This window comes from Lygodium microphyllum, chromosome 16, assembly GCF_053477565.2.
Source record: "Lygodium microphyllum isolate KBCC chromosome 16, Lygodium_microphyllum_v1.1.10, whole genome shotgun sequence".
In the NCBI taxonomy this organism is placed as follows: domain Eukaryota; kingdom Viridiplantae; phylum Streptophyta; class Polypodiopsida; order Schizaeales; family Lygodiaceae; genus Lygodium; species Lygodium microphyllum.
In genome coordinates this window covers 21987348-22131526 of record NC_141150.1, presented here as the reverse complement: position 1 = coordinate 22131526, position 144179 = coordinate 21987348, and the positions used below count along the sequence as shown (strand labels likewise).

Genomic DNA, 144179 nt, shown 5'->3' with positions numbered 1-144179 from the left:
AATTCACTTGTGTGACAGTCAGTGTCTAAGTCTATGTCTACATGAGTCTTCTTCCCGTCTTTGAACCACCGTAGCCATGCTCTAGATCCGTGCTTGTCAACATGGTATCAGAGCCTAGTTAGGCATGGCTCAGCTTGGCTTAGTTCTTCTCTGCTCTCTCTCAAATCATCTTAACCTCGGGTCAGCTTGGTCCCAGCCAATGACTCATTCCTCACTTTCAACTTCTCTCAAGCTCTTTGTCTGCCATAGCCAGGATGACCCGTCTCTGTTTGAGGACCTAGATCTACATCTACAGGCCATATCTCAACTCAATTGCTTCTGCAAACTTATTCTACATTCCAAGGCGCTTCATCGTAGCATATCAGTCCTCAACATCGTGTGCATCAGAGGTCAGCATTGCATGAATTTGAGATCTCTGCCAAATCTATGCCTCTTCCTGTTCATACCATCTGCGCCATCAGCACACAATGAATTTCAGCTTGTGACCATGGGGCTTTGGACGGGTATGACATAAGCTTTCTACCCATGTAAAAAGTTTGGGAAATGATCAAGTATACAACCCACACAGAGAAAAAAACCAAGCAGCTGCAGAAAACCTAACACAGTCCACCATAGCTTTGATCTTCAAGCTCAAAAATCCATCAGTTTCTCTCTCCTTAGGACTCAACAAAGCCCTTGCCACTCTGATTTGATCAACTTTCCCATCAAATCATCAAGGAGGGGAGATCTTGAACATTTGGAAGAATTGAAGACCAAGCCACCATAGCCACTTTAATTCAAGCTTCTTCTTTCACTTCAAGCTCTTGCTTCTTCTCAATCAATTGAAGCATTGGTTACTCAGATATATTATCCCAGCATCAAATCAAGGAGGGGAAGAACCTGGAAAGATTGACAAAGGATCAAAGACCCAAATAGGAAGATTCAAGCTCAACATCAAGTCAGACATAGTGTGTTTTCACACTACCATTACTTGTGTCTCTTGACACATTGTAATTTGCTCTTTCACCTGTAAAATCTGAGAATCTTGGAACTGATTTGCTGCTGCTCCAGCTCTTCAGCATGGGAAAAGACTCACCAACAGCTCGATTCAAGGGAGTTGGGTTTCACACATGGAAAACCCGCATCAAGCTCATCTTGATGAAGAAGGGTCTCTAGGCCATCACAAATGGCAAAGAGAAGAAACCTCGGGATGCGGACCTTGCAGCTACTTGGCAAAAGAATGATGAAAAATCCCAGGCCATTATCAAACTGGAGCTAGACGACAGCTATATCTACCATGTGGATAACTGTGCGACCTCACAGGATACATGGAAGAGACTTGACACCTTGTTCGGTGCACAGTCTAAATCATCAAAATATGGTCTCCTGATTGAGTTTTTCAGACCTGTTAGAAGAGGAAAAGAAGCTAAAAACTAAGGAAGAACCAAGTACGTCTAGAGATGAGCATGCATTATATGTTGGCAACATGTACAAAGGCAAGAAGGATCAACTCTTCTGTGACTTCTGCAAAAGGACCGGGCACACTGAGAAGTTTTGCCATGCAAGAAAGAGGTCTCAAAAGGCCTATCCTACAGTTGTGGAAGAAGAAGAAGACCATGGACCAAAAGAAGAAGATGAAAATGAAGATGAAGACTCTCAGGATCGGAAGGACAAACCTCACCAGTCCTTCTACTCTCATTACTCTGATAGACTATTTTAAAAGCCTTGTATTTCCTAGCCCTAATGCGTCTTGCCATAAGCTTTGTAAACTCCCCATGTAACTTGGCATTACAGTCCCTGTACACTTTGTGAGGATCTGGTCCTTCATAAGTAGCTTCTTTCCTTGCCCTTAAGCTGTCAATCAATTGACGTGCTTTGGGAATCGCCAACAAGCTAGGATACTCTGTTGATTGAGCTTGTAATTGCTCACTTCTAAGCACTTCATTGATTGCCATCTTTACCTTCTTTTTGCAAGGATCGCCTTTACTTTGAGAAAAGCAAAGAGACCTGCTCTGATACCACTATTATAAGATCTGAGATACACGCTTGACCTTCTTATATACTTAAAAGATATATGGTGAATATTATGTTTGGCACAAAGAGAGAATATATGAGAGAAAAGAAAGATGTAGAGACCAAGGAGTTACACATAAATGAAGATGGATTGAGTTCTAAGAAGAGGAAGTGCAGAAGAGGAAGAGCAAGAGAGCAGGAGAGAAGTAATTAAAGATGTGGGCCTTTTGGATTATCCAAAATGAAGGCTAGATGTTGACATCCATGGATGGTGAATCTTATCTCTCCAAATCTTGGGTTTTTTATTTTAAAAAAGGGATAGTGGGGGATTTTTAAAAAAGGAAGAATGAATAGTACACAGAATTTGAGTTTCTCTCACCTCGTATTTTTCTCCATTTTTTGGAGAATTTTCCATTTCAGTTTTTTTTCCCTCTTACAAAATTAGTTTGACCCAAAAGTTGAGCAACATACCACTTTCCCTCTCTTCTCTCTATACTTGTAAATTTTTGTCTCCATTGAAGCTCCCTGCTGAGAATAATTAGGGTTTTGAGCGTTCTACTTATCTCTGCACTTTCTTCTCCATGCAGCTCCAAATTTTGGGCAAAACAAAGGTACCCATCTCTCTTTGCATTTTCTCTTGTTTGCTATTTTTTCAATAGGGTTTGATGTCATTTCTTACTATTATTGTTGTTTTATTGTAGAGGTTGTTTTGTGCAGGAGACAGAGGTGCTTCTCTCTCTCTCTCTCTCTCTCTCTCTCTCTCTCTCTCTCTCTCTCTCTCTCTCTCGTTTCTCTTTTATGTTGTGTTTTCAATAGAATTTGATGTTGGTTCTAATTGTTATTTTCTTGCAGAGTTTATTTGGAGCAAGAGACAAATGTGTTAATCTCTCTCTCTGTTTGTTTTTTTTTTTGTTGATATCCTTTCAATAAAACATGATGTTAGTTCTAACCCTTGTTTTTTTCTTATTACAGAGATCATTTTGGGTGACATTGTATAAGTGCTCATCTCTCTCTCTCCCTCTCTCTTTCTCTCTCTGTGTTTCCTCTTTTCTACTATTTTTTCAGTATACCTTCATGTAAATAATAACTCTTACTATTGTCTTTTGTAGAGATCAATTTGGGCAAGATTGAATAGGTGCTCATTTCTCTCTCTCTCCCGCGTACTCACACACTCTCTCTTTCTTTCTCTCTGCATTATTCATTTTCTACTATCTTTACAATAGGGTTTGATGCTAGTTCTAACTTAAGGATCAATTGTTTGGTGTGTAACCGACATCTGTGACAGCTACTGTGTACAGCTTTCTCCATGTGACTACATTAAATAAGTCGGGTTAGTAGTTAGTCAGTGACTTGACTAGAGTTAGTCAATCTAGTCAGTCTAGTTTACTTTACATTGTATTGTGTGGTTTAGTATTATTTTGCATAATGAAGAAAACACAATGAGAGCCTCAAGGCTCATGGATATGGAGTTTTCTCTGTCTCTCTCTCTCATCTTTGAACATGGTATCAGAGCACCCATAAGACTGGGCTCTGTGGAGTAGAGCATTGCAGAAGATGACTTCAAGACTCACCTGAAGGGCCGAAAAAAGAAGAGGACTGACTGTCATTTTTACCATTTGGTCACACAGAGATATGCATTGTTGAAGGAGACTAGTCATTGATCAAGAGGTTGTTGGTAACCCTGCTGGAGCATTTAAAAGGCCTTATTGAGCCTATGCAATATTTGTATAGGCTCATATTAGTCATCATGTACAGCAGCAACCCCTGCTCATTCTGCGTGAACTGCGCTTGTAGGGCAGAATGGACTGCAACATGTGAAACATCAAATGGGGCACATGAACAAGACCCATAAAGCATGAATGCTCACTCTTGAAGGTACTTGAAGAGTACAAGAAGCAAATGCTTGTGTGGGAGCTCTATTACGAGCTGGAATAATCAGACATAGACCTATAATCGGTTCTGAACTGCTGTGAAAATGAATGGACAGCATGCATTCGGTCATTATTGACATACAGGAGCTTTTTGTTACACTCAGAAGGCATCATTAAAGCACAAGAATGTGTCAAAGCATGTATACATTGGATCTAATGTCTTGGAGTTGAGATTTTTTGCTCAGAATACTCAGATCTGAAAGACATTGACAGGCTGGAAACTGGCATTAAATAGTGGACAACAAGCATCACTTTCCACTGAAGCATTACATGCTACCTTGGGCACCCGTCATCTACATGAGGTGACATATGTATGCTGAGTTCTTAGAGGATCAAAGAGAGCTTTGGATATTATTGAATGCTGAAGTTTTGGAGCTGAAGCAAATGCAAGTTCATCTTCTTGGCTGAATATAGACTGTAAATGCAATGTATGACTTGACTCATTGAAGGCAGGAAGCCTAGAGTTACCCGCATAGTCATGTATTGACTCTGTCACACTGGAGCAAATGTATGACATGATTTGAAGACATTTTGGAGCAGCTTAAAGCTTGTTATGCTGATTTTTGGTTGACTGCAACCTGCAATCAAATTAGTTGACACTTGTACTTGCTAGTTATACACAGTCTATAGTTTTCAGACTGCATCTTTGGTCCCTGGCAGTGAGGTTGCAGGAGTTTAAACTGAAGCAAATACATAGCATATGTATTGACTGTTTTACCTACGGGTTAGAATATTTGTTTTGGGACTTTTTTGGGTTATCCGTGGGCTGAAATAACCTAGTTTTTTACTGCAATTAGTTGCAAAAAACTGTCATAAATTGTTGTGGACTGAACTTGGTCAGTCATACTTATTGGTTTGTAGGTAGTTAAACATCTAACAGACAGTCTATTGCATCACGGCTAATGCACATGGGACTGATAATATCACTCAGATAGTTGGAGAGAAGTTAGACAACAAGAAATTTGCATTATGGAAATTCAAAATGAAGAACTTTCTAGTTGGCAGGGGTTATTGGGATCTATGTACAGGAGATGAGGCTGCTCCTGAGTTGCCTGCAACGAATCCAACTAATGAACAGAAAAGAGCTCATAGGCTATGGAATGAGAGAGCATGCAAGGTGTTGCATTGGTTTTCTCTATGTATATTTGATGCTATGGTAATTCAAATCACTGGATGTGAGACTCCGAAGGATGCTTGGGACATACTGATGAAAAATTATGGAACCATGACACATGCACGAAAGATCCAGTTGAAACAGTAGTTCAACAACATGTCTAGGAATGGCAGGAGCATCCAGGTGTATACCACGGAGATTAAGACCATAGCTGATCAACTTGCTACCATTGGCTCAAGTGTATCAGAAGATGATATGATTGCTATTGCCTTGAATGGATTAGGGAAAGAGTACAAAGCTTTTGACACATCCATTTTTGTTAGAGAAGAGCCCCCTACCTGGGAAGAGCTAGTTTCTTTGTTGCTGCATGAGGAGGTCAAACTTGGTTTGAATACAGGTTCTAGTGTATCTCAGGGTAGAGACACTGTCTTATACTCTATCCAGCGTGGCAGAGGATTTAGAGGTCGTGGTTCATTTCGAGGTCATGGTGACACTCGTAATGCTTATGGACAGCAGCAGCAGCAGGGTAATTAGCATGGTGCAAATACACAAAGCCAGCGTGGATCTGGCGAGTTTAGAGGCAGGGGGAGATCACCCCGAGGTAGAGGTGGTGGATCTTGTTCATGGCAGTCATCTGATCAGTCCAACAGGGACAAGGATTGCCATTATTGTGGCAGGTATGGGCACATTGCAAAGGATTGCTACAAGAAGCAGGGAGATATGAAAGCAACGGGCAGACAACATGGGCACTATGCATCTTCCAGTGGTGCTCATGATGAGCAAGTTGATAGACTCTTTGCCATGTAGCATGTATCCAAAAATGCATCGAGACATAATAGAGATGATAGATGGTACATTGACTCTGGAGCATCAAACCACATGACACCGCATGGAGAGTGGTTTGATGAGATGGTTGCAGGTACACATGGTCATGTATGTACTGGGGATGACACCCAACATGACATAAAGCATAAAGGGATTGTTCCTCTCATGATGCCTGATGGCAAGAAGAAAGGCCTGCATGATGTATTACATGTACCGACCATAACAAAGAATCATTTGTCTGTGGGTCAAATGGCAAAACAGAATCTGCAAGTGAGATTTAACAAAGATGGATGTTTCATTGAGGAGTATGGAAATGGCTGCAAGTTAATTTCCAAGGGCAGAAGGGATGGCAGGATGTTTACATTGGATGCGACCATTCCGGGACTTAAGGAAGCCACGTTTGCTCACGATGAGAGTGCCATTTGGGATGTAGAGATTTGGCACAAGCGGATTGGACATGTCAATGTACAAAAGCTGAAATCTATGCAGCAGAAGGAAGTAGTACTTGGATTACCTAAATTCAAGTATAATGACTTTGGTCATATATGCCCTGCATGTCAGTTTGGGAAGCAGGCACGGTTTCCTTTCATGAGACATGTAAAAAATAGTACTAGGCCTTTACAGTTGGTGCACTCTGATGTTTGGGGTCCTTCACATAATGCTTCATTTGGAGGTGCACAGTATTATGTCTCATTTATTGATGATTTCAACAGGTACACTTGGCTTTATGTTTTGAAGCATAAAGATGATGTGTTCGATGCATTCAAAGACTTCAAGAAGCATGCAGAAAATGAATTGGGCTGCTACATATCATGTTTGAGATCAGATGGAGGAGGTGAATATGTCTCTAACTACTTTGATAGGTATCTTGCTAAATATGGGATTAGAAGACAGCTTACTTGCAGCTATACACCACAGCAAAACGATGTTGCAGAGAGGAAAAACAGGGTCCTGATGGAATCAGCTAGAGCTATGCTGAATGAGAAATGTCTGCCAAATGGTTATTGGGCTGAAGCAGTGATGACTGCTGTCTATGTACTAAATCTAACCCCTACACCAGGGATTCATGATGTCACTCCATATGAGAGGCTGTATGGTCATAAACCTGATATTTCACACTTGAAGGTATTTGATAGCATTGCATATGTGCATATACCAGATGAAAAGAGGAAGAAATTTGATCCTAAGGCAGTGAAGAGTGTGTTTGTGGGATATGCACAGGAACAGAAAGCTTATAAGTGTTATGTACCTTCTACGCATGAGACACTCATAAGCAGAGATGTGGTATTTGATGAGTTAGCATCCTGGTATGGGAATCCTATTGCAGTGCCTACTGATGGCTCACCCAGTATGAGTCGTGCTGAAAATACTCCTGCAGAGAGTACTTCCATGAGTGGTCCAACAGGTGATGTATCATCTATAGTGAGTCCTTGGACAGGACGATTGCGTAGTCACACTACTGCATCCATTGACACGGATATGCCAGTGAGGGGGAGAATAGATAAGGGAAAAAAAAGGCTTTTGAAGATGTAACAGGTCCACTCACTGCAGGTTATGAGTCATCTCTAGCAGTGACAGCTTAGACAGTGAATTGGGGATTCCATCTATTATGACACCAGGTGCTAGGCAGAGTCATTATGTGCCGCCTCATGAGAGGCAAGCTCACAGTGAGCCACAGCTCAGGAGATTAGAGAGGGTCAGACGACCTATTGATAGATACACTTACACTGGATATTCAGCCCGTCATTATGGTTATATGATGAAAGTAACAGGTTTTAGAGAACCAAGTAAGTTTGATGAGGTAGTTGCAGATGAGGATTGGCATGCTACTATGGATGAGGAATATTCAGCTTTGGCTGAAAATGGCACATGGGATTTGGTACAGTTGCCTGAGGGCAAAACACCTATTGGCTGCAAGTGGGTGTATAAGGTAAAATGTAAATCAGATGGATCATTGGAAAGATAAAAGGCCAGGCTAGTTGCAAAAGGGTATGCGCAGCAATATGGTCTTGATTATGAGGAGACTTTCATCCCTATGGAAAAGATGGCTACAGTTAGAACTATGATTGCTTTGGCAGCGGCTAGAGGCTGGAAACTATGGCAGATGGATGTAAAGAATGCCTTTCTAAATGGAGAGTTACAGGAAGAAGTTTACATGGAATAGCTTGAAGGCTATGTGCATCCAGAATTTCCAACACATGTATGCCGGCTGAAAAAGACATTATATGAACTGAAACAGGCACCTAGAGCATGGAATGCTTGCATCAGCAGTCATTTGCAGCAACATGGTTTCCGATTGGGTGATGCTGATCATAGTTTGTTTGTGAAGAAGACAGATCGTGGTTATGTATTCCTAGTTGTCTATGTTGTTGACTTAATCATTACAGAGGATTATGAAAGCAGGATTGCTGAAGTAAAGATATGTTTACAGGAGGCTGAGTTTAAGATCAAGGACCTAGGAGAGCGAAAATATTTTTTGGGGATTGAGATTGTCTCTACACCTCAAGGCATATGGCTGCTACAGAAGCAATATGCTCAGGACATGTTACACAAATATGGTATGGCTAATTGCAAGCCTATGGATACGTCTTTAGAGTAGAATGTCAAGCTGCAGAGTGATGTTGGGACAGAGATTGAGAATGTTACCATGTACAGATAGATGGTAGGCAGCTTGATCTATCTCACGATCACTAGACGTGACTTGAGTTATGTTGTGGGGCTGATCAGTCAGTTCATGCAGAAGCCTCGCAAACCACACTTGGATGCACTCAGGAGAATTCTGAGAAATATAAAGAGTACCACAGATCATGGGTTGTTTTATGCATATGGAAAACCCCTTGACTTGATGGGGTATACTGATGCTGACTGGGCTGGTTGCACTTATGACAGGAGGTCAATCATTGGCTATGCATTTGGATTGGGTAGTAGCATGATCAGTTGGCAAAGTAAGAAACAGCCTATAGTTGCACTGTCCAGTACGAAAGTAGAGTATTGTGGTGCGGCCTTAGCGGCCTGTGAAGCTATGTGGTACAGAAGTTGCTGAATGACTTGGGAATACACTTGGACAGCAAAGTAAGGCTGTACTGTGATAATTTAAGCAGTGTCATGTTAGCAAGTAATCCTGTTTATCATGCAAGATCGAAACACATTGAGGTTCACTACCATTTCATCAGGGAAATGGTTTTAGCAGATCAGATTGACTTGGAGCATGTGAAGATTGAAGACTAGGTAGCAGGCATCTTTACCAAATCACTTGGTAAAGATAAGTTCATTCACTTTAGACAGCTACTTGGAGTGATGCAGATGGTTTGAGTTTTTGGTATGAGCTTGAGAGGGAGTGTTAGAAATCAAGCTCCACCTGTCAGTTTGTCTTGGTGTGTAACCGACATCTATGACAACTACTATGTATAACTGTCTCCATGTGACTACATTAAATAAGTCGGGTTAGTAGTTAGTCAGTGACTTGACTAGAGTTAGTTAGTCTAGTCAGTCTAGTTTACTTTATATTGTATTGTGTGGTTTAGTATTATTCTGCATAATGAAGAAAACACAATGAGAGCCTGAAGGCTCATGGATATGGAGTTTTCCTAGTCTCTCTCTCTCATCTTTGAACACCTATTAAGATTTGCATGCCATGTGGTAGCTATCCTTGTAACAACTACTCTATAATACCCACGTTTCATATAATGTATTGAGTCAAATCAAACTCCTATTCATTATAATCAAATTTATTTTGGCAAAATTCTCTGAGTATTCTTGTGTCATTCTTTTCCTTATATTTCATGTAAATGGTATGATTAAAGTGATGCCTTGAAATTGAATCTATACTTTGCGTCGATGTACATATCCACATGCATTTTGATATTGATGTTTGTGTCTGTTTACAAAAGTGTAAACATCTCTTAATGCCATGTTGATTTGTATGGCATATTGGTGATTACTAGACTGACTTAAAATGCTTATTATTTAGGGGTTAGTACATCTTTCTTTACATCTAATGCATAGGTTATAATGCCTAAGAGAAGAACAAGCATTCTCTTGATAGAAATACATAACAGAAAAGATGAAGAAGGGAATTGGATCACTAATACATATCATTGCTTGTATTGGGTACATATGCGTCCAAGTATGAAGGGAGCTTTGAGGGTGAAAGCATCTGCAATTGTAGATGTATCAAAGCACTAGAAGGGTAAAATTTTAGCTCTCTGATAAAGAAATGTTGATTCTCACCTTGTAACAAAGGTGTTTGTACATGTATTCATGTAAAAACAAATACATATTGTGCCCATTGTGCCCTTTCAACAAAACATTGTAAATAGTAAGTATTTGCAACTCATTGAGAATGCAAAATTTCATGATACCTATGTAACTACTTGTCTCATATTTACAGAAGTATACCCTTTAGATTACTGTGAGTGACAAAATGTTGAGAGTTTCACAGGTTCTTTTAAGTGTTACCACCTCTAAATTGGTAGATTGCTCTTTGAGAGGCATACAGCTAAGTAACTCGCAGAGGACCTTGTTTTTTTCTATGACTCCAAGTATATATTGCCCAAGGGGGGTCAAGAATATGAAACCTTTGAGTCTATCCACATATCAAATCTCAATAGCACAGAATGGCCATTGTATAGTAGTGACATTTTGCACATGTGTAGCACAAAAATTTCACCAAACATATTGAATTCTATGAAGCCAAGCACCGGCTCAAAGAATGTACACCTAAGCTGGTTCATACCGACTGTAATTTTTGCACACATGTTCAAGGAATGTAATGGTTTGAGACATAGAAAAAGCACGTACGTCATGAAAAGTGCATTAGAGGATTGTGTAACAAGGATTCTAGGCAAAACTTGGACATAAAAAATGACTCATAGTCCTGACACAGTGGAGTGTCAAGTCACAACAAGAGACATGGCTTTCAGGTAAATTTTTTCTCTCTTAGTTGACTATTATCTTACTTTGGGATGAATCAGCTAACTTTCCTTTCCAATTACAGGTGATTTGTGACACGACATACTTTATGCCTAGTGTTCAAGTATCATAGATGGAGGATGCTCAAGGGTTAATGGTTGTGCCTTGATCAATACATGCTTGAAAGTGCAGCTGTGGATGTTACTGTCATTTGTGAGGGCCACAAGTCCCAAGTGTTGCAAATGGAGGATGATTGGCCCTTGAGTGTAATGCGCCAGGAAATTACAATTTTATTGCAGAATCCACCTGTTAGCTTCTATTTTAAACTAGATGGTAGGAAAATTCGAAGCCAAGCTAAGGATACTTTTACCAGTGAAAAGTGTGTGGCTCCACATATTTTAGAAATTGTAGAATCTCCCTAAAAATCCCAACACCACAAGTTGTAATATCTAACACCTAAAAAATTTTGGATTTTTTTTGTCAATAGAATATTGTCACTTTGCAAACTTGGAATATTTAAAAATTATGGTATGTATGCAAAATCATACACTTTTTATACACTTTTCACATCAACACATTTACATATGCATGTAAACTTTACAAAGACGCAAGTAAAGCCATAACTAAATATCGTATGAAAATAACCCTTAATGGTTTAAAACTTAAGGTTTTTAAGGTAGAACTTGTTTAGTTCTTGTTTCATTGTTTCGTTTCACACTTTCTCTCTTCATCTCTTTATATCCACCATATCCCTCCTACCTACTACGATAGATGCTCACGCACACTTTGATGAGTGGATCCACGAGACTATCTTTGCTAGCCAAGGTGATGAGATAGATGCTCGTGCACACTTTGATGAGTGGATCCCTCCTACCTACTACGATAGATGCTCGCGCACACTTTGATGAGTGGATCCACGAGACTATCTTTGCTAGCCAAGGTGATGAGATATTTCAAGTTTTCTCTAAAAAATTCACCCTTGAAAGTGCTCTCATCGCTGGATCCCCCCCTTCAAGTTTTGGAAGACTTTGTGAGCACCATTGCTACCTGCACATACTCCATCGAGGGATCCGACATGACTTAGGTGCCTCTGGAACATCTCATGGTATTTCAGGAAGGGAAGAATCACCAAAAAGTGGTGAATAGGTGTTTGGCTCACGTGAATCCTTTGCACAAAGTATGCATTGTTTCCATGAGGTATAACACCTTTGAATCTCACGAAGTGTGATTATGCATTGGCAATTTACCTCCTTGTATTGGATACACCCCTAGAGGAGAAGAGCGATGAAGATACAACTCCACAAGTTTTTTCTATCACATACATGGGATAAAATCCGATTGAAGAGCTCATAAATGTTGAAGAGGAACATCAGGTGGTGTGGCAGAGCAAGGATTGGCTCTCATGGTGCCATCTTCTTTAGCACAGCCACAAGTCGACAAACCCAACCTTGCCTCCTTGATGCCCATTGAAGTAGATGGTGTACAATACTTGCTTCTATCAGATGTGCTATAATACTTGGAAATGAAGGAAGAAGAGTTGTTTTCCATCCTAGTCAGGGATTCAATGGAAGACCTGATCGATTATGATTACATGGATGTGCATCCGACGATGGCAAAGATTGAAAGATATGATGGCATAAGCTTAGATACAGTGAGTGCCATCATAGCAATACAAGAGCATATTATCTCGATTGAAGAAAATTACCTTGTGCCGAATGCTGAATTTGAAGCACTACAATATGATCTATTCGGCCGAGCTTCCTACCAAGGAGTTTGTAGATCCCTCTACTCAAAGACGTGCCTCCCTAACACACGAGGAAATGTAGATACAAGATGATCTAGAGAAGGTGAGATTTCTAACTACCATATATTTTTATGCGAGGAAACTTGACGGTAGGGTGCGTCGAGTCCCCCGGTGAAATCTTGGCAAAAAATTATGCATATAGCTACCCTATCCGAAGTCTGCGTCTAGGGCCACTTTTTGGGCCCCATACGCCACTTTAGTGACTAACCTAGAGTTATTAGAAAGTGATGAAACTTGACAGCAAGGTGCGTCGGGTCCCCTAAAGTCCATCGGTGAAATCTTGGCCAAAAATGATGCCTGCAGCTACCCTATCCAAAGTCTGGCGTCAGACCCCGAAGTCTATCGGTGAAATCTTGGCAAAAAATGATGCCTGCAGCTGCCTTGTTCAAAGTCTGCCGTCACTGATGGACTTCGGGGACCCGACGCACCCTACCATCAAGTTTCATCGCCTTTTGATAACTCTAGATTAGTCGCTAAATATTTTATTAAATTTTCATCAAGGCAAGGAGGAGATCAGCATGCGGATCGACAGAAGGATCAGCTTTGAAGGAGTACAATTGCAACCTTGTTGCAGACTTCGTGGTCTTCCATAAGAAGTACTCATCACACGTTGTGCGTTTCAAGAAACAAAACAAAAAAACTTTACTCAATTATTTGAATTCAATACACATCACATGAGATATTATGTATATATAAATAAATATTCTAATGTGACACAGTATACAATTGTTTCTGGCCTTCCAAGATGCTATGGTGCCATAGCACTAATTACAAAACCTTGCATCATTAATCTCATAACCTATGGAGGAGTTCCCTTGCCGTGTCGACACCGAATGATAAAGTTCATGTCTTTATCTATGATTGTGACACACATTGTATGGATGGCCAAAAGTTGTGTATCATCAAACAAGCCGATGAGAAACCCCTCTACAGCAGCTATTTATAGGGCCTCCATAGCTACAACAATCCACCTTCCTGCTGCTGCTGGTGGACCATCCTGCACTCGTAGAGCCCCAAGAGGAACACCAAGGAAAAGGGGATTCTACTGCAAGAAAATCTATCTTGTAACATCAACAAGCTTTTATTTCATTCTTTTAATAGCCAAAACAAAGAAAACATCAAATCTTCACGCAGCATCATAGTAGATATCTCCCACGGATTTGATAGAATCAACCATAATCTTCAACATCTTCATAGAATTCTTTAATAGAACAATGAACATAAAGGAATACACCATCTTTCAATGGAAATCAATCACATAGTATTCATCTTCATTGTCTTCATAGTTCTCTCTCTCAATCTCTCATATACAGTTACACTGTTTTGATAGAATTCGCTATCTCTGACTCTCTCTCTCTCTCTCTATCAATAGTACATCATATCCTCACTACAGTACTCTCATAATAACTCCCAAGAGTGATATAAAGAGTCACCAGAGCCACTACATTGTCTTTTCACAGCTCACTACTGTCACTGTCACTCAGTCTTCTCTTCAGTCTTTAGCACCTGCTTCTTCCACTTGTCTTAGCTCTTTTGAACTTAGATTTATCCTTTCCAAAAGTTAGAAAACTTTCCCAAAGTCACACATACTTTCTACAGAACACTTACAGAAGGTCTACAAAACACTATAGTACAGTACCAAAGCAGCTACAGTACAGTTACAGTACAGAGACAAAGCAGAGATAGAAGCTCTACAGAAGGTCTACAGAACCTCATTACTCACACTCAAACCATTACAAACTATAAAAAACTATTCAATAAGCTTCCAAAAGATCTCAATCTTCATCAATCCATGTTTCATATAGAAGACAATCAGAACAAAATAGAAGCTATATAGAAGGTATACAAAACCAATCAGAACCTATCAGAACATCATAGAGCTTCATATCTCCACTGAGAATCATCATGAACTTCCAAAACATAATCAATATAATCTAAAACACTCTCAAACACTTTTATTAACAACCATACATTACTCTAAATCCATAAAAAATCAATCATTCAGACCTCAAAAACAACAAAAATCAGTCAAAAATTCAGTCTTTTTCCAATCTCAACATATCCCCACACTTAGAAAGGAAGCGTCCTCGTGACCTAAGGAAAAGAAGAATTTAAGTTCATTAAAGAGCTCAATTTTGATCTTCCATAGGATCTTCAATAATCTCTCCAAACCACGACCCCAACTTATCACCTGTATCTGATAGAAAAAACTACTAAAGGAAAACTTTCATTATTCATTAACTCATTTGATTAATCATTTAAAAGTCATAACAAATTTGTAAAGGATATGAGAGGTTTTTCTTCAGCTTTCCACCATAGGCGTTCCATCCACCATCACCATCAATAGTTTGAAAAGAGCTCTCGAGCAAATTATTCTCAATCAACACAAACTCATCACATACAATTATTACAACACACATATATACTAACACAACCATCTGGATGATACCTCCAAAAAGAGATATATATCATTAAGAATCATCCAAAATACATTGCAAAGGCATCAATGAAGGTGATCCCTTTTGAAGGCTTGGTGGTTTCGAAAATGATCCATGGAGAATGATTCATCTACAAATATCTTTGGAGGATTTTGAAAGAACTGCAAGTAGCACATCCTTTCTAGCAAAACATGGTATTTGCTGGGGAGACATTGTTGAGATATCGAGCTCCACTCGTGATATGCCAGGGTGACCGTTGTGCATTTATGTCACCGACTTGTTAGTTGCAGATGCGGTTGGTACACCGCCCATGAATAATAGCTAGATGACAGCTATCCTTATCTACTCTAGTTCGTGGTTCAGTTAGTATGCCATCTTAGTTAGTTGAGTTTGGTTTGAGACCCATATATAGGGTTCTTCTATTTCTTTGTATGAGAGTTCTTTTCGGCTTACACAACTAAGAAGAGAAAAACTGTTTTCAGCCTCCACTTTTGTGTGTATTCCCCCATTGTGCAAGCAAGAAAGCTACAAGTGAGACTCCTTCCTTCTCTCCCACAATCTTGACATGGTATCAGAGCCTTGTTCGTGGTAAGGAGCTCAAGAAAGTAAACCAAGTTCGCGGTGTTCTGGTAAGAGAACCAGTGTTGCTTTCATTTTTTTCTGTTTTGGGAGCAAGTCTCTGCAGGTAGCACAGTCGGAAAGTGCAAGAGTGCATTGTCTCAGGTTGAGACACCCTTCGCGGTGAAGCAAGAGGGCAGTATATGCTGCGGGCAAGGGCTTTAGCCCTTGGTGACCCTGTTTTTTTGATTTGAGGCCATTTCGGGGCCTGTTTTAGAGGCGGAAGTTTTCTGCACGCACTCAGGAAAAGGCCTAGTTTTATGTGGTGCGACCACTGTTCTACAGATCGGTGAAAAGTTACTGTAGAAATTGCATCGTATGCCTGTGCGCAGAGACATTGGGAGTTGCAGAATCATCCTTGTTACCTGTTGATGCAAAATCGTCACTAGGAAGTGACTGTGTGGTTAAATACCACTTTCGTCAGTTTTGCAGATTTGCCCTTGTGAGGCTGAAGCTGTGTTTTTTACAGTGACAGAATTTTTTGCAGTGTTCTCTAATGGCGTCTGATTCTCTTTCGCAGATTGTCACTGAAAAGCTTAACAAGAACAATTTCCAAGCATGGAAGTTTAGAATGACAAATTTCCTTATGGGAAAAGGATATTGGGAATTTGTTGTAGGAAATGAAGAAGAACCAGTTCTTCGTGATGTTCCCAATCAACAGCAAATACAGGCATTTAAAGGATGGCATGAGAGAGCCAGAAAAGTTATGTATTGGCTGTCTATCAGTATTTCAGACTCTATGATTGTGCATATTCAGGATGCAAGTACGCCAAAGGAGGCATGGGATACTTTGTCAAAAATGTATAGCACAAATATGCAAGCCAGGAAAATGCAACTCAAGCAAGAGTTGCACACTGTGCAAAGAGAAAGTATGAGCATCAATGACTACCACATGAAGGTGAAGAAGATTGCAGATGCACTTGCTTCCATTGGGTCGCCAGTGGAAGATGATGATTTAGTTTCCGTGATCTTGAATGGTCTAGGAAAGGATTATCCACAATTCCGAACATCCATTTCCGTCCCTGAAAGATTTCCTGATTTTGAGGAGTTGATTGCTCTTCTAATTTCTTAGGAGCAGAGAAATGGTGGTGCATCTTCTTCAGGAGGAACTTCAAAAGAAGCTGTCTTCTACTCAAACGCTGGAAGAGGTAGAGGAGGCCGATCTGGAGGCCGTGGTAGAATTTAGAATATGCAGCAAACTCAAGAAAACCAGTCCTATGGAGGAGGACGTGATAACTCTAGAGGCAGGGGGAGCCAAAGAGGTCGTGGTGGATGGCAAAGAGGCCAAAATGCAAACAGCAATGTTGAATGCTACTACTGTGGTAAAATGGGTCATATGGCTAAAGACTGCTATAAAAAGCAGAATGACATCATGAATGGAAAATTGCAACAAGGGAATTATACATCTTCTAGTAGACAGGGTGATGACATAAATGAGCATTTGTTTATGGTGCAACACATGACCAATTCTATGACAAGTGTAGAAGAAAGCAAGGATGTGTGGTATGTTGACTCAGGTGCATCAAACCACATGACAGGTCATGCAGAATGAATGCAGGATGCAAGGAAAATGGAAAAACCAGGATTTGTGGAGACTGGTGATGATACTGCACATTCTATTATGCAGATTGAAATTCCTTTGTCTATGCAGGATGGGAAAAAGAAATACCCGTCGGATGTATTTCATGTCCCGAATATCACCAAGAACCTGGTTTCTGTCGGTCAAATGGTTGAGCAGGGCTTGCAGGTCAGATTTAATTCTCATGGATGCTTTGTTGAGGATATGAAAAATAAAGGTTGCTTGATAGCAAAAGGAAAGAGGAAGGGAAGAATGTTTACGTTGGATGCAGACATGCCTGAATTGAGTGCAGCAATGTTTGCACATGGGACCGATGTAGTTGCAAATATTGATATCTGGCATAAACGCGTTGGTCATGTTAATGTACAGCGACTTAAATCAATGCAAGCCCAAAATATTGTTGCAAGATTGCCTAAATTCAAGGTTGCAGAAATGCATAAGGTATGTGAAGCCTGTCAGTTTGGAAAATAGGCAAGGAAATCATTTCCTAGACATGTTCAAGAGAGTAAGAAGCCATTGGAATTAATCCACTCTGATGTGTGGACTACTAAAGCTGCATCTCTTGGAGGCTGTCATTATTTTGTCACTTTTATTGATGACTATAGTAGAAAAGTTTGGGTGTATTTTATGAAAAAGAAAAGTGAAGTTTTTGGGCATTTCAAAACTATTAAAGCTATGGTTGAAAAAGAAACAGGCCTGCAAATAAAATGCCTAAGGTCAGATGGAGGGGGAGAGTACCTCTCAAATGAGTTTGCAAGGTTCTTGTAGGAGCATGGCATAAAGCAGCAATATTCATGCAGTCATACCCCACAACAAAATGGAATTGCAGAAAGGAAAAACAGGCATATTGGAGAGGTATCTCGTGCCATGCTCAACGAAAAAGACTTGCCAGATTTTTACTAGGCTGAAGCTGTTGCTACAGCAATCTACATAATGAACAGGACTCCCATTGTAGCAATACATGGGATGATTCCAGAGGAGACGTATACTGGTAGGAAACCAGATATTTCTCATTTGAAGATTTTTGGTTGCATTGTCTATGTTCATGTGCCAGATGAGTTGAGATCCAAGTTGGATCCGAAAGCTTAGAAGTGCATCTTTATTGGTTACTCTCTGCAGAAGCAGAAAGGGTATAGATGCTATAACCCTTCTACTCGTAAGTTTATAGTGATTAGAGATGTTTTTTTTAATGAGATGAGTAGCTGGTAAAAACCAGTAAATGTTATTGATGATGTAGATGAACAAAATGGTAATGCTGCACAGAATTCACAGCAGCAGTCACAAAATATTATTGGACCTGGAATGTCCTCTAGCAGTGGTTCACATTCTTCGCCATGGACAGGCAGATTGAGATCAAGAGAATCTTCTCAAAGAAATGCAGATAGTGGTATTCAGGTATCACGAAAAGGAAAAGAGAAGGTAGATCAGCCCATGTCTGATGTGAATGCAGGTCACTCTTATGTGGATGGTGAATCCAGTGGCTCAGAATAGAGCATTGATGATGAGTTGGGTATTCCTTCTATTGTTATACCTGGAGTAAGGAAGACCAGGGATGTTTTGAGAGCACCTGGAAGTGAGCCTACTTTGCGCAGGTCTACCAGAGCTAGGTATCCTGTGGATAGGCTGAAATATGATGGATTTACAGCCATTCACTATGCCTATATGGTCAAAGTGATACAGGAACCAGAACCCACTTCTTTTGAGCAAGCCATGGGAAAAGAAAAATGGGAGAAAGCCATGGATGAAGAAATGGATGCCTTGGAAGCAAATGCTACATGGGAATTGGTACCTTTGCCTAAAGGTAAGAATGCAATTGGCTGTAAGTGGGTTTATAAAGTGAAGCACAATGCAGATGGTTCTGTGAACAGATACAAGGCAAGATTTCTAGTCAAGGGGTATGCACAAACATATGGCATTGATTATGAAGAAACATTCAGTCCGGTTGCAAGGATGGCAACCGTAAGAGCAGTCATTGCTATGGCTGCATCAAAGGAATGGTCTTTACATCAGATGGATGTAAAGAATGCCTTCTTGCATGGTGATTTGCAAGAAGAGGTATATATGGAGCAGCCACCAGGTTATGTGCATGTTGTTCATCCTGAGTTTGTTTGCAGGTTGAAGAAAGCATTGTATGGCTTGAAGCAAGCACCTAGAGCATGGTCTGACAAGATAGGACAATATCTTGTCACTATTGGCTTTCAGATTTCCAAGGCAGATTTCTCACTTTATGTGAGAAAAATAGAGAAACGTATTATTCTACTTGTCATTTATGTTGATGATTTGATTATGACAGGTGACAGTGATGAAGATATCCTTCATGTGAAAATGCTATTGAAGCAGAAGTTTGAGATGAAGGATTTGGGAGAGCTGCGTTATTTCTTGGGCATTGAGGTGATTAGATCACCAAGTGGGATACGGCTCTTGCAGAGACAGTATGGATTGGACATGCTGTCCAAATATGGGATGAGAGGCTGTAAGCCTATTTCAGTTCCTTTGGAGCAGAATGTGAAGCTGAGCACAGATGCAGGTGATCTTCTGGAAGACCCTACTATGTACAAGCGCATAGTAGGAAGTTTGATTTATATGACTATTACCAAGCTAGATTTTGAGCTATGTTGTTGGATTGGTAAGTCAGTTTATGCAGGCTCCAAGGAAACCGCATTTGGATGCGGCTAGACGCATACTCAGGTATGTGAAGTCCACATATCTACCAGTGGATATGTGTTCTCTTTTGGGAGTGTTGCAGTCACTTGGAGCAGCAAGAAACAACCTACAGTTGCCTTGTCGAGCACAGAGGCTGAGTACAAGGGTGCAGCAATGGCTGCATGTGAGGTAGCTTGGTTGCATAAGCTACTTTATGATATGCATCAGTCTTGGCACAGAGGATCAAGTAGCTGACATATTTACGAAGGCATTGGGCGCAGAAAAGCTGCGTAAGTTCAGAGACCTGCTTGGTGTGCAGGAATTGGGATTGAGCTCGAGGGGGAGTGTTGAGATATCGAGCTCCACTCATGATATACCAAGGTGACCGTTGTGCATTTATGTCACCGACTTGTTAGTTGCAGATGCGGTTGGTACACCGCCTATGAATAATAGCTAGATGATAGCTATCCTTATCTAGTCTAGTTCGTGGTTCAGTTAGTATGCCACCTTAGTCAGTTGAGTTTGGTTTGAGACCCATATATAGGGTTCTTCTATTTCTTTGTATGAGAGTTCTTTTCGGCTTACACAACTAAGAAGAGGAAAACTGTTTTCAGCCTCCACCTTTGTGTGTATTCCCCCATTGTGCAAGCAAGAAAGCTACAAGTGAGACTCCTTTCTTCTCTCCCACAATCTTGACAGACATAAGGGCATGAAAATACAGTGCATCCAACTGTGGGAATCAATGTTCACATTGACATTCATACAAAGCTTTGGAATAGCCTTTTGATCATTATGGGAATGCCTATGCATGTATGCTAGATACCAAGCAAAATGAGCTGTCAATCTCACTGAAGGATTTAGAGATTGTGAATATTGGTGAGAAAAATGAAGGTAGTTCTGGTATGTTTGACTGGCTGTTGTCCAATCTCCTGGAATTAATGGCTAGTTAATCTGAGGTCCTGTAAGAAAATTAGTCGAGCTCCATCCTCTTCTTCTGGGAATCTGCTAATCAAACCCTTCATATTCACTAACCAATTAAGGGGGTTGAGAAATAGAAGTGGCAGGAGATGAAAGTGGAATAAGTAAAAGAGGATGAAGAGAGGGGTAGGCAAAATCATAAAAGGAGGAATAAGTTAAAGAAGGAGTGGCTGAAAATTTAAGTGAATCAGTTAGGAAATGAATTAATTGATAAACACAAAAAGTAGAATGTATATGGATAGATGGAGAAGGGCATGGTGGAGAAGGGGAAAATACTCTATCTTCGATAAAAGAAAAATAGGTAAATATAGGAATTTGAGAAAAACATTGAGGTTGGAAAAGAAGAGGTAAGATTGCTGTTGAATTGGTTTGATAAAGGGAAATATAGGTATCATAGCGATGAGCCATTTGTTGGTAGTATAGTAGGCTAGGAATAGAGGGACCTAAGACATATATTCTCTAGTAGACATAAAAAAAGGTTGAATCAAATGGATGGTTTCTGGAAAGGTAAGCTAAGAGATCCACCCTAAGTTGGTTAGTGCACTGTACATAGGTAGAAGCTGTGTTCTGACGTTGATTAAAAACCACAGAATCAATCATTGAGTGCCATGAATTGTCAGGGCAAGTAGCCACTTTCAAGAAGTAACACTGGAACATGTCATCTATCTGCAACTCCAAATAATTAACATACAAGACAGCTTGCAAAACCACGTCCCCCACATACCAAGCCATATCTACTTCATCTAAAATCAACAGATCACCTCGTAGATACATATAAGACAACAACATGGTATCCATCATCACAAAATCTTCAAACACCATACGGACCACTTCTATCAGTAACTCAGGAGACCAAGCCCCACTCCAACCATCCTCTAGAAGAGGAAGATCCATCATTGAAAGCTTCATATAAAAGGCCAACTTCTGCAATTGATAGTGGACAAAGAAAGAATGGTCTGGAGGAACATACTCCTAAAAGTGCTCAAATGTCAACCATAACAAATCCATCCTGGACTGCAATCTTTTCACTTTATCTTGGAACAATGGACACAATGTGGCATATCTTTGGAGAACTGCCAAGTCCTGCTTAGAGATAGAAGAAATAATAGGAACATTGGGGCTTGGAGGAACAAACCATGACTGTGTCAGTTGGTCTTGCAACTGCTTGATTTGGGAAGCTTGTGATTCCACTGTGTCATGAGCAGTCTGTAAGGCTGAGAGTTTTGCATCTAAAAGAGTCTGAAACTCTTGAGCTTCTTTGGACATTCTCTCCTTCTTCTTTGAGACTTTAGTGACCTCTGACTGAGCTTCTGTTAACTGAATCTTCAAAGAATATATTTCTTCTCTTTGAGTCTCAATCATTTGGGTTTGCTGCTCCATCTACTTAAACAGATCTGCAAGTGTGTCTTTAGCAGAGGCTAACTCTGAGGTTGCCTTATGCAACTGGTCTTTGGACTGCATCAGTTCTTCATAAAAAGAAGAATACAGTTGTTGAGCACAAGCTATCACTGAAAGTTATATCAAACTCTGGATGTCTTTACAGAGGAATGGAATGGCATCTCCCAACACTAAACTGTTCAGGGAAGGGATTGATATGTCCAAGGAACCCTCTCTATGTGCCATGAACAAATTGTTACATGTAAGGTAGGCACGGAGGTCACTGCCAAATGTAGCGAAAATTGTGATTGAAGGAATAACTGAAGGAGTTTTATCTGCCACACGCTTCAAGCGCTTTCACTGAATGACCAGTGGAGGAGGAGAATCAAGATTCTCTATATCAATAGGTTCTGACTCTTCTGAAGGTGGAGGGGGAGGTACTGGATCAGATGGAGGAGGTGGAAGCACACCCTTCTTTAGGCCTGAGTATGTCAAGAAAGCAAACAAGTAGGAACCATAGGTGACATTTGTGATATTCCCTCTGGTTACTTTGACAAAATGTTGATCCATCTTTGTAAGCAGGTAAGTACTCCAATCAATAATCACTCCTTTTAACACCATCCTAGAAGCTGTAAAGAGCTCTTTGGACAAGTAATGGGATGGTGTTTTGGCAGGCATAAACCTGTCTTGGAAAAATTGGCAGACTAACTTCTAAAGAGGATCAGTGATCATGGAAAAAGATACACTTGAAGTGTTGATCACTTTCTTGACATCCAGAATTTCCTTGGTCCGCTTCTGTAATAGCTTGAAAATCTCATTGTTGGAGAATAATTGTCTAGTTATAACAAAGGGCTCTCCTTTGTAGGGAAGAGACAAAGCCTTTCCTAACCCTCGGGGTGTCAATATCATGGCAGCACCATGAACCAAGCCTGACTTCTTGTTGTATGAGGCAAGGAACTCATCACACAGAGATGGATCATCTAGAATCAAGAAAAATGAAGTAGCCACGAAAGTCGCAAGTCCTGCTTTCGCTATAGGCTCAAAAGCCAGTAGGGAAGAATAATCCCTACTGACCAGCGGGACATACTGGATAGGAGAAGGAACGTGAGGCGCCATTCAGATGGAAAACGCACACACCACAACACAGACAATCACAAAGAATGCCTGTAAAACAACCAAAGGGCTATAAAAAAGAAATCAATCAAAAAGAGGACACATACATAGACATAACTAACCCAATTACCGCCCCAAAAAACCCACATCCTAGAAAAAATTCAGCACGACCTCTACACATGCAATCGAAAACTTCATGCGATGCAACAAACAGGCACCCAAAACCCCGTATCAGGTAAAAAAGAAAGAAAAAACTACAAACCGTACATGTAATCGTAACACATAGAAAAACCAGAATACCATAAAAATATACATCATGACCTAACCATCACCTTGACCATTAATCTCAACTAAGAGGACTTTACGCGCCCATCCCATGAAGCGTGTTTATTAAAAAAGGGCAAAAAAGTGTAGTGAGAAAAAATTATTTTAATGAAGGGTTCATTTTAATAAATTATTAACAATGGGTGACATTTTATTAGGTTATAAATCTTAATAAGAAAACGACGATTCCTTCTTAAAATTTTAATTACAATTTATTAGGGTGAAATTGTGCTTTATCAAAATCCTGACTACAATTCCCAGACTGGGTCTCTAAATGCAAATTCATTAATTAAAAATTAATAGTGATGTGGAGCGCCTTTTTGCCAGCGCGTGCTTTTTATGATGGCTGGTTCATTTTTATTAAAAATTAAGGTTCCTCTTAAGCGCACATAGAGCGTGCAAAGTGAACGACTGGCTGATTTTTATATTATTAAATTGTATGTTTAGCGCGAATGCGAGTGAAAAATGTGGGTGAGTATAGTTCATTTTAGCAATTAATTGTGGTTAAGGGGTAATGAAAATGAATAAAGATCACAAAATAAATACCTAGTAGGGGTGTGTATGCAATGGACTGAAGGCGCACGGAGTAGTCCCCCAAATGCAATGAATCCAGTAAAAAAAAAACAAATACCATTGATTGAAAAAAATAAAGCACCTTAGTGTTTTTGTTTTATTTGGATTTGATTTTTATTTATTTTCTAAATTTTATTTTTAATGGTTTTTTTCATTTTTAAATTTTAGGTGTTTTTGTTTTGTGTATTTTTATTTGGTTTGGTTTATTTGTTTTGTTATTTTTATTTTTTATTGTTATTTTTTTTTAAATTAATAAATCATTATATATGACACGTAAATATGTTATGAAGTGTAAGAGTAAAATTTTAGCAATCTAGCAAGTGTCAACAATGTGTGTTAATTCATACATGATTTTTCAACTGATTTTTAGAATTTAAAATGAATTTTTATAAAGTAAAGTATTAAATTTAGGAATTTTGGCTTCAAATAATATTTTGCCCATTTATAGAAGCTTTTTTAATTGCGAAATTAGTGGCAAAAGAAGCAAGGGGGGATTTTCGGAATTTTTTTGAATTTATTTCTAAATTTTTACTAATTTTTAATGAATTTTACTTATTTTACATGTAATTTTAAAGTAATTTTTAGATTTTAAATTTTTGTACTTTATTTTTTTAATTTTCACTTTAAAAATATTTCAAATAATTTTAATAATATTGATAAATTTTAAAAAATCTATAATTTTTCTAAATTTTAAATAAATTTTTAGAATTTTTATGTGTTTTCTGTTTATTTTTATGTATTTTCATGTATTTGCGGGTTGGAAAATAAAAGGCAGTACCCGAACTACGTGTGAACAGCGAAGGATAACTGCGTGTGAATGGCTGACTGCAATGCTTCACCGCACGGACAAGTCGGAAGCGCATCCTCGCGCGTGAACGCCTGCTATCACACTCGGACACAGCTGGAAAATAACGGAAGAGAAAAGGCAGGAATGGGGGCTTACTGAGTAGATTAAGTGAATTAGGTTAGCTTAGTCTGAGAAAGTCAATGAAGTTAGTCAGGTTAAGTCTGGTAAATTAGGCTACTTAGGTTAAGTCTAGTAAATTAGGTTAGGCTAGTTAGTCAAGTTAACTAGGTTAGTCTAGTTGGGGAGGTTAAGTCTGGTTAGGTTCAATAAGTCTAACTAGGGTTAGGGGGTCTAACTAAAGGTAAGTTAATCTATCTAGGGTTAGGGAGGCTAACTGTGGTTAGGTCAGACTAGCTAGGGTTAGTGGGAACTAACTAGGGTTAGTTAGCTAGGGTTAGTGGAAACTAACTAGGGTTAGTTAACTTAACTAATGGTTAGTTTAACCTAACTAATGTTAGTTAACTATTAACTAAGGTTAGGTTAGGTGGTTACCGGTAGGTGGGAGGAGGAGGAGGAGGAGGAAGAGGGAGGAGAAGGAGGAGAAGGAGGAGAAGGAGGAGAAGGAGGAAGAGGGGGAGGGGGAGGGGGAGGAGGAGGAGAAGGAGGAGGAGGAGGAGGAGAAAAACAAGGGCGGTCGGCGGACTGGCATAGGAGGCGGAGCGAGGAGGACGAGAGGAAGCGCGAGGTGGTGGACGGGCGGCTGGCGGAGGAGGCGTCCACAGGCACAGGGGGGCGGGGTTCCAGGGTGGTGCGACAGGAGCAAGGGCGGTGTTTGACATCATGGCAGTGGCGGGGTTCCAAGGTGGCGCAATAGGGGCGAGGGCGGCATTCCAGGGTGGCAAGGCGGTCGAGGGGGGGAGAGAAGAAGGAGGAGAAGGAGAAGAAGAAGAAGGAGACGCGGAGGAAACGGCAAGCTCGCATTGCTCAAGGGGTTGGTGATGAAGATCATGTCAGTTGTTGTTGTCATGAGGATTTTGAAGATGAGGCATACCCAGGGAGGCAACTTGCAAATCTCACACTTCAATGATTTATAAGAAAGCTCACCTATTAAGAAGGGCAGACGGACTGATATTGCAGAGACAGCGCACCAAGGGAGATGGCTTCAAATTACTTGCTGAAAAGGTTATGTTGTGCTGAGTCAGCTATCCTGAACTGCGGGGTGTTACCACCTTTTCCACAGTCAGCTTTCCGCCCAAGGGTATTTTCATCTTTTCTCGGAACGAGGTGTGTTATGACAGGGAATTTCTTCATTTTCTCCCATAACAATTTGCTTGTTTTGTTTTGTTGTTTTTTCTTTTTTTCTTTTTCTCCCTTTTTTTTTCATTAAGAAAGAGAATGGTAGAAATACCATGTGTCAGGACCAACCTCGCCATCATTGTTGGATCAGACGAGAAAAGAACAAGGTCGGGTTGAGATATTTCTGCGAGGGGTTAGCACAACGAGACCGCCTCATGAGGAAAATTATAAGGGCTATCAAAAGCAGATGAGAAGGACAGTGCAACGCCCAAAAGGGAAAGGGTAGATCGACTGTGATTGTCAAGATCCCCAGGGAGGGAAGTACTTTTTCAGGCGATAGCCATTGATCGGAAAGGATCATCAGAGGCATCAACGGTCTGCACCTGAACAGTGCCGTTAGGACTAACAGCAAGTACCTTGTATGGGCCCATCCACCATTGTTGAAGCTTGCCAATAAACTTGCCAAATCTCGAATCATAGGCCAGAACAAGATCACCTTCTTTGAACTCCTTATGCTTGATAAAACTGTCATGATAGGCCTTGCGTCGCGCCTGAGTAGTTTCAATGTACTGTAGGGCCATCTGCCATATCTCATCCAAGCATTCCAAGTGCAGGAGACGGCGTTGCAGTGACTCATCATCTCCCAAGCGTTCTTTAACTACCACTCGCAAAGAGGGCAATTCCAGTTCAACAGGAAAGATGGCTTCTGTCGCATATACTAGCTGGAAAGGGGTTTATCCTATAGCTACCTTATGGGAGGTTTTGTATGCCCAGAGGGCCTCTGTAAGTCGATCGTCCCAATCGTGACGATGTGTGACAATCATTCTTGTCAGGATCGAGCAAAGGATGCGATTGGTGACTTCAACTTGGCCATTGGCTCTGGGGTAATAAGGAGTGGACTTGCGATGGCGAATCTTATACAGTTCTGTCAGCTCCTCCATGATTTTGTTAAGGAAGTGAGTACCTCTATCACTCACTAGCTTAAGGGGACTGCCAAAAAGAGTGATAATATTCTCGTACATGAACAGGGCTACGTTGTTACCATCGTCCCACTTTAAACCTTTAGCTTCACACCACTTTGTGACATAATCCGTACATACTAAGATGTATCTATTCTGCTTCCGTCTGGTGGGTGGATCAATGGGACCCACAAAATCAATCCCCCACTTCTCGAACGGCTTTAGGGGAAGAATGGGTTGCAATGGCATGGCACTTGTTTTGGTGGGTTTCCCCATTCGTTGACAGGCATCACATCTCTTACAGTAATCATATGCATCCTTGTGGAGGGTCGGCCACCAGTATCCTGCTAACAGAGCCTTCCTGGCTATCGCTTCTCCTGCCAAGTGTCCACCACATGGTTCGTCATGGCATGCTTTCAATACTATGCCGATTTCATCCCCTGCAACACATCTTCGCAGCACTTCATCTTTGCCTCTCTTGTACAATGCACCGCCTAGCAAAGTGTAGGAGGCTGATTCTAACAGGAGCTTCTTCTTCTCACGGCTTGAGATGCCAGGAGGATACTGTTGAGTTGCCATGAGATTGGCTATGTCTGCATACCAGGGAGTAATTGTTTCAACTAGAAACAAATAAGCATCAGGAAGGTCAGGATCATCCTGTTCCTCTTCTTCTATTTGAGGGATCCGTGATAGATGATCAGCTAGGACATGGGAACGGCCAGGCTTACTGACTACTTCAAAGTCGAACTCTTGGAATAGGAGTAACCATCTCATCAGTCGTCTTTTAACATCTGCTTTGTTCATCAAGAAGGATAGGGCTTCATGATCCACATAGAACTTGAAATGTGTTGACAGTAGATAGTGTCGAAACTTCTCTAGTGCAAACACCATTGCTAAGCATTCAAGCTCTGTCACTATGTAGTTCCGTTCCCTATCAGTGACCTTTCAGCTTGCATAATATATCGGTTGATCTAATTTAGAGGGGCCCTTTTAACATAGGACAGCACCTAGCCCTTCAACTGATGCATCTGTGTGCACATGGAACTCCTTCTTCCAATCAGGAGGCTGCAAGATAGTGCTTTGATAAGGCACTGTTTTAGGGTATTAAAGGCTTCTTCACAGTCATCAGTCCAAAGGAAATCTACATCTTTCTTTAGAAGCTTGTGCAGAGAGGCTGCCTTGGTTGCAAAATGTGTAATAAATCTTCTATAGTAGCCCATATGGCCAAGAAATCCTCTCAATTTCTTGAGGTTTGTTGGTGCTGTCAAGGCGGCAATCTTCTCAATCTTCGCCGGGTCTATTGAAATCCCTTGTGCGGAGACAATATGGCCCAAAAGAACTCCTGAGGAGACGCCAAAGACACATTTGTCGGGGTTGAGAGAAATCCCATACTATCGGCATCTGTCAAAACATTGCTCTAGGTGTCCCCAGTGCTCACGGATCAAACTATAGACACAGAAGTCATCAAGATACACCTCAATGAAATCATGCAGATGATTTTGGAAGGCAGCCACCATTACTCGTCAAAAGGTGGTAGAAGCATTACAGAGCCCAAATGGCATCACTCTATAGGCATAGGTCCCCCATTCTGTGGTGAAGGTTGTTTTGGATTGGTCCTCTTCTGCAATTTGGACTTGGTTATATCCGCTGAATCCATCCAAAAGGGAATAGAGCTCATGGCTTGCCACTGTGTCCAATAGTTGGTTTGTAAAAGGGATAGGGAAATGATCCTTCTTTGTCTTCGAATTCAGCTTTCAAAAGTCCACACATATTCAAAGTTTCCCATTCTTCTTGGGTACTACCACAATGGGCAAAACCCATTCACTGTTAGCCACGATATATATGAACTCTGCTTCAAGAAGTTTCAATAATTCAGCCTTCACCAGAGTAGAATAATTAGGATTCATACGTCTTTGTCTTTGCCTTACAAGTTTGGCATCAGGCTCTAGGTCAATGTGATGTTGACATACTGTGGGATCAATCCCCTTTAGGTCTTTATATGACCAAGCAAACACATCTAAGTTCTCTTTTAGTAGATCTCGCAGGGCTACTAGTTCTTCTTCTGGAAGATTGAGAGCCACTTTCAGGTGACGTTCGATACCGTCAGTATCCAAGAACGTTACTTGCCTTTCACCTTCCACTTCATGGATAAATGTCCCATGGATTGCTTCTGGATAGAGGTCTAACTCTTTCAAGAGAGAAGTATCCTCGTCTGATGTTCTGCTAGAACCAGTGTCCTCCTTTTGAACAGATGACTCTGAAAGGGTATCAAAACTTTGTTTACATCTGTTTGAGTGGTGGCCTCTTCAGGACTTAGATATTCATCTTCAGAGGATGCGTCCAGGAATGTCACATAGCATGGACCTTCCAGAGGCCGTGGCTCTGAAGGCTTGGGCTTCTGTTGGCAGGGGGCATCATCATCATCTTTTCTCTGGACTGAATGGTAAGGGCGATAGTAGCCACTGGTAAACTTAATTTTTATGCTTTTAATCCATTGCTTATATAGATTTTGCATACTTTGTGGTCCATTGGCTAACCCAAATGGAACCATGGCCATTCCATGTAACACCCTGAGATCTTCGGCCTCTGAGGTCTCTTTAGGGACATCAACAGGATCATCCGCTATTAGAGAAAATTCTTCATCTGCACTTTCATAACCTGCTTCATTTTCTTCCTCATCATTTTCATCCTCTTTCTCTAGAGGCTCTGTCTCTGCTTCTGTAGAGGCTCTGTAAGAGAAGAACAGATCTTCTGCCTCGGCATCTGCTTCTGCTTCTATCACAGCTTCTGACTCTGCTTCTGTCTCTAGCTCTGGCTCTGGCTATGGCTCTATCTCTGTATCCGCTCTGTCTCTGCTCTGTATCTGTACTGCCTCTGCTCTATCTCTGCGACTGCCATGTAACAGGGAGAACAGTACATCCATGCTTCTATTTCACTGTCAGAGGTGATTTCAAAAGTTAATTCTAATTGAGGCAGGATATATTCTCCCATGGACAAGGATTTTACTTCCCTTGGCAATTGGCTTACAGTGCCCACTGTTAGGGACTGTCCCTCTGTTTTCTTAGGAAAGATATGCTTAACAGTCTCTTCATCTCTTGATGTACCATCTGTTACCTTGTTGGAGGAGTCAGTTATGACTTTGATGGATGTGGATCCATTGCCTTTTTGCGATCCATACAGCTTTAACACCACTTTGTTGGGTCCTCTACCTAGGGTCAGGGTTCCTTTGAACCAATCCATCCTATCTCTTGCTTCAAAAAGCCAAGGTCTTCCCAATAGCAGAGGGTATGAGGTCCCATAAGAATTTGGTTTGACCACCAAATATGTCAGCCAATAGTCTCTTCCTGCAAGGGTTGTTTTTACGTATGGGAGGATGCCCAATGATTTGATCTGCTTTGGTCTGCCAATCTGATAAGCCACTATGTAGGTTGAATTCCTTGCAACCCTAAGTCCTTCATTGTCACATCCGTCATTATGTTTACTGATGAGCCTCCATCAATTAATCCATTTGAAATGAAGCATCCTTCTATCCGTCATTATGTTTACTCATGAGCCTCCATCAATCAATGCATCTGAAATGAAGCATCCTTCTATCCATACACTGGGGTTCCATGATCTAGGAAGGCATTAGCCACATCTACTTTTTTTACAGGCTCTGGGGCCTTATTGGTCTTGGCCGTTGTTGAAGGAGCGATCCTTAGTCCACGTCTTCTTGTCAAGATGCTTTTTAATTTCTTTCCACAGCTGGGAGACAGTATCAGCAACTGTCAGAACGTTAGTTTTGTTTAAAAGTGTCTAGGTCTTTGACCAAGTCATAATCTTTTATAGGATCCACAAATTTCTCCAGTCGGCTGGGGAATGGGGCTACACCCATTTTTATTTTTCCTTTTTCTTCTAATACTTACACCATCGGCACTTCTTCTATTTCTGGAGGTGCTTCTATATCATCTATCTCCTGGGCCTCTGGTCCTGCTTCTAGGACTGTCTCTGTGACTCTCTGTAGCACTACAGTGCTCTGTACTGTACTATTCTGTTCTGTACTGCTATGTCCCTCTGTTGGCACGTTGAACTTCACAGTCTTGGCAGGAGAATTATTTTCATTCTGAACAACTAGTTCCTTTTTCTTGGTACGCGTGACAACAGCAACTTCCAACTCTACCAAATTAGAGGTAGGCTCTTGTACCTTCTGTTGGCTATTAGTGCCATTGGCCTTTACAGAGGCTGGGCTTGGACAGTCCTTTGCAGTGTGGCCATCTCCTTTGCATCGGCTGCATAAGGGCTTGTAATCCACAGATCATCTAGGGTTTGGACAATTCATGGAGATATGACCCTTTTATCCACACCTATAACATTCCACTTCTGATCTCTGACCACCGCACTGTCGTCCTCCGTAACTTTGAGAGGGAAACCTCCTTGGACCAAAATTAGGACCAAATTTCCTAGGCTTTGATCCAATATCCTATGTTGTCATTTTAGATTCGAGCAAGTTAAATCTTGCATTTTCATCCTTCTGTCTTCGTTCATGCATCTCTTTCAGAGAGAAAATATTCTCTCTATGGTTCTTCCACAAACAGTAGGAACATAAGGCTCCAGGAATGGTTGGTTTTCGGGTACATTTAGTGGCTAAATGTCCCGCTTGATGACACTTTCTGCACCATGTATTAGAGCGCATCATATCTCTTCCAACACCCACAGGAGTGGATATATTAGCGGTATTCACCTTTAACGTCTGTAGCTGCTCTGTAATCACATCCAAAAGCTCTTTCTTGATACTTGCAAACTGAGTTGGATAAGTAGTCCTTCGGATTTTCACATCCTGAAGTGCTTGTAGTAGGGTTTTGGGAAACTTCAGTAATTACTGCATACACTGGTTGGGTTGATCCAAAAGGTCTTCTATTCTGGCTCTGATTCAGAGCTCCTGTTGAGACTTGGGGTTGTTGATTCCAGTTGGTAGGATTCCACTGTTGTTGAGTCGTCATTGGAGGAACTGTTTGAGGCCACTGTTGTTGTGGTTGAACCATCATTTGAGGCACTGTCATTTGCGATGACCACACTGGATTAGGTGCATATACTGCGGCACTGTTTGCATCTGGGGATAGGAGTAGGGAACTATCCCTGGGACTGCATTTGGTGGGTATACCATTCCTGGCATGGGAGGAGGTAAAACTCCTCTTCCTGGAGTCATTGACAGCCTTGCTTCAACTTTATCATACAATCTTGCACCTTCCACTGCAGCTTGCAGATTGACTGGTCTTCTCAATTCCACAAACTTGCGAGCTTCTGGTTGTAGGCCCTTGAGAAACACTCCTTTCTGGATTCCTTCGTCCAAATGATGGTTAGTCCATCTCTTCAGAATGGATTCCATTAGCGAAACATAAGCTTCTACTCTTTCTCCAGAGGACTGACTTAGGTTTATGAACTCCTCTCGCATCTGCTCTTTAAAAACTTCACGCCTGAATTTAGTGAGAAAGGCCAACTTCAGAGTCCCAAGTGCCAAAAGTTCCTGCTGTTTGTCTCTCATACCACTGAAACGCCGCGTCCTTGAAAGTGGCAGGGAATATTGCTAACCAATGCTCAGGGGTTCTGGCATTGTTAGCCATACATGCTACCATGAATTCTGCTACATGAAGATCAGGGTCTTCATTGTACTCTCCCTTAAAAACTGGCAATGGGACTACATTTGTTGGCTTGTCATCAATATTTCCAGGACGAATCTGATTAGGAAGGGGACCTTGACTCGCCATGGGGACTTCTATAAAGAGTGCTTTTAGGGCATCAAAGGAGGCTTCTGCTACAAGCTCGTTCTCACCTTTGATTTTTGCCTTCTCTCTTCTCACATACCTCTGGACTCGTTCTAACGCTTGCCTCTTTATTGCGTCATTCATCAAGGGGTTGGCTCCAACCAGTTGGTCTATACTCAATAGGATAGAATCAGAGAGGGGCTTCTCTGAGGGATTCTCTGGCCAACACCTCCTCTACTTTCTTCTTTTCAATATCTCTGAATTCAGCTTTCAAACCACTACAGAGGGGAAGATATTCTATTCTGAAAGTATCAAAACTCATTCTTCTTAGGATCGTTGGTGTCATTATAATAATGCTAGCTTCTGAGGGTTTCAACAATGTATGTTGTGAAAAACACTCTATCCACCAACTTCTAGTGGGTTGCTAATTGGACAAACAGAAGGTTGTCAGTGCACCAAGCATCCCACGTATCTTGCTATTGAGCATCCACAAACAAATTCCAACTCTTTTCCTTCTTGTTTTCGTGAACCTCCACAGACCACGACTCCTGAAGCTTCTTCACAATCTCCCACTTGATGATGTTTGGAAACTTCTCAATGAATGTCAAATCTTCCATGGATGGTCATTCTCTCTGTTTCTGCTCTTCAGTTTGTTCCCAAACAATTTTCCACCAAGATGCAAGTTTCTGCTTCTTCAACAGGAAGAGGAAACAATCCACCACATAGAGCATGCATCATGATAGTGATATGTTTCCGCCATTGTGGGATGAACTTCTTGTGAAAAGTGGCTTTGATAATGAGAATTTCCAACTCTTCAGTGGAAGAAGGAACTTTGCAAACATCCATTGAATTCTCCTCTTCTTGGCAATGCTATTTCCTTCATTTTCAGCCTCTTTTGATGCTTGTTGATGGCAAGTTTCCCCAGCTGCGTACCAAAAGCATGGAGCCCCAATAGGAACACCAAGGAAAAGGGGATTCTACTGCAAGAAAATCTATCTTGTAACATCAACAATATTTTATTTCATTCTTTTGATAACCAAAACAAAGAAAACAGCAAATCTTCACGCAGCATCATAGTAGATATCTCCCACGGATTTGATAGAATCAACCATAATCTTCATCTTCATAGAATTCTTCAATAGAACAATGAACATAAAGGAATACACCATCTTTGAATGGAAATCAATCACATAGTATTCATCTTCATTGTCTTCATAGTTCTCTCCCTCAATCTCTCATATACAGTTACATTGTTTTGATAGAATTGACTATCTCTGACTCTCTCTCTCTCTCTCTCTCTCTCTCTCTATCAATAGTACATCATATCCTCACTACAATACTCTCATAATAACTCTCAATAATCCTTCTTAGGTCGTGGATGCACAAGAGGTATGCCTGATATGAAGAGTCACCATAGCCACTACAGTGTCTTTTCACAGCTCACTACTGTCACTGTCACTCAGTCTTCTCTTCAGTCTTTAGCAGCTGCTTCTTCCACTTGTCTTAGCTCTTTTGAACTTAGATTCATCATTTCCAAAAGTTAGAAAACTTTCCCAAAGCCACACATACTTTCTACAGAACACTTACAGAAGGTCTACAAAACAGTACAGTACAGTACCAGAGCAGCTACAGTACAGTTACAGTACAGAGATAGAGCAGAGACAGAAGCTCTACAAAAGGTCTACAAAACCTCATTACTCATACTCAAACCATTACAAACTATCAAAAACTATTCAATAAGCTTCCAAAAGATCTCCATCTTCATCAATCATTAATCCATGCTTCATACAGAAGACAATCAGAACAGAACAGAAGCTATATAGAAGGTATACAGAACCAATCAGAACCTATCAGAACATCATAGAGCTTCATATCTCCACTGAGAATCATCATGAACTTTTAAAACATAATCAATATCATCCAAAAAACTCTCAAACACTTCCATTAACAACCATACATCACTCTAAATCCATCAAAAATCAATCATTCAGACCTCAAAAATAACAAAAATCAGTCAAAAATTCAATCTTTTTCCACTCTCAACAACTCGCCCCCAAAATCTTCCCATCCCTTTTAGCTCCAAGTCATGCAAGACTTCTCAAACAACCTTATGAAAATAACTTTTTGGGATGAGAAGCTCATATCTGCATTGGATTCTCATTATCTCCCAAAGGGCGACACTACCCGATTTCCATCTCCTCCTCTTCTGTGGTGGTCCTTATGCTCTATGGGGAGCACCTGTTGCTGCACTAGAGGAGGCTCCACCTTGTGCTCTAGGTGGTGGGCCTTGACGTGAGGTCTTCCCAGGGCCCGAAACGGTGACATGCTTGCTTTGTGCGTGCCATACAAGTTGGAGGAGGGCAAGACGGGGAAGAGACAAAGGTTGGGGTGTGAGAATGGAGGAAGGCAAGAAAGAAATATGTGAAAATGAGAAGAATAATGAACTTTTAATCCATTTAAACCCCAAAATCGAGTTACTGCAGCTTCATACACATTATCCATCGTGTGATCGTAAATCCATAACCTTTTATCGGAATGCGACGAAACTTCGCACGCACACTCGTTAGGTAGCCAAGAGCCCAAATTTTTAAAAAAAAATACATGTAGACCCCTAGTCCAAAGTCTGGCATCTGGAGCCACTTTTGCTGTAGTGACAAAACTTCACACACGCACTCGTTAGGTGGCCAAGCGTCCCTTTTTTTAAAAAAAAAATACCTACAGACCCCTTGGCCTTTGGAGCGACTTTCTTGCCATGAATGTAGCAATGGAGAAATCAACATTGCAACTACTGGCCCTTAGAAACTTCACACCACATAAACTATACAGAGGCATCAGGAGTAAAGTCTGCAACAAGAAATGGTAAATTTTGGTATGTTTTTCCTATTGAAATTAACAGTGCTAACAAAAATTGTAAGTAAGAATTAAAAATACAGCAAAGATGCACAGTCAAAGTTGAGAGCGAATGATAAGAGTAAAAATTTAATTCATATTTTAAGGGCGATACAATAGTTTTGCACTGGGACATAGTCATATGTCCAATACAAGGATAACACTTTGCCAAAAAAGATACCATTACAAATTGTGTTCATTCCATTGGAACGAATGCATCCTTCACTACTTGAAGATTTCTTACAAGTTGGAAATTCTTGGGAGTTACAGTGATGCGCTTTGCATGTATTGCACTACATTGAGAACCAGTCATCAAGTCAACTAAAAAGGCCTCTGCAGCACATTGTAGAGTATGAAGACATTCTTTTGTGAAGCGATCAGGTCTATCCTGACCTTGTGCCAAAAACCACCTCCTGCTTTCTGTGCGGTAGAGGTCTTGCATAATCTCGCGAATAAGTCTCAATAAGCTTACCTTTGAAATGATGAGATCAAAAGAGCATTGATACCTCCTAATTTTTCTCAAGGTCACTGTACCTGGCTTCCACTTGTGTTTCTTGTGGGGATGCTGAGGAGGATCCTTGTGAGGGCGGCTTGAGGAAGCTGGGTTAGATTGAGAAGGGGGTGCATTTGAGCTAGTAGATACTCCTAGGGGCTAAACACAATATGGGACTCTGAGCGGAAACTTATTTACAGCTACCTTAGACCTAGCCATCTTCCCTGTACAAGAGATGTGAGAACTCAATGAATAAGATAGAAAGTAAAACCCTCTTTTATATAACCCTAAACTGTAAGACTCATTCACATAGATGCACAATCTCTCTTTCTCTCTTAAACTATGAATTGCATTCACACTGAACACATTGTTCATCTTACTATATTAACTCTCTTTAAACCCATTTGCTGCCTTGTTGAAGCCTTGCTTCTAGCCACTAGACATGGATTTCTTTGGCACTTGAGACTTCATAATGCACTCTTTTAGTGACACGACGTGATTCCATCATGTCTACAGCCGATTCATCAGTACTTTCATTTGCTCTCTTTTGCGAGAGTTTAGCTTCATCAGCTACTATAATCCTATACCACCAAGATAGCAATTGGATCATTGGATTGCTACCATTCACTCCTTCACCATGATAGGTTTTTCTTTGGTATGCACCATGCGCTATCCAATGTGAATTTTCCATCCCTTGTGTGGACCAAATTCTGATGCTTCCCTTTTCTACAAAGTATGGCCCATGTGCCTCAAGGATATGCTACAAAGACACATATCACACATGAGAAAAACTATGCTCAATAGTTTATACAATTTATACAATTTTAAAATATCAACTTAGTACGCACCATGTAATGTGTGATAGAGCTTTTGCCCCACACTTCCACCATGTTTTCGTAGAAGCTATGCACAGCATGGATAAATTCTTACTTATCTTCATTTTTAAACACCATTTTGCGAAGTAAGGGAGCCATTTTGTTAAGACTTATCCAAACCTTACTTTGACCAACCTTGTTTTTCCTCCATTACTTCGATCAGGAACTGTAAAATATAACTTTTTCCACCCATCGTAGTCCTATGCCCTATAAACCATGATATTCCCTTCCTCATTGATGGGTGCTGAGAGAAACTTCCTAGCCTTTGCTCCTCCAAAGCAAGGCTTTTTTGACAAGTTACCAAATTTTCCTGATCTCTTCTCATCTTTTTTTATCGTCACTTGATACTTGTGTAGCCCAATTTCTAATAGCACTCGCTCCACATTTCTATATGTTGCAATGGCTTCTTTTTTTGGTTGCATCCTATAAGCAAAGAAAATGTATTCATATACAAGTTTCTCCATGATTTTGACAAAAGCATGCAATGAACAATATAAATACGATCCAATGGAATGTTGAAGATGGGCTTCCAAGTGGGATCTTCTCTATTGCGCATCGGTGTAGCACATGTTACCCTTTGCTAGTTTTTCTTTTCGTCCTTTCCTTCCACCCTCTCTATCAAGTAATATAGGCATGGATTCTTTGTATTTGCACCATTGGAAATTCCACACATGCATTTTAAAGTTTTCAAGTCTCTTGCAAGATGCCATTCAACCAAATATTGAGCATACCCTTCAACCAAGAGCATCTCACCATGTTCCTAACGATCGATGATACTTGGAATGCTTGTGTGCATAAAGAACCACTGCAACACCTCAAATGTTTCCTTAGGAACTTCAAATGCAGTGAGCCACCACATATTGCACTTGGATTGAACACTAAAGTTCCCTAGGTTGTTCTTGTCAAATTGTAAAGCTCTATTCATCAGAGTTACACTAACTCTTTCAAGCTTTACTCCTTTGACGACCTCACTTTCATCTAATTTTATAACAAATTGCAATTTACCATTACATTCCTCAACAAACATATTGTAGTACATTACCATTGTCGACTGCACCTTATACAAATCTAAATAGTAATTGTTGAGTTCGGTGAACTTCACCTCATATGCATTTTTGGTCCCAACCTTTAGTGTTTCCACGCATTGAACATGCATGGGATCTCCTATCAGCTCCAAAACCTTTGTATTAAGTTGCCGTCAGGCCTCTATTAACATTGAAGATTGAGGAAGAGGCATGATTCGATTTCTCTTCAGCACAAGACCAAACCCAGCCTTCACACCTTTGAATATCTTTGAGTAAGTCCTTGTGCTAATACCGGCCCTGTCACAAATAGATTGTGCATCCACAACCAAGAACTCATTTGACACATCTTTTAATGTGCACTCAATCACCTTTTCCTTCACAGTCTTAAACTTAGGATTTCTCAAAGTGTTTTCCAATGTACTTGCCTTCAACAATCTAATAATACACGATTCAACCTCACCCTCACCTAGGTTCTCTTTATAAGCTACCTTACATGCTTGGATATGTTGCTTCCACTGGCCGCTATTCACAATTAACTCATTGATTAGCTTATTCTTTCGTTTGTGCTCCTGTGTTAGCTTGTATTGATCTTTCTCAAGTCGTCCAATTGTGCCTTTGCCTCCTCATATAAGATACCAATGTCATGGATAGTGTCCTGCATTGAAATAATTTAATTGTTTTGTTGAAATATAGTGTCATTTAGTTGTACCACTTATCCTATGAGCTGTTGTATATGAAGTTGATGTGCAACGATCACATCATGATAATTTTTTATGGTTCCTTGGCAAGTTGTAAATACTTTGAACGCCTGATCATTAAGCCGCCTAGTATAACCAAGCAACCCATTTTCACTCTCCACACATACTTCAGCAAATTTGTGATTCTTGAGAAAGCTAGAGGTATATTTTTTAAGGGGTCAATTGGGTAGATTCCCCCATCAATCCACAAATCCACATGTTTCAATCCCATTTGCATGTAACTCTGCAAAACCTGAGGGTTGACACTAGTACGTTGGGTTCTTTTGAATAATGGGGTCTATTCAATCTCTACCTCAATATGCAGCTCCTTCTTTCCTATATTCATTTTACTATTAATAGAAACACGGAGCCTACTTGGTTGTCACAGGAGGTAGAGTGGAGATGCACAAAGAGGCACACAAATGTGCCAAGGGAAAGTAGGGTGTAAGTAATTCACTCTGTTAATGAAGGTTGTATAAACACAAAGAAGAGGTCACAATAGAGCCATGAGAGAGTATAGATATGGGGGAAAATAGTTCAAAGGGTAGGGATATCCAAGACTTTTCGTACTTTAGACATTTCTATTTTACCTCCAAAAACATTTCCAAAAAACACGAAATTTGACCAGTTGGTTTATTTTTTGACCAAAAGCTAGAATATTAAAAATCTCCAAAATATCTTAAAAGGAACTTTCAAATTTTCATTTTCCTTATTCTCAATTAAAAAATCAATTAGCTCGTATCTACTAATCATTTTGCATTGAAAACGAAGCACCACACTCTCGTAACTAACTCCTTTTTTATTATAAAATTTGGTTGAAAAAGACTTCTTGAATGAGGAGAGAGAAGGAATCTAAGTATATCTATGTAGATAATATAAAAAAGGAAAAACAAGATTGCAAAGGTGGTGAGAGAAGAGGATTATTTTACTATTCATCTCTCCTATTTTCCTTGTTTTAAGGAGGAGAGAGGGAGGGCTAAAAGGCATGTTTGTAAGTTTATTTTTTTCCTAATGTAATAACCAATCAATTTAATAAGAGCGTCCTTGTTTCACTCCAATGTGCTAGTGATCTCCTATGACAGTCCTCTTGGTGATTGTACTTCTCGTGTAACATATGTGTATAGTGCTAGTATCCCCCATGTCATCTCCATTGGGATTTCCATCTCCTGTAGTCTTTGCATGAGCATAGCATATGGTACTGTGTTAAAGGCCTTGCGGAAATCCACAAACTAGCAGTGTGCATGTCTTCCATGTGCCCTGCTCTCCTCAATGATGGCTCAGAGTGTGAGGATATGTTCAAGAGTGGAGTAGCCTCTCCTAAACCTTGCCTATCCACATGCTCGATGTTGGTGCTTCTTTGCCCATTTGCTTAGCTCATGCTCTAGTATTGATCCATAAAGCTTGGCTATAGCACATGGCCAACCATGACCATTCTATAGTTTATAGGAACCATGGGGTCTCCATCTTTCAAGATGGATACTATAGTATTAGTTGACCAAGTAGCAAGGAAGCCTTCACACAAGACCTTGTTGAATAGGTGGGATAGAAGGGGTGCTAGGATATCTCTAGCATGTGATAGGTGCTTTGCTACTAGTCCATCATGGTTCTAGGCTTAGCCATTTTGGAGTCTATTGATGGTATCACGAACCCTCGCTATGCTAAAGAAGGTAGATGATGTGGGTTTGTCCTTTGGTGGTGGGGGCAACGGGGGCTACCCATGTACTTGGTATAATGAGGTGGCATAGGCATGCCACATATTTCAGAAGGTGATGGGTGTATGTGATCGAGGCTCATGGAATGCTTTCCACAACTCCTTGCTATCGTATTGCAAGAATACATGGTAAAACTTGTGTTCCAATCATTATAGAAATTCCCTCTTCTTTCGATGCACTAGGTGACAAAAGATCGAGCATGTCTAGCTATATGTATAGGTCCCTCGTGCCTCACATTGTTGGAGACTAAGATGAGTTTCCTTGCACTCCTCATCATACTAGCTATTTTGTGATACATTCTTGCTAGGGGGTTATGGGTGGGTGTGTGGGGAAAATACATAGCAACTGAGGGGTGAAGTATTTCTGCAAGCTCTGTTTTAAAATTATCCAAGGGTATGTGCGGATCCATCTCGTGCAAGCTCCAATATAGATGATTTGAGTAAGCACTTGATGTCAATCCCGTGAAGTGGTATTTGGGAAATCTCAGGTGGCTACTCACATTGGAGGGATCCCATCATGTCTACATGTGATGCTAAACTCTAAGTAGGCATGGTCGGCTCCCACTACAAGTGGATTAGGGGACACTCTGAAGGACTATATGTCAGGGATGAGGGATAATGGCCTTAGGGGGTAGTCCATTGTGCTTGCTTCCAATGTCTATATAGATCCTCCAGAGGGGGATCCTCCTGTACATCTAGATACATGCTTATGTGGAAAGCATGCGAGAATGTCTAATCCAAGCCGTTAAGGATGGTAATCCATGTACGCCTCCCAAGACTAGGAGGTGGTCACCATAATCTATGCACTCAACTCTTCTGTGATGTCCCATCTCCTCTCGTGCTATCTCTTTGTACATGTGGTCCTCACTCTTGAAGAAGGGAACTTGTCTTTGTGCTGTGCAAGAATTGAAATCCCCCATCAATAGGACATCTCCAATGCTAGACCAATGCATAATGTCCTCATATAGTGGTAGATATGGTGAGTCTCCTCCCTACAATACATATGGTAAATGTGTTGGGGTAGATATGGTGAGTCTCCTCCCTACAATACATATGGTAAATGTGTTGGGATAAAGTAGCACACTGACATGTATATATCATGGGGGCAATCTGTATGTATCTAGATCCACATAAAGTGAGCCTCCTTGTCTCTTTGCATGACCTATACCAGATGATGTAATTGCTCCCCATACAATATAGTTTCCCGTCCTGATCCTTTGGTCTCCCTCGTGATCAAGCACTAGGGTGACATGCTATCTCCCATTTGTATCCTCTCACCTCTCATGTGTACCCAGACTCTGGTGTATCTCTATATCTAGGATGATGTTTTTGTCATTGAAGGTCTCCTGGAATAGCCCTACATATGTCTTCATGACTCCATTATAGCTCCACATTGTGTGATCAATACTCCATTTCGCATATGGAGAGGAGATAGTGGAGGTGGTCTAGAGATATATTTACTTGGAGATTACATTTTCAAGGCCAAGATTCACTTGGAGGAGATCGGTAGAGGATAGATTGGCATGAGGATATGTAGCTCTGGGATCAATGGAGAGCCAGTGCTACACAAGCATATAGTTTCAAGAGCCTCAAACAAAGCTTTGGCTCTTCCACACTATGGTCACACCAACACTTCTATATGGGGCCCCCATATGGGGATCCAGCGCACCTCAATGTGCTTAGTACTACATGCATGAAACATTGGATTTTGTGCAATTATTAATATGCTCTAACTATATCTATGAAGATGGTGATGGAAGTTGACTATTCAACATTGAAATTAAACAAGAAGTGTTTGAGCCAAACACATTCAATTGTAGTTGTGAAAGTAGCCATATACTTAGCTTCTAAACTAGAAGTTGCCATAGTGGGTTGCTTCATGCTCAACTACGATGATATACATGAGCTGCCAAGTATACATGAGTATTGTAGCAACTAGCTCGGTTAGAATTTGAAAAAACATGTAAATCTAGTGGTATTGATTTCTCGGGATAAAACATCTTGAGATGTTGAGTACCACTTAAGTAGTGGAAGATTCACTTCATTGCTTACTAATGCTTGGTGCTTGGGCTAGGCATAAATTTATTCATATGTGGGACTACAAATTGAATGTCAAGCCTCCTAATGCATACATTAAATATTATTGATAGAGAAAGACATCAAAGTAGACTTTGGCATCATGAAGGCTCAACTTGAAACTTCTCTCTATATGTGTAGCAGTAGGCTTGCAATCCTCAATATTGAATCTCTACAATAACGTCTCAGTAGACTTTGTTTAATACAAAACAATACCTCCATCACACTACTTGAATTGAATGCCCAAATAATGATACAATAGACCCAAATTTGACATGTCAAAAGCTGAATTCAATTTGGCCTTAAAATCAACAATATATGTCTTATTAGGATCAGTGTGAACAACATGCCATCAATGATCAGATGTACATTAGTTTCATGTTTGACAAGTAAGGTTCTCTTAGTTGGACTATTTTGGAAACCATGTATAGTCAAGTATGCATATATGTTCTCATACCAAGCCTAAGGTGCTTGCTTTAGATCACATAATGCATTTTTTAAATTTGCACATTTTTTCTTACCTCTTTGGCACAAAACCAGGAGGTTGAAAAATATACCCTTTCTCATGTAAATGACCATTTAGAAATGTAATTTTCATGTCTAACTGATGTACATTTGAGTTATTAATGCACATGCTATGAATGATTGTTATACGGCAAGTGGGAGCAAAGGTCTCATCAAAATTAATGCCCTTTTGTTGATACTAATCCTTAACCACAAAATCTACCTTATAGCTATCAACATTACCATTTGGCTTGCATTTTAACTTGGAAACCCACTTGGTGCTAATGGCGCGTGCTAGGAGGCAAATTACATAAGCACAAAGTACAATTTTTGAGAATACCATCATAGTTAAATTGCCCATAGTCATTCAATTCTTTTGAATTGTGTAGGTTTTCAAAGGACACTCATTCTCATTATATAGACGAGAAACAACCAATGCATAGCAATCTAATCCATAAGAGGCACTATAAGAGTTGAACAAGTACAACTAGCATGACGACTAGTCAATAGCGCATCCAACTTTCTATCATGTAACGTTTACACCAACCATTTCTATATAGTCTTGAACTGCTCAATCTCTACTCTCTTATCAAGAAGTGTATCATTCATATGCGTATCAAAAATAGATTGATCTAAGTTCTCATGGGAAACCTACATAGGTTGGAAACTTGTCTCATTTGACACTATATATGATTGCAGACCATTGAAATGAGGCAACAACGTGTCATACATATTTTGTGAGCATATATGCCTCTAGTATGAAAGTAAAGATTAAATAGCATTTTGGCATAGTCTTGAATTGCTCAATCTCTACTCTCTTGTCAAGAAGTGCATCATTTATATGCGTATCAAAAATAGGTTGATCTTAGTTATCATAGGAAACCTACCTAATTTGACAATGTATGTGATTGCAGATCATTGAAACGAGGCAACAAAGTGTCATAGATATTTTGGGAGTGTATATGCCTCTAGTATGAAAGTAAATATTGAATAGCATATTTCATAAAGACAACATTAGGAATGACCAAGATACGCTTACTTTATGGATGGTATAAAACAATTACTCTCATTACTATACCCAATAAAAAAGCATTTTACAACATTGGCATCTAGCTTCTTGTATTGTTAGACTAGTACCAAAGCATAAGCCAAGCAATAAAAAATACACAAATGAGTCAGATATGCTTTTTGCTATGCCAAGCCTCATATGATGGAGTGATAAATTGTGAAGCCTTAGTGGGACACATGTTTAGTACATATGTTGCACATTAAGTAGTCTCAAGTCAAAAATTGTGTGGCAAAGATTGACTCTTAAGCATTGTGCCATTCCCATGAGCGATCCCTTTTTCCTCTTTGCTACAATATTTTTCTTTGGTGTATATGACGTCGTTGGTATTTTCTTCCACATTTAGCCAAATATAAATGGAATTTCTTAAACATGTACTTTTTCCTTGAGATGAATGGAGAGTGCAGGTTTAAAAAAATTCATGGATATAGCTTGTGTTGTGTCTTTGTTGCAAGTTCGATCCTAGGAGGGCATTACATTGGTATTAGAGCGTCAACCTACTATCTAGTATGGGATTCGATGATATGCATACATGTTCATAGAGCTATGATGATGCATGTGTGAGAAGTGCACTTTTATCTTGTTTAGGATAGTATGGGACATGGCTAACGACAAAGGTGTAATAGGGGGATACATGTTGCAAGTGATGGGTAGAACAAGGTAAGTTTTTTGTTTGATGCTTGTGCTTTGGTTTTTGTGTGGAGTAGATGCTTGCACACAATGGTTTTTATAATGGTATTGGTGATTGGAGTTTGAGGAGCTACCACTCTTGGGCTATGGTAGACCATCATTGGTAGTGGAACTCGTGGCTAGTCTAGGCATTAGCAATTTTGTTTTGACAATGATATTTAATTTTAATGTCATAAAAATTTAATGTTTATTTTACATTTAATGTTAATGGTTGGATTAACTTTTTTATGATGATGATGATAATATTTAATGCTTTTGTCATGTATTAATATTAATGTTAATGTTAATTAGCATTACCTTTGACATTAATATTTTGTTATCTATCAAGGAGAGAAAATGTCCACAATGCAATCATAGAGAGAGATTGCAATTGTGGAGAGAGACTATAGTCACACACACACACACCCCCCTCTCTCTCTCTCTCTAAACATCTACAAAAGGCCAAATTGGCTTATGAGACCAAAATGTTACATCTACTCCAAATCATTCATGAAATAATCATCAGTACTTGGTCTCTCCATTTGCTCCCACCCCTCATATATCTCCTCTTTCGACAGTGGTGGTTGATCATGTGTGGCTCCCCTTGTGTGGTAGTAACTCTTCTTGTAATTTTGATAACATACTAGGGGATCAATATGCGATTATTCTTAGTTGGATAATCCACAAACAAAATATAAGGGTAGCCAACCACATGCAAAGTGCTCAATGCAGTGAATCTACACTAAATTAACAAAGGAAACACAAAGATTTATGCATTGCCTTATAAGTGCAACAAATCTTTACATACTCCCAAAGAAAAATAAGGTAGCCATGGATTTTCATAGGTCACTGCCTCAATGTAATGAATCTGTGACCTTTGGATTATTAATGTGATTGTGAATGATAAGCAACAATTATGTCAAGGAAAGACACTTTGCAAGAGAGATTAGCTAGGTCTATGTGCCAACACAAGATAACCTTGCAAATCTTTTCACAAAAGCTTTGCCTCATGATAAGTTCGAAGGCTTCCGCAAAGCTTTAGGATTAGTACTCCTTGTAGATTGATCTAATCCATTAGGCATAGCACTTCCCTATACATGAATGCTAGCTCTTGTTCACCCCATCACTCTTAACAGGGGGGATTTATTACTATTTTTCGATAGTGATGTGTATAAACACACTCAAGACCATCAAGCAATTTTTTCCTTTTTTAGGAGGTTCTTTCCCCTAACCTTTTACATATGCCTATTCACTATTAGAGCATACTTAGTCTTGCAAAACTTCTCTGTCAATGCTTCTCAATACACTTTGAGTTGTGCTCTCTCAAGCTACCTCTTCTCCAAGCTATGTGCATTCATGTAACCCTAAATTCAACAAAGTGGAGATAGCTTGAAAATCACACAATGGAGACTAATCCTCTTGCCTAGAACTACATATAAAGTCCTTTCAAAGGAAATTAGTCTCAAATTAGCCCCACTGATATCAAATATTATCCACCTCCTTCAAATAGATTTTGTTCGAGAGCAAAGAAAATTGGACATCTTCACTTTTTGGGAGTCCAACATTTTTGTTTTATCCAAAAATGATGATCTTATTGTGCTTCTTCTCGACTTTAAGAAGGCATATGAGCATGTGGATTGAAAGTTCTTGGAGGGCATGATGATAAGGATGAGATTTCCAAAGTAGTGGTTCAAGGAAATAGTGACTCTTTATTTCTTAGCATACATCCAAGTTTTGACTAGTAGGGCAAGACAACATATTCAACATTCAAAGATCAACTAGACAAGATTGTCCTGTAGCCCCCTTTTTAATCGAATTTATACTACATGCCATGAGCTCCTTCTTGAGAGAGAAATCTATATATATCAAAGGCATTAGGTTACCCATTCTCAAGTTTGAAGAACTTCTTGATGTGGAGTTCGTTTATAAGATAGCACTCTATCTAGAAGGAGATGGGAGTAGCTTTAAGACCTTTGTCACAACCATGGAGATATATTGCCAAGCAATAGGTGCTTTAATTAATTGGTGCAAGTCTTATGGATTTTGGGGATGTGACACTAAGCAACTAGAGTGGTGACCACGAGGATTCCAGATGGATTCCCTGTTGAACCACAATGAGATATCTTGGATGTCATGTGGGGATTGACATTACCTCAAAGCAACAATTAGCCCCTCTTCTCTTGAGCATAAGACAAAAGCTTCATTATTAGAACTTCAATAGACTTTCACTAGCAAGGAGAGTGATGATTGCCAACCATGATCTTATGACCAAGCCCTAGAAGAAACTCGTGATAGAGAGGCTTCAATCTATGACACCTACAGATGGAGAACCATGGGTAACCTAGCATTCATTAGATTTTTCAAGAGATGGCATCGAAAGACTTACAGGAGAACCTTTAAGGTCAAGTTTAAAAGTACCATTATCAGAGCATCAAGACCTTCATTATTTGACCTTCATTAGTTACCGATGATTACTATTGAAGAGGAGGAGGCAACTTCTTCTCTTCAATCACTATTTGAGATTAGAGTCAACCCACACCTTGGGTCAAAGGACATACCTATTATGGGCGAGACTTCTTTTACAAGGTGTTGCATCCATGGTAGATTGGTTTGCATTCTAGGAGCTACCACAAGAGACTTGAAGACGGAGACTATAGGGTCTCAAGGGAGTCAGAGCTATGTTTAAGGCTATGACAAAGGGAATTTCAGCAAATTGGCAAACAAAGGCATTTCTCAGACTTGGATTGGCCTCTTCTTTGGAGGGAACGTTATTCTAGTAATCATTATAACTACCACAAATAGAACATTTACTTTCATAGTTCCAAAGTATATCCACCTCTAGTGTGACGACTTCACAGTGCTCAGTGGATGCTCCAAAAAGAGACTCATAGTGGCACAACTATGACAACCGTTTCAAATATTATAGCGAGACCTATGAGATTGAATGTGGAAGGATCCATTTCTTGATTGGCCATGTGATGTAGCCTTCTTTGGTTATACTACTAGGTCGGGGAGGAGGATTTAGATGAGGAAGATAAGGAGATAGCCACCAACCACGTCCCATTGGCATAAGCAAATCATATCATACCATTTCTTATCAAACTTTTGGAGGAGGCTAGATGAGAGCTTTAGGCTTAGGAAGATATCCATCTTCCTATGATTATTAGCTCATAAAAGCTTAGTGATTGACACTCGGCTTGGATATAGAGGAGAGCTCTCAAGATGATATTCCACAACACAACAAAGCCCATGGTTGTGAAAGCCTACCATGTGGCTATAAGGACATTCAAGGAAGCTTTTCTTTTCTCATCATTGGACCGCATCTAAGTAGGATTCCAACTCCAGAGTACTCGCATGCACAATGGACCCGAGAACACTGTCCTAGATGGGAGCTAATTGTCGGTATCACAACTTGGTACATTCGGATCGTGAGATGCAATCATGTGATAGACATTTAGCATGTACCCACTATAAAAACTATCGATGATTTGGATAGAGATCATCCACTCTCTTCGTAGGAGATAAAAGAGGATGCAAAGCAACTCTGAGAGGATGAGGAAGAGAAGAGAGGCTTTTTTACTAACCTAGGACTCATGGACCTTTTTTCACACTTCCCCTCAAAAAAGTTTGGCATCACAACCCACCAGATTGGTTGACAACCTATCTTCCACATCCTCAAGTACCTTCCTATTCTATAACCTATGAAGGTGGAGAGGCCTCTCAGCTAGGCCGAATGTGCTGGAAGCTGCATACTCCTGCGATTCAGCTAATTTTGCAGAGTATTAATCCACAATCCCTTGGTAAGGTAACTAATTGCACAACTTAAACTACTAACTTGTGTAACGGTCTTGTTCTTGTGCCTCACTTCTCAGAAACATAAAAAATAGGTCATCAGATATTAAGCCATCCCAAGCTGTTTCCCACTCATTACAAATAGAACAAAATAATAGAATATAGACAAGCAAGCGGCTTTCCAACTCAATTATCTTCTCCAAAGTTGGAGAAATGCTGCAAGACAACACATGATAAGACATTACTCTTCCTCAACTAATAATAACACGACTTAGTTTAAGCTTAGTTAATAACTAGTCTTCCCTAGTCTGCACAGAATAGCATACCATGACTCTAGAATAATTCTTTGCAGAATAACATACTGTGACTCTAAAATAATTCCTTGTCTTTTACAAGCTTATCCAGCCAAAGGGTTAGCATGTATGGTCACTCTGTTAAGTTTGATCTCCAACTCATTTATCTTGTCCAAAGTTGGAGAAATGTTGCAAGCCAACACATGATAAAACATAACTATACTCTTCCTCAACTAATAATAACACAACTTAGTTTAAGCTTAGTTAGTAACAAGTCTTCCCTAGTCTGCACAGAATAACATACTGACTCTGGAATAATTCTTTGCAGAATAACATACTGTGACTCTAAAATAATTCCTGGTGTTTTCCAAGCTTATCCAGCCAAAGGGTTAGCATGTATGGTCACTCTGTTAAGTCTGATTTCAGCAAGGGGACGATCACCAGGTCCAGTTTGGCTCTGAAATTAAAACATGTAACATCAGGAACCGTGAGCATTCAGCGTGTTAAATGAGAAGCTAAAGGCGATTCTATACCTTTTCCATCAGATCAAGCACTTCAAAGCCATGGATAACTCGCCCAAAGATGGTATAAAGTCCATTCAGATGAGGCTGTTTAGCATAGGTAATAAAAAATTGACTGCCATTGGTATTGGGACCACTATTTGCCATTGAGATAATGCCCCTCGCATTGTGCTGCAATGTACGGAAACAATTTAACTCGATGCTATTTTTTAATAAGTAAACTACGAATACATAGTCTACATCAGACACACAATGACATTAAATCAGGAATACGTAACACAATCTAATCAGAACATTGGTTTCTTTACATCAACCACCTGTTTCAAACTAGCCTTTCCCATTCAACCAGATGTGAGCCCAAAGTCAACAGGTACAAAAAGTTGGTTTCCTTCATGAAAACAGCAATGAACTCCATGTCTGCACGGCTTTGACTTGCACCCAAATGCAGGCCCAAAGCAGATATGATATTATAATCCTCAGGAGTAAGCAGAGCCTTGCATGCCAAACTGACCTGATCTGATTACAAAATTTCTTGCAGATTTAAAATAGAACTCAAAATCCCAAACACCCAAGATGACTATTGTGAACACAAGGAGGGAAGGAGAGCTAAGAAGAGAGGGGAAAAATAAATGCAACATGAGCATTTTTTTGGTGCTCGATGGTTCAGGAGACACTTCATACCAATGATTGCCTCCATAGGAGGGACGCTGGCATACTCCAGCATGGCTTGCAACTTACTTGCAGGTAGAGCTTTGATAGTCAACCAAATCTTGCTAGCAATGGCCTTGTACATAGCTTCCTGTTGGTGCTCATCAGCAACTTTCATACAAGGCTTAAAGTGATTCCGTTGTGCATAGAAATTAGGGTTAGCAAGAAATTGAGACCTTAATCCTTTAGTAAAAGGACCTGCTTTAAACAGTGTTGAGCTAAGATAAGCATTACATGCTGAATTAGGCACTTAAACAGCCCCAAAAATGCTTAATTAATCAAAAACCATAAAAATGGTGTGCGATTCAAGAGAGTTTTTAATCGGTGGACTAGGCATTAATTAATGAATTAATGCTTGTCCAAGGGTCAATTCATGCATGGGACCACTTTTGGTTGCAAATGGCCTAGCCAATTAATTTTTGGATGGGCAAGGTCAATTTTTTGGGCATGGATTAATGGCTGAATTAATTTTCAGAATTAATTAATTCTGAAAATTAATTAAATGGCTGGAAATTGCTGAAAATGGATTAAGAAAGTTGCCACTTGGCAAAACTTTCCCATGCAAGTGGGGGAAAGGCTAAATAGGGCTGAAGGGAGAGAGAAATCTCGTTTTTTCATTTTGGAGCTATTGGAAAGAGGTGTTGGACTGTTGCTGCCAGCTTTTGGGGCCATTTCCTAGCCGTTGAAGGCCATTTTGGTGATGGAGATTGCATATTCTTGACCTTGGGAAGCTGGCAATTGCTGCTGATGCACTTTCTCCTGAAGATCACAATCTCTGATGCTCCTATTGTTGTTGGTGCATCCGTTTGGGGCTGGTACAGCAGGGCAGCAACTGATTTTGATAAGTTCTTCGCGACAAATCTCAGAATTTTCTCTCTCTACAGCATTCTCTCTTCTCCTTCAGCCTATGCTCAACCATTCTCAACAATTCTTAGCCATTTGGAGGAGATCTCAGCCATTTTTGGTGGGCTGATCTGTAATTTCTGCAGTAAACCCTAATTTACAGCAGAAATTAGGGTTTAGCAACCACCTTGGGATCCGTGCCAGAGATTGAAGGCTCAAGGGACTGAAATCAGCAGCTGATAATTAAAGATTATCAAGGGATTTCAAGAGCCAGCCCATCCAAATTGATTTGGGACAACATTTGGCTAGCCAAGGGTCAAATTGGAGAAGTCTTGGGTGAATCAAGGGGCAAATGACCCAAAAGGCTTGCCAGTCATTTATGACAGCAAGAGCAATTGGTTAGCACGAGGAGATTGAAGAATCTCAAGTTGTACTCCTTCCAATTGAATGAAAGCTAAAGAAATACCACAAGGGGCGCCAATTTTGGGGCCAACAGGGTGTCTATTGTCCAAGAATGTTATGGCAAAGTGTGTATTTTATTTTATGTGCATTTATTTATTGCTGTAATTAACTCTTAAATCAGGTTATCACCACCCATTCCAAGAAGACTGGTTTTAAGGTTCCATTGCCGGGATACATCAAATCTCTTGATTTGGTGGGCCCGAGGCAGCTGATTGCAAGCCAAAGCTTTGTGCTAGTGTTGATCTTTGTGCTCAGCTGAGAAATTACAGCAAGATGTCTTCATACAGTGGGATGCAATCAAGCAGTAATGATGGGTCTCATGATGCACATTTACATGGGAAAGAAGGAAACGCAATGCCTCATCTTGGACAAGGCACGAATCATGGACAGCATGCTGAAAATGTGGTTGAAGGCCAAGAAGTTGGACCCTCAATGCAGAAAGATGATGATGATCAGCAAGGGGAAAAGGAATTTGATGATGCATTCAAGAATCGAATGAGGGCAACAGCCAATATCTTTACTGAATTGGCAAAAGATCCTCAGTTTACTCGGTTTTTGAACACTCCTACGAAGGACAACAAGGGCAAGAAGAGAAAATCCTCTTCTAGAACTTCGGGACAGCAAGATGCACTGAAGAACAAGCCAAAGCCTTCTCAAGATGCTCCTAAAGATGCTCATGGTGAAAAGCAGTTGGTGCCAGATGGGCAAAAAATGCAAGTGCAAGTTCATGATGTAAATGCTAATCCTATGGTTTTTGGACAGCAAGGTTTGCATGAGAATTTGGGGCAGCCAGCTTACTTTGGTGGTAGCACAATTTTTCATGCTATGATGGGTGAGCAACCGAATGTAGGAATGTATGGCACACATTCCCATAACTTTCAGCAACCAATGCATGGCTTGCATAACCCAATCTATTCAAGTATGGCTCATGGAATGCATAATCCGATGTATGGCAGCATCGGTACGATGCCTGGTGTGCAAAATCACGCATATGGGCAAGCATCGGTACCCCGTCGTGCTTTTGGGGCTCAAGGAATAAGTGTTGGTCATGCAAATGCTCCATTCAATGCTGGCTATCATGGAAATTGCCTCTACACTAGCGGATACACTATGCCTTTCATGTGAGCTTGTTGAGGCCTTTTTATGGTGATGTGTCTAAGGATGTATCTACTGAAATTCAGTCCAATGTAGAGGAGCTAAATGAGATATTGGTATCCGAGCAGATTTTGGCACATAAAGAGAAAAGGTCAAAGGTAAAGCTTCCATAAGCTATTGGGTGGGTGAAGTTTCACAACTGTTCACCAATGGATGCTAAATGGATGGAAGAGGATGACTTGGCAGACCATCCTCAGTTGTTGCAGCTTTACCTTGATGCCCTTCACTTAGAGCCGACTTTGGATCGGGCTCTTTCAGGTTCAGCAGGGCAAGGGTCAAGAGTACCACCTGATACTCAAGGGGGAGGTAGCACTTCCACTCCTCCAGGAATGGATTGCTCTCGTGTATAGTGGATCTCAGATGTATTCAACATCCATCCAAGGTACTGTGCTGACAATATGTCACTATTCAGTGTACTAGTCACTGTGGTATGTATGCAGATGGGTATGGTTTTCACGTAGCTCTGAAACTGTACATTTGCATCAAGTTATGATCATGAGAGACTGATTACGGAGTGCTGGTTTTCAGTGTATGATCATTAGACTCAGTGGTATTCAGCTGGTTCTATGGATAGCAGCATGTGTATTGAATGCCATTGACAATTCAGCCATAGTTTCGGCTCGGTTTATGCTTTACTATGATTGTGTAGTCAACATTGTTGAGAAACAAAAGTTTGGGATGCATCCGATGAGTTTCTGGCAACAGTTCTGAACTATTGTTGAGCTTTATTCTATGTTTATGCTGGCAGGAAATTTTCAGCAAATGGTGGGCATATGAGATAGTTAGCCAGCAGTGGCCAATGTTGTGTTGACTATGATGCCTTGTGAAAATTCCAGTGCAATATTGTTTGCTTTGACACATTACAGTGCAATCGAGGACGATTGCAAGGATTTCAAGGGGGTGGTCTGTCACAAGGACGTGAAAATTTGATGCTTTGCTTATGCTTAATTGACATTTGATTAAAGGGTTAATCAAATGTGCAATTAAAAGATGCACATGTGTTGCACATGTGAGGTGCAAGCTACTTTTTCACAGTTGAAGGCCGAAGGACCCTGTGAAAAAGATAGGTGTCAAAGGCAAAAGTTGTAACAAGTTACACTTAGATTCTACGTGAATTTTGGTGTCAGTTTGCCCCTAGGACCATTAATTGGCCATTAAGTGTCAGTGGTGACACTAGGGACTAGGCATTAATTAATGGATTAATGCTTGTTCAAGGGTCAATGAATGCATGGGACCACTTTGGGTTGCAAATGGCCTAGCCAATTAATTTTTGGATGGGCAAGGTTTTTTGGGCATGGATTAAGGGCTGAATTAATTTTCAGAATTAATTACTTTTGAAAATTAATTAAATGACTGGAAATTGCTGAAAATGGATTAAGAAAGCTGTCACTTGGCAAAACTTTCCCATGCAAGTCGGGGAAAGGCTAAATAGGGCTGAAGGGAGAGGAAAATCTCGTTTTTTCATTTTGGAGTTGTTGGAAAGAGGTGTTGGACTGTTGCTGCCAGCTTTTGGGCATTTCCTAGCCATTGGAGGCCATTTTGGTGATGGAGATTGCATATTCTTGACCTTGGGAAGCTAGCAATTGTTGCTGATGCACCTTCTCCTGAAGATCACAGTCTCTGATGCTCCTATTGTTGTCGGTGCATCCGTTTGGGGCTGGTACAACAGGGCAACAGCTGATTTTGATCAGTTCTTCACAACAAATCTCAGAATTTTCTCTCTCTATAGCATTATCTCATCTCCTTCAGCCTATGCTCAGCCATTCTCAGCAATTCTTAGCCATTCGAAGGAGATGTCAGCCATTTTTGTTGGGCTGATCTGTAATTTCTGCAGTAAACCCTAATTTACAGTAGAAATTAGGGTTTAGCAGCCACCTTGGGATCCGTGCTAGAGATTGAAGGCTCAAGGGATTGAAATCAACAGCTGATAGTTGAAGATTATCAAGGGATTTCAAGAGCCAGCCCATCCCAAATTGATTTGGGATAGCATTTGGCCAGCCAAGGGTCAAATTGGAGAAGAAGTCCTGGGTGAATCAAGGGGCAAATGACCCAAAAGGCTTGCTGGTCATTTATGACAGCAAGAGCAATTGGTTAGCACGAGGAGATTGAAGAATCTCAAGTTGTACTCCTTCCAATTGAATGAAAGCTAAAGAAATACCGCAAGGGGCGCCAATTTTGGGGCCAACAGGGTGTCTATTGTCCAAGAATGTTATGGTAAAGTGTGTATTTCATTTTATGTGCATTTATTTATTGCTGCAATTAACTCTTCAATCTGGTTATCACAACCCATTCCAAGAAGGAAAGCTGGTTTCATAGGCTGCCCTCCATTCAGCCCAACCTCGTTTTTGCAGGTTTCAAGCCCTCTAGCTTTGCTGCCCACACCTCGTTCACAGAGGAAATCTCAACCAAAGCTGCTCGTTGCTATCTACATCCATCATGCACCTATTTCCAACCTCCATCATGTAGTCTACATCGATTTCTACTGTGTTTGCTGATCAGCCATATTGTCTACAGCTAGCAAACTGCTGAACTAATGCGTTTGTGATCTACGGCTGTTGTACGGACTGCCACATCATCATAAGTACGTTTTTGCTGCCGTTAGCCTGCCATGTCATCATACCTACATTTTTGCTGTCATCAACCTACCACATCATCATCAGCTTGTTGCAATTTTACTCTCCTCTCACGTACCTGCCTTTTTAGTCTCTCTCTCTCTCTCTCTCTCTCTCTCTCTCTCTCTCTCTCTCTCTATATATATATATATATATATATATATATATATATATATATATATATATATAGAGCAAATCCAACTTCCACAGGTGCATTTGCTGGTGTTCAACCCTTGGAGGCTATCTTACTACATTTCAAGATCCATTCAGAGTACGACACTCTCTCCAACTCATTACGTTTGCCTTGCTCCTTGAGACGTAGGAGTTCGAGGTTCGATATTCATTCACTACATAGTATGTTTACTGCATGAACATTGTATTTTCAATAGACATTCACTTCAGTATTCTCTATGTTCGTTATCTCTGAGTTACCCTAACCTTAACTGTGTTTTATCAGTTTGTGCTTTGTCATCAATTAATATTTTCTATGTTTACAGCATTTCTTCACATGGTATCAAAGCCAAGTTCTCTTTGAGATACCTAGGACTTTGATTGGAAAGCTCATCCGCAGAAGTAAGAACAACATAAGGGTTTGATGAGTTTAAACACTTTCGAACCGCTTCAATCTCCATAGCCAAACATGTCCAGAATCATTTAGGAGTGGGCCTCCCAACTTGCCAATGATAGATCTTACATGGCTAGAGAGACTTCAGACTATCATGGAGTCCACCGACCATACAAGATTTCAGCTACGGAGTACGATCTCATCCTTATGCATAGGGCTCAACAACAAATTTAAGGTAAGATTGAGTTTTCTCCTTTAGGTTCGATGAATAGAATTAATGACCACGTAGGAAAGAAAGAATCTCCACTACGAACTGGCCATCTACAAGTTGAAACTAGCACAGACTATACACAACTTCCATCATTCATCTTTACTCTAGTGTCAGGTATGAAAACATATGTTTCTGATTCTATTCAACATGATTTCTCTTTTTCTCAACCGTCAGGAGATTCTCTTGATGAAGTGATTATCCATAATGTTTTTTGGTTTTATGAGCAATGAAGAAGATATATTTTTCTTTCTAAACTCAAAAGAAGGTAAGAAATTGAAGCAAGCAGTTGTAAATATCCCTTCATTACTTTTTGTTCAAATGATTTTGTTTCTCATGGTCAAACTGGAGTAGGTGCATCCACATCCACATCACAATCATCTTTTCAATTTCCTACATTTAATGGACAAAAGGAACCCACATCATTTCCCACTTCCATACCAATCACAAATCCTTTGAACTTCCATCTATCCCCCCTCATATTCCGTTGTACCTTTCTTTCAACCTCCATTAAGTGCACCACATGTTTTACCACACACCACCTTGGGGGGTTCCACATACTTAGGCACAACCTTTAGGACACCTCCTTCCACCTATCCGAGCAAGATACCCATGATGGGGGGCTCGGCCTCCCTCACACACAATTTCAAGTTACCCTTTGGGAGTGCATCCCAAACATACCCAAGTGTACCCCAACTAGTACCATAGTTTGCCTCCATAGCATTACCTAGTACACTAACCGGTCATTCTTCTATTTCCCAACCAACATTTGGAAAAGGATCACGTGTCCCAATGCCTCCGTATCAATCGACACTCCTTGGATACTCACTGCCTATTTTTGCCTATCCACCTAATCCATCACTGTGACATTAATGTGACATTAAAGTGATATTTAATGTGACATTAAGGTCACAAATATTGAATGTGACATTAAAGTGACATTTAATGTAATGTTAAGGTAAATCTAGGGGAACATGCACGAGAATGACCGTCCGGGCTCTTGGGCGCCCGAACGGGGTTAAGGGGAGCCTAGAGAGTAAGAGAGTCCAAGAATAGTAGGACTCAAGAAAAGTTGACGGCTGGCAGAGGAAATGGGGAGAGAGATGCCAGCACTTATCTAGGCGTAGTTGGGAGGAGAAAGAATCACTCGTGCTCAGGATTTTCATCGTTTTTCTCTGTCTTTCTCGAAGCCATATTTCATTGGTATCAGAGCCTATGGTTCAACGGCCAGATCCGTCGTTCGCCAGGTCGTCAGTCGTTCGCCAGGTCGTCAGTCGTCCGCCAGGTCGTCAGTCCTTCGCAAGGTCGCGTGTCACTCGTCATTAATGAGTACTGGCCGAAAAGAGACGCCGTGAAAGCGTGACGGGCCGTGAAGAAAGAAAAAATGAGACGTGCCACGTCACGTAAAAAGTGACACGTTACGGGCAGAAAGAACGTTCAGACGAAACGACCAGGCGTGGGGTCGCGAGGACCAGGCGTGGGGTCGCGAGGAAACGTGACACGACTGCTGTGAGACGGAGGCAAAATGCGAAACGTGACACGATTGTTGTCACGACTGCTGTGAGATGGACATGACACGACTGTTGTCACGATTGCTGTGAGAGGGACAGGAAAATGTCATACACGACTGAAGTCAGGAAATTGAATTTCCAGCATGACTGCTTCACTGCTCTAGTCTGGGAAGATAAAATCTGTTCATTACTCTTCGGGCTTCTTTCCAAACCAGCAACCACCGCCTGCCATTAAAATCAAGGAAGTACTTTACTTTGTATGCAAATTTCTTATCTTTGCTTTCCAATTCCAGTGTATTAATGGCAGAAAAAGGGAAAGAAAGGGTAATGGAAAGCTCTAGTTCTGGGGACCAACCTATGGTAGATCCCCATGAACCAGAAATACAAAAAAAACAATGGGAAGAATTTTTTGCTACGCGAGAGCAATTCGATGATCTTACTGCTCGTGTGCAAACTCAGGGGGTTCAAATGGAATTTTTAACTCAAACACTTACTGAAATAAAATCTCAATTAACTTTATTGTTGGAAAGAGATAAAAATAAGATAGAAATCTCAGATGTCCCATCTTCATCGAAAGATTTAGATGTGACTATGCGAGATCCTAAGGAACCCCAACCTTACCATAAATTGAGGGATAATCCAGTTCTAAAGGATATGAAACCACCTCAATTTTACGGGGAGGAAAAAGATAGGAATAAAGACACAATCTTTAATTTCCTCCAAAAATGGGAAGATTTACATAAATTAAAAAATACCCCACCACATCTCCAAGCACTGGAGGCTAGTTTAACTTTGGGGCCCAAAGCATATAAGTGGTGGCGAACTTTAAAGGAGGCAAATAAAATACCTGAAACCTGGGCTCAATTTGAATCCGTCTTTTTGAAAGAATTCCTTCCTGAAAATGAAATGGAAAGAAATTGGGAAGTTGGGATTATGTCAAACAAAAGGGACGACCCCTGCTGACATATCTGGAGGAATATCGTGAGATAATCCTCAAATTGGAAGGAATAGATGAATTCCAAAAAAACAAGAGGATTCATTAGGGGACTAGATAAAGCCTGTAAAAAGCAAGTAAAACGGAGTTTACCTAAGACGCTGGAAGAGGCAATTAAATTTGCATTAATTCATGAAGATAGTATGCGTCCAGGTACACTCACTAGTCTCACTGATAGGGAGCCCAAGTCTAAGGAATTGGAAACCTCAAAATTTGTGGGCAAATTTAAAAGGAAAATGGGTAAAAAACAACCTTTTGAAAAGAAACCATATATGAGGCCAAAGTTAAGTCCTGATGACTTTGATAAGGCCAAAAAAGAAAAGTTGTGTTTCAATTGCCTATCCCCTAACCATGCTGCTTGGAATTTCCCTCAAAAGAAAAAGGGGGAAGACAAAGGAAAGGATAAGGACAAGGGCAAGGGAAAAGAAAAACAAATCCATGTAGTGCAGACCTTAGAATTAAAGGGCCATGAAAAGTATAAATCTTTAGAGGTCTTGCACATGGATGTACAACATAAGTGTTGTATGTCAACTTCTATGTGGCAGCCTACTTTTGGGCCACATGATTTACTTAGAGTACATGGATTGATAGCTGGAAAAAGGGTTAGAGTCATGATTGATGACTCTGCCACACATAATTTTATAAATTATGCACTTGTCAAAAAATTGAAACTTCCCCAACAAAAAAGTGGGCATCAATATGTTGTTCATATGATGCAAGGCCAAGACAATAAAATATGGGATACAATGGTATCCAATTTGGAAATTGAGATTCAAGAATATAAAGACAAACTCGATTTCCAAATAATGAACATGGAAAGAGCTGATATTGCTCTAGGGAGAGAGTGGCTATGGGGATTGGAACCATCCTTAAAACGTAGTTATCACCATAATACACTGGAATTTGAAAGGGATGGTAAAACTTTTGTCATTCAAGGTGAACATGAAGTATCTGATAATCCTTTGCTGTGTTCTACTGAAGTTCAGAAGCTGATAAAGAAGGAAGTTTGTGAGGTATATATGTTATGGTCTCTTCCTGTACAGAATACTTTTACTTTCTGTAATATAAAGCAACAATTTTCTTATGTTTGTGAGTTGAATGTTAATAATGAATTAAGTAGTTTGTTAGATGATTTTAAAGATGTGTTTCCTTCTGACTTACCAAGTGGCCTTCCACTAGATAGGGGTGATATAAATCACCCAATTGATATAAATAAGGATACACGCCCTATTTCAAAACCACCGTATAGGTTAAGTGAAACATAGCATCAAGAAGTTGAAAGACAAATTAAGGATTACCTGGATAAAGGGTTTATTCAACCCAGTAATTCACCTTGGGCTTCACCAATTTTATTGGTAAAAAAAAAAGATGGTTCTATGCGACTTTGTGTTGACTATAGAGCACTTAATAAAATAACGGTGAAGAATAAATTTCCTATGCCCAGAATGGAAGATCTTTTTGATCAATTACAAGGGGCAAAATTCTTCACAAAGATAGATTTAAGATCAGGCTATCACCAAGTAAGAATTAAGACACAAGATGTTTCCAAAACGGCATTTCGTACTAGATACGGGCATTATGATTTTTTGGTGATGCCATTTGGCCTCACTAATGCACCAGCTACCTTTATGAAGCTGATGAATAGTGTTTTACGGCCCTATCTCGGACGTTTTGTAGTAGTCTTTTTGGATGATATCTTGATCTTTAGTAAATTAAGAGAAGAACATTTGGAACACTTACAATTAGTATTCCAACTGTTAAGAACACATTCTCTTTATGCGAAGAAAACTAAATGTGAATTCTTTGCACAAGAGGTCAAATATTTGGGGCATATTATCTCGAAAGAGGGAATCAACATGGATCCAGAAAAAGTAAGGGCAATTATTGAATGGCCACCTCCAAGGAACCTGGAAGAGCTGCAGATCTTCCTAGGTTTATCTGGATTTTATCGTAGATTCATTCGAGATTATACCAAAATAGCTGTTCCAATGACAGACCAACTTAAAGGGAAAGGAAAAAGTTTTAATTGGGGAACAGACCAAAATGAAAGTTTTCAAAAACTTAAGGTAGCTATTGCTACAGCTCCAGTATTATTAATAGTGGATCCCAATAAACCATTTGTGGTTGAAGCTGATGCCAGTGATAAGGCAATAGGCGCGGTCTTATTACAAGAAGGTCGACCAGTTGCTTTTGAAAGCAAGAAATTAGATCGTGCAAAACAGAATTATTCTGTTTATGAGAGGGAGCTGTATGCAATAGTACATGCAATGAAGAAATGGAGGCACTATTTGTATGGTGCCAAACTTTTGATTTTATCGGATCATGAAAGCATTAAGTAGCTTAATGATCAACCGGATTTACACGGGCGTAAAGCCAGATGGGCCGAACTCCTCCAAGAGTTCGACTATGAGATAAGATATAGAAAAGGAAAGTATAATATAGTAGCTGATGCACTCAGCAGAATGCCCATCATTAATGAATTGAGTTTTACTCAGTTCACTTCCAACTTGCTTGAATCTTTAAAAGGAAAATGCCAGGTTGATCCGGCATATTCCAACATATGGGAAGCAATAAAAAATGGGGATCCAAATGAAAGTGCTTCTACTGAGGAAGGAATATCTGAGGATGTTCAACAAGGAAATGGAGCATCAAGGGTTGCTCAAACTGGATTCAAGTGGAAAAATTTTACCATTGATAATGGTTATTTACTCTACAAGGGTAGGGTATGTGTCCCGAAAGATACAGAAATAAGGCGCCAGATACTCTTTGAGTGTCATGATACCCCTAGTGCGGGACATCCAGGAGTTAATAAGACTTATAGTCTTATTAAAAGGCAGTTCTATTGGCCTGGAATGAATAAGGACGTCCTTGACTATGTGGTCAAATGTAATAAATGCCAGCTTAATAAAGCTGAAAGATTAAAAATGAGAGGACTTCTCCATCCATTAGAAATTCCTTCGGGAAAATGGGAGAGTATCTCCATGGACTTTATTGTTGCTTTACCTAGAACACAGAGGGGACACGACTCTGTGTGGGTAATTGTGGATAGGTTAACCAAAATGGCTAGGTTCATTCCAACTTCAACTGATGTTAAAACACCAGAATTGGCTAGATTGTTCGTAGAGAACATATACCGATTGTATGGCCTTCCGGCAAATATAGTTTCTGATCGGGATAGAAAATTTGATAGCCATTTTTGGCGTGCGGTATTTAGGAAATTGGATACTAAACTTAGCATGAGTACGGCGGATCACCCGCAAACAGATGGGCAAACTGAAAGGGTTAACCAAATTCTTGAAGATGTGCTTAGGGCATATGTAAGTAAAAGGCAAACTAATTGGGAAGAGTATTTACCGATAGCAAAGTTTGCATATAACAGTGCCAAGCACTCTTCCACTGGATATAGTCCATTTATGTTAATGTATGGGTTTCAGCCCAGAGCTCCTTTTGCAGTAGGACTACATAAGGAAAAGGTTCAGGCAGCTAAAGATTTTTTGGAGAATATGAATAGTATGTTAAAATTTGCTCAAGAAAATATTAAAAAAGCTCAAAATCGAGCTAGAGCATATGCAGATCCTCACCGAAGAGACATCTCCTTTGAAGAAGGAGAATTGGTCTATCTTAAGGTGCCTGAACAAACTAAAACTATGAAAAAGGGACAATGTCCAAAGCTTTCACCAAGATATTGTGGTCCTTTCATAATACTTAAAAAGGTGGGAGAATTGGCTTACAAGCTCCAACTACCTGCTGGTAGTAAAATGCATCCAGTTTTTCATGTAAGTAAATTAAGGAAGAAGCTAGGTGATTTGGATAATCTAATCTTAAATGATGATATTGAGGAGCTATTCTATGACCAATCTAATCCACATGAACCAGAAAAAATATTAAATGTTCGTAACAGACGAACAAGGAATACTATTTATCAGGAATGTTTGGTTAAGTGGAAAGATTGTTCAGAAGAAAGCTCAACATGGAAGCGAGTAAGTACTTTAAAGAAAAGGTTTTCCGATTTACAGTTAGACCTTCCAAGTATCGTTTTCGAGGACGAAACCGATTCTTAAGGGGAAGGAAATGTGACATTAATGTGACATTAAAGTGATATTTAATGTGACATTAAAGTGATATTTAATGTGGCATTAAGGTCACAAATATTGAATGTGACATTAAAGTAACATTTAATGTAATGTTAAGGTAAATCTAGGGGAACATGCACGAGAATGACCGTCCGGGCTCTTGGGCGCCCGAACAGGGTTAAGGGGAGCCTAGAGAGAAGAGAGTCCAAGAATAGTAGGACTCAAGAAAAGTTGACGGCTGGCAAAGGAAACGGGGAGAGAGATGCCAGCACTTATCTAGGCGTGGTTGGGAGGAGAAAGAATCACTCGTGCTCAGGATTTTCATCGTTTTTCTCTGTCTTTCCCGAAGCCATATTTCAATCACTCTCTTATCCACCACCACCAAACCTACCTTATCCACCTCCATATCCTACACCACCTACCTATCTCCCACCAATATCCCATTTATCCTTATCAGCCAAGCATGCATGTTCCAACAAGGCTCGTTTATTACCATACTATCATCCTGTAAGGGCACAAGGTGATAAAAGCAAAACAAGCGAATATAAAATGTCATTAAAGACATACTGGCTCAATGATTCCAAATTAATTTGATACTCGTATACTTTGAAAGGCGATTTGTATTATTTAAGTGTTTCAACATATGATTAAATCTTCATCTTTCTATATAAGGGTGACCAATGGCCAAAACGCCCTATAATTATACTTGGGTCGTCATTGATAAGATGCCTAAGAGAAATTCAAAGTTTAGTTAGACAATCAGATTGACTAAAAATCTTAGATGACTACTTTTACACTCAGATAGTCACATTGACTAGAAATCTATATAATGAGTGATTTCAGAAAGTGAAACTAAATGCTCATGATTGAAGAAACAAACCATAAACCAGTGAGCCTATATAATGAAACTCTCCAAAAGCTAAATTTAACAACTAAAATTTAGGAGTTTACTATTTTTGAAAGTTGCTCAAATAAAAATTTTGTTCACATCAAAGGCTTTCGAATTTCGCAAGAAACAATTTTATCTTCAACAGCTACATCAAATTTTTAACTATTTGAGAGACTTTTAGAGTAGAAGGTTTGAAAGCTTCTTTCTCTAGAAAAGTGATGCGGCATCTAGAAGAGGATATGTGTCATTTTGAAGAAACAAGTGTCCCTACACTCGTCATTTTCAACAAACACTTGTCACTTGTAACCTCTACTTTCCACTTTTGAGCACCCAAGTCCCACACCTATATATTGGAGGACTCTCTCTTCATTTGAAACAAGCTCTCATGCTAAAATTTCAACGGTATGCTTTATACTCTCCTATCTATCTCTCATCCAAGAAACACTTTCTACTTAGCTTGATCTAATCCAAGCACTAAAGAAGAAAATCAACTTGCTGCCCAAAGTTTACAAAAATCAAAGTTTCAAAGCCCTAATTTCCGAAATCGAAATAAATCAAGCCTTTTGTATATGGTTTAGGTACTTGATTCCCGTGGTTTTATTTCAATAAATTCCTAAAAAGAGGAAGAGACCGGTTCCCCTCTCAACGTGGTGTCGACTTCCCCCCCTCCCCTCTCTCTCTCTCTCTCTCTCTCTCTCTCTCTCATGGTGATAATTGATCGAGTTGGTTAAGTTCAAAGTATTGTCATTCTCACATTTTTCCCTACACTTGCAAACGGCGATCTTCCCTATGCTTGCATGCTGACTTTGTTTGTCTTGCTTACTTACCCGTCTTACCTTTCTCTCCACATATTCTCTATATGATTGGCATACACACACTTAGGTATCCCTAGACACTTATCCTAGCTGCGTTTGCTAGTTTTTGATACTTGGAGGCTGCGATTCGGAATCCCGTTCGGAGTACGACACTCTACAACTCATAACCTCTGCCTTGATCCCAAAGATACGAGAGTTTAAGGTTCAGTATTCACTGCATAGTATGTTTACTACATGAGCACTATATATTCATTACTCATTTACTTTATTATTCATTGTGTTCACTGTCTCTATGTAATCCTAATCCTAACTGTGTTTTGAGTTTATCAGTCTGTGCTTTGTTGTACAAATGGTTTTATGCTTTTTACATATAGAACATTTCTTCGCACTCCCACTTTACGAGATTTTATTAAAACAAACCACATGTACCAAGTATTGAGAAACCATGCCATTAAGTGCATTTCTTTTCATTAATTCCTTTTGATTTCATATTAACAGCCCCAAAATGGACACCATATTCCTCGCCCCTCAAGCTCTGTTCTGGCTGCAAATCACTTCATCCAACTACCTACATTCCTCTGGTTGTTTGGTCACTATCCTCCATTGCTAGCGATAGATCTCTCCTTCCTAGTGTCAGATTTTTGGGTGCATGTTGCTACCAAAACCCTTCCCGGATTGGCGACAGTTCCTACAAATATTCCTAGAAGGTTGCACTTTGCAGCTCTTGACCCTTCTAAGGCTGTGTTTCAGCCAGAAGCAAGCCACCCTACTAACTTGCATCCTCTAGAGTATACGAGTCTTGCTTGTAGTGACGGGTCAGCACGAAGATCGAGACAGTAGGTGTTCCTCAAGTGCGGAGAGACAGAGAGAGTGGGAGAGAGCAAAGCAGAGAGAGTGCATAATTTTTGGAACAATGACGAGAGAGTACCTTCACGTTTTTTAGATAGATATATATGTGTAAGTACAAGTGCTAAGGGTATGTTCACACCCGAGCACATTTAAAGGCATGAGCACCTTTATTCCTAACAACCTCCCACTTAAAGGCAATGTGCCTTAAGAGAAGAAAAGAATCAGCTAAGTCTTGGTATGTACAAAGCTGAAATACATATATCTATCCGACTCCCATCATCTATCGGCAATGAGCAAAATGCTCTGCTGCAAGACCCTTCGTGAGAAGGTTTGCAGGATTATCATCTGTATGCACTTTGACAGGCTCAATGCTCTTGATGTCAAGTACATTTCTAATGAAGTGGTACTTCACCTGTATGTGCTTTCTCTTTGCATGAAAGACAGGATTCTGTGCTAGCATGATAGCACTCTGACTATCACAATGGAGAACAGGTAACTCTATGATGCCAAGCTCTCCCACCAGACGTGAAAGCCATAAAGTCTCCTTACATGCCTCAGTGGCAGCCGCATACTCTACTTCTGTAGTAGACAATGCAACACACTTTTGTAGCCTGGAGATCCAAGAGACTGCTTCTCCTGTGAAAGTAAACGCATACCCAGAAGTAGACTTTCTGCAATCCGCATGACCAGCATAGTCTGCATTCATAAAGCCAGCAACAGATGCCTTCTGCTTTCCAAAGCAGATACACAACTCCTTTGTGCCTTTGAGGTATCTCATAATACCTTTCACTGCATCTTTCTCATGCTACTATGCTGATTTTCTAGACTACTATCATAGACTAGAACCCAATCTCCTTCTTTTATGGCTCTAGGCCTCAAGCGATGCCTTAAATCAAACCTGTCCTTATTTCTGAGATGGGCTGCCTTCAAACGATCAACTGCTAGCTGCACATCTTCTGTCCTTCTCTCTAGTTGACGAATCCGAAGAGCTAAAAGCTCTTCCCTTGATAAATTCTCATGCCACGGAAGAACACTCCAAGTGAGAGCACAAATTTCTGTAGGTATGACAGGTTTTTGCCCATACATCAACTCTGCAGGCATGTATCCAGTAGTCACACTATGTGTAGAGCGATCAGCCCACAACGCAAAAGGTAGTAATCTCGGCCAATCCCCAATCCGACCTCTACAAGCTTTTGCCAATGATCTAAAAGTCAAACTCGTTGAATATAGACGGTTACTTGCCAAGTTAGCCACTACTGGCTCTCCAAAGTCAGATGACGATCAAGTTACATTCTTCTTGAATAAGTTGCCCGAAAAGTACTTCAATTTCATTCAATACATCATCTCCCAACCTCGATTGCTAACCTTCTACAGCTGAAGCATATGGTATCTTGGCCATTTCAGCCTTCTCATCATCAGATGTAGGCATGTCCTCTGCACTACGTTTCACATATGGAGGCAATGAAACCCCAATTGTTTTTCCCCCCTCCATATTGAAACACTGCAAAACTTTGGAGATATACTACTGTTGAGCTAGATAGAGCAATCCTTTTGACCTATCTCTGAGTATTCGCATACCAAGAATGTGATTTGCATCACCAAGATCCTTCGTGTCAAAACTGCCATAAAGACTTTGCTTCAATGAATCCAAGGCATGAGTATACTTACCAGCAATCAGCATGTCATCAACATACAAAACCAAGATAATCAGGCTGCCACCTGCTGCCTTCTTAGTGTACAAGTAGTGATCCGCCTGACTTCTATGGAAACCTTGAGATTGCATAAATGTATCAAACTTATGATACCATTCTCTTGGTGCTTGTTTCAACCCATATAAACTCCTTTTGAGTTTACATACCATATTTTCTTTCCCTTTTTCAACAAATCCTTCAGGCTGCTGCATATATATGTCCTCATACAAATCACCATGTAAGAATGCAATCTTTACATCCTTCTGTATGAGCTCCATATCTTCAGTTGCAACCAAGCCGAAAATGGTTCTCAATATAGTCATCTTGACTAGAGGAGAGAAAATCTCATCAAAGTCAATTCCATGCTCCTGTTTGTACCCCTTTGCAATCAATCTTGCTTTTACTTAAGGGAGGAACTAGAAGTGACCTTCATCTTGTAAACTCATTTGCATGGAAGTGTTTTCTGCCCTTTAGGCAACTGCACCAAGTCCAAAGTGTCATTTTTCTCAAGAGATTCCATTTCTGACAACATAGCTTTATACCATTTCTTGATGTTCTATCTGTCCATTGCTTCCTTAAAGCAAGATGGTTCACCTCAGTCTATCAACATGATATAATCAGCCACATTATTTGCACCAGGAATGAATCTATTAGGTTGTCTAGTAGCCCTAGACGATCTCCTAACCCAATGATCATTGTTTGTTGGTTGTTGAGCTTGCAAATTTCCATTTTCAGCTTGCTGTCCTGGCATTTCAACCTACTAATCAGCATTAACACCTTGTTGTCCTGGGTGTTCCTGCACATGTAGTGGCTCATTATCATGGGCAATAGCTCACTGATCATTTCCAGCATTATTTTCTGCATTTACAGGTTCATTTACAGCAAGTATTTGTTGCTGTACAGTGGGCACATTTTGCTGTCCAAAATGTATTTCTTCCCTATGGACCTCCTCAATCTTTTCAAGTTGTTTATGCATGCGATCTTCCCGAAAGATAACATCATTGCTGCATACTACTTTCCTTTTCTCAGGATCCCACACTCTATACCCATTTCACCCTTGTCACCATATCCTAGGAAAATACATTTACAAGACTTTGGCTCAAATTTGTTGTGTTTTTCTTTACGAATGTGCACAAAAGCCTCGCAAGGGAACCCCCCCCTCCCCACCCCCCAAAGACTTGTTTGGTGACCGATTAATTAAGTGTACGGCTGTCATAACATCCTCTGCCCAAAAACCATGGGGTAATGCAGCATGAGACAGTATCGTACGGACCTTATCCTGTATGGTCCAATTCATACACTCTGCGACTCCATTTTGAGGTGGATTATGAGGGGCAGTGAGCTTCCTCTTTATCCCTTTGCTGTCACAAAATGCCTAAAAGACCTTGGACACATATTCCCCAATATTATCAGAGCAAAGACACTTGAGTGTCTTATCAGTTTAATTTTCAACCAATGCCAAGAATTTTTTGAACCTGTCAAGCACTTCATCTTTGTTGCGAATAGAATAAACCCATAGCTTTCGTATAGCATCATCGACAAAAGTAACAAAATATTTCTTTTTTCCTTAAGATAATCCTAGCATTTGACATACATCTGAATGCATCAACTCTAGAGGAGAAGATTTCAAAGAAAGAGACTTTTTATGAGACGTCTATGCATGTTTACCATCAATACAATGATCACAATGCTCAAAATCAGCATAATGAAGACAAGACAAGTAACCCAAACGAGAAAGCAATTTCATTCATATTTGCCTTGGAATAGCTGTAATCAGTTGTGGAGTGCTGTAGCACAAGGTTTAGTGCTTCTGAAAATTTATTTGCAGTCTGAAATTTCTGCTTTTACATGGTCATTTATTGTTGGTTGGTACTTGTTTGTACCTTGCTCACTTGTATGATAGCTTGGGCCTGCATTTGCTGAATTTTTTGGTCACATTTGTACTGAAAATAATGGCTGGCACCAATGATAGCAGTCATCTCATGCACATTAAGAAGCTTGAAGGAGCACATAACTTTGCAGTTTGGCAAAAACAATGCTATAATATCCTGTTGCAAAAGAAGCAAGCAAAGCCGATTAAGACCAAAGGGGCAAAGCTCGTAGATATGGAACAGGAAGACTGGGATGAGTTAAATGAGCTTGCACGCTCAACCATCGAGCTATCGATTTCTAATGTCTTGCTGTTTAACATTGAAGGTTTGGATTTTGCCTATGCTATTTGGACTCGAATGGAAGAACTGTATGCACAAAAGAGTGCCGCAAGCAAAGTTTATTGGCTGAAAAAGCTTATGGATTTGCGTATGAAAGAGGGTACAGCAATGTCTACTCACTTGAGTGAGTTTAACTCCATTTTTAGCCAGCTAGTTGCCTTGAAGTTCATGATTAATGAAGAATTTAAGGCTACGTTCTTGCTTTGCACTCTACCAAAGAGTTGGGATACATTCAAGACTACTATGAGCAATTCTAATACGCTCCTTCTGTATGCTGATGTAGAGAGTGCTCTACTCGTGGAAGAAATGAATCGGCAGAACAATGCATCCAGTAAGTCTTCCAGTGCTTTGCATACTAGGGGCAAATCACAACAGAAAGGTAAATCTGATAGTAAGGGACGCAGTAAATCACGTGGTAAGGATGTTGAATGCCATCATTGTGGCAAGAAGGGTCACTTTAAATGTGACTGCTACAAATGGAAGAAAGAGAAAGGAAAGGACAAGAAGACAGATAATAGCAAGAAAGAGAAGAAAGAGAGTCAACCTAAGAAAAGCAGTGTCAAAATTGAAGAGGTGAATGTAGTCACTCATGATAGTGACAGTGGGAATGGCATACTCTTTGTCTCTTCACACTTTAGTACACATGTTTTACTTGCAGAAACGGATGATGACATGCATACTTGGATTCTAGATTCAAGTGCTTCCTTTTATGTCACCCCTCATCATGAGTGGTTTTCTGACTATACAGGGGGTCGACATGGTGTTGTCCATCTTGGGGACAACTATGCATGTAACGATGGATTTCATACCACCTTTGGTAATGGGAAATGGAAGATCTATAAGGGATCTAAAGTGATTGCCAAAGGTTGTAAAAGTGATACCTTGTATCCTCTCCATGGATCTAGTATGCATGACCATGTTGTTGCCATGACCGAACAGCCAAGTATTTCTTTGTGGCATGGCCCATTGAGACACATGAGTCAAACTGGAATGAAAGTGCTTTCTCGTTTGGGTTATTTGCCTTGTCTTCGTTATGCTGATTTTGAGCATTGAGATCATTGTGTTTATGGTAAACATGCACAGACGTCTCACAAGAAGTCTCTTTCGCTGAAATCTTCTCCTCTAGAGTTAGTACATTCCGATGTATGTCAGATGCCAGGGTTATCTTTAGGGGGAAAGAAATACTTTGTCACATTTGTCAATGATGCTACACAGAAGGTATAGGTTCACCCTATTAGTAGCAAGGACGAAGTGCTTGACAAGTTTCAAAATTTCTTAGCATTGGTTGAGAATCAGACTGATAAGACACTTGAGTGTCTTCGCTCTGACAATGGTAGGGAATATGTGTCCAAGGCCTTTCAAGCATTTTGTGACAGCAAAGGGATAAAGAGGGAGCTCATTGCCCCTCATAATCCACCCCAAAATGGAGTTGCAGAGCGTATGAATTGGACCATATAGGATAAGGTCCGTACAATGCTGTCACATACTGCTTTACCTCATGGTTTTTGAACAGAGGCTGTTATAACAGCCGTACACTTGATTAATCAGTCACCAAACAGGTCTTTTGTAGGGGAGTTTCCCATGAAGCGTGGTCGGGCAAGCCACCTTCGTATGCACACTTAAAAGTGTTTGGCTGCGAAGCATTTATGCACATACGCAAGGAAGAACGCAGCAAACTTGAGCCAAAGTCCTGTAAATGTATTTTCCTAGGATATGGTGATGAAGGTGAAATGGGGTATAGATTATGGGATCCCGAGAAAATAAGAATAGTGTGCAGCAATAATGTTATCTTCCGAGGAGATCGCATGCACAAACAGCCCAAAAAAATAGAGGAAGTCCGTAGGGTTGTATTCCGGGAAGAAATACCTTTTGGATACAAAATGTGCCTGCTGTACAGCAGCAAATACTCGCTGTAAATGAACTTACAAATGCAGAAAATAATGCTGGAAATGATCAGCCAGCCATTGCCCATAATGATGAGCCATTCGATGTGCAGGAACAGCCATGACAACAAGCTGTTAATGCTGATTTGTAGGCTGAAATGCCAGGACAGCAAGCTGAAAATGAAAATTTACAAGCTTAACAACCAACAAACAATGATCATTGGGTTAGGAGATCGTCTAGTGCTACTAGACAACCTAATAGATTTGTTCCTGGTGCAAACAATGTGGTTGATTATGTCATGTTGACAGACTATGGTGGTGAACCGTCTTGCTTCAAGGGAGCAATGGACAGACAGGACAACAACAAATGGTATAAAGCCATGTTGTCAGAGATGGAATCTCTTGAGAAAAATGGCACTTGGGACTTGGTGCAGTTGCCTAAAGGGCAGAAAATACTTCCATGCAAATGGGTTTACAAGATGAAGGTCACTTCTGGTTCCTCGCCAAAGTACAAAGCAAGATTGGTTGCGAAGGGGTACAAGCAAGAACATAGAGTTGACTTTGATGAGATCTTCTCTCCTATAGTCAAGATGACTACATTGAGAACCATTTTGGGCTTGGTTGCAACTGAAGATATGAAGCTCATACAGATGGATGTAAAGACTGCATTCTTACATGGTGATTTGCATGAAGACATATATATGCAACAGCCCGAAGGGTTTGTGGCAAAAGGGAAAGAGAAGATGGTATGTAAACTCAAAAAGAGTTTGTATGGGCTGAAACAAGAATCAAGAGAATGGTATCATAAGTTTGATACATTTATGCAATCTCAAGGTTTTCATAGAAGTCAAGTGGATCAGTGCTTGTACACCAAGAAGGCAATAGATGGCAGCCTGATTATCTTGGTTCTGTATGTAGATGGCATCCTGATTGCTGGCAAGGATACTCATGCCTTAAACTCACTAAAGCAAAGTCTTCATGGCAGCTTTGATATGAAGGATCTTGGTGATTCAAATCACATTCTTGGCATGTGAATACTCAAAGATAGGTCAAAAGGATTACTCTATCTATCTCAGCAAGAGTATATCTCCAAGGTTTTGCAGTGTTTCAATATGGAGGGGAGGGGAAACAATCGGGGTTCCATTGCCTCCATATGTGAAACTCAGTGCAGAGACAGCCCTACATCTGATGATGAGAAGGCTGAAATGGCCAAGATACCATATGCTTCAGCTATTGGCAATTTGATGTATACCATGGTCACTACACGTCCTGACATTGCCTTTGTAGTGGGAGTGATTAGCAAATACATGGCAAATCCTGGAAAAAAGAATTGGGAACCAGTGAAAGATATTATGAGATACCTCAAAGGCACAAAGGATTTGTGCATCTGCTTTACAAGGCATCTGTCGTTGGCTTTACGGATGCAAACTATGCTAGCCATGCGAACTGCAAAAAGTCCACTTCTGGGTATGTGTTTACCTTCACACGAGGAGCAGTCTCTTGGATCTCCAAGCTACAAAAGTGTGTTGCATTGTCTACTACTGTGGCTGCCACTGAGGCATGCAAGGAGGCTTTATGGCTTTCACGTCTTGTGGGAGAGCTTGGCATTACAGAGTTACCTATTCTCCATTGTGATAGTCAGAGTGCTATCATGCTAGCACAGAATCCCGTCTTTTATGCAAAGACGAAACACATACAAGTGAAGTATCACTTCATTAGAGATGTACTTGATAGCAAGAGCATTGAGCTTGTCAAAGTGCATATAGATGATAATCTTGCAAATCTTCTCACGAAAGGTCTTCCAACAGAGCGGTTTGCTCATTGCCAACAGATGATGGGAGTTGGATATGTATATGTATTTCAACTTTGTACATACCTAGACTTAGCTTATTCTTTTCTCTTAAGTCACATTGCCTTTAGGTGGAAGGTTGTTGGGAATAAAGGGCCATCATGCCTTTTATATGTGCACGGGTGTGAACACACCCTTAGCACATTTGTACTTTCATATATATCTATCCAAAAGCCTAAAGAGGTACACTCGTTATTGTACCAAACATCAAGTGTCATGCTCACTCTCACTCTCTACTCTGCACTCTGTGTGTGTGTGTGTGTGTGTGTGTGTGAAAGCATTGCGTGTCTCGATCCTCGCACTCTCTGTCATAACATCTCTCAGCTCTCAACTCTCTCTGTTCACTCCAAGCTCGCATTATGGTCAACACTCCAGTGCAACATACCTTGCATTAAGAAGAGCTTGCTTTCCGTTGGATAGCTAGACAGAAGGGGTTACGTCACTACCTTTGATAGTGGAATGTGGAAGATACAGAAAGAGTCTATGCTAGTCAATAGAGGTGGTAAAAGGGGAACTCTATATTATCTCTACTGCAATGCACTTTCTGGAAAGTTCATTGCAGTTGCTAAAGTGCAGTCACACGTGGAGTTATGGCACAAGCATCTTGGACATATGAGCCAAAAGGGTTTACAAGCATTGTCTTCACTTGGAAGAGTTGATGTGAAAAACTCAAAGCTTGACTTTTGTGATGACTATGTTTTGGGAAAACATGTAAAGAGTTCATACTCTCATGGAGCCTCTAGGAAGGCATGTATCTTGGATTTAGTCCATTTTTATGTATGCACCATACCAATAAAAACTCATAGTGGTTTTCGTTATTTTGTCTTTTATTGATGACCATTCTAGAGAGCTATGGATTTACTTACTTAAGCAAAAAAGCGAGGCATTGGACGCCTTTAAAAAGTTGTATGCATTTGTTAGTACTCGAAAGGGTTTAAAATTAAAATGCATAAGAACAAACAATGGGGAAGAATATGTATCTAAAGAATTCAATAAGTTTTGTGATGTCAATGGAATTAAACAGGAGCTTATAGCTCCTTACAATCTGGCATATAATGGTGTGGCTAAGCAAATGAATTGCACGTTATGTGAGAAGATTCGGTGCATGCTGTCCACAACTAATCTCCCGCAATCGTTTTGGGGAGAGGCACTTAAAACCGCAGTGTATATTTGCTCTGCGAGTGCGCAACAGAAGAAGAAACACGAGCACAGAGAGAGACAGAGAGAGAGAGAGGGAGAGTAAGCAGAAAGTGAAGGAAGAAAATCTGTACTGACAGAGATGAATGCTGAATACAAAGCTGTGGACTGATCAGTCCCTGCACACAACCCGGAGCATCAGTGAGGGAACCAGATCAGGCTGGAAACAGTGGTAGCACCAACGCCGGAGTGGGAACAGAGGGAGAGTGGGCTGAAATCTGCAAGACAGTGTTAGGGACTGATGGGGGGGCTGCTATATATAGCCCCCCTGCCTCAAAACTGGCAGACCTGGCCTAAAACTGGCCGACTGCCCCATAATGTCCGACATGCCCATAAAATGGGCTGACTGCTTACACCCAGGAGCTGACCGACTGGCCAAGACAGCCTAGCACCCCCTCTCAGATCCTGGGAGAATCTGAAGACCTAACATCCGCATGTGATGAAGCAAAGAAGCCTGAGGCAAAGGCTTCGTGAAGAGATCAGTCGCATTGTCCGCCGTGGGACAGTAGGCCACCACCAGCTCCAAATCCACGATCTGCTCTCGAACATAGTGGTACTGAACCTCAATGGGCTTCGTGCAAGCATGAAACATTGGGTTCTTTGCCAAAGCAAGAGCACTCTCGTTGTCCACGTGCAGCTCCGTGGATCCTGTCTATGGGAAGCCAATCTCCGCCATCATAAGACGGAGCTGTTAGAGATCAGATCAGGGCAGCAGGGCAGGTGGCCTGGTGCAGTCGGACTGCATGCAGTCGGACTGCACAGTCGGACTGCCACGTGGCAGTCCGACCTGCAGCAGGCAGTCGGCTGCATTTAATGCAGCCGCCTGGCCATTTCTGGCGCCCTCTTTTGCCCGGTTTTTCAGCTATTTATACCTGGCACTCTCAGCAGTCTGGTACACTTCTCTGCTCGCAGATTACAGACCGGTGACACGCGCAGATTCCGTCTCTGTTCGCAGATTTCAAACAGCAGACAGTGCAAACTGCAGCGGACTTCGAGGTGAACAGCAGGTTGCATCGTCGAGGTGGAGACACGCAGTCCAGCGCACTGCACCCGTGTATATATCTGCATATCTTTGTATTCAGCATTCTTTATACAGCAGATCTTCATCATCCACTGTCTCTTTCTCTCTCTTCTCTCTCTGCGTTCTCTCTCTCTCAGTCCTACGCTTCCGCACCGCTGCACTCTGACATGGTATCAGAGCAGTGTTTGAGGGCTGACTGAGCGCAGAATCAACCTGAAGAGGAGTTTCCATCGCGACACAAATTTGTGTTTTTTGCGTTTAAGGGCAGACAGGAGGGCTGCGCCTTGGAACAAGGCTGAAACGAGTGTGGGCGCACAGGAAAGGAGTACAGGTGGTGGATTTGCTGCTGTTTACTGCTGTTTGACGCGGAGGAAGTTTGAGTTTTCAGCCTACAAGTGCAGGTTTTCCTTTTTCATCGCCTCCGGCGAGTGAAGAAGGTTCAGGACGCAGAAGAGCCTTAGCAGGCTGAGTTTTCCCAGTCAGAGGGGGCTGCTTTTGCATTTGTGAAGGCATTGCAGGTGAAGATGTCTACACAGATGGACTTGGAGTTCCAGGCGATTATGGACCGGAAGGTGCCTGTCTTACCGGCTCTTCCTGCAGATCAGAAGCTCGACGGCGACAACTACCGCATTTGGTGCGTCATGATGTTGGCCATCCTTGAGTCCTATGATTTGGCGGAGTTGGTACAGGAGATTGACCGGCCCTCGGTAAGAGATGAGTCCAAACTCTCTTCCGATGCTCGTGCGGAGTTGGCCAAGGCCCAGTCTTATTGGGACAAACTGAATGCCAGGATTCGATCCTTTCTCTTTCTATCATGCACTACAGCCGTGATCGCTCACATCAGGCACTTGACGGTGGCTCGGGAGATATGGCTGGAGCTTGATCAGATGTACAATCGGACCCTTATGAAGCGGGTTTCTTTGGAGGTACAGATGCGCACCTTGTCCGTAAATAAGTCTTCTTCGCTACGGGAGCACATTAACAAGCTAAGGCAGCTTCAGATGCAGGTTCAGAATGCGGGGAAGCCGATTTCCTCCGAAGACATGGCGATCACACTATTGTCCCAATTGCCGCCACGATTCGGTACATTTTACTCTGCCCTTATTGCTTCGGGGCGAGAGTCTACTCTTCGGTGGGAAGAGTTGGTTCCTATGGTCTTGGATCAAGAGGAACAGTTAAAGGGACAGAATGCTTCCAAGTCGGAGGCGTTGACAGGTCAAGCCTCTCAGAAGAAGGGGAAGGACCAAAAGAAGAAGAAGGCGGATAACAAGTCCAAGAAGGACAAGGAGAAGGACAAGGACAAAGACTCCACATGCCATATTTGTGGAAAGACTGGCCATTGGAAGAAGGATTGCCCTGACAAAGACACGAAGGACACCAAGAAGAAGGACACCAAGGATTCTGGAGCGGTGGCTGCACCCTCATCAGCTGCATTTCTTCATCTAGCTGTCATTGAGGACGCTTCACCGAATGCTTCTAATGCTGCGATGACGGCTCCCCAGGCTCGAGAGTGGATTGTTGATAGTGGTGCCTCACGGCACATGACTCCTTCATCAGATGGTGTTGCCCAGTTGCGACCCTCGCGTGGGCAGATTCTCATTGGAGACAGCTCTTTAGTATCTATTGCAGGTCAGGGTAAGATGCAGCTTATTCCAGATGGACGAGGTGGTACCCATACCTCAGAGGTTTTGCATGTACCAGGATTAGGAAACCATCTCCTTTCAGTTCATAAGATTTGCTCCCTTGGCCTTTTGGTGGAGTTTGATAGTACTACGGTGCGAGTCCTTGATCGTGGATCGAGGAAGGTTCTCTCATCCAAATATGAGGAGAACGGCATTTACAAACTGAAGTCTTCCACCGCCCTCTCTACTCTTCTTCTTACCTCTCAGTCACAGTCAGAGTTATGGCATGCTCGGTTTGGTCACCTGAACTATGACTATCTTCGGAGGGCGTCACGTGGACAGCTTGTTCGAGGGTTGCCGGATATAGTGGTGAGCCAGCAGCCATGTGTCTCCTGCATTCTGGGGAAGCAGCATAGGGATGCCATTCCCCACACAGCTTCGCGGCGGTCTACTTCACCGATGGAGCTAGTATCTACGGATCTATGTGGCCCTATGAGGAATGAGTCCTTGCGTGGGAGCTCGTACTTCATGCTGATCGTGGATGACTACAGCAGGATGACATGGGCTTACTTTTTGGCATTAAAGTCAGAAGCTTTCTCGCACTTCAAGGATTGGCTTCTCTTTGAGGAGAACCGATCGGGCCGGAAGTTGAAGACCTTGCGATCCGACAAGGGAGGTGAATTTGTTTCTAATGAGTTTGCTCGGTTTTGTGCAGATAGAGGAATTCACTAGGAGTTTGCCAATACCAACACTCCTCAAGAAAATGGTATTCTTGAACGGAAGAACCGCAGTGTGATCGAGATGGCGCGCACCATGATGGAGCACCGACAAACCCCTCAGGTTCTGTGGGCCGAGGCTGTGGCTACTGCAGTCCACATCCTTAATCGATCCCCTACTTCGGCCGTGGAAGGGATGACCCCATTTGAGGCTTATTTTGGGACGAAGCCAGATGTTTCTTACTTTCGGGTCTTTGGGTGTGATGCCTATGTTCACATTCCCAAGGCTCACCGTGATAAATTTGAAGCAGCTTCCCGAAAACAGGTATTTGTTGGCTACAGCTCCCAGTCCCAAGGCTACCGCCTGTATGATCCCGTCAAGCGGGATGTGTACACTAGCCGTGATGTGCGGTTTGTGGAGGTTCCGGCTACTACAACGGGTGAGGAGCATCCCGTTCTTGGAGATCCAAGGGAGAGTTGGGCTCCTTCTACAGTTCCACTGGAGCCCGTGCCTTTTGATTATGATTTTGTTTCTGACACAGAGTCTACTGTTCCACCGGACACCTCTGAGGAGTTACCACCGGTGGATATTCCAGCGTCTTCTGCTGATGGAGAACGACGAGGGGAGGTTCCGCCTCCTCCTCGCTAGGCCCGTGACACACTCCGTGATTCAGGGATCGAGGGGGTTCCTGAGGAGTGGGGACTGCAGGATGGTCCGCGGCGGTCACAGCGGCACCAGGCACATTCTACGGAGCTTGTTTGCTCCAACTATTGTTTGATGACCCGTGTTATGCAAGATCGAGAGCCCACCTCCGTGAAAGAGGCTTTACAGTCCGCACCATGGAAGAAAGCTATGGAAGCTGAGTTGGAGGCTATTGAGAGGAATGGCACTTGGTCACTCGTGCCCCGCCCCCCGAAGAAGAAGGTGATTGGAGTCAAGTGGGTCTTCAAGACCAAATACCTTAGCGATGGTTCTTTGGATAAGCACAAGGCTCGCCTTGTTGCTAAAGGTTTTGCACAGCGCCCAGGTATTGACTGTCATGATACTTTTGCCCCCACAGCTCGTATGGCGACCATTAGAGCTATTCTTGCTTTGGCTGGCCATAGGAGATGGCCTGTTTATCAGTTGGATGTGAAGTCGGCCTTCCTCAATGGTGATTTGAAGGAGGAGATCTATGTTGAGCAGCCTCCTGGCTTTGGATCTTCAGATGGGAAAGTCTACAGGTTGAAGAAGGCCTTGTATGGCCTCAAGCAAGCTCCGCGTGCATGGAACGAGAAGATTGATTCGTTCCTCCAGTCTCAGTTGGGATATCAGCGGTCCAAGGCCGATCCGCAGCTGTATGTTCACACTTCCGAGGATGGTTGTGTGCTGTTTGTCTTATATGTTGATGATTTGATTGTCACAGGTGATGATGCACAGCAGGTCCAAGAGACGAAGTCAGCTTTACATCGGACGTTCGAGATGACGGACTTGGGTCTACTCCGTTTCTTTTTGGGCCATGAGATTTATCAGTCTCAGAGGGGGATCTTTATCTCTCAACAGAGATATGTACAGGAGCTCTTGGTGTCTTTTGAGATGGAGGATTATCGGGCCCTATCTACTCCTATGGATCCGAATTGGAAGGCCACTTCCCATTCAGCTTCTCCTTTGGCGGATGCGTCCCGCTATCGACAGTTGATTGGGTCCTTGATTTGGCTTCTCAACACCAGGGTTGATCTATGTTTTGCTGTTGGGCTCTTGGCAGGGTTCATGAGTGAACCTAAGACGGTGCATTGGCAGGCTGCTCAGAGGATACTTCGGTATTTGAGGGGGACATCTGATTTAGGGATTCATTACCCTGCAGGGACAGATGGGTCAGATCTTGTACTTGCAGGTTGGAGCGACTCGGATTGGGCCGGTGATGTGGACCACAGGCGGTCTACTACAGGTTACTGTTTTACCTTGGGTGCAGGTGTTATTTCATGGAGTAGCAAGAAGCAGCCCACGGTAGCCCTTTCGTCTACTGAGGCGGAGTATCGGGCCGCGTCTTCCACCACATGCGAGGTTGTGTGGCTTCGGAGATTATTGGAGGAGCTTGGGTGCCCCCAGACTCGTCCTACTTTGCTGCGATGTGACAATGAGAGTTGCATTGCCTTGGCAAGGAACCCTGTTTTTCATGCCCGGACGAAGCACATAGAGATCCAGTACCACTTCATCCGAGAGAAGCTTCTGGATGAGACCATCACTGTGGAGTACTGCAAGACGGAGGACAATCTTGCGGATTTGTTTACGAAGGCGCTTCCTCAGGCTCTACTTCGGAGACATTCCAGATCCCTCAGGCTTCTGCCCTGCCCAGGCTCTGAGAGGGGGTGTTAGAGATCAAATCAGGGCAGCAGGGCAGGTGGCCTGGTGCAGTCGGACTGCCACGTGGCAGTCCGACCTGCAGCAGGCAGTCGGCTGCATTGACTGGCCATTTCTGGCGCCCTCTTTTGCCCGGTTTTTCAGCTATTTATACCTGGCACTCTCAGCAGTCTGGTACACTTCTCTGCTCGCAGATTACAGACCGGTGACACGCGCAGATTCCGTCTCTGTTCGCAGATTTCAAACAGCAGACAGTGCAGACTGCAGCGGACTTCGAGGTGAACAGCAGGTTGCATCGTCGAGGTGGAGACACGCAGTCCAGCGCACTGCGCCCGTGTATATATCTGCATATCTTTGTATTCAGCATTCTTTATACAGCAGATCTTCATCATCCACTGTCTCTTTCTCTCTCTTCTCTCTCTGCGTTCTCTCTCTCTCAGTCCTACGCTTCCGCACCGCTGCACTCTGACAGGAGCCAAATTGCCTCCATAGCGGTCAAACATAAGGCCCGATACTCAACCTCTGTAGAAGAAAGTGCCACAGTAGGCTACTTCTTGCTGCTCCAAGAGACAGCACTGGATCCAAGGGTAAAAGCATAACCTATAGTCAATCGTCTCGAATCCACATCACCTGCCCAATCAGAATCACTCCATCCAGAAAGAGTGGTCCCATCTCCATACATGACCCCGTAGGATCGAGTCCCCTGCAAAAACCGAAGGACACGCAAAGCTGCCCTCCAGTGATCCTGTGTAGGATTCTTCATGAAAGAAGACAACAAAGCCACCACAAAAGAGATATCCGACCGAGTGTGAATAAGCCAGATAAGTGAGCCAACAAGGCACCTATAACGGGTGGGATCAATAAGGGGAACGCCATCTGCCAAAATCTTGGGCTCTGGGTCCATGGGGCATGAAAGTGTCGGCCATACAAAACTCCAAAAGAAGCTCGGAGATGTACCTGTGCTACAAGACAAAGATGCCCTGTGCCATCTGATAGATCTCCAATCCAAGAAAGAAGTAAAGGATCCCGCGATTCGTCATGTCAAACTCCTGCCGTAGAATAGACCAAGTGTGCACCACTGCTGAGTGTCGCTCCCTGTAATAATAAGATCATCCACATACAACATCAGCAAAACACAAAGGTCACCCACAACCCGAAAGTAGAGGTTGGGATCATGATCGGAGCGCTAAAAACCACGCTGTAGAAAGAAGCAGTCAATCCGTTGGTACCAAGCACGAGGAGCCTGCTTCAAGCCATAAAGGGCCTTCCGCAACCTGTAGACATAAGCCTCCTGCACCTACACAAGAAAACCTAGAGGTTGTGAAACATAGATCTCCTCCTCAAGGACACCATTCAAGAAGGCTGACTTGACGTCCATCTGGTAAACAGGCCAACGATGGTGAGCGGCAAGAGCCAAAATAACTCGAATGGTGGACATCCGAGCTGTAGGAGCAAAGGTCTCAAAGTAATCCAAACTTGCCCACTGTGCAAAACCCTTGGCAACAAGCCTAGCTTTATGCTTGTCCAAGGAATTGCAAGATACTTGGTCTTAAAGACCCATTTCACACCTATCACCTTCTATTTCGTGGGACATGGTACAAGCTCCCAAGTCTGATTTCGCTCGATGGAATCGAGCTCTGCATGCATAGCCTATCTCCAAACATCCTATGCAAGAGCCTCCTCAACTATGGAAGGCTCGGAATCCTGAAGAATCTGTGACATAAAAGCATAGTTCACACAGAGTGAACTATCCCGCTGGGGCCTGTAATTGGGCTGATCTGCGTGGACCTATAGAAGAAGCAGGAAAGTTAGTAACACTTGAATCCTACATAAGCTGGCAATACTACAAAGGAATCCTGAGAGGCTCCTCGTGCTGCGAGGGAGACCGAGTAGCCGCCGGAACCTGCAAAGCACCTGTCTGTGAAAGGGACTCCCCCTCAACAAGGGAAGGTGGATCCTCCTCATCTAAAGAAGGCTCCCCATCAGACGGCTATGGATCCCTAGAAGGCTCCTTAGGGGAGGCGGAAGGGGTGGAAGTACTCAATGAAGAAGGAGTATCATCAGCCACAGGCGGAGGGGAAGCCGAAGTAGAGGATACAGAGGAAGGAGGGGGAGGAGCCAAAGAAGAAGAAGGGGTGCTAAGAGGCATCTTGGAAGGAAGAGAAGGGAGAGGTGGGGGAGGATCAGTCGATGACGAAGAAGCACCTATAAGAGAACCATCAATTGGATCCTCAGAGGCTGAAGCCTCATCAAAGATCACATCCCTGCTCACCTCAATCTTCCGTGTCGTCGGGTCGTAGAGCCGATATCCCTTCGTGGTCGTGCTATAGCCCACGAAGATAAGCCGTCTCGACTTAGAGTCGACCTTCGTCTTCCTCTTCTTCTTGTCCACATGGACAAAAGCATCACATCCAAAGATGCGAAAGTGAGACACAGAAGGCTTCCTCCCAAAGAAAGCCTCAAAAGGAGTCATGTCCTGCAATGCTGAAGTTAGAGAGCGGTTGCGTATATGCACCACCGTAGCCATTGCCGCACCCCAAAGGGAATGAGGAAGACTCCTATGCTCCAGCATGGATCGGGCCATCTCCACCATGGTCCAATTCGCATGCTCCACCACACCATTCTCCAATGGTGTGTTCAGATGGAAATACTCCACCTAAATGCCGTGATCCCTACAAAACTGAGAGAAAAGGTGAGAAGTGAACTCGCCACTGTGATCGGCTCAAACACCAAGAACTTTGAAAGGAGTCTGTGTCTCCACAAACACCTTCCACTCGTAGAAACGGGAGTACGCCTCGCTCTTGTACTCCAAGAAATAAGGCCACACATAATGACTAAAGTCATCCACAATCAACATCAGATACTTGGCCTTCCCAAGGGAGGCCATGCCCATTGGTCCGCAAAGGTCAGTGTGAATCAACTCAAGCGGTGAAGAAGCCTACCTGGAAGCAACCTATGGCCGAGGTTGCCTATGCTACTTGCCCCTCAAGCAGCTAGGGCATAAAGTGTGAAGAGGAGGGAAATATGGAAGTCCCTCCACCATCTTCCTCCTGGAAGCCCACCGAATCACATCAAGGTTCAGATGCCCGTAACGAGCATGCCAAACCAGCCCAAGCTCGTGGGAAGCCCTTGCAGCCAAGGCTGTGAGCTTGTAGAGACCACCCTCTTGTGTACCTGTCCAAAGAGCATCACCTGTAGAAGCGTCCTCCACTGTGACTGCATCCTGGGCAAAAATGACTCAGGTACCTAGTTGAGTAAGACCATGCACATACAATAGGTTAAAGCCCAAATCAGGTACATAAAGAACTTTGGCGGAAGAAGACCGCCTATCTAAAAACATAGGTAAAGTCCCCACGCCTCGAACAGGAACTATAGAGTTGTCACCAATGGTGACAGTGTCCCCTCTCGAACGAAGTCTTGAAGCCAATCCTTCCTGAAGGTCATATGAGACGATGCTCCGCTATCCACGAGCCAAGGCTTCTCCTAAGTGGTAGAAGCTAGGTTTGTATCCTCCTCAACAAAGACATGTACAAAAGCAGACTCTGTTGTGGCTGGGGCCGCCTTCGAGTCCTTCTCCTTGGGCTTCAAATGGGATTACTTCTACCAACACTTCTCCTTGGGATGAGTGCCCTTCCCGCAATGTGGGCACTTGGGCTTCTTCTCCTTCACATCCTTCTTGTCCTCCTCTGTCTTGACCTTGGCCTTCTCCTTCTGTTGCTTCTTCTTCTTCTTGCCTCGGCCGGTACCTGCCGTAAAAGCCTTGGTGGAGCCACTCGAACCTACCTCTCCAAGATGCTCATCATGCTCTAAGACAAGCGGAGAAAGTTCCTCCCATAGGAGTTTCTCATAGGTCCTCGAGGTGATGAGGCTGGTATAGAAAACATAAAAATGGGGTGATGGCAACTGAGTCAAAAGAATCATTGCCATATCCTCGAAAGAAATCACCCGACCAAGAGAGGCTAGCTCACCTCGTATATCCTCCATCTTCGTGATGTGCTCCTTCATGGAGGAAGACTCATCAAGACTGAGCATCTGCAATTTCTTCTCCAGAGAGATCTTGTGGGCGAACGTCTTATGCTGGTACAGAGACGCAAGCTTCTTCCACACTTCCGCCGCACTCTTCAACCTGTGAGCATGAACAAGAACAAAGTCGTGAAGACTCATAAAGAGAAAGGAACGGGCTCGAGAGTTGAGCCAATCCCACAAGGCTGCACAGTCCATAGAGGTCCCATCAGAAGAATCCATCGGGGGACGATCAATGGGTGAAGAAACAAGCTTCCATAGGTCGAATGTGTCGAGGATGCACTCCACTTTAAATGACCAAAGGAAGAAGTTGAAACCATCCAACTTTTCTTCCTTCGGAAAGAAAGGGAGTATGGGCACCTGAATCGAGGGAAGCAAGGAAGGCATACGGACATCTGAAGCAATCTTCGCCGATGGAACCTTCATGGTAGATGGAACCCTCTAAGATGCATGGACTGAAGAAGGACGGGTATGAGGAGACTCCTCCCGTTGTCGATAAAGAAACAGAAATCCCATCTCCGCTCAGGGGAATGATGAGAAAGAAGCTCATCCTCTGAGTCATTGAAGCCTGAAAACTTGTAAGACATCGTCCAAATCTGCAAACACCAAACACACCAAACAAAGTTTGCCGATGCTAAGGGATAACCACCAGAGGGGTCATCAGTCACCAATCAAACCGCCAAACACAAGAAACTGAGGTCACCTAGCACCAAATGCTGTAAACGCAACTGTTGATGATGCAAACGCCTGAGGAGCAGTTGCCAAACACCAAAACGTAGGCTGATATGCAGTCACCAGCAAGAAAAGGGCCACTAGTGGTCGAGAACATCGCCAGAATAGCAAAACGCCAGTAGGAGGAGTATTGCTCGGCTGTAGATGAGACCGCCTTGCTGGAAACGCAAATAGAAAGGAGAGGATGGTGACGTGGCAGCCACAGAAGGGAACGCCTACAGCAAACGCAATGTGGGAGACCTTTAGGAATGGCCGCCTTGCTGATGGTGAGGGTATGGCAGCAGCAGAAGATGGGGATGGTATCTCTCTATGGAAGCTCTCCTCCATGCCCTCAATTAGGCGATAATACCATGTGAGAGTGCGCAACGGAAGAAGAAACACGAACACACACACACACACACACACACACACACACACACACACACACAGAAAGCAAAAGTGAAGGAAGCAAATCTGCACTGACTGAGATGAATGCTGAATACAAAGCTGTGAACTGATCAGTCCCTGCACTCAACCCGGAGCGACGGTGAGGGCACCAGATCAGGCTGGAAACAGGGGCAGCACCAATGCTGGAGTGGGAACGGAGGGAGAGTGTGCTGAAATCTGCAAGACAGTGTTAGGGACTAAAGGGGGGGCTGCTATATATAGCCCCCGAGCCTCACAACTGGCCAACCTGGCCTAAAACTGGCCAACTGCCCCATAATGTCCGACCTGCCCATAAAATGGACCGACTGCCTACTCCCAGGAGCTGACTGACTGGCCAAGACAGGCTAACATTTGCAACCTATCTCCACACCATGCACTTGAAAGTGGCATCCCTGAAGAGGTTTGGTTTAGCAAACCTGGTTCATATGACCACTTAAGGGTCTTTGGTTGCGAATGCTACGTACATGTACCTGTTGATTGCAAAACCAAACTTGACATGAAATCCCATAGAGGCATCTTCATGGGTTATGGAGATGAAGGTGAAATGGGCTATAGAGTTTGGGTTCCAAGCATGAAAAAGATGCTACGCAGCCGAGATGTGGTATTTAATGAGTCAAAGCTGCTGAAAAATGCCACATCTAATGACTTGGACAAAAAGAAAGTGAAATTTCAACATGATCAGCCACTTGAACAGCCATCAGACCATTGAAAATTCAGTTCCATTTGATGTTGGTTATGATAATCAACATTTCATCATTGAGCCAAATGAAAATGGATAGCAAAAGGATGCTGAAAACTAGTTTGAAATCAGCATGCTGAAAATGAATTACAGCAACCTGAAAATGTATTACAGCAACCTGAACATGCATTTTAGTAGCCAAATAATGAGGTCATTGACATTCCTTTGGACGTGGATCCACAGATCATTGGGTAAGAAGGTCTACACATGTCAGGAAACCTATACAGAGGTTTGATCCCTCTTTGGACAGCATCAAAATAAATCTCACTAATTTTAGTGCCTATTGGTTTTTTTCATAAATAGTGGCACAGTTGATATTTTGGATGATACCCCGTCAAGGAATGACATCCTCTACCTTATTGAAAAGAGGTATAAATGGATGAAGAGGCCTATCCATGGCCTAGCAGCTCTCTTGCATCCGACTTACAAGAGCCCCTCTCTCTTCATGGACCAAGATCTAGCCTCACATAGGAATGCTGATCTTCATAAGGCTTTGCATAGGGATGTGCATGGTTCATTTCTCCAGGAGCTAATCAACTATGGAGACCAAAGGGAAACCGCCTTTGCTAACACTGTGTGCTAAAAAATGGCCTCTTTGGTCAAGTCACTATTTTGGTGGGAGTTGTTTGGGTATCAACTACCAAACATGCAAAAGGTGGTTTTAAGAGTGTTGGCTCAAGTAATTTAAATTTAAATCTTATCATTTTGTTTCTAGTAAAGGTTCTACTTTTCTTATAGATTTTCAATTTTAATAAATTAAAGTCATTTTATGAACTTGAATAGGAGTGTTCATTTGGTGCATGTGAGAGAAATTGGTCAATCTATTCTCTTATACACACCATGATCCGAAACAAACTCAGCACCAGGCAATTAGAACTACTTATCTATTGTCATTCTAACTTGCGTATGCTTAGGGACATGCATGAGATACCAATGGCACAGCATGTAATTTTGAACTTGAGTCCATACTTATTCTAAAACTAAAATTCATGAATGTAAATTCTTAAGTCATCTTATTATTTATATATCTCAACTTCAATTTTTCAAGTGAATGTAAATGAGTTCAAGGGGCTACACTTAAAAGTGTGAATAGAGAGCTCTAAAGACGAGCAAAACGCCATCTTCAAAGAGCTCTACATGGAGGTAGAGAAGATTGACCGTCGAGTGTCACATACTCATAGGGAAAGGCGAGTCACTCCTTGAGGCATTGCACTTGATAGCAACACATAGATAACTGTCAAAACCTATGTAAGACATGGTTCTAGAAGCTCTTATGCTCCAATTGCTCGTGTTTTAAAGGATGCTCCTATTCGAGCGACCGAGTATGATGAGCATGGCAATCTCCTTAGTGATGGGGATTTTATTCCACACATGTCAAACTCATCTAGTGATGACCATGACTCTCATTTGAGTGATGGGTCTAAGGATTCATCTGAGTAGTACCTATCATGAGGACATGTATTTTTGAAACCCCACTTAACATCTAGATTAATTTTTAATCACATGGTTAAGTAAATGTTGTACATGTGAGGGTGTAACTCGCGTTAGAGTAAATTTACAAGCCTGAGATCCGAGGAAATCACGTGATGTCAACAGCAAAAGTTGCTATAAGTTATGCCGCACAAGTACTTGGTGGTATCTAGTGCCATTTGTTGGCCTAGGTCATTCATTGGGCCATAAGTGTCAGTTTGGTGGCACTAGAGAAGTGGCGTTTAATGGTACCTAACGACAATCTGATAATCAAAGATAGCGCAAAGACACTCGGGAATGGAAGTTGCCTAGCCAATTTAATTATTGGCCAGCCAGATTATTTTTCAGGGCATTGAAATAATTATTAGATTAATTTTCAATACTTAAATACTGAAAATTAATATTTAATTACGGATAATGCTGAAAAAACCATTTGGGAAGCTGCCACTTATCAAAAATGCCTATGCAAGACTGAAAAACGTCTTTAGAGGCTGGAGAGAGGCATTTTTTGTGTATTCAGCCTGCAAGAGAGAGGAAGGAGATGTTGCTCATCTGATTTGCAGCCATTGGATGACCTTCTCAGGCAGCTAGGGGCAAGAGAAGACCAATCAACAGTAGGTAACAGCATCTGCAGGCTGTTGAGATAGGGCAGCAGCAGTAAATGACAGAGTTTCTTCAATTCTTTGCATCTACAAGCTGTTGAGATAGGGCAGCAGCAATAAATAACAGATATTTCTTCGCAAAGAAAGTCTGAATTCTCTCTCCTCAACATTCTCTCTCATCTCCCATCCTTTCTACAGCCTTGCTCCAAAGATTGCAGCATTGAGATCACCAAAGACTGAGAAATTTCAGATTTCTCTGCTATAAATCCTAATCTGCAGAGCACAAATTAGGGTTTAGCAACAGCCTTGGGAAGCATGGCAAAAATTGGAAGCTCCGGAACTCGGATTTAACAAGAAGTTGTTTTTAGCCTATTCAACTAGAGGGACCAGCAAATCATTGAATTTGGGGCATTTTCCAACTCCATCAAAGCGGGTGAAGGCCAATTGATTACCCAAATCAAGGGGCAAATCAGATTGAACACTTGCTGGTCATTTTCGACAGCAAAGGGAGTTGGAATACCAAAAGGGATTGGGAGAATCCCATTGTATATCAACTTCTTCTTCAATTAAGTTAAATAAATACCAAAAGGGGCGCCAATTTTGGGGCCACCAGGGTGTCCAATGTCCAATATTATATGGTAAAGTGTACTTTTCAGTTTTGTGAATTTGTTAATTGCTGTAAATAGTGCTTAATCAGGTTATTTACCACCCTATCCGAGGAGAAAGGTTGATTACAGTACCCCTAACAGTCTCTACTATCTAGATACTTTTTCAGCCTAGACATTTATATCTCCTGTTTTTTTGTACATGAGTCTTGCATATAAAACTTGTCACTTGTGACTTGCCCAAGACGCTTTTTTTTACCTATTGTACATGTCTTTAGACTTATAAATGAAATTGGAGTATACATTTTGTCTCAACCACTTGCTATGTTCATGAAGTATTGTTGAAACTTGAAACTTGACTCTCATGTATATTGTGATATTTAAAGGTTAAAACTAAGACTCTCATGTTAAAACAAGTAATATTTACTACACTATCCCTTCATTTTTCTATGTATTTTTAAAGACTGTACGAAACACTAAATTTTATCCGATATTTTTTTTGTACATTCGGTACCGTATTAAGTCCACAGACTGGATGGATCAAACAAATCGTACCTGACTACCCTATGTTGAGTTACCTCTTTTGCACATGAATCAATCACTGTATGCATACAATAACACCATGGCATACCAAGCAACAAATCACAACCCTCAAGTGCAACAATGAAGAACTCTTTGATGTCCACATATCCCTGTAAATGCAACTGAAGCTTTCCAATGAGTGGTGTGACGGGCTTTGCATGGCCTGTACATGCCATTTCAACTTCTCGCATGGGTCCCATCTCATCCTCTTTGATGCCTAGAGGCTGCCATCTTTACATAGATCAAGTTGGCTCGTGCAACATTATCAAAGAATATCAATGCATGTTGATCCCTAATTTTGGCCCATGCTCTGCATAACTCAGTAGCATCATCATTGGGCTCATCACTAACAACATCATGTATCAATCCCACTAATGTTTTGGGCTACCTTAGGATCTCCTTGATTTTCTAATTTTTCAGTTTGTTGTGTTGTGCCAATGTTTTCAAGCCCTTTCTTTGCTATTTTAGCCTCATTTCACGCTGATTTTCAGAGCTTCCCCTTTTCTTGGCCTTAATCAACTTTTTATTCAGCTTCTCCCCACTCTTTAGAAAGCCCGAATCCTTTCCACGTAGAAAGCATCTGCTGTACCACCAATCTCTATAAGTCAAGACATGCTAGAGACAGTGGATTTAATGCAAAAATCCCTGATTCCTTTAGACAGCCGACAAACATATTTCTCCACTTGCTCATGAAGGGGTACAGGGTGATAATGTATTATGTTAGAGATCATTCCCTGGATACAGGCATTTTCCTCTTTCAGGCAGTGGGCGGAGCAGTTCAGGGTTAGTTTGAGTGCCACATCAATAGCAGGGTGCCACGTCATCATTTCTGCGAGGTCAGCAGTCACACGTGTGATGGGAAATGCTATCACAGATGCCAAGTGGCAAAGGACTATGCAATCGGACAGTTTTGGGCATTTTTTATGCAGTCGCAGCCGACCTGATGCTAGACATTGTTCTTTTCTAGGCTATATACAGCCAATCTTTTGGCACACTCTCATTCATTCACACGCACTCTCAACAATTTGTGGAGATTACATCGTGATCGAGCCTTGTTGTCCTCGAGGTGTGCGCATGTGGTGACATCATCGAGGAGGAGATACGCAGACATATGCACTACTCCTGTGTACAGATCTGCGTTCCTTTGTATTCAGCATACTTCCTACAGCAGATCTTCTTGTTCTACTGTCTCTTTCTCTCTCTCTTCTCTCTATGTTCACTCTCTCTCTCACCCTTGGTCCCACGCTTCCGCATCGCTGCACTCTGACATGCTATCAGAGCGGTGAAGACGGACTGACTGAGTGAAGAACCTACCTAAGGAGGAGATTTCAGCGCGACACAAGGGTGTGTTTCCAACGTTCTAGGGTGAGCGGGAGGGCTGTGCATCAGAACAAGGCTGAAGTAAGCGTGGGCGCACGGGAAAGGAGTCCAATTGGTGAATTTGCTACTGTTTGTTGCTATTTGAAGAGAAGGAAAGCTGCATTTTCAGCCTTCAATTGCAGATTTTACTTTTTCACCGCCTCCGGCGACTGAAGAAGGTTCGGGAAGCAAAGGAAAGAGCCCTAGCACGCTACGTCTTCACAGTCAGAGGGGGCTGCTTTTGCATTTGTACAGGCATTGCAGGTGAAAATGTCTACAGAGACCGACTTCAAGTTCTAGGCGATCATGGACCGGAAGGTGCCTGTGTTACTAGCTCTTCCATCAGATCAAAAGCTCGATGGTGACAATCACCGCATCTAGCGCGTGATGATGTTGGCCATCCTAGAGTCTTACGATTTGGCGGACCTCGTGATGGAGGAGATCGAACGGCCCTTGGTGAGAGATGAGTCCAAACTCTCTTCAAATGCTCATGCGGAGTTGACCAAGGCCCAATCTCACTAGGACATACTGAATGCCAAGATTCGTTCTTTTCTCTTTCTATCTTGTACTACAGTCGTGATAGCTCACATCGAGCACTTGACGACGGCTCAAGAGATATGACTGGAGCTCGATCAGATGTAGAACCGGATGACCTGATGAAGAGGGTTTCTTTGGAGGTGCAGATGCGGACCCTGTCCATGAACAAGTCTTCTTTGCTGCGGGAGCACATCAACAAGCTAAGGCAGCGTCGGATGCAGATTCAAAATGCGGGGAAGCCGATTTCCTCCGAAGACATGGCGATCACTTTACTATCCCAGTTGCCACCACGATTCGGTGCCTTTTATTCCGCTCTTATTGCTTCAAGGCGGGAGTCGCGACTCTTCGAAGAGTTAGTTCCTATGATCTTGGACCAAGAGGAACAATTGAAGGGACAGAATGCTTCCAAATCAGAGGCATTCACAGGTCAAGCCTCTCATAAGAAGGGGAAGGACCAAAAGAAGAAGGAGGACAATAAACCAAAGAAGAATAAGGAGAAGGAATCGACATACCATATTTGTGGTAAGACCCCGACCATTGGAAGAAGGGTTACCCTGACAAGGACAAGAAGGACACGAAGGATTCCGAAGCGGTAGCTGCACCCTCATCAACTACTTCTCTATACTTAGCGGTCATTGAGGACCCTACACCGAAGACTTCTAATGCTACCATGACAACTCCCCAGGTTTGAGAATGGATCGTTGACAATGGTGCCTCACGGCACATGACTCCTACCGTTGGTGTTGCCTATTTGCGACCTTCGCATGGACAGATTCTCATAGGAGATAGCTCTTGAATGTCCATTGCTGCGTGGAGTGAGATGCAGCTGATTCCAGATGGACGTGGTGGTACCCATACTTCCGAGGTGTTGCATGTACCAAGTTTAGGGTATCATTTACTTTTGGTACATAAGATTTATTCTCTTGGTCTTTTGGTGGAGTTGGACAGTGATGTTCGAGTCCTTGATCGCGGATCGAGGAAGGTTCTCTCTTCAAGGCATGAGGAGAACGGCATTTACAAATTGAAGTCTTCTACAGCTCTTACTTCTCTTCTTCTTACCTCTGAAACACAATCCGAGCTATGACATGCTCGGTTTGGCCACCTAAACTATGAGTATTGGTGTCGCGAGGATCGCTTGTTCGAGGTTTGTCTGACATAGTGGTCAGCCAACAGCCATATGTCTCTTGCATTCGTGGAAAACAGCATAGGGATGCGATTCCCAACAAAGCTTCGAGGCGGTCTACTTCCCCTAACTACGGAGCTTGTATCTACGGATCTTTGTGGCCGGATAAGGAATGAGTCCCTGAAGGGGAGCTTGTACTTCATGTTGATCGTAGATGACTACAGCAGGATGACATGGGCCTACTTCTTGATGTTGAAATCGGAGGCCTCCCACTTCAAGGATTGGCTTCTCTTCCAGGAGAACCCATCTGGCTGGAGACTAAAGACCTTGCGATTAGACAAGGGTGGTGAATTTGTTTATAATGAGTTTGCTCACTTTTGTGCAGATAGGGGCATTCACCAAGAGTTTGCTAACACCAACACTCCTCAAGAAAATAGCATCCTTCAGCGGAAGAACCACACTGTGATCGAGATGGCACGCACCATGATGGAGCACCAATAGACACCTCAATTTCTGTGGGCCGAGGCTATGGCTACAACAGTCCACATCCTAAATCGATCCCCCACTTCGGCCATTAACGGGATGACACCTTTTGAGGCTTACTTTGGGACTAAGCCTGATGTTTCTTATTTCAGGGTTTTTGGGTGTGACACATATGTGCACATCCCCAAGACTCAACAAGACAAATTTGAAGCGACTTCCCAACGACAGGTGTTCGTTGGCTACAACTCCCAGTCACAAGGATATCGCATGTATAATCCCGTGAAGTGGGATGTTTACAAGAGCCGAGATGTGCGGTTCGTGGAAGGTCCGCCCGACCACAGCAGGGGTGAGGAGCACCCCGTACTTGGAGATCCAAGGGAGAGTGGGGCTCCCGAGACAATTCCTTTGGAGCCAGAGCCTCTTGATGTAGATTCTGCCTCAGATATAGAGTCTTCTCTTCCACCAACCACCCCACTGGAGCTTCTACCGGTGGATGTACCCGAGTCTTCAGCAGATGGAGAGCAATGAGAAGAGACCTTGCCTCCTCCTCGTTGGGCCCATGACACACACTGAGATTCAGGGAATCGAGAGGTTCCTTGAGGAGTGGAAATCGCGGGATGGACCGCGGCGGTCACGGAGACACCAGGCACATTCTACGGAACTTGTTTGCTCTAACTATTGTTTGATGACCCGTGTTATGCAGGATCAAGAGCCCACCTCCGTAAAGGAGGCTTTGCAGTCTGACCATTGGCGGAAAGCTATGGAAGCCGAATTGGAGGCTATTGAGAGGAATGGCACTTGGTACCTTGTGCCTCGTCCCTCTCACAAGAAGGTGATTGGCGTCAAGTGGGTCTTCAAGACCAAGTACCTTAACGATGGTTCTTTGGACAACCACAAGGCCTGCCTTGTTGCTAAAGATTTTGCTCAATGCCCAGGCATTGACTTCCATGATACTTTTTCCCCCACTACTCGTATGGCGACTATTCGAGTTGTTCTTGCCTTGGCTGGCCATAGGAGATGACCTATCTACCAGTTGGATGTGAAGTCGGCCTTCCTCAATGGTGACTTGAAGGAGAAGATCTATGTGGAACAACCTCCTGGCTTTGGATCCTCGGATGGGAAAGTATACAGGTTGAAGAAGGCCTTGTATGGCCTAAAGCATGCTCCACGTGCATGGAACGAGAAGATTAACTCATTCCTTTAATCAAAGTTGGGATATCGGCGCTCCCAGGCCCGATCCGCAACTTTATGTACACACTTCCAAGGCTGGTCATGTGTTGTTTGTGTTGTATGTTGATGATTTGATTCTTACAGGTGACCATGCACAGAAGGTTAAAGAGACAAAGACAGCTTTACATCAGACGTTCGAGATAACGGACTTGGGGCTTCTTCATTTCTTCTTGGATCACGAGATTTATCAATCTCATAGGGGGATTTTCATCTCTCAGCAAGAGATACCTTCAGGAGCTCTTGGTGACTTTTGAGACAGGCCATTCTACTCCTATGGATCCGAACTGGAAGGCCACTTCACACTCAAATTCTCCCACTTCAAGGATTGGCTTCTCTTCCAGGAGAACCCATCTGGCTAGAGACTAAAGACCTTGCGATTAGACAAGGGTGGTGAATTTGTTTATAATGAGTTTGCTCACTTTTGTGCAGATAGGGGCATTCACCAAGAGTTTGCTAACACCAACACTCCTCAAGAAAATAGCATCCTTCAGCGGAAGAACCACAGTTGAGGCTTACTTTGGGACTAAGCCTGATGTTTCTTATTTCAGGGTTTTTGGGTGTGACACATATGTGCACATCCCCAAGACTCAACAAGACAAATTTGAAGCGACTTCCCAACGACAGGTGTTCGTTGGCTACAACTCCCAGTCACAAGGATATCGCATGTATAATCCCGTGAAGTGGGATGTTTACAAGAGCCGAGATGTGCGGTTCGTGGAAGGTCCGCCCGACCACAGCAGGGGTGAGGAGCACCCCATACTTGGAGATCCAAGGGAGAGTGGGGCTCCCGAGACAATTCCTTTGGAGCCAGAGCCTCTTGATGTAGATTCTGCCTCAGATATAGAGTCTTCTCTTCCACCAACCACCCCACTGGAGCTTCTACCGGTACCCGAGTCTTCAGCAGATGGAGAGCAATGAGAAGAGACCTTGCCTCCTCCTCGTTGGGCCCATGACACACTCTGAGATTCAGGGAATCGAGAGGTTCCCTGAGGAGTGGAAATCGCGGGATGGACCGCGGCGGTCACGGAGACACCAGGCACATTCTACGGAACTTGTTTGCTCTAACTATTGTTTGATGACCCGTGTTATGCAGGATCAAGAGCCCACCTCCGTAAAGGAGGCTTTGCAGTCTGACCATTGGCGGAAAGCTATGGAAGCCGAATTGGAGGCTATTGAGAGGAATGGCACTTGGTACCTTGTGCCTCGTCCCTCTCACAAGAAGGTGATTGGCGTCAAGTGGGTCTTCAAGACCAAGTACCTTAACGATGGTTCTTTGGACAACCACAAGGCCTGCCTTGTTGCTAAAGATTTTGCTCAATGCCCAGGCATTGACTTCCATGATACTTTTTCCCCCACTACTCGTATGGCGACTATTCGAGTTGTTCTTGCCTTGGCTGGCCATAGGAGATGACCTATCTACCAGTTGGATGTGAAGTCGGCCTTCCTCAATGGTGACTTGAAGGAGAAGATCTATGTGGAACAACCTCCTGGCTTTGGATCCTCGGATGGGAAAGTATACAGGTTGAAGAAGGCCTTGTATGGCCTAAAGCATGCTCCACGTGCATGGAACGAGAAGATTAACTCATTCCTTTAATCAAAGTTGGGATATCGGCGCTCCCAGGCCCGATCCGCAACTTTATGTACACACTTCCAAGGCTGGTCATGTGTTGTTTGTGTTGTATGTTGATGATTTGATTCTTACAGGTGACCATGCACAGAAGGTTAAAGAGACAAAGACAGCTTTACATCAGACGTTCGAGATAACGGACTTGGGGCTTCTTCATTTCTTCTTGGATCACGAGATTTATCAATCTCATAGGGGGATTTTCATCTCTCAGCAAGAGATACCTTCAGGAGCTCTTGGTGACTTTTGAGACAGGCCATTCTACTCCTATGGATCCGAACTGGAAGGCCACTTCACACTCAAATTCTCCCACTTCAAGGATTGGCTTCTCTTCCAGGAGAACCCATCTGGCTAGAGACTAAAGACCTTGCGATTAGACAAGGGTGGTGAATTTGTTTATAATGAGTTTGCTCACTTTTGTGCAGATAGGGGCATTCACCAAGAGTTTGCTAACACCAACACTCCTCAAGAAAATAGCATCCTTCAGCGGAAGAACCACAGTTGAGGCTTACTTTGGGACTAAGCCTGATGTTTCTTATTTCAGGGTTTTTGGGTGTGACACATATGTGCACATCCCCAAGACTCAACAAGACAAATTTGAAGCGACTTCCCAACGACAGGTGTTCGTTGGCTACAACTCCCAGTCACAAGGATATCGCATGTATAATCCCGTGAAGTGGGATGTTTACAAGAGCCGAGATGTGCGGTTCGTGGAAGGTCCGCCCGACCACAGCAGGGGTGAGGAGCACCCCATACTTGGAGATCCAAGGGAGAGTGGGGCTCCCGAGACAATTCCTTTGGAGCCAGAGCCTCTTGATGTAGATTCTGCCTCAGATATAGAGTCTTCTCTTCCACCAACCACCCCACTGGAGCTTCTACCGGTGGATGTACCCGAGTCTTCAGCAGATGGAGAGCAATGAGAAGAGACCTTGCCTCCTCCTCGTTGGGCCCATGACACACACTGAGATTCAGGGAATCGAGAGGTTCCTTGAGGAGTGGAAATCGCGGGATGGACCGCGGCGGTCACGGAGACACCAGGCACATTCTACGGAACTTGTTTGCTCTAACTATTGTTTGATGACCCGTGTTATGCAGGATCAAGAGCCCACCTCCGTAAAGGAGGCTTTGCAGTCTGACCATTGGCGGAAAGCTATGGAAGCCGAATTGGAGGCTATTGAGAGGAATGGCACTTGGTACCTTGTGCCTCGTCCCTCTCACAAGAAGGTGATTGGCGTCAAGTGGGTCTTCAAGACCAAGTACCTTAACGATGGTTCTTTGGACAACCACAAGGCCTGCCTTGTTGCTAAAGATTTTGCTCAATGCCCAGGCATTGACTTCCATGATACTTTTTCCCCCACTACTCGTATGGCGACTATTCGAGTTGTTCTTGCCTTGGCTGGCCATAGGAGATGACCTATCTACCAGTTGGATGTGAAGTCGGCCTTCCTCAATGGTGACTTGAAGGAGAAGATCTATGTGGAACAACCTCCTGGCTTTGGATCCTCGGATGGGAAAGTATACAGGTTGAAGAAGGCCTTGTATGGCCTAAAGCATGCTCCACGTGCATGGAACGAGAAGATTAACTCATTCCTTTAATCAAAGTTGGGATATCGGCGCTCCCAGGCCCGATCCGCAACTTTATGTACACACTTCCAAGGCTGGTCATGTGTTGTTTGTGTTGTATGTTGATGATTTGATTCTTACAGGTGACCATGCACAGAAGGTTAAAGAGACAAAGACAGCTTTACATCAGACGTTCGAGATAACGGACTTGGGGCTTCTTCATTTCTTCTTGGATCACGAGATTTATCAATCTCATAGGGGGATTTTCATCTCTCAGCAAGAGATACCTTCAGGAGCTCTTGGTGACTTTTGAGACAGGCCATTCTACTCCTATGGATCCGAACTGGAAGGCCACTTCACACTCAAATTCTCCCTTGACGGATGCTTCCCGCTACCGTCAATTGATTGGATCATTGATTTGGCTCCTTAACACTCGTGTTAATCTTTGTTTTGCTGTAGGTCTCTTGGCGCGGTTCATGAGTGAACCAAAACAAGTGCATTGGCATGCTGCCCTGAGGATTCTTCGGTATTTGAGGGGGACCTTTGACTTAGGGATTTCTTATCCAGCAGGTACAGGTGCTTCAGATCTTGTTCTTGCAGGTTGAAGCTGTTAGCGGTCATGTTTGTCATGCCTTGTCATCTCCTGCTTATGAGCCTTAGTCTTAGTTAGACGAGAACTTTAGGAGCTCTGACTTGTCTATCACTTGTTTGGACGGAGGAGGTAGCTCATTCTAGAGCACTCACTTTATTGCATTTCAATGCATTTTCTCCTCCAACCGGGATTTTATGTGCATTTCCCGGGACAGTTTTTACATTCTTCAACCTGCCTCATCTGCCGGACATTGTCCACCCTTTCCGGGATTTTTCTGAGCATTCCTGGCATATTTACCAGCATTAAATGCTGGTCGGACATATTTATGGCCTCAAATTTCAGGTCGGCCATTTTTTGGGTTTTTTGGCTATCTATAGCCATTTCCCACTTGGCAATTGGTTGTATTATCATTTTCCCTCCTTCCTTGGCAGGTGCACACTCCAACTCCGTCATCTTCCTCCGTCTTCGGTGCTGCCATCATCATCAGCCTGATCTGGTGCCCTCACTGACGCTCCGGGCTGCGTGTAGGGACTGATCTGTCCACAGCTTTGTATTCAGCATTCATTTCAGTCAGTGCAGATTTTCTTCCTTCATTTTCTGCTTTCTCTCTCTTCCTATGTGTTCGTGTTTCTTCTTCCGTTGCGCACTCCGACAAAAGCGACTCGGATTGGGCTGGCGATGTGGACCACCGGCACTCTACTATAGGCTATTATTTTACCTTGGGTGCAGGTGTTATCTCATGGAGTAGCAAGAAGCAGCCCACGGTAGCCCTTTCTTCTACTAAGGCGAAGTATTGGGCCGCGTCTTCCACCACATGTGAGGCTGTGTGGCTTCGGAGATTATTGGAGGAGCTTGGCTGCCCCCACACTTGTCCTACTCTTCTACAGTGCGACAACAAGAGTTGCACTGCCTTGGTCCGAAATCCTATATTCCATGCCTGGACAAAGCACATAGAGATCCAATATCACTTCATCAGGGAGAAGCTTCTGGATGAGACCATTGATGTGGAGTACTGCAAGACGGAGGATAATCTTGCAGATTTGTTTGCGAAGGTGCTTCCCCAGGCTTGTCTTCGGAGACATGCTAGATCCCTCAGCCTTATGCCTCGTCTAGGATCTGAGAGGGGGTGTTAGGGATCATCCCTTGGACACAGGCATTTTCCTCTTTCAGGCAATGTACAGAGCAGTTCAGGGTCAATTTGAGTGCCACGTCAGTAGCAAGGTGCCACATCATCATTTATGCCAGGTCAGCAGTGTCACACGTGTGATGGGAGATGCTATCGCAGATGCCACGTGGCAGAGGACTGTGCAGTCTGACAGTTTTGGGCATTTTTTATGCAATCGGCTGCATATAACGCAACCGACGCATTTAATGCAGCTGACCTAATGCTGGACATTATTCTTTTCTAGGCTATATATAGCCAGTCTTTTGGCACACTCTCATTCATTCACAGGCACTCTCAGCAATTCATGGAGATCAAATCGTGATCAAGCCTTAATATCCTCGAGGTGTGCGCGTGTGGTGACATCATCAAGGAGGAGATACGCAAATATACGCACTACTCCGATATACAAATCTACATTCCTTTGTATTCAGCATACTTCCTACAGCAAATCTTATTGTTCTACTGTCACTTTCTCTCTCTCTTCTCTCTATGTTCACTCTCTCTCTCAGTCTTGGTCCCACGCTTCCACATCGCTGCACTCTGATAGATAAGAAGTGACAGGCAGCAATGCATCCCAAAACTTCTTATTGCATTGCTCCAAGTTTTTGCATTCCTTAGCATCCATCTTGTTCCAAGCTGTCATGATGTTCACCTCAAAGGTACTTGTCAACCAATTCAATGCAAATATTTGCTTAAATTGTACCCATGTTGACAATGCTCTACCTTGCATCAAAAGTGTGAACCACCACTGCAATGCATTCCCCTTCAAGAAAGTGGCTACCTTTTGAATCTTTGAGAATCTGCTGAAGTTTCCCCTTGAATAGGCTACATTAAACTACTAAATGAAAGTCAAAGCTTTCAGCCTATCTTGTGTACCACTCAAGGACTCAAACTTCACTACTTTTCCACCCTCATTATAGTCTTTTACTGCCCCTTTGGGTGTCCAATTTTCATACACCGGCTGCCGCAAAAAGGGTGCATTTGCTGGATTAACATCAAAACCAACGCCAATCGGAGCCTTTGCATGATAAGCACTCATCCCTTGAGCCCCATAAACATTTAGGGGTGCAAATGCATTACCAAACATACTACCTTGTGCCCCAAGCATTAAGTTAATGTTGCTATACATAAGGTTTTGCACATTTCCAACCATACCCAAATACATTGAGCCTTGCACACCATGCATTGGCTGCTGCATACCATAGGGGATTTGTGCCATACATTCCTGTATGCAGTCCTTGTTCAATGATAGCATGAAAAATCATTCTACCACCAAAGTATCTTGGCTGCCCCAACGTAGCATATGTGACCAACTGTCCAATATCCATTGGATTGGCACTTCCATGTTGGCCTTGCATTTGCATTCCTTGCCTTGTAAGTACCAACTATTTTACTTCACTAGCCTCTTTAGGAGCTTCAAGTGAAGGCTTTGGCATTACCTTCAATACACTTTGCTATCCCAAAGATGTAGAAGATGACTACTTCTCACCCTTGCTATCCTTCTTTGAAGCATTCAAAAATCAGGTGAACTAAGGATCCTTTGCCAATTCAACAAAAAGATTTGCCACTGTCCTCATCTGATTCTTGAACTAGTCATCAAATTCCTATGCTTCGAAGGCCCTGGATCTTGCCCAACAACAACATTTTCAACTTGTTGTCCATGGTCTGAGCCTTGTCCAAGATGAGGCATTGCATTTCCTTCTTCCCCATGTGAGTGTCCATACTAAGAGGCATCATTACTACTTAATTCCATCTCACTGTACTAAGGCATCTTGCTGTAATTTCCTAGCAGAGCACAAAAATCAACACTAGCACAAAGCTTTGGCTTGCAATCAAGTGTCATGCCCATCAAAGGATTGAGTGGTATCTTTCAATGGAACCATCAAACCAACCTTGCTTCTCGGATAGGGTGGTAATTCTTGATCAAGCACTTAATTACAGCAATCAGTAAATAAACATAAATTGAAGTCCACACTTTACCTTCAAAATCTTGGACAATAGACACCCTACTCGCACCAAAGTTGGTGCCCCTTTTGATATTTCTTTAGCTTTATTGACGAATGGATTGGATACAAGCAAAGATTCCACAATCTCCTTGGCTGATCCAAAAGCCCCTTGTTGTAGATGCAATCAGCACACAGATTGGGCAAATTTAAATTTCACCCAGGACTTGCTCTAATTGGACCCCAACTCGCCAAGTGCTACCCTAAATTCACAATAGATGGGGTGGCATCTGAATTCCCTCATAATTCCGCAAATTTCAGGTGCTGAATTCTATTGATGACACCGGTCCCATGGTGGCTGTTAAACCCAAATTTATGTAGAAATTTAGGGTTTACAATAGAATTCCCTTTGCTGTCCACCAAATCTGGCTGAGATAAGCTGAGAACTTCAGAGAATGGGCTGGAGTAGGTGAGAGAATGCCAAAGAGAGAGAATTCAGAGATTCTTCGTGGAAAAATTGGCTGATATTGACTATTGTCTGCTCTGATCAGTCCAGATTGATGTCGCCTACTGTTAGGGAAGTGCCCAACTACTATCACATGCATTAAATGCTGCTGCCTGCATCGAAAGGCATTATAAATGCTGTCGCCTACATCACCAAGGTCTCCTAGAGCTGCTAGCAGCCTTTTGGATGTCACCTTTGCAGCAAATTCTGATCAGCAGCCTCCTCTCTCTCCCACAAGCTGAAAACTCATTGAATGGCTGAAACCACGCCCAAAAAAGTGTTTTCTCAGTTTACATGGGTATTTTTGACAGTGGCAACCTTCTAAACCCAATTTTCAGTATTATCCAACCATTACATTAATTTTTGAAATTAAATAATTCTGAAAATTAATTTCAGCCTTTCTAACCCTGCCCAAAATCAAATGTGCCCATCCATAATTAATTGGCTAGGCCACTTGCAGCCCGGGAGTGGTCCCCAACCTCTATTGACCCTTAGACTGGCATTAATTAATTAATTAATGCTAGTCCCTAGTGTCACCATTGACACTTATTTGGCCAAACAACTATCCTAGGGTCAAAACTGACACCAACTAACCATCGAAGCCCAACTATCATAAGTTATCACAGCTTTTGCCTTTGACACCTATTCCATCCTCAAGGTCCTTGGCTTGTTATTACCATAAAATAACTACCATATACAACACATGTGCTTAACAACCTTACACATTTGATCAATAACTTAATTATATATTACTAGCAAGATTAAAGCATCTCAACATTGCATGTCTCTGGGACGTAGCTCCTCATCCCACCCACTCATTCCACTACATCACCATTACCATTCACTTCATTTAGCTTTCCACACACCTTTGGGCTACTCTTAGCATGGGCTCCGTACCCCTACTTACCCAAGTATTGACTAGTTGATACCACGATCTACCTCCATGGCAATTCCTAGTGGGCCATCTGCTTATGTTACTATGCCTCAATTGATAGTTGCATAGAGGTTGAGAGTCCCCATGCCTTCATCAAAAGCACCTATGGATCCCGCTCCAACTCTTTCTACCTACCCACCTTGTCCCCCTCCCTATCCTTATTTTCTAATTCCTTAGTACCCTCCTTATGCTTAGACACATCATAGTTCTTCATCCTCATCAACCAAGCATGCATTCATTAACAAGACTCATTTTAACGCATCTAACTATACCACCAAGTCGAATCCGATGAGGCACATTCTTAACTCCTAGAACTTGTGGGATCTTGTCGAAGGGCTACAATCCCAACCAGACCCGCAACTTGTTCCACCAAAGATTCGCAAATGCTCAATCAGAGCTGTCCATCATTGTCATCTACCATCAGGTAGCTTGCTTCCCAACCCTCCATCATAGATTTCAACTGTTTCCAATCCTCCATCCATTGCTGGTCATCAAGATGGCTGTTTTTCTACACCCAAAAGTTTGTGTTTACTGCTGCACATCACCCAACAGGTTGCATTCTGCCCTATTCAGCTCTCGCCTACAACTGATGACCACCCAAATTGCTGCATTTTGATCCTTTTGTTATCGCCCACCAACCTGGTTGCTACCACTTGGAGCTGGGTTTTGCTGTTTGAGATCATCGCCAGCTGCTGTGTCATCATTACATTGCTGCATTTGCAATTTCTCGTCCGTCTATCACTGATTCAGCGTCCTACTGCTGCATTTGCAGCTGCCAAACACATCTGGAGGCTGCCTATTGCATTTAGAGATCCATCAAAGTACAACACGCTCTCCAATTCATACACTCTGCCCCGGTTCTAGAGCGACAAGAGTTCAAGGGTCAATATCCTTCACTGCACACTATGTTTGCTGCATTGAGCATTGTATTCTAGTATTCCCTCATTGTCCCTGAGTTAACCTAGCCCTAATTGTATTCCTTTATTAGTTTGTTCATTTGTCGTACGATTGTGTTGTGTTTTCTATGGTAGAGCATTTCTATACACACCACCCATTGCAATAAGAAGTGGGTTACATTTGCATGGATTTTGTGATAGGATTACCTCATAGAAATCAAGGTCATGATGCAACATAGGTCATGGTTGATAAATTGACAAAAATGGCTTGATTCATTCTACCAGAGATGACCATTAAAAGCTACGAATTGGCTAATCTCTTTATCAAGCATTTGCATAAGCTTTATGGTTTGTCATCACTGACTATGATCCTAAGTACACTAGTCATTTTTGGCAAATAGTCTTCTAGAAGTTAGAGATCCAATTGTCCGTGTCATCTTAGAATATCTAGAGACCAATGGACGGGCCAAGAGGACAAATCAACCATAGAGGATCAATTGCACACGTCTCTCATAGACAATACGATTGGAAGTATTATCTTCCTCAAATTGAGTTTGCTTATGATCGTGCTAAGCATTCTGCTATTGGTTATAGCCTACTTAAGCTAACGTACGGTTATGAGCCGAAACCACCAATTGCCATTAAGTTCAAGGGGGGTGAAAATGCAATTCATGGTCGATGTTCTATATGGTATACAAGAAATGTTGACTATTGCAAGGAAAACCATTAAAACGTCCCAAGATCATATTGAGTTTTATGCTAACCTAAGTTCTATTATAAGACTCAAAAGCCCTATTGTGTACACATAATCGTGTAATCGCCACTTTTGGACTCTTGGCCCGTAGGCCTTGTTGGGATAAAGGCCCTTTTGACCTCCGTGTCGTCAAAGTGCAACGGTGCGGAAGCGTAGGACTGAGAGAGAGAGAATGCAGAGAGAGAAGAGAGAGAAAGAGACAGTGGAAGATGAAGATCTGCTGTATAAAGTGTGCTGAATACAAAGATATGCAAATATATACACAGGCGCAATGCGCTGGACTGCGTGTCTCCACCTCGACGATGCAACCTGCTGTTCACCTCGAAGTCCGCTGCAGTCTGCACTGTCTCCTGTCTGAAATATGCGAACAGAGACGGAATCTGCGCGTGTCACCGGTCTGTAATCTGCGAGCAGAGAAGTGTCGGAGACTGCTGGAAAAATCGGCTATTTATAGCCAGAAAACTGGGCGAAAATAGGGCGCCAGAAAACAGCCTGTCGGCTGCATTAAATGCAGCCGACTGCCTGCACAGGTCGGACTGCCACGTGGCAGTCCGACTGCACTCCTGTCCGACTGCACTGGCTGCCTTGCTGTGATCTCTAACACCTCCTCTCAGAGCCTGGGCAGGGCATAAGCCTGAGGGATCTGGAATGTCTCTGAAGTAGAGCCTGGGGAAGTGCCTTTGTAAACAAATCCGCAAGATTGTCCTCCGTCTTGTAGTACTCCACAGTGATGGTCTCATCCAGAAGCTTTTCTCTGATGAAGTGGTACTGGATCTCTATGTGCTTCGTCCGGGCATGAAAGACAGGGTTCCGTGCCAAGGCAATGCAACTCTCATTGTCACATTGCAGCAAAGTAGGACGAGTCTGGGGGCACCCAAGCTCCTCCAATAATCTCCGAAGCCACACAGCCTCACATGTGGTGGAAGACGCGGCCCGTTACTCCACCTCAGTAGACGAAAGGGCTACTGTGGGCTGCTTCTTGCTACTCCATGAGAATAACACCTGCACCCAAGGTAAAACAGTAACCTGTAGTAGACCGCCTGTGGTCCACATCACCGGCCCAATCCGAGTCGCTCCAACCTGCAAGTACAAGATCTGAACCATCTGTCCCTGCGGGATAATGAATCCCTAAATCAGACGTCCCCCTCAAATACCAAAGTATCCTCTGAGCAGCCTGCCAATGCACCGACTTAGGTTCACTCATGAACCCTGCCAAGAGCCCAACAGCAAAACAAAGATCAACCCGAGTGTTGAGAAGCCAAATTAGGGACCCAATCAACTGACGATAGCGGGAAGCATCCGCCATAGGAGAAGCTGAATGGGAAGTGGCCTTCCAGTTCGGATCCATAGGAGTAGAAAGGCTCCGACAATCCTCCATCTCAAAAGACACCAAGAGCTCTTGTACATATCTCTGTTGAGAGATGAAGATCCCCCTCTGAGACTGATAAATCTCATGGCCCAAAAAGAAATGGAGTAGACCCAAGTCCGTCATCTCGAACGTCCGATGTAAAGCTAACTTCGTCTCTTGGACCTACTGTGCATCATGACCTGTGACAATCAAATCATCAACATATAACACAAAAAGCACACAACCATCCTCGGAAGTGTGAACATAAAGCTGCGGATCGACCTTGGAACACCGATATCCCAACTGAGACTGTAGGAACGAATCAATCTTCTCGTTCCATGCACGCGGAGCCTGCTTGAGGCCATACAAGGCCTTCTTCAACCTGTAGACTTTCCCATCTGAAGATCCAAAGCCAGGAGGCTGCTCAACATAGATCTCCTCCTTCAAATCACCATTGAGGAAGGCCGACTTCACATCCAACTGGTAAACAGGCCAGCTCCTATGGCCAGCCAAGGCAAGAACAGCTCTAATGGTCGCCATACGAGCTGTGGGGGCAAAAGTATCATGACAATCAATCCCTGGGCGCTGTGCAAAACCTTTAGCAACAAGGCGAGCCTTGTGCTTATCCAAAGAACCATCGCTAAGGTATTTGGTCTTGAAGACCCACTTGACGCCAATCACCTTCTTATTCGGGGGGCGGGGCAAGAGTGACCAAGTGCCATTCCTCTCAATAGCCTCCAACTCGGCTTCCATAGCTTTCTTCCATGGTGTGGACTGTAAAGCCTCCTTCACAGAGGTGGGCTCTCGATCCTGCATAACACGGGTCATCAAACAATAGTTAGAGCAAACAAGCTCCGTAGAATGTGCATGGTGCCGCTGTGACCGCCGCGGACCATCTTGCGGTCCCCACTCCTCAGGAACCCCCTCGATCCCTGAATCACGAAGTGTGTCACGAGCCCATCGAGGAGGAGGCCGAACCTCCCCTCGTCTCTCTCCATCACCTGAAGACTCTGGAATATCCACCGGTGGTAACTCCTCAGGGGTGACCAGTGGAACAGTAGACTCTGTGTCAGAAACAGAATCATAACCAAAAGGCACGGGCTCCAGTGGAACTGTAGCAGGAGCCCAACTCTCCCCTGGATCTCCAAGAACGGGATGCTCCTCACCCGTTGATATAGCCGGAACCTCCACAAACCGCACATCGCGACTAGTGTACACATCCCGCTTGACGAGATCATACAATCGATAGCCTTGGGACTGGGAGCTGTAGCCAACAAATACCTGTCTTCGGGAAGCTGCCTCAAATTTATCATGGTGAGCCTTGGGAATGTGAACATAGGCATCACACCCAATGACCCTAAAGTAAGAAACATCGGGCTTAGTCCCAAAGTAAGCCTCAAAAGGGGTCCTCCCATCAACGGCCAAAGTGGGGGATCGATTAAGGATGTGGACGGCAGTAGCCACAGCCTCGGCCCACAGAACCTGAGGGGTCTGTCGGTGCTCCATCATGGTGCGCGCCATCTCGATCACACTGCGGTTTTTCCGTTCAAGAATGCCATTTTCTTGAGGAGTGTTGGTATTGGCAAACTCCTGGTGAATCCCTTTATCTACACAAAACCGAGTAAACTCATTAGAAACAAATTCACCGCCCTTGTCGGATCGCAAGGTCTTCAACTTCCGGCCCGATCGGTTCTCCTCAAAGAGAAGCCAATCCTTGAAGTGTGAGAAAGCTTCTGACTTTAATGCCAAAAAATAGGCCCATGTCATCCTGCTGTAGTCATCTACGATCAGCATGAAGTACGAGCTCCCACGCAAGGACTCATTCCTCATAGGGCCACATAGATCCGTAGATACAAGCTCCATCGGTAAAGTAGATCGCCGCGAAGCTGTGTGGGAAATGGCATCCCTATGCTGTTTCTCCCGAATGCAGGAGACACATGGCTGCTGGCTCACCACCATATCCGGCAACCCTCGAACAAGCTATCCACGTGACGCCCTCCGAAGATAATCATAGTTGAGGTGACCAAACCGAGCATGCCATAACTCTGACTGTGACTAAGAGGTAAGAAGAAGAGTAGAGAGGGCGGTGGAAGACTTCAATTTATAAATGCCGTTCTCCTCATATCCGGATGATAGAACCTTCCTCGACCCACGATCAAGGACGCGCACCGTAGTGCTGTCAAACTCCACCAAAAGGCCAAGGGAGCAAATCTTATGAACTGACAGGAGATGGTACCCTAAGCCCGGTACATGCAAAACCTCTGAGGTATGGGTACCACCTCGTCCATCTGGAATAAGCTGCATCTTACCCCGACCTGCAATAGATACTGAAGAGCTATCTCCAATGAGAATCTGCCCACGCGAGGGTTGCAACTGGGCAACACCATCTGATGAAGGAGTCATGTGCCGGGAGGCACCACTATCAACGATCCACTCTCGAGCCTGGGGAGCCGTCATCGCAACATTAAAAGCATTCGGTGAAGAGTCCTCAATGACAGCTAGATGAAGAAATGCAGCTGATGAGGGTGCAGCCACCGCTCCAGAATCCTTTGTGTCCTTCTTGTTGGTGTCCTTCTTGTCTTTGTCAGGGCAATCCTTCTTCCAATGGCCAGTCTTTCCACAAATATGACATGTGGATTCTTTGTCCTTGTCCTTGTCCTTGTCCTTGTTCTTCTTGGACTTGTTATCCCCTTTCTTCTTCTTTTGGTCCTTCCCCTTCTTCTGAGAGGCTTGACCTGTCGGCAGCGCCTCCGATTTGGAAGCATTCTGTCCCTTTAACTATTCCTCTTGGTCCAAGACCACAGGAACCAACTCTTCCCACCGAAGAGTAGACTCTCGCCCCGAAGCAATAAGGGCAGAGTAGAATGTACCGAATCATGGCGGCAACTAGGACAATAGTGTGATCGCCATGTCTTCGGAGGAAATCAGCTTCCCCGCATTCTGAACCTGCATCTGAAGCTGCCTGAGCTTGTTAATGTGCTCCCGCAGCGAAGAAGACTTGTTTACGGACAAGGTCCGCATCTGTACCTCCAAAGAAACCCGCTTCATAAGGGTCATCCGATTGTACATCTGATCAAGCTCCAGCCATATCTCCCGAGCCACCGTCAAGTGCTCGATGTGAGCGATCACGGCTGTAGTACATGATGTGCGGAGTTGGCCAAGACTCATCTCTTACCAAGGGCAAGTCGATCTCCTCCTGTACAAGCTCCGCCAAATCATAGAACTCAAGGATGGCCAACATCATGACGCGCCAAATGCGGTAGTTGTCGCCGTCGAGCTTCTGATCTGCAGGAAGAGCCGGTAAGACAGGCACCTTCCGGTCCATAATCAACTGGAACTCCAAGTCAATCTCTGTAGACATCTTCACATGTAATGCCTTCACAAACACAAAAGCAGCCCCCTCTGACTGTGAAAACTCAGCCTGCTAAGGCTCTTCCGTGTCCTGAAACTTCTTCACCCGCCGGAGGCGATGAAAAAACAAAGCCTGCACTTGTAGGCTGAAAACTCAAACTTCCTCCGCGTCAAACAGCAGTAAACAGCAGCAAATCCACCACCTGGACTCCTTTCCTGCACGCCCACACTCGCTTCAGCCTTGTTCCAAGGCGCAGCCCTCCTGTCTACCCTCAAACACTGAAAACGCAAATTTGTGTCGCGATAGAAACTCCTCTTCAGGTTGGTTCTGCGCTCAGTCAGCCCTCTAACACTACTCTGATACCATGTCAGAGTGCAGCGGTGCGGAAGCGTAGGACTGAGAGAGAGAGAACGCAGAGAGAGAAGAGAGAGAAGAGAGAGAAAGAGACAATGGAAGATGAAGATCTGCTGTATAAAGTGTGCTGAATACAAAGATATGCAAATATATACACGGGCGCAGTGCGCTGGACTGCGTATCTCCACCTCAACGATGCAACCTGCTGTTCACCTCGAAGTCCGCTGCAGTCTGCACTGTCTCCTGTCTGAAATCTGCGAACAGAGACGGAATCTGCGCGTGTTACCGGTCTGTAATCTGCGAGCAGAGAAGTGTCGGAGACTGCTGGAAAAATCGGCTATTTATAGCCAGAAAACTGGGCGAAAATAGGGCGCCAGAAAACAGCCTGTCGGCTGCATTAAATGCAGCCGACTGCCTGCACAGGTCGGACTGCCACGTGGCAGTCCGACTGTGCAGTCCGACTGCACTCCTGTCCGACTGCACTGGCTGCCTGGCTGTGATCTCTAACACGTGTATAGTGCTCACACACTATTAAGTTGTACATTATATGCCCTAAGTATAAATACATTTTATTCTTTGTGTACCAACACATTGTTGGTACACTCAAATCTAATCGTACTTTCACTCTCTCTCTTACCGTCACTCTCACTCCTCGAACTGTTGCACATCCCCAACTGAGCTCCAACAACTGGTATCAAAGCACATAGTGCACGCTTCTCGAGACCAAAAGCAACTCGAGAATTGATCGAGTAGAAGACAATCATGGCCTCTCAACTCAAGCGACACGCAGGCAACTTATGGTAGGTTCCCAGAGTGGAGGCGATGTCCGTGGCGACGAGGTGTAAAGGCCGTGGCGACAAGGTGTGAAGGCGCCATTTGAAACCTGGAGACCTGATGACATGCCCAATAGGGAACCAACGTTCGTAGCATGTAGACATGACAGCTGGAGTGCTGGAGTTCGTGGCGGATAGGGCGTGATGGTCGACAAGGCGGGTTGTTGACAGGCAACGGGGACCAGGCCCGCGTGAGACAACGCCAGCGGGTCGTCAAACGTGACCTGCCTGACGGGTCAACGGACCCCCCTCCCCCCTCGGTTTTTTTTTAAATCAGAAATCCATTTTTTTAAAATCGAAAATCTCTCAAATTTCTGAATTCTTTTCCCCTTGTCATAACAGGAGTTTGTGCATGGAAGCACAGGTCTCAGACTCGTGCAAATCTAAGCCCGAAAATTGGGGCTTTTCCTAGATTTGATCTCGTCTATGCCTGTCAATGATATTCAAGTCAGAAATTGCAAGCATTGCATGTAGTGACCTCAATTAAATTGGGGATTTTGCCAAATTTGTCAAAATTTCACTGGAGTGAGTAAAATTTCTTGACATTGGATCCTTGAAATTTGGGGCTTTTCATGTATAGGTAAAATTTTGCCTAGCTGGGTCAGATTGGCTGACATTTATGCACTTTTGGACCTGAAATTTTGGGGCTTTGTGCAGAATTTGGTAAATTTCTGCATTTTTGCCCGTGTGGTGGCTAGTTCATGTACAAACAGCAAAGATTTATTACTATTTGAGGAAGAACAGTAGTGTGTTTGCCGTTTCAGCTTGTGCTTCTACAGTCCATGGCATTTACTCTTGTGTTCGAGATAAAATGGCTGCAACTTCTTCCAATTCAGACATCAAGAGTTTGATGGAAATCAAACGGTTTGATGGTCATGGCTTTGACCTTTGGAAGGACCGCATGCAGGGCATATTGTTCCTAAAGGATTGTGAGAATGCTTTGTAGGAAGATAAACCCGCACAAATGTCTGATGCAGATTGGGCCAAAGTAAACAAAAAGACTGTGGCTTACATTAAGATGGGTGTCACTAATGACATCTTGACAGACACTAAGGGTTTAGATACAAGTTATGCAATACGGGAGAAGCTGAAAACTACCTATGAGATCACCACACCTGTTAGTCAGGTGCATTTAATGCACAAGTTGGTGAATATGCGACTGGATGAGTCAAAGCCTGCAGCAACTGAGCACTTGAGTGCATTTACAAGTATTTTAAATCAGCTCAAGGATGCAAATTTGCATTTTGATGATAAGTTGAGGGCAATCTTTTTTATCATGACACTGCCTGACTCTTGGGAGACCTTGGTGGTTTCTCTCAGCAATAACCCCAATCTCTCATATGATGGGGTGAGGGGTTCAATCTTCAACGAAGAAATTAGACGTATGTCTAGTGGAGAAGGCAACAACTCAGCTTATAATGTTAGAGGCAGCGCTAAAAAGAAAAATGCAAATGCAGGGTAGAGAAAGAGAAGTAAGAGCAAAGGAAAAGAAAAGAGTGACATTACTTACTATCACTGTGGTCGGAAGGGCCACAAGAAGCCTAATTGCAGATATTACAAGAAGGAACAAGAGAGAAAGAAGAATGCAAGAGAGAAAAAGAAGGAGGATAAGACACATGCATCTGAGGCAGCCAAAGGCAAGGAAAAGGCTAATGTGGCCTCCAGTGTGGTCATAGAGGAGCTTTTGGATACAAAGGCTGCTGTATTATGTGCACTTGATTATGATGTCCTTATATGTCACATGCAGGATATGCAAATTACCAAGGCTGATGTGATTGATGCACTTTTGTCAATTGATGATGGTGTCACTCAGACTTGGATTGTAGACTCTGGTGCCTCTTTCCATGTAACTCCTTGCTTGGAGTGTTTTGCTATGTTCAATGCAGGCAGTTATGGAAAGGTGTATCTTGGAAATAACCATGCTTGCAGCATTGATGGGATTGACACTGTACACGTCTTTAGACAATGGGCAAGAGCTTGTGTTGAAAGATGTCAGATACTGGCATTAAAAAGAGTTTACTATCTGTTGGTCAGGTTGACTTGCATGGTTACACTGTTTGGTCATGGTTTGTGGAAAGTGAAAAAGGGTTCCATGCTGATTGCAAAAGGAACCAAGAAGGGCACTTTGTATTGTTTGCACTGTAAAGCTTTGAATGGCAAGTTTCTTGCAGTTGTTGCTGAAATTGGCAGTCACTTGGAATTATGGCATAAGAGATTAGGCCATATAAGCTAGAAAGGACTTGATGTCCTTACCTCTCTGAAGAGGGTTGATGGAAAAGGCTCTAAACTTGACTTTTGTAATGAGTGTCAGTTTGGAAAGCAAATAAAACATTCATTTTACTCTGGTGTCTCTTGTAAGTCCAATGTCTTGGACTTAGTGCATTCTGATGTATGGAGCATGCCCGTAAAATCGTTGGGTGGTGCTACATATTTTGTCTCCTTTATTGATGATTGTTCCAAAAAGATTTGGGTATACCTGTCGAAAAAGAAAAGTGAAGTGTTTGTTGTTTGTAAAACGTTTCATGCATTTGTGACCACTCAGACAGGTAGAAAGTTGAAATGCCTGAGAATTGATAATGGGGGTGAGTTCATATCTAGTGAATTCAAGTCCTTTTGTGACTTGCATGGAATTAAGAGGGAGCTTACAGCTCCTTACAGCCCTTCTTCAAACGGGGTGGCTGAAAGATATAATAGGACTTTATGTGAAAGAGTGCAGTGCATGCTCTCCACTGCTCCTCTCCCTCATGAATTTTGGGGAGAGGCACTCAAAACCGCAGTTCACATTTGCAACCGCTCTCCAAACAGGTCATTAAATAATGGTATCCCTGAGAAGGTTTGGTCTAGCAAATCGGCCTCATGTGACCATTTACGCATATTTGGCTGTGATGCTTTTGTGCATGTTAGAGATAAGCTGAGGAACAAACTTGACCCAAAATCCACCAAAGGCATTTTCATGGGCTATGGTGATGAGGGTGAATTTGGCTACAAAGTGTAGTTACCTCAGTCCAAGAAAATTATTCGCAACCGTAATGTTGTGTTTAATAAGGCAAATTTGCTAAAAGGTACTTTAGCCTCTAATGAAAATATGAAAAGGTCAAATTTCAAAATTTGCAGCCACCTATTACTTCAGAAAATGAGCCTCACGGTGCTGTACCATAGGCTGAAACTGATGATCAACCGGTTATTTTTGAGCCAAATGATGATGGACAACAAATAGGAGCACAAAGAGGTCATGGACAGCAAGATAGACTTGCTGATTATGAAAATGCAGGTGCTGGTAATGAAAATGAAGGTGCTGTACAGCATGAACAGCATGCTGAAAATGGCTTACAGCAGCCAATAAATGCTGAAAATAACACACCTCCAAATGTAGACCCAATTCCTGAAAATGTTGATCATTAGGTACGCAGGTCTACACGCATAAGAAGGCAACCACATAGGTTTGACCCCTCCTTGCATTATGTGATGCTTACAGATGAGGGTGAGCCTCTTACATACGAAAAGGCCAAGTCATGCGAATTCAGCAATAAGTGGGAGCTAGATATGCAGGAAGAGATTAAGTCTCTATATGCAAATGATACTTGAGATCTTGTGTCGTTGCCCAAAGGAAGGAAGCCTCTTCCAAACAAATGGTTTTACAAAGTAAAGACAGTTCATGGGAAACCCAAGTACAAGGCAAGATTGGTTGCAAAAGGGTATGCACAAGAGGAAGGGATAGACTTCCAAGAGGTCTTCTCACCTGTTGTGAAGATGACCACTCTACGTATGCTTTTTGCTCTCACTATTGTATTGGCCTTAGAGTTGTACCAAATGGATGTAAAAGCAGCTTTCCTACATGGTGACATTGATGAGGAAATTTACATGAAACAACCAAAGGGCTTTGTAGTTCCCGGAAAGAGCAGATGGTGTGCAAACTAAAACGCAGCCTGCATGGGCTGAAGCAAGCACCACGGCAATGCTACAAAAAGTTTAACACTTTTATGCTATCTCATGGGTTTCCACACAGCCATGCAGATCATTGTTTGTACATGAAAAAGGATACAGATGGCAGCCCCGTCATACTTGTTTTGTATGTGGATGATACGTTGCTAGCTGGGAAAAGAAAGACTAGCTTGGATGCTCTCAAAAGTCAGCTGAAATCAGCCTTCTCCATGAAAGATTTGGGGAATGCACAGCATATTTTGGACATGAGGATTCGCAGAGATAGAATGCAGAAATTGTTGTTTTTCTTACCTCCTTATCTTAAGCCAACAGCCCAAAAGATGACGTGGAAGCAAATGCTATGAAATTGTTGTTTTTCTTACCTCCTTATCTTAAGCTTAGTAAAGCCAACAGCCCAAAAGATGACGTGGAAGCAAATGCTATGAAGGGAGTCCCTTATGCATCAACTTGTGGCTCTCTTATATATGCTATGGTTGCTACTCGTCCAAACATTGCTCATGCAGTGGGAGTTGTTAACAAGTTTATGTCAAATCCTAGCAAAACACATTGGGAGGCTGTCAAGTGTATTCTTCGATACCTAAAGGATATACAAAGAAAGTGTATTTGCTATGGGCAAGGTGCACTTAGTTTGCAGGGTTACTGTGATGCAGATATGGCAGGTGACTTGGACACTCGTAGGTCCACTAGCGGGTATGTCTTTACAGTTGCTGGTGGGGTTGTTTCTTGGTGTTCCAGGTTGCAAAATATCGTCGCACTGAGTACTACTAAAGCTAAATACATATCAGCTCTGAAGCTTCTAAGGAAGCTATATGATTGAGCAGACTTGCAAAGGATCTTGGCATGTCTATGGGTACTGTAGTTTTGGGATGTGATAGCCAAAGTATTGTGTATCTGGCTAAGAATGCCATGTATCATTCACGCACAAACCATATAGATGTGCGATATCACTTTATCAAACAAATTTCGGAAGATGGTCTAATCACATTGACCAAGATCAAAACATAGGACAACCTGCAGATGTTCTCACTAAAAGTCTACGCAAAGCTCAGCATTAGCATTGCATGCGACTAGTGGGAGTTGGTTAGAGGTTCACTTCGGACCTTTTAAGTGGGAGGTTGTTGGGATAAAGGCCCGTTTAACCTCTGTGTATAGTCCTCACACTTTTCAATTGTACATGTGAATGCACCCTTATATACCCTAAGTATAAATACATTTTATTCTGTGTACCAACGTATTTATTCTTTGTGTACCAACACATTGTTGGTACACTCAAATCTAATCATACTCTCTCTTTTTTTCGTAAAATCATACTCTCTCTCTCTCTCTCTCTCTCTCTCTCTCTCTCTCTCTCCGTCACTCTCACTCCTCGAACTGCTGCACATCCCCAGCTGAGCTCCAACAGGCCCACACATCCAAACATTGTGATAGTGTAGGCTAGTGGTACGAGACATCAGCTCTTGGGAGGTGCTCGTGACCTAGTTTGCTACTGACTCCCAAGCTCAAGGGTGACCCTATTAGCTCTATGGCTAGGAGATAGTCTAATGTCCATTTCTCTTATGTTCATGGATTTGGTTTGTGTCATGTCTCCTATGCAAATGTTTCACCCAAGCTAGTGTAAGGCTCTCATGCAAAGATGGGCTCTAAGAGATCTTCAAGGTAAATGTACCATGTGCGGTCAAATATAGATATTATCATCCTCTCTTTTTATCAAAACTTTGATTAGTTTTAACCAAAAAGGGAGGCAAGGTAACAAGTGAATATGGAGTGATAGGGACCAAATGCCAACTACAGGAGAAGTCGAACCAAGGATGAAGCCTCAAAGGAGAGGGTGGAGCACAAGATCCAAGGACACTCAAAGATGGTTAGGCCGTGCAAGGGCTGAAGGTAGGGTTGTAGATACTGTGAACAGCAAGGCCAACTGTGATATACTTGAATGGATCCGAAAGAGAGCAGCCAAGCCCTTCTTGATGTCATTGTGCAAAAGATCTTGTTACTCTCTCTTCCATTCTTATTCATTGAATTTTGAGCAATTTATTTCTTGGTTATGTTTTTCATATTCTTTGTACCCTCTATTAGCACTCTTATTCACATTTCAATTGACAAATCCTCACAATTAGAGTCATGAAGATGTTTTTATAACCTACAGCAAAGGCAAGAAGAATGTAACTTCCTCCACGTCACTCGAAACATGAGAAGCATGTTTGCCTTCTTGAAGTCACATTCAACACTTGACACTTAACTAAGCTTTTCATGTGTGTTAATTGAAGCCCTGATTGAAAGAACCACTAAATAACTAGTGACAAAAGATCTGCCCGAGTACGTGTGAACAAATATTTCCAAATTGGAGCAAATCATGTGTCAATGAAATGAAAAAGCTTGTTACAACATGATAGTTAAGAAACTCCTTGTGAAATCTAGTGACTATTGCACTATTGATTCTAAGTTAATAGCTAAAGACTAATTTGCATGAGCACCTTCTCGTGGGGGAAGGAGGTTCTCAAGGTTTCTTAAAAGAAGAGCCCTCATAATTATCCTAACAATGACCAATCTCACAATTCTCCCTAGCTCGTCCACAAACAAGGCCTTGAAGCTCATACATATGTTCCGATTGGACAATAACAAGTTATTGTACAGTTGAACAAAAGTGGATGGCTGTGATAATACCTTTTGTGTACAAGTACAATGGCAAGTTATCAAAATACTTTACAAACTTTCGTTTGATGCACTTTTTTTTACAGGTCATAACCTGCAACTGGTGAACTTGCAACAATGTAGATGCTATACAAAAAGCCACCATGCATGTTTTGCAAGAATAGCACATAAACAGCTTCACCTTCGTTATAATGTCAGTGCACTTAGAACGAAAAGTTAACCAATATTTCAAGATTTCTGGGAGAAAGAAGATGAATACCTTCAAAGACTCCCGTATCTCGTCATTGAATTTGCGGCCCCAAATACTTGTGCCTCCTCTTCCGGTCCCGGTTGGATCACCCCCTTGTATCATAAAACCCTTGATATTTCTATGGAATATGGTGCCATCATAGTAACCTTTTGCACATAAAGCTAGGAAATTCTGCAACACGAGAATACAGTGCCATCACAGTAAGCTTTTGCACAGAAAGCTGGAAAATTCTGTTGCAGTGTCAGGAACCCTACATTCCTATGAGATTATAGTGTCACGATAGTAGTCTTTTGCACACAAAGCTAGAAAGTTCTGCAATTCAATCAGCAAACAGAGTGCAAGCTAAAGGAAAACCTATTGTCACGTCCCATGTAGAACGGCCATGAATGAAGAGATTAAAGTCTCACCTCGGATGTCTTCGGGACTTCATCGCAAAAGATTTCGCACTTGATGTCTCCAAGATTTGTGTGAAGAGTTACAGACTGGCCTCACGAAAACAGAGTAAGGGTCGTATCAGTACCACAGGAAAGGAAGAAACCGATGAAGACATGATATGCAAGCCATCTCAAGATCACTGAGCTCTCACCATTCGCCACGGACAATTTTGGATGAGTGAATAGCCAAGAAGCACAGCAATCCTCTTCTGATCTAATGATGATGGCTAGAGTCAATACATAACACCACGAGTAGACGTGTGCCGCTCATGATCTAATCCGTCGAGTGAACCATTCATTATTATCCCAACGACCTGAAGGCCAGCTCTTTGTGCGCGCGTTCCGGTTGCTGGCCTGAAAATTTTTCACATTACAAAAGTTAACCATTACAATGTTTAGTTATCAAATTTTTCGCATTACAAAAGTGAACCATTACAATTACAATCTATACTATTAGTGGGGGCGGGTGCCACGTGGCAGGCCCCACGTCCCCCAGAAAAAAGAAAGAAAACGCGGCGGCGGGTGCCACGCGTCCACTACCCCCCGGGGAAAAATCGCGCCCGCTATCGGGGCAAGTCTAAGCGTGGAGCGCCTAGTGTTTAGTTACTGCATCATTTATATCTATGCTATAGAATGGTCTACCTATTTCCAATGTTCCATTCTTGTAGTAGGCATTCCGCGTCTAGGCCACACGGAGCACAATGTCACAAAAATGCTCCGCGCTTTGCATAAAAACTCCACACATAGGAATTGTATTTTATTCTAGAGATTTTTGCACTAAAAAGAATCGTATTTTATTCTTGAGACTTTCGCACTAAAAGATACTTTATACATGGGAATTTAATTTTTGTGAAAATTTCTTAAACATCTGCCTTGATGTTTCAAGGTAAAGCATAAAAGATATCTGGTACAATGTACAATATCTAGAAAAGCATAATGTATTGAGAGAGAAAACAAAAAATCATTATTAAGACCTATGTATCGAAGATATGCTATTAACATTGTGTAATGCTTTAACTAGATGCTCAATGGCATGATTAGAGTTGATGAAGCACTAAATATTGATAGGCTAAAATTTAAAAAGGAGAGAGAGAGAGAGAGAGAGAGAGAGAGAGAAATAAAAATAAAAAGATAAATAAAAAACTCTTGAAAAAACAAAGTATAGAGATAGATTATTAAAGCTACATATAGAGAGAGAGAGAGAGAGAGAGAGAGTGAGTGAGAGTGTGTGTGTGTGTGTGTGTGTTGAAATCACAAGCAAGAGGCGGAGACAGACACAAACACAGAGATGGAGAGGACCACTATGGGGAGTATAAGCAACAATCACGAGTAGAGTGGCTTCCACATGGCCCATCCCAAAAGGTTTCGGGGGGCTAAGAGCATGTTGCATGGCCCCTTCAAACCTTTTATTGGCATATATAAAATATTATTAAGAACAAACTATAAAGATATAGAATTATTAATGGATTAAAATCATAATTAAGAGAGTGTGGGGGGGCAAATAAGGGGGGGGGGAGAGAGAGAGAGAGAGAGAGAGAGAGAGAGAGATGGTCATTATGGATGAGCAAGCACAAGAGATATTATAAATATAACAATATTAATATTATAAATATAACATAATTATTAATATTAATATTATGTTTTTAATATAGTTATGAAGAACATAATATTATATTATCAATATACACTATTATTAATGTATATATATGTGGATGTGTAATAAAGCATCGAGTTAGGGTTTAGTATAAAGGCTTGAGTTGTAATGTCTGCACATCTTTTTGCACATTAGTCAAACTTCCATTGAGGATTTCAAGTTTGGATCTCCCACCATAGTAAAGGGGTGTGTTCCTTGCTCCACCATAACAAGAGGTAGGTATTTTACTGCCTTTCTTCTATTTTCTCCATTGTATTCATGATAATGAGATTCCAAGCTATCGTCACCTTGGCTATGGCTGTTGCAATATTTATTTGTGTATTTTGAGCATTTCTTGGTTATGGAGAAATTGCCTTCGAGATGTCATTTCCAAGCTCTTGTGTAGTTCTAACCATGAAATATTAGTTGCAATAGTTGAAGATATAGTCTTTGTATAACCCGTGACTAGGTAGGCTCTACCATAGTAAACCATGGTTCTTTCGAAACTTGTGGCCAAGATCTTGAACAAAATGGTTGTTTTCTTACCATTTGAGTAACTTGTGCCCATATTTCAAGTAATTTTTTGTGGTTCTTGGACAAAATGGGTTTCCCAACAGACTTTAATGGAGACTAAAGTTTTGACTAATTTTCAAGAAGTAGGGTTTCTCTTCACTTTCCCAAGCTCTTGTTCAAGCTTTCATGGAGGAACCTATTGAAATCTCTTCATACCTCTTTTCCCCTATCTGATCTTGATCAAAGGCTTTAACTAAGGGATTCTTTAGATTAAAAGCTTGAAGCCCCTATTTGCTTGGGATCGATACCATGTGGACTGCTATCCACTCAAAGAATTTTGCATTGATTCCTACGTGCATTTATAGCAAACTCATCTCCATATGCACCATGATGTCAGATCTATATTGCTTCCACCCTTTGTTGAAGGCTATTACAAGCTCCCATGGCAAGCATTGAATGTCTTAATCTCCTCTTTAAACCATAAGCATCATTTTTGGATATAAAGAACAAGACAATAAGAAATAAATCATCTTATTCTCCATGTTTTCTAGCTCAGCAAGCTTCTAGCATTGCTAAGAGTCATGGCAAGCTCCTACATCAAGCAATGAAGACTATTATTCACTCTTGGAGTGAAGGGGATATCATTCATTGTTGTAATAATAAGGCATCCAAGGATTTCTTTTGAAAGCTTCAAAGTTTTTGAAGTTTTGAAGGGTTTTTTGCTTCATTATGTGCTTAGGAGTTCATTTAAAGCTCAAGCAATCAACATTTGGTAAAGATTGAAGCATTCCATTAAGATTTGAAGCATTTTCCTTCTCTTTTTTTCACCTTGGACAAGGGAAAGATCAAAATCACTTGATTTCTTGGAAATTTCATCAAGATTGAAGCTTCATTCTGGTATGGGATGCTCCAAAGCAAGCATTGATCAAGATTTCAAGCTCTTGTGGCATATGTGATCAATGTTGGCTTTATGGAAGCATTGGGAGTTTGGGCAAAGCAATTTGGTGATCTTTTTTAGCTTGGGAGGAGTATTTGGTAGCAAGCTTAGATTCATTCAAGAAGAAATTGAAGGACGACCTATCTCTTCATCAACTCTTAATCCACTCTTTGCAATAGGTACTTCTATGCCATCTTACTCTTAATCTCTCTTTTAATCCAATTGTTGGGCTTATTCTCCTACTGCAAGAGAGATTAATTGTAAAAGAAAGTCATCCAATGTCTCATTGCATTGCATAATAGATTACCCAAATTTTAGTTTTTTTTTGGGAATGAGTGCTTATCTAGTCTTACTTTATTAATTCACAGCTTTAATCAAGCTCAATCCACTTTACTATAATCATTTGATGCCTAACACTAACTTTGATTGGACTGAGTGCCGTTTTTGAGTGTCATGGTTGAAATTGTACCAAATAGGATAAGTGAGAAAAACTATAAAGCAATGAGTCACTGCTAAGAGGTAATCCCTACCCATTTTCTATCTATGTAGTCCTTGTACCAATCAATATCTACATATCATTCAAAGACTAGAAAGAATCCTTTCGGCCCTACATATCATTACTATTTTCCTAGCATTAGCATATACTTGCCATGTATATCCTTGTGAGGAACAATAGATGCCAAGCGAGTCAGTAAGACAAAAGAGAGATGGCCCTCCCTTATCGATTATGACCCTGAAGGGGTGCACAATCCTGGCCCTAAAGGAACTTTGCATGCCCTCAATAATCTGAAGACCATGAAAATAATTGCATATCTACATATATCATTTGGTTGGATTTTGGGGCTGATTCAGTCAACATTATAGCAATAAACCAATCACCCACTAGGATTACAAGCACAAACAGGGCATAAGAGCAGGTTATCACAGGTTAGGGTCAATCACAAGTGTTATAAAAGCATTGTAGGGGTATCACATCAATAATTTCGTACTTGCAGATTATTACACCTCCACCACAAGTGTTTATAACCCTCTCACACTGGTTTCTTAGTGCTATTATAGGATATTTGTAGGTTACAGGGGGTTTACAAGTTGAAATAGGGCTAAAATAAATGTCTTCTATTCTAGATAGGTTTGAAAAGTTCATTCCAAAATAGGGTACAATAATTGAGTAACAAAAATCAAAGGTTATAACTTGATAGAGGGCATCACAATATCATTTTGAGCCAAAAATCCCTTCATTCAGGTATTGAAATAAATAGTTATTAGCAAGTTATTGATTGTTGGTCACTGTGGACAATAGTCTTATATTTATGGCTAAGACCAAATGGAAGAACCAAATCATAGAAATGATTAATGAAGATGTTAGGGTATATCAATTGAGCCACATCATTCAAGTGAATCTCTCAACCATCATGAACAAGATGAGGAAGAAGTATACTTAATGCTCAAAATATTCAGCATGTGAATAAGGATATTCATGCTTCCTAAGGGTCTAAAGATTATGTATAGTTGTTAAAGGAGTTGAATCACACGAATGTGGGTACTCTTGGTGGTATCCATAAGCTCAACAAGTCAATGGATAGGATGTATAGTAGGTTTGATGAATCTATTGTAGTCATCAGGTGTTTAGGAAACAAGATGCATGATCCTCAACCTACCCATGATCCTATTCCACCCCCACATGACTCCATCCCATCCCCACAAGAAATTTGTAATATTCCAATCAACCACATGGGCCTAATTTTGAAAGGGCAAAACCATGAAAGATGAAAGAGACGTTCAATCAATCTCAAGTGCAAGTTAAATACAAAGCAAGGCCTTAATTTAGCCCAAAGGGTATTGATAGACAAGAAGAAGGCCTTAGGAATGAAGATGACTATCATGGTTGTGATCCTTTTAAAACTATTTTTACCATTGATCCTCAATCATGTAAAAGGACGCAAAAACTCATTACTAACGCAATCATAAAGATAAGCATGAAGGTAGAAGATCATTCCATGATCAAGCAAATAGAGAGTACCATTCATTTGGTTAGCCCTCTAATCATGGATTTGGGCAACCATCTTCTCATGGTTTGGAGAAGAGTCGATTTGGATAGCCCTCCTTTAAACAAAAATCATGGAATAAGGATTCATGGAAACAATCTTCTTATGGACACCCCAATGCAAATCCATCATCATCTTACAATGATAGATAATATCAAGAGAAAACCAACATTCCAAACTTTGAAGGGGACAACTCTTCACCAACAAAATGGGAGGAATGGATAAACAAATCGGGGATGTATTTTACACTCTATTCTCACAATTATGAAGCTTAGGATTCATGGAAATAGCTTCCTTCTTATAGATGCTCCAATGCAAATCCATCATCAGCTCCAATGAAAGAGAATATAAAGAGAAAACCAACATTCCAAACTTCAAAGGGGACATTCCTTCTTATAGACACTCCAATGCAAATCCATCATCATCTCCAAAGATAGAGAATATAAAGAGAAAACCAACATTCCAAACTTCAAAGGGGACAACTCTTCACCAACAAAATGGGAGGAATAGATAAACAAATTAGAGATGTATTTTACACTCTGTCCCCTCAATTATGAAGCTAAGATTTACTATGCAGCCCTTCATCTTGAAGGTTATGCTCACACATGATGGAGGTACATGAGGAAAATTAGAGAAGAGTTTAACACTTGGAAAGAGTTTAAAAATAAAATGCTTGATGTTTTTATCTCTCCTATGGAGAAAGAGAAATTGCAAAGGAGGTGGTATGACCTAAAGCAAAGAGGCATGTCCATTAGAGACTACTTTGACATGTTCTTAAACTTATCAATGTATGTTGAGGGAGTTTAAGAAAGTCAGGACAAGTATGTGTATGGACTTGATCGATTGGTGTCATACAATCCAAGACCATTCATGGGCCGATTCAGCTTGTTGAATGGTACAACCAAACTATCGAAGGGATATGTCTTCTTTTTAGCCCAAAACTACGGGAAGTATTTCATCAAATAGTCCTCAAGATTGGGGTAGAATTTCAGCCTAGCAAAGAGAGGCATTTAAGTAAGATGGGAGATTTCAAAGCACTTATAATAAAGTCCCAACATTTCCTACAATTTATGGAGGAAAACAAGGCACTAACTTTAGGCCTAATGCTGAGGCAAAACCAATCTTTAAGCAAATAGATTTGAAGTGTGATGGAGCTCTACTATGCTTCAATGGAGATGCAAGTTTTTAGAGAGAAGAGTAAACACAGCATGTGTGGGTACAATCAATTGTATCGCTTTAGGTTTTTTGATATGGTGGTCAATCTCAATGCTAAGTGTCAATAGTTGATGCCAGGGTTCATTGCCACTAACAAAGGGTGTAATCAAGGAGGATAAGCTACCATTGAACTAGAGTAGAAGCGAGAGAGGACTAATTTGAGAAAAAAATAGGTTTGGGTAGTTGGCGTGTATTTGTGCTTGCTATTCTTAGGGTTGTGGGCAGCAACAAGTGATGGCTCATAAGCCTCAATCAAGGCTATAAGAAGGCTAAGATAAGCCTAGACCAAGTCTAGAGCAAGCCCCCATTACAAGCCAAGGGAAAAAGGACAGCCAGTCTTCATGTGTAGAAAGACTGAGGTGAAACTGCCCTGTAAACTTAGTTGAAAGCTCATTGTTTTGAGCTCAACACAAGCTCAAGCAAGCCCTGCAAAACACCCACAAAGCTAGGGAACTCCTTGTCCAGCTTTGATACCAATTTGAAGTGAGGGATACATGACAAAGATCCATTATGCTTCAATGGAGATGCAAGTTTTTAGAGAGAAGAGCAGCCATAGCATGTGTGGGTACAATCAGTTGTACCGCTTTAGGTTTTTTAGATAGATATATCAAACATGGTACAAGACCCCAAAGAGTACATTCACACTCGTGCACGGGTGCAAGCATGTGGCCCTTTATTCCCAACAAAACTTTGGTGGTAAATCTTTAGCCACCAACAATGTTCAAGGGAAGAATGTATCGAATGATTGGCCAAAGGATATGTACACAAATGATTTTTCATCAAGTGTGGGGAGAAGTGGACTTCTGGCCACAAGAACAAATGCAAGTCAAGAAATGCTAAGGTTAGCATGATCATTGAGGAGGGATCAAATGAAGAAACACATGAGGGTGATATTTTCCAAATGGTAGTCCTACCCACTTATGAAAAACCACATGAAAAAGAGGATGCTGCTCATGAAGAGTTTTATGATCTAATGTATGGATTTTCATTTGATATGGATGGCCCCTCATCCCCCAATGTTGTGTACTATTTCTATTTCTCATGATACATGAACTAGGTGTAGAGATGAAAATACTCTTCAAATGAAGGGGTTTGTAAATGATAAAGTTGCTCATATTCTTGTGGATAGAGGCAACACATATAGTTTTATTAATATCAAATCTTTGGATGGGTTGAAGCTATCACCTAAGGATATAGAGGTGCCATTGAGGGTACAAGTTGCCAATGGGACTACCCATGCACTCCTACTGAGTTATCACTATCATGCAATCCTATCTAGTTGTCACCATCATGCACTGTTGAAGTTGAGCTTGTAGCCTTGGAAACGAGACCATTAACATAGTTATTGGCTGTGACTAGCTTAAGACAATTGGAAAGTTTACAATGGACTTAATGCAAATAAAATTTGTTTGGGATGGATAGTAAGTAACATTGCAAGGTGTTGACCAAAAGCAAGTGGAATTAATCTCTATGAAGAAGTTGAAGAGAGATCAATGACAAGTCTTCAGTGTTCACTCTTTTTCTTTTGAAAGAGGATGAAGACTAGCCCACACCTACTTGAAAGAAGAAAAATCCATCATTGTACAAAATATTGGAGAAATAGAAAGATATATTTCAGCCACCATCTTCTTTGCCACCCAAGAGAGAGAGATAGATCATCTTATTGACTCGATGCCAAATTCCAAACCCATTAATAAGCCACCCTACCGATTATCCAAGTATAAGCACGATGGAAAGCCAAAGAGTTGCTACAAATGGGGTTAATTCAGCCCAAGCCAATCACCTTTTGCCTCTCCAATGTTACTTGTTAAAAAGGAAGATGGAACATTTCACATATGCATTGATCACATGGAATTAAATAAGTCCACTATCAAGAATAGATACCCCATTCTATGTATTGAGATGATCTTGTAGATGAACTTAAGGATGCGAGGATTTTTACCAAGATAGATCTTCAATCAAGGTATCATAAAATCTAAATGAAAGAAGTTGATGAGTATAAGACAACATTTAGGACTAAAAGAGGGCTATATTGTTTCTTGGTGTTGGGGGTACAAGTACTTGTGCCTAACTGCCCAGAAATACTATGCCTTGTGCTTATTGAGCTTAGAAGTAGCCATTATATCCATTTTGAGTGGATAGAGAGAATGATAAAGAAGTTGTGGATAGTTATGGCAGCTTGACAACCCTTTTGTATTTTGGCCACCATAACTATTGCATACAATATTTGATTTAGGTGTTCTATAGCTAAAAATGAAGACTGCAATGAGAGCTACAAATTTGAGCACTCATAGAGTTGATTTTGTGTAGCTTTCAATTATTTGTTTTACATGAAAGAGAATAATTATGGTTTGGACAACAAGCATTTGATTGGTTTATGCTCTACTAATGCTTATGCGAAATTTTTGCAATTCTAGGATGATGCATCGATGCTCCAAAAAGGTTTTTGGATGATTAAGCTTGATTAGCTCACTCATTGAAGTGTTTATTTTGTTGTAAAAATAGTTTGGGTAGTAAGCATACAACAATGAGCTTCATGCTTTGAATACCTATTATGTCTACATGATATTTCAAGTATGCTATATGTCTATGTTGATCTTTCGCACTTGGATTTGAGCTACATTTGATGTATTTGGGCTTTAGTCAATTGCTTTGAGCTTCTATGCTCACTGACAAGTATTAAAGCTTCATTGGACACTTATGCTCATGGATGTATTTGTGATGTGCTTGGGCTTCTTGAATGCTTTGATGTACGTGTCTTTAGCTTTGCTTGCTTACTTTGCATTTTAGATTCACTTCTAGTGGGAGATGCTTATACTTGGTAGAGCTTGGTTTTTTTGAGATAGTGGGACTCTTGCTTATGTAGATACTTAGTTGATATATGGATACATTGTTCTTGTAGATACTCTTGTGGGCTAATTTGCTTTTGAGCATTTGGATACCTAGTACTTATCATTTGTTAGTGGGTTATCAGTGATGATGGATACTTAGCACGCATTGGTTGTACGCAGCTATACACTAAACACTCTATATACTTTGATAGATATTGGTACTTGGTTAGAGCTTGATTTTACTACACTACTAGTTGCATTCTATATATGTTAGATTGTTACTCAGATACCCCTATGAGTGGAAGCTTACTTTCTTGGCCATTTGCCCATTGTTGGATTGATATATATTGCAATCTTATTTTAACATTGTTGTAATTACAAATTTTTAGCATTCTTTTGGAGAGTAGATAGTTTGTTTTGACAATTTATTGATTGCAATTTGTGGACAGTTATACCCTCTTTTGTTCCCATCCATTTGGATCAATTTTGGGACCATTTTATTGAATTTATAACATCCCATACTCTTGTCATTTGTAGACATTTGTAGTCATTATGGTACGTTCATCATTAGATAGTGCTATTTTCAATATTGAAAAGCTTGATGGCAATAACTTCCAATTTTGGAAGACACACATATAGCTGTGATGGGAGCTCACGCTCAACCGCCAAGACCCACGGACCACTTATTGCTTCAAGCGTTTCAAGCGAGCTCTAATGGCTATCTCTCACCTAGCTGACGCGTCGTCGATCCTATGAGTGTAGTGAGCTTACCTTGATGCCGATGTGAGTAGCCTCCTCCCTCGCACACCTCGGTAGCTCCACGATTCTTGATGTTCGCTCAAGCATCCTCAAGCCTCCTCCATCTCCAAGCTCCATCCTCCATAGCCACGCGCGCGAGAAAAGAGAAGAGAAGAGGAGATGGTGAAGAGCTTCACCCTCTTGATCCCTCACTCTCACACACTCCCTCACACTCTCACACTCCCTCTCTCAAGAGCACACACAAGCAAGAAGAAGAGAAGAAGAGAAGAAGAAGAGAGCTCTTGTTAGCCACACATCAAAGAATGAGCTTCCATTCACTTTTTGAACTTTATATACAAGCCCTAAAATCCCATGGGCACCCATCCCCTTTTTTACATGACTGGCCATTGTGGCAAGGTCCTTTTTCCATTTCCCTCTTCTAGCCTTATGCCTCTAGCCTATGCCCGTCTAATATTTTACAATTGGCATAGGAGGGAGCCTGGCGCTCTTTTACAAGAGTTTTCCAAGTTTTTTGAGGCGCCTTTCATTTAAAATTGCGCCTTTGGTCTTGCCTTAACTTTTAGAGGTCACCTGCGTCGTGTATTTGCTCTTCTTCCATGCTTTTTCCGCTTTTTCCTTCATTTTCCACCATTTTCCGCCATCTCAACTTAGGGTTAACATTACCCCCCTCTGAGACGGGTGCCAGTCCCATGGCACTTCTGTGTTGTTGTAGGGTGGTAGGCACTTGGGCAATGATGGTGTAAAGGGAATGGCCCCATGTAGATTCAGGTGCGTGTGGAAGCTGATGTTTGTCGGGGAAGCCAGATGGATAGCGAGTGGTTGACGGGGGCCTCCGAAGTTGGTGCTTTGCCGCTTGTGTGATGCCTGAAAGGAGAAGGTGAGGTGCTCTTCCTAAGGGGAGTGTCTACCTTACTGTGTTAGTGCAGTGTGCTCGTGCTAGTGGAATGGGGAGGTGCGGTGCAAGTGGCTTAGGGTGACAGGTCTAACCATAGGCGAGTGTTAGCTCCCTAGGTATGTCCTGCCCTTGATGTGTCCTAAGCATGAAGTGTGAAAGCAAAAAGGGCTAGGGGGTTAGGAGCGGAGCCGGCCGACCGAAGCCATCGGGCACACCTAACTTGAGGACCCCTAGGTGCAGTGATAGTGCTCTATGTGGTGTTTAAGTGCTTCTGCAAGTGAGTGCTTGTGTGCTTTTCCTTTCATGTTATTCTTTTCTTTGCTTTGACTTTCCTTTTCTCTCTTTTTTTTTGGGTTGCAGTTGTGGAATGACAACTAGGCCAAATTTTCTTCATCTGAATGAGGAGGGGAAGGGGGTCGGATGGATTTGCTAAAAAATTGGTAGCTTTGCATGTATCCTTTCATATTCATGCGGACGTGGAGAGAAGTGGTGAAGAGGAAAGGGTAATTGCACCTAGTGAATTGGCTGTCATTCATATCTTCTAGGAGGGCTAGGCAAAAATAGGGGAGGAGACTAGCCCTCCTCATAAGACGAGCCATGGCGCAGCTGTCAATAGAGTTAGGGTTAAAGAAGAGGGGAGGTAGGCCGCGCTCTTGTGGAGTCGGGTCCTGCTTAAGGAGTAGCTTAAGTAACCTAAGGTAATTACAGGTTGTTACAAAGGCGGGGTTAGGGCATGAGGAGAAATCTGCAAGAAAGCATGTCATAGAATCATCTAGGCTTTCGGAGTTAAAGAGAAGGGCATGCTCGAAGGATACTACATTAGAGTTATAAATAATAGGGAAGTGGTATCGCCCGTGGAGGATGGTATCAAAATCCACACCTACCCTTCGAGGGTATGCCACGTAGGTGGGGTTGTTCCACTCGAATGGCAGGGTGTTACAAAACGCCATCCAGGCGAGCATACTGATGTTGCATACTCGCCTCCTTCACAGGGGTTGGCTTTTGTAGCCCTGTACAGTGTGTGAAACTTCAAAAACTTTGTTCTTCTAGTAGTCGCTTCTGTTCCCCAAGAGGTCGGGGTTTTTTCTCGCTCTTCTAGCCATCTTTGCCCTAACCGGCCACCAATCGCGATCACCTCATCCATCACCTTGAGCGGCAAGACCCTCCGTAGACTATTGGGTAGGAGAAAACTAAAGGTGAATGGATCCTTTTCTTCTTCTTGTCTCTCCCACAGCACCAGTTCTGCGTGGAATCCAACGGGGATATCGTCAGGGCAAGGTGGGAGGGGTGCAGACGGCAGCACGGTTGGTTTGGCTCTCAACTGTTTCCTGGCTTCCTCTACTAGCTTTTTGCGTCTTTCCCTAGATGCGGCTTGTCTTTCCGCAGATGGGTCCTCCTGTGGTGGCTCTTGAGACTGCGGCGAGGGGGGTTGTGAGACTAAATCCTCCCTGAATCGGTTCATGTCAATCTCAAGTTCTGCTTCCTCCCCCTGCTGTTCTCCCTGTGGTGCTTCCTCTTCGAATCTGAGGGCATCGATTTCCTGGGGGGTTAGGCCGGCCAACAATAGGTATTTTCGTTGCTCGTCCAAGCTCAACCTAACCTCCGCAGGTTGGGGTGGCATTTGCAATCCAGCGTGTAAGGCTCTGCATGCGATGCTGAGCTTTCTTTGTGTCACCTCCAATGACTCTCCTTGCTCTGAGCGGGTGGTGTCCATGATGGTGTTGAGGAAGGCTTTTTGTTGGGCTCTGAAGGCCACTTGGGCGGCTTCCACCTTGCTCTCTGCAATGATTTTCTCCTTCTCTACCAGAGCAAGGCACCGTGCCAGTGTCTTCACCCTCTTTTCATTATGCACAGCCCGCTCCTCTGCTCTCTTGTTCATTTCCTCCATGCTCTCTCCTTGCTTTAGGGTTAGTATCATGAGCCTTTGCTCTTGGTCCTCCAACTCCCTGACTAGTATCTCTTGCTCTTCTTTTTCAGAGTTTAGTTGATCTGTCAGGCACTCAATTTCTTCTTGCTGCTCCTCTATGCCTTGTTTTCTCTCCTTATCTCTGGCATTCATCTTAGCCACAAGCGCATCAACTTGAGCGGATTTTGTAATGAGCTCCTGGTATTGCACTATCAGGAGCTTGTGCTCTCTTTGCATCTTCACTAGCTCCTGTGTTTCGTTCTCGAGCTGCTGTCTCCAGTGCTCCTCCTTGTTATCCTTAGCCTTGACTGCTTGTTTGAGATCTGCGATCTCCCTTTGCTGCATGGCTATCATCCTTGTTTTATCCAGCTGGAAGGTAGCTACTGATTCCTTCTCAACTGCCAACTCAACCACGGCTATCTTGCGTTCCTTCTTAGCTTTCTCCAATTGGGAGAGCAGCTCGACGACGTACTCGTCGTATTTAGTCGATGGCGTCATCGTTGTGTGGATGGGTGAGGTTGAGGCTTCCACCTTCTGTCATTTAGGATCTTGCTTGGATTCCACATCAGTAGTTGGCCTCTTTTGTCCTGTGGCCATGGTTTCTGTGCTCTGTCCCTGGGCCATCTCTTTGTTGATGAAGTATTGCATCCATGCCACGAAATTTGACACGTCAGCACTAGTCGAGATGCTAGGGGTGATGGTGGTGGGTTCAGTGGAAGGTACTAGGAGGGTAGGAATTGGATGAATTGGGGCCTTGCCCTTGCCCTCTGTGACTGCAGGTGGCACGATCTCCGGCACACCTGTGTGCTAGACCCTGGCCCTTCTTCTCTATGTGGGCTCAAGTTCCCCAATTCATCAGCTCAGCTTTGTTGCTTGATGGACCGGCGTGTGGCTTTAGCCAGGTCCTCTTCCTCCTTCCTTCTTAGTTCTTCCTCTTCCTCATCAGCCTTTCTTCTCCTTTCCTCCTCTGCTTTTCTCTGCTCTTCCTTCTTTTTCTCTTTTTCTTCTTTTTCCCTTCTTTTCTTCTCCTCTGCTTCCTGTTTTGATGCCTTCTTTGCTTTCTGTAATTCTTCTTTCTCCTTCTCTTCCTCCTGTCTCTTCTTCCTCTCTCTCTCCTTGGCCTCTTTTAGGGACTCTTTCTTTGCCCTTTCCAAGTCTTCTCTCTCCTTCTTTCTGCCTTCATCATCCTTCTTCTTTCTCTGCGTTGTCTTCTTTTTGGGCGTCTTGGTTGTCTTTTTGCTTGTTTGTTCTTCCCCTTCTTCCTCTGTCTCAGTTCTATCGGTGGACCTATCCTTGTCTTGGTGAGGAGGCGACCTTTCTGGAGTTTCTCCTTCTCCTTCTTCTCCATCCTGTGCTTCCTTCACTGCCTCCTGGATGAGCGCAGTCAAGACACCTCCATACCCGATGAAGGAGGCTTTAGAGGAGGCCTTCTCTCTTTCTATAGCTTTAGAGGCTAGAGATTCCACACTTCCTAGGGCCAATGCTTTGGCTGCTTGGTCGATCGTTTTTCGCACATACCCGTTCCAGTCCACTTCATCTAGGGTATGGGCTGCTACATTCTCCAGCACATGTACGCTAATTCGATGCACAATGAGTTGTAGCGCTGGCTGGAGAAGAGCACATGTATCAGCTTTGCTTGCATCCTGGCTTCTGCGTCAGGGATATCTTGGATGCTTATGCCGTCATTTGTGAGCACATCTTCCCTCTTCATTTTAAGCATGGCATAAACATCCCTTTTCTGTTTCCTCTCCATCTTTGGCTCCAACCCCAAAGCCTTCTCCACCAAGGCTGGGTCTAAGAGGACATGTACCTGCTTTGCATTTTCTCCTCTACCCATTGTCACAGTGCCACATTCTTGATTTGGGTTGTACGTTCTGAGGAACTCCACGCACTTCAGGTGGTTCGGCTCCTACGAAAACTTTTCAAGATACTTCGTGAGGTTGCATTGTTCAACCACCCTCCTAGCTGCTTCCTCCTTGGCCACCACAACTTCTATGTTGTGGATGGTTCGAAACTTAAGCTGGCTGAAGGCGCGGTTCTCTAGGTAGATGCGGCAGTGCTCTCTTTCCTCGTCTGTGAACGGGAGTTGGTGGGCGCGGTCTTGCTGCGACATTTTATGTTCCTGCCATAAATCGTAACTTTCATTAGTGCTTTCCACATATTAATTCGCTGATTGCTGGAAAAGAAAAACTCTATGCTTTTTGAATGAATTCATTAAGAAGCAACGTAGATTTTTCTTTTCAGACTTGGACTTTTTGCCCTTTACTTCAAAGTTTTCATGCCCATTTTCCTACCCCATCCATTTTTTCATAATATATGTTTATATTTTTCATTGATTTTGCTTTGATTTACCCCCTTTGATTCATTTCTCATCTGATTCATTTCACCTTACCCCCTCCCCTTCCATCTTGAGAAGAATCCTTCCTAGGATTGAGGGTTAAAAGGTTAAGGGCTTTCGGCATGTTGGTGTAGGAGTTACTTGTGAAGGAGCCAAGTATAGAAATTTGGATTGTATTCCAATTGAGCTTCGCGGTCCAAATCAAAGGGTTGAATTCCCACATGCGTGATGTATGTGAGAACATTTGTGAGGAAGTCACCAGAGTCGACACAGCTAGCAATGTGTAACTCTTCCTCAGTCAACAAGCGATCGAGGTAGGGGTGTCCTTTGATGTGTTCTTCCATGGGTCGGCCCCAAAGAGTGGTTAACACTCTATACGAGGTGGGCGCGACGTAAGTGGGATCATACTCTGTTGTTTTGATGGCGCTTGCGTTGCTTGACATGCTTGTCAAACCAACTCTTGCGATGGGCCTTCTCACATATAAGTGCATGGGTGGCTAGAAGACGGGTCTCTGATAGGCGTTCAAGCTCGACCAGGAATTGCGTCCATGCCTCCTTCCCTTCCCATCATTCTTGAAGGGCTATTCTCAGGCTAGGAACAAAGAATTCCAAGGGTAGGATTGCTTCTGTTCCATAGGTCAGCTTGAACAGGGTTTGACCGACAGCCGTTTTATAAGCTGTACGGTAAGCCCACAAAGCTGCCATAAGCTTGTTGTCCCAGTCGCTACGTGAGGCTGAGACTACTTTGGTGAGGACATTGACGAGAATCTTATTCGTGGATTCTGCCTGACCGTTCGCCTGAGGGTAGTATGGCGATGATTTGCGATGGATGATGAGAAAGGTGGACAGGAGATGCGCTATCACTTCGGTGATGAAGTGCGTGCCTTGGTCACTGACCAGTTCAATGGGGCAGCCAAATCATGAGATCACTTGCTCCCATAAGAACTTGGCAGTCGTTCTAGCATCGTTTTCACGTGTGGCTCTTGCCTCTGCCCATTTCATGAGGTAATCCGTGGCCACAATGATGTACTTGGCTTGTGAGTACTGCACCGCAGGACTGATGGGTCCTATGAAGTCGATTTCCCATTTTTCGAAGGGTTGTCGAGCAATAATTGGGGTCAACTCCATCTGATCCTTGCGAATCGGTACTTTTGTCCGTTGGCACTTGTCACAATGCTTGACGAATCGCGTGGCATCGCGGAAAAGCATGGGCCACCATAGTTGAGACTGCAGAACCTTCCGTGATGTCATGTCTCTGCTAAAGTGTCCTCCTGCAATGCCGTTGTGTGCCTTCGAGAGCACATCGTGCATCTCATGCTCACATACGCATCTACGCAGCAATCCGTCTTGCCCCAGCCTATAGAGTTGGCCTGCAATCAGCTGATAGGGCTGGATCTTAAGGATTAAGCGCCTAAGTTGGGCTTTTTCTATTGGTTTCTCAGGTAGTCCATGCTCAAGCACTTGGACTATGTCATCCGCCCAATATGGCGTTAGATCAGCCTTAAATAAATCTCTCTCGCTGGACAGGTGGAATAGATGGGCGTCGGGTAATTCATCAACGATGCCTTGTCCAATGGCTTCTTCCGTAGGAATGTGTGACATATGGTCAGCCATGTAGTGCCGTTTTCCTTTCCGCACAACCACGGAGAAATCGAATTCCAAGAGCAAAAGGAGCCATCAAGCTATGCATCCTGTAGCACAAGGTTTGTTTACTAGATAGAGCAGGGCTTGATGGTCCATGAAAAAGATGAAGGGTGTGGCCAATAGATAATGCCAAAATTTTTTCACAGCGAACACCATGGCTAATCCCTCTGTTTCTGTTGTCGAGTAGTTCATTTCCATCTCAGTGAGTTGTCTGCTAGCAAAGCTCACTGGATAATCTAAGTTGTGCTCACCAGGTTGGCACAACATTGCCCCCATAGCAAACTTAGAAGCATCGATGTGCACGTGGAAGGTAATGTTCCAATCTGGGGCTCGTCGAATTGATGCCATGGTTAGAGCCTTTTTCAACTCTTCATACGCTCGTTGGCATGCCTTGGTCCACTCGAAGACAATCAGCAGCTTGTACAATGGTCTGGCGATCAACGCATAGTTCAGTACAAACCGCCGATAGTACCCCGTATGGCCTAAGAAGCATTGAACTCCCTTGTAATTAATTGGGGGTGGAAGGTCAACAATAACCCTGACTTTCGAGAAGTCAATGGCAATGCCGTTCTTCGACACCACGTGCCCTAAAATGCATCTGTGCTTTACCCAAAACTGGCACTTTAAGGGGTTCAAGGAGAGACGATATAAGCGATACCGTTCAAAGACTGCGCGGAGTTTGTCTAAGTGTTCGATCTAGGTTGAATGGACACACAGGTCGTCGACAAAGACTTCTAACTCCTTACGAAGCATGTCCTTAAAGATGGTGCACATGAGGTGTTGGAAATTGGCAGGGGAGTTAGTCAACCCGAAGGGCATGACTATGTAAGCAAAGAAGCCCCACTCAGTGGCGAAGGTGGTCTTGTGCCTGTCCGCTTGCACCTGGTTGTACCCTGAGAAGCCGTCCAGAAAACTGTAGGCTTCCTTGCCTGTCACCCTCTCAAGCATGTGCTCAGTGTACGGCAATGGATTGTTGTCCCTCTTCGTAGCAGCGTTCACCTTCTTATAATTGATACACACTCGGATTTTTCCATTCTCTTTCATCACGATGACTATGGGTGATACCCAGTTTGTGTGCTCAATTTCGTAAATGAATCCTGCTCTCATCAGCTTGTCAATTTCCTCTTTGACAGCGTGAGCGTGTTTTGGATTCATAGGGTACGGTTGCTGCTTGACTAGCGTTGCGTCTGGCATCATGGGTATGTTGTGAGTCACGACACTCCGATCTACCCCTTAAGCTCTTCCAAGGACCAGGCGAATACATCTATGTACTCTCGCAAGAGAGTGACAAGACTAATTCCTTCTTCCTCAGTCAAGTCGTCGGCAATGAAGACTAGTCGGGGTGTTTCCCCTTCATGGGCCAGATTCACCTCCTTGACCTTGGCTAGTTCCTCGATTGGTTCGTTGGTTTGTCCTTGATGTTTGGCACCTAACAGAACTACTACCCTATCCCCTTTTTTGAATTTCGTGAAGCGCTTAGGGAGGTCCTGCGGTTGTCGCGGTTCTTCCGTTCGCTTATCCCTGGGTTATTTTACCTTTTCCTGCCTTAACCGTCTGTGCCTCAGGTGGACGGGTAGGTCCCCCTTCGTGCGTCTAGTCGTGGGCGGCCTAGGGATTTCTGGATCATTGTCCGAACTAACCTCCGACTCAGAGTCAAACTCCCCGTCTTCGCTAGAAGAGGTAGTCCCCCCTGGTGGACGTAGTTCAGATGGTGATTCTGTCCTAAGGACTGGTGTCGTCCCTAGTTGGGCTAAGCCTGCTTGTTCAAGGTCTATGGCTCCTACGTGTTCCAACCAGGCGCGATCACATTCCATGCACATGACCCCTCGCTCTATCCTAAAGATATTTCTTTTCTGCGGCTTGGAGTCTACTCGTATTTGCCCTATTTCTTGTCCTTCAGTGTCGTATTCTACGGTATCTACTTCACCCTCAGTTCCATCATTGAAGGATTGGCAGTCTTCGTATTCGTCGTTAGAATCCCCTTCATCAGACTGCTTGTCATCTCCTAGGGCTTGGTACACCTCTTGTTGTTGGTCAGGGAGTAGGGCCCAGTTATACATGAGGTTTAAGTCATGCACTATGGTCCATTGCCACTTGGATTCACCTAAGAGATCCTGGAGTGGTTTGAAGTTTGCAGCTGAATTGCCAGCTAGCTTGTCTGTCAAGTATTCCAACATCTCCTGAAGTTCCCTTTTGTTAGTTGGGACTTGGAAGTTGACAGGCTTAGGTGACTTATTCTCAAGATACAACCCTATCAGTTGATAGCCAATCAGCTCTATAGGCTGGATGTAGGGTTGCGAGTACGGAAGTCTTCTTGGTAGTCTACAATGCACGACGTCATGGCCAAACCTACCGCAGTTAGCACAAGGTCTTGACCTAGGGTCTTGACACTCGACCGGTAAGTGGTTTCTGCCACAGTACATGCATTGGACGTGCGGGTGCGTTGGTCGTCTCGACATGTCTTGCAACTTGGCTAATTCCATCTTGACATCAACCAAGCCTTGGTCTGTCTCGGTGGCCTTCCCCTTATCTTGGATGATGGGATTGATCGCTCACTAGAGGTTGACACTCTCTCTGAACCTCGCGAGTTGGTCTCCTCTACGTTTGAGCTCCTGGAGCTCTGCTCTTTCAGCTGATCATCGACTCTGATGGCTTCCTCAAACACTCTAGCTATCGGGTCGCGCTGCAAGCTTGAATTGCTTGCCAAAGCCTTATATAACTCCTCGTCTCAAATTCCACTGATGAATACAGTCAAAACTGCTTTTTCAGTCGGTCACTCGTCTAGAGGGATTCTCTTGAAGAGACTCCTCACATGGGTTACGTAGTCACGAATGTCCTCCTTCTCTTTCTGCGTGACGTTCATCAAGCGTACTAGTAGGTTACCGGAGTATCTAGGCTCGGCGAATCTCTTAATTAAGAGATCCTTGAGGCCATCGAAGTTGGCTCGCTCTACAGCATCTAGGCTCGTATACCACATCCTACCCTTGTCGCCTAGGCAAAGCCCGAATGCTTGCGAGCATTGAGTTAGGTCGTTGGCTTCGCAGACTTGCTCAAACTGCTCAACAAAGCTGTATGGGTCGTCATGGGGTTGGTACTTGTCGAGTTTCTTGGCAACGATCGGTATTTTGGACTGGCTCTTTGAGCCTTGGTTCGCCCCTAGTCCTGCGAGCAGTGATGTCGCTAGTGCCATGGCACTTTGCTCTACAACCGTGTTATCTAGCAGTTGCTTCGTGAGAAGCTTGCTCAACGTCAAGTTCCCCTCTAGGGCTCTCTCGTGATCTGTTCAGTTCCTACCTGCTAAGTTCAACACTCGCTGCACCTCGCGCAACTCCGTACTTTGTCTTTGGCTTCTAGCCTGCTGATCCCTATTGTATTCGGCTATGCTTTGCAATGCTTTGCGGGCTAGCTTTTTCTCCTCTTCTAGATCTGCGATGATAGCGTCTGTTGTCCTTGGGTCTGTTCAAATCGAGTTTCTCATTAGACTTGCGATCTGAGCTTTCCTCTGCCATTGTCGAGTTGTCTTGCTCCACCAAGCTGTCGATCAGGTTCAGTAGACTTGTTAAATCCACATCGTTGGCTCCCCTTGCTTGGTCCTAATCTGCACTTTGATGGTTTGCCTATGTCTTGGGTCCTCTCCTATTGGTGGGTTCCTTGAGTGGTTTATTTGAGTGAGTTCCTTTAGTTATTGAATACAAATCTCAATTTATGATCACTCAGTACGTGTGTCATTTCTCATGCACTTGTGCTCAATCAGGCTTTCAACTTTCTTAAGTGTATTTCAAGTGCGGAAATTCAATGTGAGTGCAGCGAGCAATTCCTAAGCGCCTTACGCACTCTCGCTTGTTTCGGGCTTGATAGGCTTGTAGATCAATTTTCTGGCTGTTTTGTCAGGGTTTAGGGTTTTTCTCGTATGTTGCCTTGTTCGTTTTCGGTCAGTCAGGTTTTACAGCTCAGCGGTTCGCATCTAAGTCCTTGGGTCTTGCAACTGCCTACTTCTAACTACTAAGCGGCTGCACGCTACGATTTTTTCCTATTATGTGTGCTAGAATCAAGTTCTGAGCGCCCGAAGGGCTTTGACAGTTTGCGCTGCTGTGTTTTAGCCGGGTTAGGTCAAATTTTTGAAAAATTTGATAAAAAATTGCACTCGGACCAGCTGGTCCGAATTGCAGGGTCCGAGTAGGTCACTCAGATGGGCTGAGGCACAGGGCCGAGGGTCGAATTTCAAGGTTTGACTCGGACAGTTTTGATTCGGATGGGCCGAATGGCAAATTCGGACAAGGTGATTCGGAGGGCTGAGGCACTTGGGCCGAGGGCCGAATGTGGAAAGTGGCCGAGGGCCGAATTTGAGACTTGGACGTGGTCGTTCGGACGGGGGTTGAGGCCGAATGTGCCACGTGGCCGAAAGTTTGACTCAGACGGGCCGAATGGGTGGACTTGGACGGTTTTGATTTGGACCGTCCGAGGGCCAAGGGCCGACTAGGGTTTGGGCCGAGTGGGCTGAGTGATAGGGGCCGAGGGTCGATTCTGGGACTCGGCCCAGAAAAGACCACTCAGGCGGGCCGAGTGCAACGCACGTAAACACCGCGACCACAAATTTGATCGATTCACAAGATTTAAGCAAGCACAATGGCCATGCACTTCCAGATCCTATCTAGGGGAGTAGAGGGAGAGATTCATATACCTGAACGGGCCGGTAAGCGCGTCGGTGATGCGATCGAATCGATGCGGGCTAGAGCTCTCTATCTCTCTCTCGCTCTCTCACTGAAATGGCACGAATGAGCTCTCCCTTGGCCTCTTGGCTCTTATACCCCTTCCCGGGTGTGGTGTTGATGCCCCCAATCACTCATTTGCCGATCTTAGGCATCACTAGTGAGTGTTTTACCAATTTTTGCACAATTTTTGCCTTTTTTGCCCTGTTTTGAAACAGTAAACCCTACCTTTCTCCGGTTCGATTTCCTAATTCTAACCTACGCTAAATGCAACAAAAATCGAAGGCAAAAACTGAAATAAATTCTCCATGTTTTCCAATCATCAAACAACCAAAATATCCCAAAATACTTACTTGTTTTGAAGATAAAAAACACCCAAACTTCCTACCTATCTCAAGCTCCGTTTCGGGGATGAATCCCCTACTTCGATGCTCAATATGAGGCGTGTAAGTGCTCAAGCTTGAATCCGTTGGTCCCCAAAACGGAACCAAAATGTGGTGGGAGCTCACGCTCAACCGCCAAGACGCACGGATCGCTTATTGCTTCAAGCGTTTCAAGCGAGCTCTAATGGCTATCTCTCACCTAGCCGACGCGCCGTCGATCCTACGAGTGTAGTGAGCTTACCTTGATGCCGATATGAGTAGCCTCCTCCCTCGCACACCTTGGTAGCTCCACGATTCTTGATGCTAGCTCAAGCATCCTCAAGCCTCCTCCATCTTCAAGCTCCATCCTCCATAGCCACGCACGTGAGAAAAGAGAAGAGAAGAAGAGAAGAGGAGATGGTGAAGAGCTTTACCCTCTTGATCCCTCACTCTCACACACTCACTCCCTCACACTCTCACACTCCCTCTATCAAGAGCACACACAAGCAAGAAGAAGAGAAGAAGAGAAGAAGAAGAGAGCTCTTGTTAGCCACACACCAAAGAACGAGCTTCCATTCACTTTTTGAACTTTATATACAAGCCCTAAAATCCCATGGGCACCCATCCCCTTTTTTACATGACCGGGCATTGTGGCAAGGTCCTTTTTCCATTTCCCTCTTTTAGCCTTATGCCTCTAGTCTATGCCCGTCTAATATTTTACAATTGGCACAGGAGGGAGCTTGGCACTCTTTTACAAGAGTTTTCCAAGTTTTTTGAGGCGCCTTTCATTTAAAATTGCGCCTTTGGTCTCGGCTTAGCTTTTAGAGGTCACCTGCGTGTCTTTGCTCTTCTTCCATGCTTTTTCCGCTTTTTCCTTCATTTTCCGCCATTTTCCGCCATCTCAACTTGGGGTTAACAATGGCAAATCTTGGTGCAGAAGAGGTAGGTTAAGCCATTGAAGTTAGAGGGAACAAAGTGTGAGCTTGATGATGTAGAGAATTGGGCAAAACTTGATGAGCTATGCAAGGCCATGATTATTTTGTCATTATCAAAGCAAGTATATTTAATGTCATTAACACATTAAGGGTGGTACTTATGCATTATGGAGGAAGATTTATGATCTTTATGTCAAACAAAGTCCTGCATCTCACTTATACTAGTTGAAGAAACTTGTGGAGCTTTGCATGAAGGATGGTATGGCTATGTCCACTCATTTGAATGAGTTTCATTTCATTTTCAACTAGCTTGTATCGCATGGCATTTAGTTTGAAGATAATATCAAGTCTTTATCCTTGCTTGTTACACTGCTTGAGTCATGGGACATTTTTCATATTGCTATGAGTACTCATCCCACCGAGGGTGGTTTTAAATATAATGATGTAGAGAGTGCAATATTGACAAAAGAGGTAAATACAAAGAACATTGATGCAATCCGCACTTCTCATGCATTAACTATTAGAGGCAAAAATGGTAGTAATGGCAATAATAACTGTGGTAAAGACTCACAACCTAACATGGGTAAGTCTTATTCTCTTGGGCAATCTCGCAATAAGTCCCAAGGACGTAAATCCTCTTTGACATGCCATTATTGTTGGGTCGTAGTGCCATAAAACATGTAATGATAGATGCAATGAGAAAGGCAAGGGGAAAGCATGCAAGATAATGCAAAGTTTGATGATCATAGCATTATCCCTAGTAAGTCTAGAATGAAGATTAAAGAGATAAATATAATGCAAAATAAGTTTGATGATGACTATATCTTAGCTGCTTCATCTCTTGATGCCATTCTGTTGATTGATGCTTCATCTACTTATTCTTAATGGTGGCTACTTGATTCAAGGGCTTCTTTCCATGTTATCCCACATCGACATTGGTTTCATACTTATTACAACATTACAGGTTTTGTGAGATTGGGAAATGATATTGCATTAGATATCATTAGCATTGGAAATGTTATTGTAGTTTGCTTTAGGTAGTTCTTTTGTTTTGCATAATGTACATAATATACTGGATTTGATCAAAAGCCTACTCTCTACTGGACAAGTGGATGATGTAAGATATCACGTCTCTCTTGGGAATTCTACATGGAAGATTACTTGTGGTTGCCTTGTTTTGCTCAAGGTGCCAAGGCTATTAAATTCTACCCTTTGTTTGCATCTGGGTCTGTTGACCATATGTTGGGTGTTACCGATTGACCACATATATCTTTATGGCATCATTGCCTTGGATACATGTCTTTGAAATGAATTAATATCTCTACTCATTTGCGGTATCTTCAACCTTTTGATTACTCACATTTTGATTCTTGTGATCATTGTCTTTATTGTAGACAAACTCATAACTCATGTAGAAAGTCTGGCTCTACACGCATGGGTGGGCCTCTAGCTCTTGTGCATTTTGATATATGTAGTTCCATGCCTTATTAGTCATTGGGTGGTGTGAAGTACTTTGTGACATTTATTGATGATTATTTGCACAAGGTCTAGGCTTATCCTATTAAGTAGAAATTGGATGTTCTGGCTACATTTTAGTACTTTATTGCTCTTGTTGAGAACGAGTTTGGGTATATGCAAAAATACCTAAGGTTTGATAATGGGGGTAAATATGCCTCTAAGGCATTTGAGCAGTTTTGCGATCGATGAATGGGGTATTAAGAGTTAGTTGAACACGCCATACATCCCACCCTAGAACGGTATTACTGAGTGCATGAATATGACTATTCAAGAAAGAGTATGTAGTATGCTTAGTTAGGTAGGTTTGCCACAATATTTTTGGATTGAGACAATTAGTACTTTCATGCATATCATTAATAGATTCCCATACTTTACTCTTGGTTATTAGGTTGTAGGGGAGGTATGGTCTAGAAAACCTCTGTCACATGCTCATTTGAGGGTCTTTGGTTGAGGCCTTTTGCCATCTTCCTAAGGACAAGTGCAATAAGCTAGATTCAATGTCTATCAAATGCATCTTTTATGGATATGGTAATGCATGTGAGATAGGCTATTGCCTTTGTGATCTACACGCTCGAAAGGTTATATGTAGCCATGATGTTATGTTGAGAGTGGAAAAAGACTGAATTTTTGACTGATTTTTGTTGTTTTTGAGGTATAAATGATTGATTTTTGATGGATTTAGAGTGATGTATGGTTGTTAATGGAAGTTTTTGAGAGTGTTTTGGATGATATTGATTATGTTTTGGAAGTCCATGATAATTTTTAGTAGAAATATGAAGCTCTATGATGTTGTGATGTATGGTTGTTAATGGAAGTGTTTGAGAGTGTTTTGGATTATATTGATTATGTTTTGGAGATCCATGATAATTTTTAGTAGAAATATGAAGCTCTGTGATGTTCTGATAGGTTTTGTTGAGGTTCTGATTGGTTCTGATACCTTTTGTAGAGCCTCAGTCTCTGTTCTATATTTGTTCTGTATTGTTTTGTAGATCTTCTGTTGTAGATCTTCTATAAGTGTTCTGTAGAATGTATATGTGACTTTGGAAAAGTTGTTTGACTTTTGAAAAGGATGAATCTAAGTTCAAAAGAGCTAAAACAAATGGAAGAAGCAGCTGCTAAAGATTGAAGAGAAGATTGGAGTGACAATGACAGTAGTGAGCTATGAAGAGACACTGTAGTGGCTCTGGTGCCTCTTCGCATTAGACATACCTCTTGGGAGGTGTATCCACAACCTAAGAAGGATTATTGAGAGTCATTATTGAGTATTATAGTGAGGAGATGATGTATTATTGAGAGAGAGAGAGAGAGAGAGAGAGAGAGAGAGAGAGAGAGAGAGAGAGAGAGAGAGAGAGAGAGAGAGAGAGAGAGAGAGAGAGAGTCAAAGGTAGCCAAATCTATCAAAACAGTGTAACTGTATATGAGAGATTGAGAGAGAAAACTATGAAGACATTGAAGATGAATACTATGTGATTGATTACCATTCCAAAATGGTGTATTCCTTTATGTTCCTTGTTCTATTGATGGATTCTATGAAGATGTTGAAGATTATGGTTGATTCTATCAAATCCATGGGAGATATCTACTATGATGCTGCGTGAAGATTTGCTATTTTCTTTGTTTTGATCATCAAAAGAATGAAATAAAAGCTTGTTGATGTTACAAGATAGATTTTCTTGCAGTAGAATCCCTTTTTCCTTGGTGTTCCTCTTGGGGCTCCATGTTATATTTCATGAATCGAAGGTGCATAAGTAGCCTGAGTAGGTAGTTGAGATACACAGAATGGTCTTTCAGGAGGAGCCTCCTATTACCATACAACTAGCGCGAGACAACCTACTACAATTATTGATGATGTAGTGGCCTAGGATTGCCCATAATGCAAGATCATGCTATTAGACAGAGAGAATATGGTGTATAGGCCCCACAGTTAGTTCATGTCCTCTTGATTACTATGAGTCCTCTATGGATTATGCCATGGTGACAAATTCTACTGAGTCACTTACCTATGAGGAGGCTATGTATAGAGGTGATTCTTATTCTCATTCTTGGGAGAGGGCTATGCAATTTGAGTTTGACTCACTGAGCCATACATGGTACTTAGTTTTCTTTCTTAATGGAAAGCACGCATTGCCATGCAAGTAGCTATACAAGCTGAAGAGTACCCTTGGTCACCCTAAGCTAGCATGTAAGACTAGATTAGTTGTAAAGGGTTTTAAGTAGAAGCATGGTATTGACTTCAATGAAGTCTTTTCTCTTATAGTCAAGATGACTGCCCTATACTTGATCTTGGCCTTGGTTACTCAATTGGATCTAGATCTTTATTAGATGGATGTTAAGACGGCTTTCCTCTATGGGGACTTGCATGATGAAATCTATATGCAACATCCTAAGAGATTTTGCAGAGAAAGGCAGGAAACACCTAGTGTGCAAATTGAAGAAGATTCTTTATGGGCTTAGGTAGGCACCTAGGGAGTAGCACCATAAGTTTGATGCTTTTATGGATTTGCAAGGGGTGTTCTCGCACTGATATGGATCTATGTTTATACACAAATAAGGCTTGTGATGGTAGCCTTATTATTTTGGTCCTTGATGATATGCTTATAGTTGGGAGTGCTCAAGAAGAGCTTTGAGATGAAGGATATGGGGCATGCCTCACAATGCTTGCTATGCACATTACATGCAAACTCTCTAAGGGACTTTCCTTGTCTTTAGAAGGAGTACATTCATAAAGTACTTGAGTGATTCTATACATAGGATAGGTTCCATATGCATCCATAGTGGGTAGTTTGATGTATGCCATGATAGCCACTCATCCTGACATAGCATTTGTAGTGGGAATTGTGGCACATTACATGGTTACACCTAGTAGCCAACATTGGGACACTGTGAAGGATATCATGAGATATTTGAAAGGTACGATAGATATGGGCATTTGCTATGGTAGACAAGATACAAGAGTTGT

The 144179-nt window shown here is 42.5% G+C and overlaps 1 protein-coding gene across 1 annotated transcript; it reads right to left on the bottom strand.

Annotated features, from left to right (window-relative positions):
* Positions 1-49166: 49166 nt before the first annotated feature.
* LOC148022612 (Cyclophilin-like peptidyl-prolyl cis-trans isomerase family protein) lies at positions 49167-117347 on the bottom strand. Its single transcript, XM_087695565.1, has 5 exons — positions 117133-117347; positions 116954-117028; positions 116556-116717; positions 49667-49825; positions 49167-49590 (listed from the first exon to the last, which is right to left on the bottom strand). The coding sequence occupies exons 1-5, from the start codon at positions 117133-117135 to the stop codon at positions 49507-49509; spliced, it is 483 nt and encodes a 160-aa protein (XP_087551691.1). The 5' UTR covers positions 117136-117347; the 3' UTR covers positions 49167-49506.
* Positions 117348-144179: the final 26832 nt, after the last annotated feature.

Excerpts from the sequence above, each read along its gene's own strand:
- LOC148022612 (XM_087695565.1), bottom strand. Across the intron at positions 116,718-116,953 it reads AAGTCCCGAAGACATCCGAG|AATTTCCTAGCTTTATGTGC; the intron begins GTGAGACTTTAA and ends CTCGTGTTGCAG. Across the intron at positions 49,591-49,666 it reads TGCTTGATCTGATGGAAAAG|AGCCAAACTGGACCTGGTGA; the intron begins GTATAGAATCGC and ends TTTTAATTTCAG.